A 140,709-nucleotide genomic window follows, 5' to 3' on the forward strand; every position below is an offset into this window, starting at 1 on the left:
AAAGAAGGCAGCTGGATGCTCAGGCCGACACTTTGGCTCCGTTTAACACAAAGCTCGAAGTTTCCCCGGGAAAGAGGCGTCGATGGAGTTGACAGCTCCTGGCTGTGTCAGGCCCAACGCCACCTTTGCTTCACATTTTGGTTGTTACTGGTTTTTGTTTTGTTTAGTTTTTCTGCTTTCGTTGAAATTTGAGCATAAGCTACCTACATGTGTGGCTTTTTTATTTAAAAAACAAAACAAAATAAAATACTTCACTGTAATGCCTTAACTACACAGAACAGCAAATAAGGAAAGTCAGGCAAGGGCGAGCGCCCAGCAGGTCCCGCAGGAGGGCCCGGGAGGCTGAGACACCCGCGTGAGCTGGGGAGCTGGGGAGCTGGGGAGCTGGGGAGCCAGCCTCAGGACGCTCAAAACAAAGTAAGGATGCTCTGCCATGGTCCTATCATGGTGACGCTCCTGGGAAATGGGGAGGCTGTCAGGATAGCACAGAAGCCATTGCTGCTCCCGTGGAAAGCAGAGGTGGCTGTGGATGTGAAGTCTCCACCCTGCTTTAAAGAAATAAAGGGGGGAAAATGATTTATTTTGAGCCAAATCCCACTGACCATGGCTCAGAAGACAGGCCAAGTGACCCCAAATGTTCTGTTCCCTTTTCTAGCCACAGGAGAAAGGGAAGCCCTCCCTAGCTGGGCCCTGGTGGCTCACTTCTGTAATCCTAGCTGCTCAGGAAGCTAAGACCTAAGGATTGGGGGTTCAAAGCCAGCCCAAGCAGGCAAGTCTATAAGACTCATCCAATTAACCAAGGAAAAGTCAGAAGTGGAGCTGTGGCTCACGTGATAGGTGGAAAAGGCTAAGGGACAGCACTGAGGCCCTGAGATCAAGCCCCACCATCCATACAAAATGAAGATTTAATTCTTGGCATCTCCAGTTACATTTCTGGAACATCAGGTAGACGAGCAGCAGGCAGCCAGAGAGAGAAGCTGTCCCCAGGCTGATCATGTCACCTTCTTGCATCCTGATTGGCTTTTCCTTGTTGGCAATGAGAAGCAGTTGAACTCGGAGCTTCGGGCTTGCTATGCCCTACCCTCGCCTCTTTTGCCTTGGGTTTGTTTGTGTTAGGTAGGCTCTCCGCCATTTTTGCCCAGGGTAACTTCAAACCCCAATCCTCCCCAAACACTATCTCCTACATAGCTGGGGTTGCAGGTGTGAACCCCTGAGCCCAGCCCACCTTTACTGCATTCTCAGCTTTAGGAAAGCTGAGATCTATCAGGCTCAGCAATGTACCTCAAGAAGGTTCCGGAGTAGTCACGTGGCTGTTAACTCAGATAATGAAGTTTGTAGTTAATGACTGCTCAAAGGAACTGAAGAGGTGCGAGGCCATTTCAGCTCTTGATCCGCAATGGCTTACGGCCTGGGTCCCGGGGCTGCAGGCGGTCAAGCTTGGAGTGGACTGGCAGCTCAGTGCCCACATGGCTCCTTCAGAGACCTTGTCTGCTGTTAGAGTGATGGCAGCTCTCCAGCTTGTGTATCTGCTCCTGTGTCCCGCAAGGGAATCCAGGCAAGACATGAAATGCAGCATGGTGGCAGGGAAGCTTAGCCGAAAGAAGTGACTTTCCATAGACCAGAAGCAGGTCCCCATGAGAGTGAGAATGACAGTCCCTTCTCCACTGGCACAAGTTCTTGTGGAGGTATGAGATGCTTCTAGTGCCAAGCCCCGCCCCCCAGGCCCAGCCCATGGCAGAGTCAAGGAATTACATGTGGCCTCTGGAAACTGATCCAGGACCTGTGATCGACTTACTTTAGACTTTCTTTAGTCCTCAGAGGTAGGGGACCCCGCAGTCACCTGGCCACATTCCTTGTCCTTGATCTCAACAGAGGCTGGGGCACCTTTAAGTGGGAAAGTTGAATTATGGAACTGGAGCTGGGTTCAAAGTGGTAGAGCTTTGGCCTTGAGAAATAAATTGCTTAGGGACAGCAAGCAGGCCCTGAGTTCAAGCCCCACAACTGACCAAAAAAAAAGGAAGTTGAATTATGTCTTTTCTCAGAGACCCAGGGACTTCATCCTCTATTTTAAGTGTCCTCCTTGAGCGTGGCTGAGGGCCACCTGTCAGGGTGACAGGGCTCAGGTCACTGAGAATGGCAGCTAGCGACAGCAGTGTACAGCAGGGCATTCCACACTTGAGGAAGATGCAAGGGGAAGCGCTGACACAGCACGGGACTGGCCTGTGCCCGGAGTCATCCATCCCGCCACGCCGGCCCCACGCCGGCCCCAGTGCTCACTCCAGCGCCGCCCTGCCATCACGAGGTAACAAGAGCCACGGCTCCATGCAGCACCCCATGGTTCCCCCTGCCCCAGGGATGCCAGGATGCGTGTGGCCAGGGTGGGGTGTGGACGGGCAAGGTGTGCCTGAGGTGAGGGTGACACTTTCTTGAGGGGGATCTTTTTGTACATTAGCCAGGTTTTTAACCGGATGCTGGAGATAAAGGCCGTGTGTATGAAGTCTCACGCACAGGCCAGAACTCAAAGGTCATGTGGAGGACGGTCCCGTGACTATGGCATGTGGTCCTATGCCCACTTCTAACTGGTTTGGGTGAGTGGGAAGTCGGTGATGGTAATCAACCAAGAAACAAGGTAGAATCTGGGGTGATCCTTCAGGGAAGCCCCTTTCCCTGGGGTTCCTGCCTCACTTCTATTCCCATGACCCCCTCAAAGCCCCAGGGAACGCCTCTTCCTGTTTAGCTTCTTCATTCACCCATTATCTTTATTATCCAAAAGACGTGTCAAGACAGCCACATCAACCGAGATAAAAATGGCCCCCTCCCCGCACCAGCTTGACACATCCACATCCTCTATCAGCCATGCCAGTCCCATGAGACTACATCGCCTGGCAATGCCATAGCTTAAATAACACTCGATGCATCCCGCAGCATTGCCTAATGAGGCTGCATTTCTCAGGATGGTCTGTGATCACCTACAATCAACTGTGATTCAGAGCTGGAATAAATACATTTGAATATTTATTTATTAAAAATATATATATACATGGAGAGTGAGAGGAAGGAGGGAGAAGGAAAGGAAGAAAGAGAGGGAGAGGGTGGGAGGGAAGCTTGAAGCTCTGGTTTCTATGGGATACATCCCCAAAAATAGGATTTTTCTGAGTAGAAGATTATGCATATGTTAAAGCAGGAGTGAAAGTGATGGATTCAGCCCGGGGCACAGCATGAACAAGGTAGGTTCATTGCTGCAGGAAAAGAAGAGTGCTAGGCTGCGGGGAGGGTCCCCAAGGCAGTCCTGGAGGCCTTCTGGAAGAGGCAACCTAGGAGCAGATGCTGCCAGAGGAGGATCCATGGCTGCAAAAGCAACAGTCTTGAAGCAAAAGCAAGGGTCGAATGTTGGCCAGTAATGCCCTAGAATGAATCTCAGCAGACCATGATAATAGCCGCCATCGTCGTCATCATCATCATCATCATCATATCACATCACACTGTACCTCTGCATTGCAGTGCCGACACAGCCCTGACCCAGCCCTGCGCACAGCCCCGACCCAGCCCTGCGCACAGCCCCGTGGGAGATGCGGAATTCTGGTCCTCGTGTTCCAGAAGAGGAAAGAGAGGTGCCGGGAGGTGGCACCTGTCGTGCAGGTCACCCAGGCAGTTCACTCCGCCCCGCCCAAGAGAAGAAGGCAGGCTCTGCAGCACACAGCTACACCCGCAGGAGGCACCATGAGTCGGAGGAGAGACACAACCACCCAGCGCTGACCACCCTATGCCAGGCCCCTAGCAGTAGCTCCACATCACCACTTTAGCCCTGTGATGGGAGCTGAGGGTCACCATGGGACACGAAGGACAGATGCAGGGGTTGATTAGACAGAGGTGTGGGTGAGTGGCTCAAACAGGATTTAACTTCTGACCTCCAAACCATCTATATGCCACACACACACCCCTAAATATTGTGTGTACCCACATTTGCATGTGCATTGCTCACACCTATGCACACACATACACACAGGGGTTCTAGCCTGCGACGTGCTTTGTAGCTTTAGGGCAGACGCAGGCTTTCACTGCAGAGGGTTTATTGTGGAGTTGTTCAACTGAAGCCCACAAAGGAAGATGACCTAACCATTGAGATGCCGGATTTGGGACTCCATGTTGTCCCAGGCCCTGTGGATGTGGTGACGACCACGGAACTGGAAGCCAGCCATCAAAGCGTCAGGCTCCCATGTCCTGCCATTCCCACCCCTCTCCCGGGCTAAGCTCAAGGCCAGGCTCTCCCTGCAGGGTGAATTGCAGCCTGTGAAATGAGCTAACGGTATGGCAGGGCTGCTGTGAAGACTGAGGGAGACGGGGAGAGGACACACGAGTGAGGGGCCAAAAGCCATGCTCACATACAGTAAGACTCAGTAAGGGTCTGCTGCGGTGACGAATACTCCATGCATGCACAGTCACTCCGCAGTCCCAGGCCCTGTGAAAGTGGGCCCTGTGCTCTCATTTCAAAGCTCTCCCCTCTCCACCCCCCATCACTCCCAGCCCTTGAATAAAATGTCACTGTCAATCACAGCATCTCAACCTTTGCTTCCCAGGGCTGCGCTGATCCAATCTGAGGCCCTACGGTTGCTTTCACTCCTTTTCTGCAGCGATCAACAATCAAGACAGCGAGCAAGTCTCCTGGGTCTGGTGTTTTAATAATTTTCAGGATACACAGGAAATTGGACGGCTGAGGAACTCAGCACCAGAAGGTCAAGGCTTCACAGAGGAAGGAGAAAGCCTGGGGTAGAATAGGACAATCCAAGTTTTAAAAAGTTTAGCAGTGGGGGCCGGGAGTTTGGCCTAGTGGCAGAGAGCTTGCCTAGCATGCACAAAGACCCAGGTTCGATTCCTTAGTACCACATACACAGAAAAAAAGCTAGAAGTGGTGCTGTGGCTCAAGTGGTAGAGCTCTAGTCTTGAGAAATCCCAAGGACAGTGCTCAGGCCCAGAGCTCAAGCCCAGGACTGGCAAAAAAAAAACAAAAAAAGTTTAGCAGTGGGGCTGGGAGTTTGGCCTAGTGGTTGAGTGCTTTGCCTAGCATGCTGGAAGACCCGGGTTCGATTCCTCCGTACCAAATACATAGAAAAAAGCCAGAAGTGGTGCTGAGGCTCAAGTGGTAGAGCTCTAGCCTTGAGAAAGTCCAAGGACAGTGCTCAGGCCCTGAGCTCAAGCCCAGGACTGGAAAAAAAAAAGTTTAAAAGTGCCTTCTTCTAGGAGGTTCTATCAGAAGGTTCCAGGCAGAAAACAGCGGGGCTCTACCAGCAGGGAATTTAAAATGAGGACACACTGGTTCCCCAGGTAGAAGCAGCCTGGTTCCCACCGGGGTCTCGCCACCTCGTTCCCTGACTCTATGCTCCCTGACAGTGTGCAACCAGACTGGCCTTGCTGGTCCTAAAACACGTGAGTCTGCTCTGCACCGGCTGCTCTGACCACCACGGGCAAGGATCGCTTAGCGGGGGTCGCAGACCTTTCCTCCCTGCCGGGGGATTTGTACACACTCACATGCACACACGTGCATGCATATTCACTCACACACTTACAAAGGATGCCAGTCACAATGCCAGCCATTGCCTGGCAGAGTGGAGCAGGGCTTGGGGTGAGCGGCTCCCGGGAATTTACACAGAGATGGCGTCAGCCCGAGGCTCTTCACCTGGCCTACAGGGGTGAGGATGGTTGCCAGGAGGGCGAGTGAAGGGGTCCTTGGGTCTCTCAGGGCTGGAGGCTCTGGTGACAGGCATGTCACGTGGGGCTCTGGGAGGAGGCAGGCATGACAGCATTTCAGGGATGCTTTCCTATAAGTGTAAAAATAAGATGTATTTACGCGTGCGTGTGCCCAGAGAGCCTCTGTATGTGTGCATGTCTGTGAGTTCACACGAAGGTGTATGGAGCCTGTGTGCGTGTGTGAGCATTCTGTGATCTATGTGTGTGTGAATGTGTACATGAGCACATACTGTGAGCATGTGCGTGTATGTGTGTTCTGTGAGTGTGAACATGCAGATAAATGGAGCAGGCATAGTGTGCACATCTGAACTTTTTGGCATGAGCACCTATAAGTGTGTACCTATTGTGAGTGTGTATGTGAGGTTTCTGCGTGTGGCTGTGCACATGTACGTGAGGGTGTGTGTGCATGCTTGTGTAAATGTGGACATGCGCTTACCCATGTGACGTGCGTGTCTGAGGAAGCGTATGTATGTACATGCACGGATGGATGCGTATGAGTACTATTTGAGCGCATGTGTGCATGTGTGAGCACACGTGTGCATGGCTGTGTACATGGGAGTGTACCAGGTGTGTATATGCATTTGAAAACATTGTCTTCAGGCAGCATGGCCACAATTAGCCCTTTATGTTCACTAAGACTCAGCCCAGCGAATGGCTCATTCCTTTATTCAACAGCCCACCACTGTGTGCTCTGAGGCCATGTGTCCAGGTGAGCCACGGTACCTGGGGGGGCAGGCAGAGCCCTGAGGACCACAGGCAGGGCTAGCTGCAGGGTACAGGAGAGAAGCGGCATCTATTTCCAGCCCAGCCCCGCTCTGTCCCCATGGCCAGAGCAGCCTCCACCTTTCAGGAAACTGCTAGGAAGTTCACCTTTGCCCTGACCTTCCTCCCCAGGCTCTTCCAAACCAGAATCAGAGCCCGGGCTGGTAGATATGCCTCCCGAGTGACCGGAGGTGCCCACCGATGCCTCCCACAGCCCCACCTGCCAGCCAACGATAGCCAGGACCGAGAAAGAAGTGTATGGCTGCTGGCTCCCCATCCTCGTCCCAGAGCCCCTGGGTCAGACTCAGACCACACCCGAGCCTGCCTCACCTCCTGTCCAAGAGCAAAGGCAGCTGGTGTGGCGGCCACACTCTGACCAGCAGGCGGCCCCTCCATGATTGTGAACTGAGTGGTTTTACAAAGTAATCCCTTGAATTCCCAGTTCTCCGAAGACCGCAGGGTGAGAGACTTCTGGCCTGGGGCTGGAACACGGCTCATTTGGCTTCCATGCTCCAGAGGCCGACATTCTGTCTCTACTGTCCAGTGAATGTGTTCCTGTTAAAGAAAGCAGAGCAATACTTGGAAAGCCTCAGAATCTCTCCTAGTTCTCTGGCCACCTGCACATGATTTCCCAGGAGACCCCTGCCCAACTCGCAACCCAAGGGTTCCAGGTACGCTGGTCTTGTATCCAGCCCCAAGCGAGAAACCCAGCCAGGGCCAATCAGCATTTGCTAGTCTTGGTCCAGGGGCCACAATTCTGTGACCCGCCAGGAATGCATTCAAAGAAACCACTGGCGAGAGAACACTTGCCTAGATGCTGCCGTTTGCCCGGTGTTAGGCCAACCTCAGGCTCTCCCAGTGACTGCTGGGATGTAACCCATGTCACCCTCCCTGTGGCTCTCTGCTCTATCCCTTCTACTGTGTCTTCTGTGACAGGCCTTTAACCGTGGACTCTGCAGTGGACACCTCGCCTTCCTTTGCTCACCCGCACAAGAGATGAACTCTGAATGAACTCCCTGCCCTGCCACCTCATTGATCTCTGCTTCTTTTGAGCTCCCGCTAAAAGGAAAGCAAAAATACTGACTGCCCTGGGGTTTCCTGAGGATCAGATGGGGCTGGAAGTATCAAGAGCTAGGCAGGGCCAGGCTCACAGAGAGAAAGAGAGAAGAAAGCACACATCTAGCCCAGCCCTCCACTCCACCCACGTCCACGTGCTCCTTCCACGACAGCTTTCAGGGTCCTTAGTGCTATCTGCCCAGTGAACAGAGAGATTTGCTGGTTGACACTGTGGGTTACAGGTGTACAGCATTCCTTCTCCCTCTCTCAGCCTGGCCTTCCTCTCAGCAGACAAGATAGGAAGACACACCTGCAGCTCCAAACTTCCAACCTCCCCAACCAGTTGTTGCCCCACACAACGAAGCCAGCGGCTCAGTAGTTCCAGGTCACCTCCTATTGGCTATCTTCTGTCACGTGTCCATTCCTGGACCAATCACAGTGGCTGGGGATGGGCTATGGTTCAATCTCAAACAACAGGGGACTCTCAAGATGACCCTGTCAGGAAGAAATGACAGATGATCTCCACAGGAGAACAGAAAACAAGAAGCCTGTCCCAACCAACAGTGATGATTTTTTTGGGGGGTGGGGGTGGTCATGAGGCTTGAACTCTGGGCCTGGGTGCTGTCCCTGAGCTTTTAGCTTAAGGCGACCACCCTACTCTTTGAGCCACAGCACCACTTCCAGTCTTGTGGTTCATTGGAGATAAGAGTCTCAGGGGCTGGCCTTGAACAGCGATCCTCAGATCTCAGCCTCCTGAGTAGCTAGGATTACAGCCACGAGCCACTGACACCCAGCAGTGATGATTAATATGTCAATTTGGCTGGGTCATTGTGCTCAGATGTTTGTGGTTAAACATTATTCTAGAGATGTCCCTGAGGCTGGGTGTTCTGTTTTGTTTTGTTTGGGGTGAGATTAACATCTAAACCAGTGGCCTCTTGGTAAAAAAAATCCAAGGCCACCCATATGGGATGGGTCTCTTCTAGTCAGTTGAAGAACACAAAATGCTGACTGACTTCCCCAAGCCCCCAAATTAAAAGGAGCTCTGCAACCGACATGTGTGAGCCTGTGCCCCATCCTGCAGTTTGGACTTAACCACAGAGGGGTTGATGAGAAGTGGATTTCCTCTGGAAGGTCCCTCTTTAGACAGGCCAGGACTAAGCATGACCTAGCCTTGCCCTCCGGGGAGCCGGGCGCACAAGCCTGCACTACATTCCTGTCACTCACAACATGACTTCACTGTGATATTTTCTGAATAAAGGTCACGGCAAAGCCCCTCACCTCCGGGCTGTAGCCACTCCATGACGGACTTAATCCATCTGTCTGCTGATAGCTCCCACAGGGGAAGGGCCAGCTGATGGACGCTGCCACCCCCCCCCCTTGTTCCTTACTGTCAAATTCATGCTCCTTTTAGAGAGCAGACACCCAGAGGCAGAGACATGGCCAAGTCAGGGAGACAAAGGAAAAGGGCTAATTACACAAGAAGTGTGTTTATATGTTTTCGGGTTGTGTATGTGTGAGTGTATGAGTGTGTCTAATTAATACTGTCTTTTGAAGGATGAAAGATGGAAGGAGAACAGGAAGGAAGGAAAAGGCGGGGAGGCAGGGAGTCCAGGAGGGGGGCTCCGGACAGGGCTAAGATAGGACTGGGAGCTGGAATGGAATGGGTGTGTCTGGACCCCCTGCCCGTTTTCCTGGGCTCACTGCACCCCGTGATCAGGCGGTGCACACTCTTCTCCTGGCTGCTGCCCCCCAGAGCTCCAGGGAAACCCGTCCTTCCTGCCCCACCCAAGGCACACCGGGGCCCCTGCTTCCCCAGCCTCCTGGTCACCTTCCCTGCCTCCAGATAGAACTGAGGCCAGTGTCCAGGAGGGGAGGGCTTCGGGGTGTGGGGTGACCAGATGTTTCCAAGGACTTCGGGGGCTCCGGAAGCATCCAGAGGCACAAGAGCAGAGCCCCTTGGGGACAGAGCCTCTGGGCACCTACGGGGCATGGAACAGGGTCCCAGGGGTCCCCCACCCTGGTGTCTCGGTTAGGGGCTCTCCTGGCTTAGGCTCCACCCCCACCCCAGGCCACACCCGAGGCCCTCTCCTGCAGGGGAGCCTGAAACCCCTGAGTTAGAATTCTGTCTGGGGGGAGGGCAGCCCCTCCTCTGTGGTGTCACCCCACGTCAGGATCCAGGGAGGAGCCAGGGCAGCCCCGGGCTCCTGCACCCTCCTGAGTGGTGACACGAATCTCAGGGATCCCAACCGCAGAGTGATGGATGGGCGGCCATCAGAGCAGCCCACGGCACCAGCACAGGTCCAGGCGGCACTGGAGGCCCCAGGGGCTAAGTGCCCTGGGGAGCAGACCGCTTCACTCAGACACATGGGCGGCCTCCTGGCCTGCCTCTGGAATGGCCGTGAAATAGGCCCTGGCCTGGCTCCAGGCGGAGCAGCTGCGGGCTTGGTGCTGAGATGGGCAGACGAGGTGTCAGAGCTGGGCGCTGCCAGGATGTGGTGCTGGGGAACCCAGGCACTGCTGTAACAGCACGCGGCAGAATCTGCCTGGTCTGCAGAACCCCGCACGTGGGAGGCTGCAGGGTGAGTCTGGGGCGCCTGGGCCCCTGCCACCTGCCACCTGGGCACCCCAGAACAGAGGATGTCTCCTGGCACTGGCCGGGGACAGGGGGTGGGCCTGACGCAGAGCAGCTCCTGTCCACACAGTCCCTGGGCACAGGTCCCTGCGTTCACCTTGTCACATCAACAGCAGCTTGGGGGCCACTCCCCCCAGAAGACACATACACACCTGAGGAGGTGGGATCGAGGACAAGTTGTTCCAAGAGCAGATTCCCAGTAAATTAAAAGAACAACCAAGAAAAGTATGGTGGTACACGCCTGTAATCCCCGCCTTCTGACGGCAGAGGTAGGGTAATCTTGTGTTCAAGGCCAGCCTGATCTACAGACATAATAAGACTGTCCCCCACTCCCCTCCACACACACACACACACATTCCAATACTGGTAACATATAAGTAATAGAACTGTATGTACTATTAATTTTCTTATTTATAATTATTGATATGTTCCCAGATTCTCAGAATGATTCCGTCAAAATCAGAAGGAATAAAACATTAAAGCTACCCACAGCAACCGACTGAAAAATATAATATTCTGCGGCAATTTCCATAAAATATGGGCGTCTTCATGAAATATACGTCTTACAATAATTGATGTTTTATTCTCAATAAAAGATTTTGATGTTAAGCTTATAAAAGAGATGTTCAAAGTATTCATTACTATCTGCATTTGAGAAAAAAACATATCGGAAAGTATGAAAGTGGTTACTTGGGTTTAAATTGCTATTACATCTTCATACTACTCCATAAGCTTTTCTGTTTTCTGTCAGCCTTAAAATGCATAAAAATCACAAATTTGAGAAATAAATGTATCATTTTGAATAATCTTTTTAAAATTAGCTCCGTGTTCTCCGACTTGAAACTCTCTCTGCCATGTCTGTTTGTGGGTGTAATTGCATGCCACAACCTGAGCTTTTCATTTTCTTTCTTTATGCCTGATGCCAGTCCTAAGGCTTGAACTCAGGGCCTAGGCACTGTCCCTGAGCTTTTTCTGCTCAAGATTAACAAACACTCTACCACTTGAGCCACAGCTCCATTTCTGGCTTTTTCCTGGTGAGCTGGAGGTATGAGTCTAACAGGCTTTCCTGTTTGGGCTGGCTTTGAACTATGATCCTCAGGTTCCAGCCTTCTGAGTAGTTTAGGTTTTACAGGCCACTGGTACCCAGCTAGGCTTTGCTTTTTGTTTTATTTTTCCTCAGTTCCTGGTTCAAACACAGTGATGTCACATGTCCCTTACAAAGGCCCCCAGTGGTGAGGCCAAGGGAGTGGGTACTCTGGGAGTAACCAGGTTAGAACTGCCTGCCTGCCTCCTTGCCCCCCCCCCCGCCCCGCCTCCCCCCACTTCTTCCCTGAGCCCTGGCCCCAGCAGGAAAGCAATCCTGGAACCTTCACAGAGACCTGAGAAGTAAGCGTGCATACCTGGAAGAAAAGCACTCTTCAGGAGAAAGCTGCTTGGTAAAATGACTCCTTCGATCACAGAAACACTTACAAAAGAAAAGAGGCGGCCATCTGTGCTACAATGACCCAGATTTAAAAAAAAAAAAAGCCATGACCATGCTTAATAGCTTAACACTTCCAGGCCAAGCTGGCACATGATGTCAAACTACCTACCCAGGAGAATGAGTGAAGCCACCTTAAGGACAAGAGCCCTATCCTAGGAATGTCTCAGGGCCCCCACCGTCCTGCCTCCACACAGTCCCCTGGGGCTGGGACCCCAGCTCCCCCCCACCCCTGCTGTATCCCCCGCTGTGTTATGGGATGGGTCTTCGCTTTCTGCTTTGTTTGCTGAATAAAACCTGTCTTTTTCTCTCCTTGCCTGAATCTTAACTTGACCTTCTTTTCTGTTACTGCAGAGAACACACCCATTCCCAGACATAAGTGCTACACGAGGCACCTATCTCCACGGACCTCGTCTAGATGGATGGCCTGTGCACACATTTGCACGTGTGTGAGTGTGTGTGTGTGGTTGTGGATCTGTCTGCATACGTCAGTGGGGAATATGTTTGCGCTGGTGTATGTTTGAGTGGAGTGTGTGTGTGTGTGTGTGCTCGTGCTTGCACACACTGGGCTGTGGTGCTCCTTCTCTGCTAAATCATTTGGAAGTATGTGTGGAGGTCGTGACATTTCACCTTTGAACCCTTCAGGTGTGTCTCCTCACACAAAACAGCTTTCTCTGATAGTCTCAAAACTGTTCACACACAAGACAGTACTATGGGGTGCAGCAGCAAATTCTGTTCCATTCTGGATTCAGTCAGGAGTGGCACTGAGGTGAACCCCAGCCTTCTGCCCCGGGGTGGAGGTGGCATCCAGAGGCCTGGTCCGTGGGGTTGCAGACGTTTGGGCAATTCCCAAAATGAGAGCCAGTCCTCCGTAGAGGAAGAACCATCCCCTCATGTCGGCTGCTTTCTTCTCCTCATCAGTCCAGATATTCCCAGGTCACAAAAAGCTGTCACTGGGAATTGTGAGCAGGAGCAATTCTGGGCTCTGATTGTCCCCTGGAGGGGCAGGGCCTGTGGGATAATTGGGACAATTACTGTCACGGCTGCCACCAGGACTGGAGGCCACGACCCCAGAAGCTTCCGCAAACACGGGAGGAACAGATCTGTGAGCAGATCAGCCCCTTGCCAGGCAGAACGACTGTCACTGGAAAAGCCAGGCTGAGGGCAGGAATCGCAGCCCACAGCCTGGGCAGGGAGGTGGACAGCGGCCTGCAGGGACACAGCACAGGCCACATCCTTTATTCAGGCCAGCAGGGGCCTGGGAGGAAGCAGCAGTGGTTGAGAGCAGCAAGGAGCCAAGGGGACCAAGACCCAGGATTTGAGAGCAGGTAGGCAAGTGACTGCCCTGAGGCCTGATGGTGTCACCTGCCTGGCTTCTCCCTCGAGAGACGCAGGGAAGCCTCCTGGGACCCCTCGAGAATGATGGTGGAATCCCGTGGAACCCATCCCTCCTCAGGAGCCAGGCAAGTGGGGCACAGAGCCCAGGTGGGGAGGGGGCAGAGAACAGCCCACAGCCAGCAGGCCCGCACCTGAGGAGTGGGCAGAAGAAAGAAAATAGACATTCCTCAGGTGTGGGGCATAATATTGTGGCATTAACTTGAAAATTCTTTTTGCTTCAAGGCACGTTAGGTTTTTTTTTAAAAAAAAAAAGTGGTTTCCATCTGTCAAGAGTAAAACTGAAATGGAGTTGAAACGCTGGAATTTCTTTTTTAGTTTATTCTGGGTAGTCTACTTTCTTGTCTGCCTCCAGCTTCCCTGAGTCACAGAATTCTTGGCATTGGCAGCCCAGGATGAGCATGCAGCCTTCCTTCTGGAAGGTCTGCCGCTGCCCCCGCCACCTGCCATTGCCCTGCCCCTATTTTTGCTTGTACTTCTCCCCCACATACCTTTCCCTTCCTCCAATTGCCCTTCAGGGAAAATAAAAGCTAGTTAGACTCACTTTTTACTCTACGCCCTGTAGATGAACATGCATCCTCTTAGTGCAGTTGGTTCCTTTCCCTAGCTTAGCACGCTCCTCTCCCAGGCAACACTAGACCCATTTGATGCTGGCAAACAACCCCCCCCCCACTTAACCTTGAGATGGCACTGCAATAGGGGCAGTTATAATCATATAAGGTAACAGGACCCTTTAAAGTGACCTTCAGGGTGGCCAGCTGCAAGGCCCTTATCTGCTGCTTGGGCAGCAGCCATAAATCCTAGCCTTCCATGTTGAAGTCCCTGGTCTGCTCCGAAGTCCTTGCCTCCCATCCCCATAGGGTATACCGGTCACCTAGGACAAAGGACTGGCTTCATCTCCCAGTGCGAGGGGCCTTGTCAGTTTCTTTGCTGGCCACAAACCTTTTCTTCATTCTACGTGCCTGGGTATCTGCATGGTTTTCTGGCAGGTGCCAATAATAATTAGCTGGTGTATAACTTGTACAACTAATTAGTGTTTGTAAAAAAAAAAATAGAGACAGGACTCACTCTCGGCACACTGATCTGCTGCAGTTTTGATGTTAAAAATGAGATTTGCCAGGCACCAGAGGCTCATGCAGGGCTGAGAACAGGACAGAAGAGCTGGAAAGTCTCGGTCTCAACAAAGGAAATCTAGGCAGTGATTGTTGCTTGTAATCCATCAACAATGACAGAAAGCCTAAAGTAGGCCGACTGGGCTCAGGCTTGTGCCTGAGACAGGAAGCAAGACCGTATCTCAAAACAGAGAAAGAGCAGGGCTCAAGACCATCTGGAGATGTGCCAGGCACAGACCTGGAGTTCAAATCCAAGAGAGAGGGAGAGGTTCCATAGTAAATTATACATTTCCATTTTCTTCCAGAACAACACACACACAAACACTCGCCCTCAGCAGGTCCACAGCCAGCCTCGCTGGTACCTGTCGCAGTCCCCAAGGCCCTCTGCAGCCCTTTACCAACACATCTCGCTGTTGGACTTTTTCCATAGTTAAAACCAATGAGTTTCTCCCCCTCTCTCTACGCAAAGCAAGGAAGCACAAGATAGCTGGGGAAAGGGTGAGTTTCCAGACCTCAGGGCCGGGTGGTGTGTGGGAGGCCACGCCCCCTGGCTCCTCCCGTGACACGCCTGCTGCTTCGCTGATTGGATTGGCTGGTCAGCACTCACCCCCCCTCAGCCTGTCCACCCCACAGCTTGGGCAGGGGTCCTGGGGTCCCTTCCTGTCCACTTCCCTGAGGGCCTCACCCATGGGAACCATTCTCTATTGGAACTTACTTTGACTTTTTTTCCCCTCAGAAAGCAGAAAGCAATGTTTATTTTCCCACCATGTTGATACCCAATGGCCCCTCTTCTCTGTTCCTCTCTCTCTCTCTCTCTCTCTCTCTCTCTCTCTCTCTCTCTCTCTCTCTCACACACACACACACACACACACACACACACACACACACACACACATCCTTAATTACCCGCTTGCTATTGAATCTCTGCAGTGAGAGACAACCCCCTCATTTGGGAGGAAAATTAACTGTACACACACAACACCCCATCTCATCTTGAATTAAACTCTTCCACATTCCCTTGGCACGGAATGCTCTGGGATTTCTTTGGTGCTTGGAGTCCAGTCTGCTCTCTTCCCTTGGAGACTTTTAGCAAATGGGCCAGGAGTGGAAGCGTCCCCCCCCCTGCCAAGGGTTGGGCTGGTCACTTCCTTCCCTTCATGGCTCCTTCTCTGGCCCATTGAAGCTGCCATTGCTCCAGTCCACCTTCCGCCCTCCCACCTCAGCCAGGCCCTTCCTGTGCAGGCTGTCCCCTGCCTCAGCCTCTGAGGAGTGACAGTGCTCAGCCACCGTGGGCTGTTTCTCCCTGCCACCCGCACACAGGAAGTCAACGAAAGATTAAACGAGATGAATCGCAGCACCTGGAAGATGCAGTGCAATTCGTTCGCTGCAACTCAAGATTTATTGCCGTGTGCCACAGATAATGACACCATCTATCTTCCCCGGGCTGAGCGCAGGGTCCCTCGGCAAGATGGAAAAGGGCCGTGGGAAAAGCCCCGTGTCCCCTTGCTGGGGTGATGTGTGCCCGGCTGCTCTGTGATCCGCCCTGCTGACCAGCCTGGGCCACCGGGGCCCTGCACAGACTGGACACCTCTGACTCCTGAGGTCTAAGCGAGGTTCCCTGACCGAAGACCTACAGGGCCACTGGGATTGTTAGGTGGGCAGTGCTGGGCCAGCCTGTGAAACAACCCGTGACCACCTCCTTGGGGCATCTTTCTAATACCCACCCTGGAGGTGGAGCTGTGGCTCACAGTGGAGAGCGCCAGCCTTGAGAGGAAAAGCTCAGGGACAGTGCCCTTGCCCTGAGTTCAAACCCCAACACTGGCAATATAGAAAGAAGGGAGGGGAAGAGGGAAAAACAAACTAACAAACTTAGTCGAAGGCATTTTGATCTCGCTGCCCAAACAAACTAAGGAAGGACACAAGAGGTCCCATCATGCCTTTCATCCGTCCTGCAAATGAAAGCCTGGTCTAAGATTCTCTTTAACAACAAGAGTGCAGGGTCTAAAAAGAAGTTTCTTAAAAAAAAAAAAGTCAGTCGCCATCATCCTAATTAAAATGTCCTTAGTGATGGTAGCAGATTTCTAATTGCCATGAGACCCGGAAGGACCCTTGAGGTCCTTATGAGATTGCCATCATCTGTTTTAATTGCCATCGTCGGTCGGACGCGTATTACGAAGCAAAGGAGTTACCTCAGAGCCTCGCTTCCACTGGCCTACCGATCACGTGGATAACGGGAACTTTAAAGTAAATCCACCATGCAGATGTCAAAGCTCAGGGTGCCTGTGGTGTAGGCCCGGTGGAGAGGGACAGATCCCAATCCATCCTGCCCAGGACACCCACACGGGGACCACGCCCCGGCGACCCAGGAGCCCAGGAGTCCAGTCCCCTCTGGGCTATCAGACCAGCAGAGACAGACAGCTAGTGCTTGTTTTCTCTCTTCAGAGCAGTCATTAGCAAATCTAAGATACCATCAGCACCCTTATCTTTACACCCCTGTGGCTCACGCCTGTAATCCCAGCTACTCAGGAGGCTGAGATCTGAGAATCAAGGTCTAAAACTGGCCTGGGCAACCAAATTGGAGACACTCTTACCACTAGGTAACCAGAAGTGGAGGTGTGGCCCAGGAGAGAGAGCACCGCCCTTAAACAGAAAAAGCCAAGCAGGAATGCATGGCCCAGAGTTCAAGTCCCACTACCAGCCAGATCCCAAGGCCTCAGGGAACTGGGGCTTCCTGGCACTTGATCTCCAGGCCCCCTCGAGCTCTTCACCCCCTAACCCAACCAGCAGACATTCCTGCAGACCTGACATGCAGGGTCAAAGGCTCCAAAAAGGCCGTGAGGCTTCACAAAAGACAGTGTGTGGGACGTGAAGACACCATCTTCTCATGAGTTCATTGTGCGGAAATTGTCAGAATTTCAGCTTGGTGGGAAAAGATCTGCGGCCTGCTGGGCGGACATGAGGGTGTCTCATCTCCTGTCACACTTCATTGCGTGGCCCTGCTAAGGAGATAACGTCCCTTCCTTCAGGACAGCCTTGGTGAATTAAGTGGCTGTGTCTCCATTTCCCCAGCGGTTCCCCAGCCTGGTCTGCACCCCGCACCCCACAGAAAGTGCCAGGCAGTGGCTCCTGATAAGAGCTAATGACCAACATCTGCTTTCAGTTGACAAATGCAATCCTGGCCAAATAAGATTTGTAATGGAGGATAGTGTGGGGATGGGGCTGGGGAAAGCACCCAGTCCGGGGTGAGCAGGGGCGAGGAAGAGTGGGTGCTCTAGGCAGAGGTTTCAAATGCTGCGCCATGATAAGAAACCTAAAGCTGCCAACAAAATGAAGACAGCCTGAGCCAGTGGCGCACGAGGGCTTTGTGGAGGACGCAAGGAACCGGGGATTAGTAAACCTCATTCCAGGGCTTCCCAGAGATAGGCAGAGCCAGCCGTCTAATGCAAAAGCCGGCACAGCTAAAGAAGCTAAATTAATTCTTCGCTTGGCTGTTCTTGGGGGAAGAGGAGGATGTGCTTGCCAAAATAGAAGATAACCAAAATTGTAAAGGAGGTAGCAGGGATGTGTGTGTGTGTGTGTGTGTGTGTGTGTGTGTGTGTAGTTGCTGGAGAGAAGGAACAGGGGAGATTCAGAAGGAAATGAGGAGAAAACAGATAATCAAGGGAAACTCAAATGATCCACCTTTGTGTGGTGTGGTGGGGGGGAGAGAGTGCACACACACACACACACACACACACACACACGTGGCAGTTCTGGGGCTTGACTTAGCTTTCTTTCTGAAGGCTGGTGCTCTACCACTTGAACCATATCTCCACTTCTGGCTTTTTGTTGCCTAATTGGAGATAAGAGTCTCACAGACTTCTCTGCCCTGTCTGGGTTTGAACCTCAATCCTCAGATCTCAGCCTCCTGAGTAACTGGGATTTCAGGCAAGAGCCACCAGCACCTGGCTGGCCCATTTCTTGATGCTGGCCTGTGACTTACACAGACACACACACACACACACTTGCCTGTGAACTACCTTTGAAGCTGTCGCTGACACCAACCCACAGGTCCCAGGCTCTGACAGGCCCAGGCAGGCCCAGAGCCCCCAGGGCACCAGCCCCCTCCCCATTATCCTGATCCTGTACCCCCACTGTCACTCCGCTGGGTCCCCTGTGACTGCTCAGAATGTCACAAATCCCGGGCCAGGACGCCAGCACCGGATAAGACCTGCCTCATTATGATCTGAGCACAAGCAGTCTACTTCTATGCTGGAGAAAACTCTCCTGGCAAAGCTTCCTGAGCTCGGCTTCTCCTCAGAGCCACCACCCTCCCTGCACCTCGCCGCCACCTCCACATCAGCCTCCCGAGACCTGTGCCCCTTCCTTTCCCAACTGCTAAGGAGCTAGGAACAACAGATGGACGGTTAAGTGACCAGACAAATGGCCCCCAGCATCTGCTCTGAACCAGAGGCAGCACTGCAACTAGAGGCTGGCCAGGACTCTGACCACCATCTTTGTTCTCGTTGGCCACCAAGTTAACAGCACCAGAGAGCACAACTGCATCTGCTCATCCCGACACACTCCTCACCCTCCACGCGTGACCCTGCCCTTCAGGTGTCGGGCATTAGTATAAATTACCCTCTACAATTATTTCAATTAAAGGAACAAATGTGTACTGTACTGCAAAGATTCGCTGGGTTTTGCTGAAGTAAATCACATCCATGCCTGTACACTGGCCCAGGGGGCGCCTGTGAAATACAATTAACTTTCTCCCGACTTAACGAGAGTTCATGCAGCTTTTGTCATCATCAGAGTCGAGCTCAAGACACACAGTTTCTCCTCATCCAGGGGCAGCCCGCCAACAAGAGAGCTTGTTTTAAATGAAATTTAGCAGGCAGAATTTGCCTCAGGAGTGCGCTGCATGTTCGATGGGCTGCGGCAGAGCCTGTTATAATGCCCGAGGACAAAGCCAGCTTCCGTGGCTCCTGCCTGTAATCCCATCATCTCAGGAGGCTGAGATCTGAGGATCATGGTTCAAAGCCAGATCAGGCAGGAAGTCTGTCTCCAACTAGCCTGCAAAAAGCCAGAAGTAGAGCGGTGGCTCAAGTAGCAGAGTATCAGCTTGAGCAAAAAATCTACGAGAGAGTGCCCAGGACCTGAGTTCAAGCCTCAGTACTGGAATGCACACACACACACACACACACAATCCTGAGGTCAAATGTTCCCACACAGGGTCGGAGATGTTTATTTCAAGGCCGTGGGTGGCTGCAGCATCTCCTACTCGTGTTGAAATGAATTTTGGTCCAATTTCATAAGCTGTTAACGCCACCTGTGCCCAGCCTGGCGCCCTGGAGCTCAGCACCTCCAGGTGCCTCTTGGATCCCCGTTATTTTCCTGCTTTCATGCCTCCCTTCCATGCTGGTTAGTCGGAGCACATTAAAACTTTGATGTTTACAACCTCATCAAATCCCATCTGCTCTGAGCCCAGGCCCAGGCCGACTCTGCCAGAGCCAAACTACACAGTTCAGGCCTCATGGCCCCCATCAGAGACACAGGCCACAGTGGGCATGTTATTCCCCCAGCAAAACCCAGGCCTGCTCCCCAAAATGCTGCCAAGGACAAACACACAGAATAACATGGTGCCTGCCTGCCTGTCTATACAAAGTGGCCCAGAAGCCTGTGCCAGCAGGAAGGTCAGATATTTAGCTGGAGCCATTGCAGCAAGAATGTCCCTGAGACACAAGGCACAGGAAGGGGAAAAGGATCCCAGATGGTGCAGCTGGGGTTAACCAGGGGCTGGAGACTCAGAAGGGCGCAAGCGTCCCCAGATTCTACAGAGCCCACCCAGGCTGGCGGAGACACGGCTGGGTCTCCTGTGTGGCATCTGACCCTAGCTACACATCTACCCCTGCACCACAGCTGACCTGATGAACCAAGGTCACCACCCACTCAGATGCCCCAGCTGCCCTCTAACCCAGACCCTGGAGTCCTGAGCCAGAATCCCTTTGTCTCTCATTGGCCAGGCCTAGGTCACATGTCTGCCTCTGAGCCAACCACAGAGCAAGGACTGTGGCCCTGATTGACCTGGGGATGGGGGGCGGGGCTCAGAGGTCCTCAGTGTGGGAGCTCACTGGGTCATGGCTCAGCCAGGTAGGCTGGGGGGTAAGTCAGGTCAGGAGAAGCCCCAGAACCCCTGAGTCTAGATCCTCTCCCCTCTTCTCCCTCCCCCACTCACCTCCAACAGCCACCTGGGGCGGCCTTCCTCTTCTCATGAACTCGTGGAAAAGTAGCCAGCAGGCTGAGTGCAGCCATGTAAAGAGAAGCACAGAGAGGAGGGTGGGTCACCCCACGACAGGAGCCGGGGGAGGGGGTGTCGGGGTGAGTCCACTTGGACAGGTGCTGGGGACGCTGTCCCAGCCCACCAGAGCCACAGGGAGGCATCGGGGTGATGGCACCTCAGCTCACCTTGCCCATTTACAGCCTTCCAGGCTGGAGCCCTCTCCCCCACCTGAGTGGGGTGGGCTGGGTGCTTCCGCGTTCGTGGAAAGGTGCTGAGTTCCTGGCCGAGTGTCGTTTTACAGCTGCCTAGTGTTCTGGAGGAGAGCCAAGCGCACAACACCTGCTTTTACGCCCGGCAACCTGAAGCCAGGGGCTCCGTGTCGAGGGGGCTGCGGACTTTGGCAGGCGCTGCTGGCTGGGGTAGGGCTGGTTGGACTTCCAAGCCGACTCTGGAGCGGGAGCAGCTTGGGAGGGCAGGCACAGGAAGTCCGGCCTCCATGCAGCAGGGCGGCGTTTGTCAATAGCTCTGCGCTTGACTGGGGCACGCAGGGGTCTTGTTGGAGAAAGAGGGTGGCTCGAGGGACCCCCGGCTGCAGGGGGGTCCTGTGGGCTGGAGGGGGGAGGATGACGTGGATGCCACTGGCATGGTGACCAACGGCTCGCTCTTCCTGAGTGTTAGGGGCACAGGAGACACAGTTCAAATCCTGCTCCACCCATGGCTGAGACCCAGACACAAGGGCAGCCCCGATGCCAGAAGGGAGACCAAGCTGGTTGCTAGGCAACCTATTCGGGGTCCAAGAGTGACTCCAGGTGATGCTGAGCCCCCGGCATCCAAGAACCAAGACACAGCTGGCCAGTGCCTGGCCCCAGCTCGAGGAGCAGCTCACTCAGGGTGGGCCACGTGGCCATGTGAGGCGAGATCCAGAGTGGATCACGCTCCTGCCCAAGGTGGAGTATGGGATCCGCGCCTTGTGGGCAGAAGTGTGGGGACAGACACCCCACGACAGGGGATGAACGGGGTTCCAGAGGCGGTGAGGAAGGGCAGAGCTGGCCTTGGGACGCCTCCACCTGAGACTGCTCCCGGGTTTGGGCAGCTGAGCTGCAGATGGACACGGAGGGTGGCCGTTCCATTGCGGGTCCATCACTGGGTCCAGCTGGATCGAGCCCGCCACAGAGCATGTATGAGAAGTAACTGACAGCTCTGGCAGAGCCCAGGGGAGGCCGAGTGCCCGCTGATCCCTGAGGGGCCACGCCCTAGATCAGCCCAGGGAGCTGAGCCCCACCCGGGTGAGGGAGTGTTCCAGTCCTGCCTACTGGACCTTGCCCACCATGCACAGAAGCCAGTGGTGATGAGGCTTTTTCCAGAGGGAGGGAGGGAGGGAAGGAGGGAGGGAGGGAGGGAAGGAAGGGGGGAGGGAGGGAGGGAGGGAGGAAGGAAGGGAGGAAGGAAGGAAGGAAGGGAGGGAGGGAGGGAGGGAGGGAGGGATGGAGGGAGGGAGGGAGGGAGGGAGGAAGGGTGTCCCCTTGTGACCCGTTCTGAAGCTCCTGGGGTGGGGGAGCAGGTAGGGGAGGGTTGAGCACAACCACCATGTGGCCAGTGTCTGGCCGAGGGGACGCATATGGATCCACTGCAGTGACCCTGTGGGCAGCTGAGTGCCCTGGGAAGGGGCGTCCTTCCTCTCGGGCTCCACACTGATGGTGCCATCTCCCCAGGAGGGAAAGATGGGGAGCATCACTGCCAGGCTGGGCGTCCCTGGATTCAGATCCCTGGATCGAACCCTACCTGAAGCCACAGTCCCTTTGAGCCCACGAGGCCCTCATTCTTCAAGTCTGTGGGGGCGGGACTTCCTGTCCCGACTACTTTACATCCTGTCTGACCCAGGGTTGGGCACTCACAGGACAGCTGTGAGCACCAGCCAGGCTCCGCCTGTGACAGGCCTGAGATCTGGAGGGGCTGAACTCTGCCCTCCCTCTTCCCTGAGATGCTGCTCTGGAGTCTGGCCCCTCCCCAAGGCAGTGTCCCCCCTTTACAGAGGCTCCCAGCTTTGCACCTCTCTCTCAGCAGAGTGGCTTCTCCCTCTTTCATTCTTCATCTTGAAAAGTGGCAAATTGAAGCACTTAATTTTCCTCCTCGAGCCCAATTAATATGGAAGAGCCCAGTGGGTCATTTATATCAATTAGTGCAAATCCACAGTGAGGAAGGACCTCAGGGACAGGAAGCCCAGTGGGGAGACCCCATCCCTGAAGGAAGCCAGGATCTAGGAGACCCCTGCCCCTGTCCCCCTCCCCGTGGGCACGTCCCAACATGGATGATGGCAGCAGGTCTACCTGCAGACCCCGCCCTCCGCCCCCTCAGCGGTCTCCCTGAGCTGGACCTTGTCTCCACCAGGCATGAGGAGGGCAGACTCACCCCATGCTCACAACCGTCGGGTTGAGCTCTTACGGTGCAGAGCAAGTGGGCAGGCAGGTGGACTCCATCCTGTGGACGCAGCCAGGCCTCCAGCAAGGGTCAGACACACCAAGACTGGACCACACATTCTTTTTTTTGTTGTTGTTAGCAGCCATGGGGCTTGGACTCTGGGCCTGGGTGCTGTCCCTGAGCTGTTCAACTCAAGGCTACTACCCTATCCCTTGAGCCACAGCACCACTTCCAGTTCTCCGGTGGCTAATTGGAGATGAGTCTCATGGGCTTTAGTGCCCAGGCTGGCTTTGAACTGCGATCCTCAGATCTCAGCCTCCTGAGTAGCTAGGACCACAGGCGTGAGCCCCTGACACTTGGCTTGAACAACACATTCTTGACTAACATGCAGGACACTGACAAAATAAAGGAACAAATCAATAAGTTCCTGGAATCCAACAAAAAATGGAAACCCAACCTACCAGAACTCAGGGACTCAGGGGTACAGCAAAGCAGTTCTGAGGGGAGAAATTTATAGGAGAGAGAGAGAGAGAGAGAGAGAGAGAGAGAGAGAGAGAGAGAGAGAGAGAGAGAGAGAGAGAGAGAGAGAGAGAGAAGCGGGGTGCCAGTGGCTCATAACTGTCATCCAGCCTACTCAGGAGGCTGAGATCTGAGGATTGAGGTTCAAAATCAACCTGGGCAAGAGAGTCTGTGAGACTCTTACCTCCAATCAACCACCAGAAAACAGGAAGTGGTGCTGTGGCTCAAAAGTGGTAGAGCGCTAGTCTTGAACTGAAGAGCCCAAGGACAGTGTCCAAGCCCGGAGTTCAAGCTCCATGACTGAACCCCCCCCCCCCAAAAAAAAGAATTCTTAGCCTAATAGTGCTCTTCTAAAACTCACAAGTGGAGAGAAGTAGTAAAGGTTAGAGCAGAAACAAGAAAATTCAAAATTCAAAACTACACAACAAAGCAAGAGGTTGGCTTGAAAAAAAAGCAAGATTGAGAGTAAGACTGATAAACTCCTATCTGACTGACCAAAAGAAGGAACATAGAGGGTCACAAGGAAATAAATACTCTGAGAATAAACTAGAAAACCTGGAAGAAATGGATAAACGTCTAGATAGAGTTGACCTACCCAAAAGGAATCTAGGAGACATCAAACACTTAGATGTATAACAAGCCCTGAGTCTGTCTCTCCACAAGCCCAGCCCAGGGCCGGATGGATTCACAGGCAAATTCTATCAGCCCTTTAAAGAGCTAATGCTGGTCCTCCTCAAACACCTCCACAAAACAGAAATGGAAGCCCGCTCCCAATCCCATATTTCCAAAACCAGAGACATCACACAAAAAAAGAGAAATATAGACTAATCTCAAAGAACCTGGATGCCAGAATGCTCAATAAAATTGTCACTAACCGAATTTAATGACACATTATAAGCTGCATACACCATGACCAATGTGATTTCATTCATTGATACAGGATGGTTTCACATGAATATTAATAAAACATATCACATAAACGGAACCAAGAACAAAAAATATCACATGATCACGTCAAGTGAAGAGAAAAAGCCTTTGGCAAGACTCAGCACCGTTTTATGACAAAAACCTCTGAAGAAATTTGCAATAGAATGATTGCACCTGAACTTAACGAAGCCCAGATATGATAGACGTATCATCAACATCGGATTAAATGAGGAAAAGGGAAACCACGTCCTCAGAAGTTAAGAACAAGATAAGCATGTGCACGCTTCACTCCATACAGCACTAGACTTCGCAGACAGAGCTATAAGGCAGGAAAAAGAAATAAAAGCTGTTCAAATCGGAAAGGGGTCCAGTGATTTCCACTTACCTGTGACATGTTCATGCTCATTGAAGCCCACGGGCCACCAAAACACTTCATCTGATAAACGCCTTCCAAAACAGAACAAGGCCCCAATCCACTCGGCAGTCAGCAGATGGCTCTTTGTTAAAGCAGCACCCCTTCATTAGTTGTGTGGGGTGTTTGAACAGATCCACTTACACATAGGACCCATTGTGACTGTGCCCCCCGTCAGTCTCCCCTCCACTTCCCCAGGCATCTCACCACACTTCCTGGTCCCGTTCTCACACAGAGACGTGAAGGTTCTGACTACATCGTTCCCCTCCCCCCCTGCCAGCGCACTCACGGCTCTTCTACGGATGAACAACGAGCTGAGAGAAAAATCAGGAAAACAGCTGCAGGCACAACAGCTTCCAAACCAACAGAACACCTCGGTAGTAACTCTGCAACAGAAACAAAGCCTTGAGGGAAGAAGACGAAGATCGGCAGAATCCATACAGTGAGCGCGAGCCCATGCCAGCCCCGGCGTGGGCAGGGGACTCAATCTCCCCAGTTGATGTACAGATTTAACATATATGAATTTTAAAAATCCGACAGGACTGAGTGCCAGTGGCTCACACCTGTAACCCTAGCTACTGAGGAGGCTAAGAGCTGAGAATCACAATTCAAAGCCCGCGCAGGCAGGAAAATCCACGAGATTCATCCCCAATGAACCACCAAGAAGCTGCAAGTGGAGCTGTGGCTCAAGTGGCAGAATGTTAGCCTTGAGCGTAATAGCTCAGGGACAGCGCCCAGAGTCTGAGTTCAAGCCCCAGGACCAGCACCCAGCCGCCCCACCATCCACCAAAGGAAAGAAAGAGGGGGAGTCAATGGGATGGTTTATGCCTGTGACTAAGCTAATTGTACATGCAGAGACAAAACAAAGGAACTAGCATCATGAAGACAACCGGAAATAAACAGTATGTTTGGAAAAGTCACCTCTCTAAGAGTGGGGGGGGCGGGGGTACTGGGATTGACCCTCAGGGCCTGGCCCTTGCTCTGCTGTCACTCTACCACCTCAGCCATGCAAGGCAGGCACGCTCACCAGGTGGCTCAGAAGGGACATCTGAGCTGAGGCCCCCAGCAGGACACTGGATCCCAGCAAGGGCAGCATCACCATGTGATTTCCACATGAGGTCGGCACCCTGGCCCCGGGCACAGCGCTGCCTCAGCCCACCTCCACCTGGGTGCCATGAGTCTGGGACAGCCGGGTCCCCCACACCCCACACCCCCAACCTTGGACAGCTGCCTTTGAGAGGGGCCCCGAGACTGGGCCGCCCCCTTCTCTCCATGGCCTCATTTTCTAAGTGCGGGACAGGGAGCCGCTGTCTAACATTCATCCAGGATGGATTCGGGAACCTCATTTCAGCGGCTAATTAAATCACAGTTTAATTACAAGCAGGATGTCAGCGTCTCCCTGGGAGCGGGCCCAGCTCTGCGGACGGAGCAGATGGAGGACAGTGGGGGCTGTGTGTCCCGGAGGCCAGGCCCCACAGTCTCCTCCTGCCTTCCACGGGAAAACAGGAACACACAAGCAGAGTCCACGGGGTCCTCTCAGGTGGACGCTGGGGACCCACGTCCATACCAGGGGGCTGGCGCCTCTGTCCCCGGCCATCATCCATTGGCAGAGCCTCATCCATGCTCTCCTCCACCCCACAGGAGAGGCGGGCAGTGAGTGAGTCCCCCAGCCCCGGGGGACCGGAACAGACCGGAGCCAGGGGTTGGGGGCACCCACACCCCCTGCATCCTTGGTGGGGCTCAGGGAGAAGCAGTGGCCTCCCTCTGGGGGGCCTCCCCAAATCCCCCACCCGGGGCCTCCCCAAATCCCCCACCCACCCAACACCAGATGCCTGTCACTTCCCAAGGACAAAGGGACAAAGGCTGAGGCTGCCTTCTGACAGCCCAGGGTAGAACCTGGCTCTGGCACAGACCCTGGGGTGCCCTCCCAGGCCGGGGAAAAGGGGATCACAAGCCTCTAGAGTACCCAAACAGCCCTTGGAGCTGCTGAAACTGGAGCCCCGGAGGCCAGGTGGGGCGATAAGCTGCCCAGAGCCTGGGGTGGGCAGGGAGGGGCTGCTGTGGCTCTGCTGACTGCTCTACCCCACCTTCTAGAACTATGACCCCCGACACTGGTGGGTGGATGGTTACTATTTACCCTGTGAACAAGTGAATTGGGCTGGAAGGAGCTGGGGCAAGCACGGAGGGCTTCCTGGAAGAGGAGGTTTGAGTAGCTAGGGCCGGAGAGGTAAAGCAGAGTCAGGAGAGAATTCCAGATAGCATAAAGGATTCAAAACCCCAGGCCCAGAGCATTTCACATAGATCGCCTTAACTGTTGTTCCCACGAAATGCTTAGATCTTGTGCCATTTGACAACCGCTCTTTGAAAATTAATTCCATGTTTTATTCATCCTTAAATTCTTTAGAGCTGCAAATCAAACAGTCACCGGCTGCTCAGTTAGCCAAGGTCCGGGCTCTTCTGCATACCAAGCAGACCTCTCTCATCCTGGCAAAATGGATTGCTTTGGGTGTTCGCTGCTCTAATTGCATGTGCGGTGGAGACAGCACAACTCTCTTCAGCTCTTGATTTGCATTATGCAAAACCTTGATCTCCCTGACTTTCCTAAAGCCTAAGTGGTTCAAGGCTCCTAGCACTGGAGGTGCAACCACTGGGCCCCGTCCACGGCACACGGGCCCCCCACGTGCTCATCCTGTACACTTGTCTCCCCAGGGAGGCAGTGACATAATTGAGGGAGTCAAGGTTCTGCCAGGACCCCTGCACGGTGCCTGCCGGGTGAGCTGGCCTTGCACAAGGCTGTGTGAAGGACCTGGAAGGTGGCACGGGAGGCTCACTACTCAAGGTGGTCACGAGGACACAGTGTGAGAGACGCTGTGAGCAGACACACGCAGTCATCCGCTCTCCCTTCGTGACCGTGACACTGGCAGGGGCACAGCCCTTCCGGCCTCCGTTTGTGTCCATGTCCAGCCCTGGAGAACAGGGGAGGCTGAAGGGGCCATTGGCTGGGCACCTGTGCCAGGCACGCCCGTGCTCTGGGGGAGTCAAGACAAAGGTTACCCTGGGTGCCCTGCCCTCGGGGACAGCAGGTGGCGGGAAAGCACCGGGAGAATGACAGGATGGCAGGCAGACCACGCCATCACACCCACCTGGTGACAGCTCTGCTCATGAGCAAGAGCCCCCCGTGGCTGTCCACGAGTCCCCGTGGCTGTCCAGACCCTTCAGAGCCACAGCCCACGCCCTGCCGGCAGCCAGGGCTCACGCGTCAGCCTTGCCAGCCGTGTGTTTATTAATGACGTGTTGTTGCCTATTTCGAGCCCATTGTACAGATGCCGAGACTGATCCTCCCACGGACACTCGTGTCAGAGACTGGCGCTCCACATCCCAGGCCTAGAGCCAACAGGAGGAGGAGCGCCGAACCCTGCTCAGTCCCCACGCTGCTGTCCTCAGGCCAGGGGCCTGAAGCGCTCACCTGCACCCCAGCCACAAAGGGGGCTGAGATCTGACGATCGCTCTCCAGGTGAACCAGGAGAGTCCGTGGGACCCTACCTCCAGTGAACCACCAACAAGCCAGAAGGCGAGCTCTGACTCAGAGAGTAGAGGACCAGCCTTGAGCAGAAAAGCAGAGGGGCAGCGCCCAGGCCCTGGCTTCAAGCCCCAGGACCAACCCACACACGGAAAAGCTCAGAGCGCTCCCCGCCCCCGCCCCGCGGCACCGCAGCTGGGTGGTTTGTGACACAAGCCACCGTGGCTGGCCTATGGCCCCTCAGCTTGAAGCTCAGCTCCCCTTTCTCCACAGCGCTCCCTGCCACGTGCCCTGTGATGCCACTGTTCCGCCTCTGCCCTGAGCAGCAGCAGCCACCAGCAGTGTCCAGACACAGGCCAGGCTGTGTGCCACCGAGAGCCCACGAGACAGGGCACACGCAGAGATGATGGCTCACCCCCACTGCCCGGGGGTCCTCTTAGTGTGGCTCCTTTGTGAGCAAGGACGTCCACACGTGGCTGTGCACACGTGGCTGCTCCAGTCACTGAGTGGCCGGGAGCAGGATGTGACCGCCCAGCCCTCTGGGGAGGGCGGGGGAAGGGAGGTTAAGTTAACTACACCCTGCCCAGAGGTGACCCCTGCCATGATTCACCTGTGACCTCACATACCTACTTGAAAGCAGGTGACAGAAGAGAAATAAAACGACAATAACAGTCCATGAAAGGAATCCCACTTCATATGCAAATGAGCAGGCCATGGCCCCGTCCAGTCGTGGCCAGCAGGTCGTACGTCAGGCGTGGAGGGCAACCGAGAGCAGGGGGAGCACGGCACAGGGGACACTTGTACACGAGGCCACCTCCCATCTGACCCCCAGGGAATGCCCTGGGCCAGATTTGGGCAAAAAAGCAAAACAGAAAAAGTCCCCAGTGTCCTGTACAGATTGTTCCTCCACGAGTGTCCAGCATCCCCGCTGCCCCCCGGAAAGGCCACAGGGGAGTCTGAGCGCAGGGAGCCCCAAGTTCCAGGGCTGTCCACTCACCCAAAGGAAATCTAGACAGCAAACAGACGTCACGGACAAAGGAAAGCATCTCCTCTCCGTGTGGCCAGTCCTGGAAGACCGCAGGGCGGCCCTTGGGCCTCAGGGTGGAAGGAAGTGGGGCAGGGGTGAGGTGTGCGCCCAGTCCAGGGGTCTTGGTCAAGGTGGGTTCTCGCTGCTCATCCCCAGCTCCCCAGAGGTTGCAGATACCCTAGCTCCTCAGCAGGGGAGCAGAGCCGGGGCACAGCTGGTGTCTGACACCCACTCATCACCGTGTCCCTGCAGTGCACTTGGTCACTCCAGGCCCCACGGGGGCCTTTAGCCCTGGGGAACAGACACACACCCCGGAAATGCACGATGGGGTTCATACCATCTGCAGAGCTGGGCAGGACCAAAGCTGAGGCAGCCAAGCACAGGTCCAACACACAAGCAGAGGTACCAGGCTTTGTCCTATCCCCGTTACCAGGGCCACCACAGGCCCATGTGACATGGGTGGCCGTGTCACCAGTCGCTGAGAGAAGGCATGCACACTTCCCATGGGTCTCCTGCTTTGGGGCAGCCCCCCAGTCCTCATGGGAATTCCATTTCTCTGCTGGCCACAGGAGTAAGTGGACCTGGGGGAGCGGGGGGCGGGGAGACTCCCTCCACAGAGGTGGGGGCCATGGTTCTCTTCTCTCCTTCCTCTGGCATGGCAATCATCTGACTACTGGGTACCCCAAACCCAAATCCTCTGACAGCTGAAGAGCCAGGGGTCAGTGGCTTGTCCAGCGTCAGACCGGGGAGCGGGCAGAGCAGGCACTCATCGCTGACCCCACACTGAGCCCCAGGAAAGCTGTCCCGCAGATCCGGGAGCGCTGGCGGGTCTGCGGTCTGGCTCACTTCATTACAGCTGTCTAGACCTCTCTTTATCAGGGTGGTGCTCAGGGATGAAGCTGTGTCTCCAGACACCCTACTGAAACAGGCGGGTCTTATCTTGAATGTGAGACTTTAGTCTCCCATGAGTCACCGAAAACACCAGAGGCAGAGCCATGGTTCAGGGGTAGAGGGCTAGCCTTGAGCAAAAGAGCTCAGGGACAGCACCCAGGCGCTGAGTTCAAGCCCCAAGACTGACAAGAAAAACGATGAGGGCTTCCTGTGTCCAGCCGTGCAGGGCCCAAGTGGTCCAGTCGAGGGTTGGGCAGGTACATGGGTGCAGACGCATAGGAGCTGTGGGCTCTGCCCACTCCAAGTCCACCATGAGGGCGACTTGTGGGAGGGCGGGCAGCAGACACAGGTCTCAGCTTGAGCTCCAGTGCCCATGTGTGGGCCCCGCCCTCGACCCACGCTGCTCTCAGCCCAGTTTCTCCTTCACCCCTTGCTATCTGGAGTGAACAAGATTGATTCTGCCTCATTTGCTCCGGAAAGGGAACGAGATATTTGGGACAGTAGTCCCACTGAGTCACGAGACCCACAGGGAGACTCAAACTCAGTCCATGGACCTTTCCTGGACTCCTTGCCCTGGCCCCTCTGGGCCTCCGCCCTCCAGTGACCACGACAGCAGCCGCTTTGGGCCGAGATCCGACTCACCTGCCTCCCGAGCTGCGGGCTTCCTTCTGCACACTTCGGGGGACAGCCGGCCCACAGCGCCACCCTGTGGCCACAGCTCCACTGTTCGGGGAAGGGGCACACTGAAACTATGGGCTTCTGGTCCCCATTTGAGGAACCTCTCTATGTAGATTAAATGGGGTTTCCCCCTCCTTCTAGATCCAGCTGGAAGGGGAGTATAAAGGAGAGATGGGAAGTTGCTCATGCTCCTACGCTATTGCGACTCATGCTTACAATCCTAGCTACTCAGGACACTCCAAACTGGAGGATCAAGGTTTAAAGCCAGACCAGGCGGAAAAGTCAAGAACCGATCTCCAAAATAATCATCACAAAGCTTGGCTGAAAACGTGGCTCAAGTAGCAAAACAAGTGTGAAACCCTGAATTTAAACCTTGATACCAGTGAAAGAAAGGAAGCAAAACGGAAAAAGCCAAGAGAAACAAATATTTACAATGATCTCAATTCATCCGAGCCCCCCCTCCTGGCCCCCCTCCAGGGCAGCTCTAACCTCAAATTGACATGGGGTCCAACAGGAGCCAGGATGCGGCCATCACCAGGCACTCCACAGTCCCTGGCGCCCTCTGCCAGACAGGACAGGCATCACACGCACACCCCATGCCTACCTCGTACCTACCAGGAACTCCTCGGGCTCGGGCACCCCTGTTGCCCCAGGTTACAGCCAGGTCCGATGCAGTCCAGAGACAGTAGTGTCCGGTGAGGTGTCACTCTACAAGCACGGCGGCTGCTGGACCAGAGGACAGTCACCAAGTCTAACTTCCTGCTCAGTCTGGGGACAGGCCTGGTACCTAACTTCTAAGGTGTCAGCCAGGCCTTCCTGGACAGTCCTTTCCGCCAGCCCAGGGTAGTGGGCAGTCAGAGAAGCGGCTGGTAGACGCTGGGCACCGTTTCTAGCTCCCACGCGTGCCCTTTGTGTTTAGGCTCTTAAGAAATGGCAGCTGGGCAGGCTGGGATGGCTGTAATCCATGAAGGTCCCTCATGAGGTCACACCCCAAAGGACATTACACAGACCCTGGGGTCTTCCCAAATGCAGGAAGTATGGGGGTGGGGGAGAGGGAAGAGAAAAACAAGGGAAGCCAGGGAGGCAGGGGGACGGGAGGGGGTGGGGCAGGTAGCCTCCTTGTGCTGCACGCAGGAATCTAGGCCCAGACAGGTGAAACGCCCCCAGAAAGCCTGGGATCCCCGGGGCTTTGCTCAAGGCGTGGACACAGTGAGGTTTTCCAGTGGCCTGCCGCAGCCAGTTCCAATTGGCTGTTTACAGTCAGCAAATGACTCTGATTGGCCAGGACCTAGCCAGTCCCCTGAGTATTTTAAACTCCGCTTGACTGCAGAGGGAACGGGCTTTATAGTTGGGGCATAGCATCTCGAAGGCTGCCCTGACCCCTTGGCAGGTGTAGGACTCCAGGCGGGGGAAGTGGGGAGCAGAAACTTCTGGAAAAATAGCTGTCAAAATAGCTGTTCCTGGGGCCGGGAGTTTGGCCTGGTGGTAGAGTGCTTGCCTAGTATGCATGAAAGCCTGGGTTCGATTCCTCAGTACCACATACCTAGAAAAAAAGCCAGAAGTGGTGCTGTGGTTCAAGTGGTAGAGCTCTAGCCTTGTGAAAGCCCAAGGACAGTGCTCAGGCCCTGAGCTCAAGGCCCAAGACTGGAAAAGAAAAAAATTAGCTATTTTCTGTGGTGGAACAGAGCTCAATTAAATGCAGTATAAAACCTGTTATTTGTATTTTACTGGGATTCACAGACCCACCTGGCAATGAAGGAAACTGAGGCACAAAGCTACAACCTGGCTGGCACAGAGCTGGCAGGCTTGGGGACACGGACAATTGAATCTCCCTCCCAGAGCCTGCCTCCCTCCCTCCTTTCCCGGCTGGGGCATTCCTGGAATGCACAGAAATGGGAAAACTGGACAGCTGGGGCACCCCTGCTGGCCCCTTTGCCCAGAGGCTGACATGACCTCCCTTGGCGTCCCCGAGACCTACTCAGGGAGGGTAATACCCTAGTAGTAAGTTACACCCCAAAAGTAAGGTAGGTGGCCTTGTGCCAGGCCCAGCCCACCTCTGCACCCACCACTCAAAACCCAGACGCGCTGGACCTCAAGGGGTCCAGGCGGGGCCTGCGATACCTGGAAGCCAGACCTTGTGACCCTACTGTTGAAAAAGGAAATTCTCACAGCTTTACATTTTTTTTCAATAATTTAGTTTGTTTTGTTTTTAGTAGAACTGGGAGAAGCTGTCAAAGCTACCTAGCATTGGTCCCGCTAAGACAATAGACTTTCTTTCAAATGTAAAATGTCAAAGAGAATCGTACAACCTTAGAAAAAAGTCTGTGTGTGACAAACATGGATAGATGACGACAAAAGCCTCAGTGTAAATCACAGATGTCACGCCATATAAATAAAGTTGGAGTTAATCCTGGGCCCAGGGCTGGTGGCTCCATTCCAGCAGCGGTGGGCTCACTGGAGGCTGGTGGGCTCCCCTGTCCTCTCTCCTGGCCTCTGGGGACTGAGCCCTGTCCCCAGTCCCAGTCTTTCCTGGCAGAGGCCCGGCAGCCAGTGTGTTCCCAGTGCGTTAGTACAGTGCCAGGGGTGAGACTGGAGGCCGGGGCAGGAGAAAGCTTGATCCCTGGGAGTGAGGCGGGAGGACCGGGCGTTCCAAAGTGCAGGCTGCGTCCCCTGGGGGAGCTGTGGGCCAAGCCCAGTCCCCCGCTCAGGCTCCTGGAGCGAGTGCTGCATAAGATTCCTCCGCAGGCCCTGGTTCCTGCTGTCCTGGAAGGTGTGAGGCTGAGCGGAAGCCTTGGCCATCTCCGCTGCAGGCCTTCCGGCTGGCTGTCTCCTCCCACAGGGCAGCTGCAGAGGCCATGGCTAGCACGTGGCACAGCGGCCATTCAGAGGTCTCCGTCCACGGGAGGCTGGCAGAGGCGGTAGAGGCTGGGGGACGGAGGAGGCTGGGTGAGGGGTGGTCAGCACGTCCACCTTTTCACAGCAGGGGACCCATGCGTGCGCCACAGAGCTCAGCAGGGCCTTCCCCGCACTGGTGGGCATTTGGGTCTGACCACACCTGGGCCTCTGCCCATTGCCCCTCCATGGATCGTGGGGACCTCGTCTGTGGAAGCTAAAGACCCCCTGGAGAAGGCCCCGGCTGCACCTACAGCCGAGGAGTCTCTGCATGACTAGCGGGAGCAGTGAGACGTCCACAGGGAGGACAACAGGCGGCAGGGGGACGGGACAGAGGCCACTGTGGTGACCAGGCGAGCTCAGCTGCCACAGATGTGCTGCTGTGGCTGTGGCTCCAAAGTCAGGCTTTACCGTCTACGTTTCTGCTAGCTGAGTGACAGGGCCCCACAGGGCCACACTGGGGACAGCAGTAGGGCCTTGCTCACAGGGTCAGGGGGAAAAGCTGGCCCAGTGCCTGGCCTGGGCAAAGGGAGCCACGCCATGACCCCTTAACAGAGCACGGGCGCCACGAGACTTGCACCAACAAGCTGCCAGCAGGGTGCACGGGGCTCCCCTGTCTCTGCAGCTTTCAGGGAGTCAAAACACATCTAAATAAGTTACTTGGGACACATGGACAAATGCAGAGGGCCTGAGGGAGGATTGAAGCCATGCGGGAAGAGGAGGGGACGAGTCACCACGAGAGGATGGGTACAGGGCGCAGGGACCAGCAGGACAGGGTCAGGCTCTGTCCACCCAGAGCCAGGCTCTCCACTCCCCAAACATAGGGGGTGCCCCTCACAGCAGCCGCACTGCCAGGGGTGAGACGCAGGTCCAGCGGCAAAGCCAGGCCACAGAGCTGGCCTTATGGGGCGAGGGGAGCTGCGGGGGTCGGCCACTCACCGCGGTGCCCCCTGGGGCATCTGGTCCTTGATGCGGAGGTTTTTGGCAAGAATCTCCACTCTGGGCCCCTGGAAAGGAAGAACCGGTTGCCACCACCACCTCCACACAGAACTGTGCCGTGGCCAGAGCCACGGTGGGACTGTGGCGGGGCCTGTGGCAGGGCCATGCCAGGGCTGTGGAAGGGGCCATGGTGGGATCGTGGCAGGACCTATGGCGGGGACGTGGTGGGACCGTGGCGGGACCGTGGCGGGGCCATGGTGGGACCATGGCGGGACCGTGCTGGGGCTGTGGCCGTGGCCATGGCCGGGGCATCACCTGCTTGCGCATAATGTCCGTGGCCTGCATGATGCATCTGGGCAGCAGTCCGTGGCTCCGTGCCAGGATGGCCGCCTGCTCCGCGGAGACGCCCAGGGTGGTCCTGCAGCAGGCGGGTAGGGTGAGATGGGGGATAGTGGCATGCCCACCGTAGCCTCGCTGCCCGCTGCCCCCCAGGCAGAGGAAGCAGGAGGCAGGGTCTCCGTGGGGCTCTCTGAGGGACCAGGGAGGAGGACATGGGAGCTCGGGGACAGGTAGGTCCCCAGAGGCCTCCGCATCTGCACAGAGCAGGACAGATGAGTGCCCACCGGCCTCATCGCTCTGGTGCCACTGACGGGGGGGGCACCACGGCCCTGAGCCCCTCCCAGACATGGCACAGACAGGTATCTCCAGGCCCTGCTCCTTGTCCAGGGAGCAGTGGTGCCACAAGGCTTTACGGCCTGGACGAGGCAATGGTTTCACCCCCCTGAACCCCGATACTGTCCACGAGGCGCTCTTAGATGAGGGTTCACCCAAGACCTGCCATGTGCCAAGCAGCGCCTCGCAGAGCAGGGCTGCAGGGCCAAGGGCCAGGGGCTGGACCCCTGGACTGTGCTGACTGTGGGAGCACATCGGGGCCCTCACATCTGTGGGGGACCTCAGGGGCGGGGAGCCTCGTGGGAGTGGGGGCCTCACAGAGGTGGGGAGACCTCAGGGAGGTGGAGCCTCCCTCGGGGAGGCACAGCAACTAGGATAAAAACCAGGAGGAGGATGGTGGGACAGCCCGCAGGGCTCTGAACTCGGGGCTGTAGGAAGCCCCTAAGCCTGGCAATCTCGAGCCACAATCGCACGGAGGCCAGAAGGAGCCAAGGCCTGGACCTGGCCCCATCCTGCAGGGCCCGGCACTCACCGCTGCATGCCCGTGCCGCACATGGCAATCTGACAGGCCCCCAGGCGGTAGCAGAGCTCGGAGGAGATGGGGATGAGGCTGGCACTTGGGCTTCCTCCGGCACCAGGCCTGGGGTGCACCAGGGACTTCATGAGGCGGCAGAGCTCATCCAGGGCATTGATGGGCCGGATCAGCTAGGAGGGAGGGACAGCACGTGGCTGGATGAGGCCAGCGCCCCTCAGAGGCACACTGCCTAACTAACCTAGCTCCAATGCCCCCCATGGATCCCAGCCTTCTTCTTCCCCTGTGCTGTTGTGCCCCTCCACCCTCTCCAAAGCCCTGGTGACATGCTGCAGTGATCTCTCACCAGAACAGACCCTCCTCACCTCACCCCTGTGTAGACATGAATGGCAGTCCACTAGCCCCGCCCCTAGCTGTGTGTGCAGATGTGAATGGCAGTCACTAGCCCCGCCCCCAGCCATGTGTGCAGACACAAATGGCAGTCCACTAGCCCCGCCCCCAGCTGTGTGTGCAGATGTGAATGGCAGTCACTAGCCCCGCCCCCAGCCACGTGTGTAGACACGAATGGCAGTCTAATCCCGCCCCCAGCCACATGCCCAGCTATGAATGGCGGTCCTCCATGCCTCCAGAGCACTGCCAGTCAAACCACAAAGTCCCACACGCTAGCACCCCCCTCTCCAAGCCCCCAACCTACAGGCCCCATAGCACACCCCCAAACCAGGGTGAAGGTCAGGTCCTGGAGCCCGGAGGCCAGGAGAGACATGACCGAATGGGTGAGGAAGCCCTGACGTGGGCACCTGGCCCCAGCGGTCCAAGCTCAGACACCTCTGTGTCTCAAGGAGAACCTAAGACCTGACTTCCGATTCCACGGGAATTTCCCCCTGGTTTCTGGAAGTCCTGAGATTTGAACTCAGGACCTCAAGCTTGCTAAGCACACACTGGACTGCTAAGCCCTGCCACCAGCGCTTTTCGTTGGTTGGTTTTCAGATAGTGTTTTGCCCCTTTGTCCCATCTGTGCAGCTGGGATTGCAGACACGCACAGCAGGCCTAGCTGTTCCCTGAGTTGCAGGTCCCACAGACTCTGTCCAGGCTGGCCCTGAACCTTGACCTTCCCACCCTCTACCTCTGCCACCCAGCACGGGTTTCATGACCAACTGTGTGGGACAGCAGAATGCGCTCGCAGATAAAAGGATGAGTGAGGGGGTTTGGGGGGCTGGGAGCAGAGAACCAGTCACCTGAGGAGCCCCCTCCTCCCGAGGGAAGGGGCACTCCAGAGCCTTCCGGAGGAGGCACTGCCGGGCCACAGGGACTTCCGGGCCAGGACTCTAGCTGGGGCGAGGCCCGACTCCTGAGCCCCCACCAGCCCCAACCGCCTGTGACAGGGACACACCTGGTCGATCTTGACTGCCGTGGTGCTGGCGTCGGTGGGCAGGTTGGATCGTTCCAGGTAAAATGCCCTGAGAGGAAAACATGGCCGAGGGAGGGAGCATCACTCCATGTCCTCCCGCCCCTGCCCTGAGCCCTACTCCCTTTCCTCAGGGCCGGTGACCGCAGGCCCCAGACTGTGCGGAGTGGATGGGCGGCCCACCCCAGCACACAGGATCCCCACAGCCCTGAGCTGGCGAGGCTGCTTGCTGGCCTCGGTTTCCCAACTGGGGACGGGTGGGAACGGACCACCGGGCGCTCCGCCTCTCCCAGGATACCTGAGCTTGCGGTAGTACTGCTGCACCTTCTCCAGGGACTGGGCATTGATCTCCTGCTCCAAGTCCTCCACCGCCTGGCTGCCTGGAGTGGGGGGCCCCTCCACGTTGTCCAGAGCTGTGAACGGGAGCGGGCGGGTGAAGGCCCGGGGACCCCGCCGCCGCCCCCCAGGCCACGGGCTCGGGCCGGAAGCTCACCCTTCGTGAAGAGCACCGTGTGCAGCCGGAGGCCAGCCCCGCTCTCCAGGCGGGACGGCAGCCTGGAGAAGTGGTAGCTGTCGAGGTGGAAGACCACCCTCAGCGCCTGCCGGCTGCCCTCGATGTGGTAGAAGACGTTGGTGTCTGTGGAGGGCAAGGCGGGTGGTGGTGGCTCAGGGCCAGGCCCGGGGGCGGCACCTCCTGCCCACCCGGGCCCCCAGCCCGGGCTGACACCGCAGGACTGCCTGGCTCTCCCATCCTGAGTGGAAGAGCAACCTTGAGCTCACTCCCTGGCCGCCTGGGCAGCCTGGCCCCCCACACTCCATCCCTGGCGGCGGAGGCAGGCCATGCCTTCAGGGCCCACGGGGCTCCCAGCCCTGCAGCTGCCCGCGCCCGCCCGGGGCCGCATCTTCTTCCCCTGCAGGACAGGCCTCGGAGGCCCCCATGTCCAGACGTCACTGACCCCATCCTGCCCCTTCCAGGCATCACTAATCCATCCGTGGATCTCCCTGAGCTCAACGTGGCTTCCAGTGAAGTCTGCCAGGGACCGCTGAGGCCCCAGTGCCCTTGGCTATACACTGATACTGGTGAAAGTTGGCGGGGGGGGGGGGGGGGGGAGGGGATATTATGTAGAAAGTGGCATTTAAATTTCCAAGTTCAATGAGGAGGAAGAAGAGGAGGGAGAGAGGGAGGAAGGATTATAGAGTCATGGTTATGGTATAAGCCCTTAAAAATCTTTTGTTTCAGGCCGGGAGTGTGGCCTAGTGGTTAAAGTGCTTGTCCAGCATGCACGAGGACCCGGGTTCAATTCCTTGCTACCACATTCATAGAAAAAAGCGGGAAGTGGTGCTGAGGCTCAAGTGGTAGAGCTCTAGCCTTGAGAAAGTCCAGGACAGTGCTCAGGCCCTGAGCGTAAGGCCCCACAACTGGGGGAAAAAAAAATCTTTGGTTTCCACCCTGAAGAAGGGTTCCCCTTAGAATGGTTAAGATGCCTGCTGTGGCACAAGTGGCCGGCAGGGTCCCGGTCACTCACTGGCCACGCAGTTCTCATCCAGCTGCTTGAAGGAGAAGCTGACATTGTCCAGCTCCGACAGCGTCACCCACAGGTCCTCCAGCATGCTCCGCTCCTCCTTCTGTGGGGACAGGCGCCGTGGGGACCTCAGACACCGCTCCGGCCTCCCCTCCAAGACCCGCACGAGGACAAGCCACCGGCACGGGCCAGGACCCAGCTCTACCCCGACTGCCAAGTGCCTCCCTCAGGGGCATGATACCATGTGGAGCTCTTCCCCACCTCCGTCCACCCATCCCACCCTGTGCCGGGGCAGAGGCTACGCCATGCGGGATCTACGGTCATACCAAACACTACCACACACAACCATCGCCCAAAGCCAAGCACATGGTCTCCCGGCAAGGCCAAGCCAGAGCCTGGCTCCTTCCCCCTCCTAAGTCAGGATAACCCACTACCTTTTAAGTACATTTCTCTGCTCAGAATAAAGCCTTGGCCACCTCATCCCAGGACCTGTCTGTTCCCTTCTGGTCACGTGGCCCCAGGGCCCTTGCATGTGCTGCTCCCACGGACCAACACTCTCTTCCTTTGACTGTTGCCCCGACTGGCCAAATGTCACCTCTCCAGAAAGGCAGCTCTGCCCACCTGCTCTCAGGATGCTCTGTGGCCACCTGACTTTTCTGCATGGCCTCACTGTTGGTGGCCCCTGGCCCAGCCTCAGCTCAGTCCACCTGGCCCTGCTGGCAGTGCAGCACCGCGTGGCAGTGGAGCTGGGCCCCGTGGCCGCCTCTGGGAAGAGGACGGTGAAGGGCAGTGGCCCAGAGCTTCCTGGGCTGGACGGCCTAGGAGCCTGCACTGGCCAGCAGTGGCCAGCAGAGGGCGCTCCGAGCCCACAACGCCCTTCACAGCTGGGCCTTGGGGCCTGGGGACCTAGCTTATCGCAGGGGCAGCTGGGGGATTCTGAGCAGCACCCCCGGCACGCACTGCAGGTCAGCCCTCTCCCCCTCCGCCCAGCCCCTCTGTCCCCTGGGCAGAACCTGCTCCAAACCTGTGTTTTGTTCACCCGTGGCTCCACCTCTAACAGCAGCGCACAGTAGGTGCCATCTCCACCCCCACCGTCACTATCATCACTACCATCACCACCACTCACCACCACAGCGGGCGCCAGCAGCGACTGGCAGTGCAGCAGGACGCCGGTGGCCGCCACCTGCTCCAGCCACTTGCGGCTGGCGTCGCGGCTGCTCTCCTCGTACTCGCCGTTGTTGTTGTAGCGGTAGCTGAGGGCAGCCAGCAGCTGCTCGGAGAAGGTGCACACCGCCGCCACCAGGGCCTGGGAGAAGATGGCGTCCCTGCGGGGCTGCAGCTCTGTGTCTGGGGAGGGTGCGAGGCGCTGAGTGGGGGTTCCCGGGCCCGGGGAGCCCCGCACCTCCCCCACACCCCACCCAGGACCACCAGACACCGAGGCTCAAAACGCAGCCGGCACACCCCACCTCAGTGCCCGGCTATCTGCCCACAGGAGACAAGCTGCTTCACACACACACACACACACACACACACACACCCCGGCTGCTCCCGCCCCTCCCCTGCCAGCCGGGCCCACACTCAGGCAATCAGGCCTCGGGGCGATGTGGGGGGCCTGCCCTGCAGGCTGCCTGTCTGGACAGGACAAGGCCCGGGGAGAAGGGCCCGCTACACAACGGGGCCGGCTCTTGGCCCTGACCCGTTTCCCAGGCCCAGGAGTGGGGGTTGATGGGCTGCCTTGGCAGACAGCACCAGGCAGGGGCCTGACTGGGGACACCGCGGGGTGATGCAGGGCTCACCTGTGCACTTCAGCAAGGCCAGGAGCAGCTGGTTCTTCCCGTCTGTGAGAAGGGGAGAGGGAGGCCGTTATGTGGGGGGGCAGCTCCTGCCACGCTGCCCCTTCGGGAGCTTGTTCTATGCAGTGGTGCACTCTAGGCCACCTGGGCATGGAAGCCCATGCCAGGCTCATGGGGTACCACAGCCACAGCTGAGACTAAGGCCTGGGCTCTGTCTTCTGAGCCAGGGCCCCCGCACCCCAAGTCCACACATGGGTACGTGGACCCACGCACAAGGGCATACACGCTCATGGACACTCTGGCTCCCGCACTGGCAAGCATGGCACACATATGACATACACAGCCCATTCACCCCACTTAGTCGGGCCCTATGGCACGGCGCTCCAGCCACGTGTGGACACACGGGTACCCAGCTTTGCCGGTGTGGCTTCTGGTCCGTGGCCACTCAAGCCATGGGAACCCGAGCGCTGTGGTGAGCGCGCTGATGCATTTGCCGGCAGCCCGGTTCTTGTTGGACATTGCTGCAGCACGGAAGCTTACTTCCGAGAGCCCCGAGTGGGGCCTGTGATTCCACAACAACCAAAGAAATCAGATGGAAGCTGAGATTAAAAACAGGTCCAGTGAGCTGGCTTCTGGTGGCTCACACCTATCATCCTAGCTACTGGGGAGGCTGAGATGTGAGGATCAGGGTTTGAAGCCAGCGAGGTAGAAAAGTCCCTATGAGACTCTTACACTAACCACTCAAAAAACTGGAAGTGGAGCTGTGGCTCAAAGTGGCAGAGCGCTAGCCTTCAGCAAAAAAAAAAAAAAAAAAGCTCAGGGACAGCGCCCAGGCCCTGAGTTCAAGCCCCACAACGGACAACAACCACCAAAAGAAAAACAAGTCCAGCCTGCCAGCCTCCTGAATGACCTTGGAGAAGCCTCCTCGGCAGAAGTGGCCTCCACTTGGGCAGCTCTGCGGTCAGCGTGAGTGGCCATGAGCTCCCTCCCTTACCAAGGGGACATGCCCCTCTTGCCCTGCCCCGAGCCGGGCGAGCCGCCCCGGCCCGCGTGCTCACCTTCCACATATCTCTGGATGTTGTCCACGAGGGTCTTGATGGAGCTGGGCAGGTTCCAGGGGTCCTCCTGGATGCTGGTCTGGATCAGGCTCCGGCCACGGACCATACACTCTTCTTTCTGCTTGAACTCTGGGGCAGCAGGAAGGAGGTTTGAGGGCCAAGGGAGGGAGGGAGGGGAGGCGCCTGCGCCTGTCACCAGCTCCCAAAGCAGCTGGTAGGATTCCTGGGAGGTAAACGAATGTGCCACTGCTTCATTCGCCCCCCCCCCCTCGCAGACATCACCAATCGACCTCAGAGCTCCTTCCTGCTAGTGTGAGGCTCTGACACTCTCCTGTCAGCTGGATGCTGTCGCTCCACGTTTCTCAGGACTTCCCTCCATGGAGGCACCTGAGTGGTGGCCTCACCCTTTCCCCACACAGAGGAGGAACCTCAGACATGGAGTAGAAAGTCACATGGCTGGGCACTGGTAGCTGAGCCTTAAACCTGACCATTCAGTCAACCAGATAGGGGCCCTGGCCTTTTCCCTCTTCCCAGGCCTCTGAGATATCTGTGAGCTTCGTTCCTCTCTGTGCCTCTGCCTTCTGATTCCCATATCTGCAGAGGAAATCCTGAGACAGAGGAGGGGCAAGCACCAGGGGCCTGGCTCTGGCTTTTTCCTACCCCCTACTTACAGGTAGCCACCTGCCTGCATCTAATTGTTACATACACGAGGCCCCGTCCAGGACTAACACAAGTTGGCTCTCAGAAATCCTCTACTAAATGCCAGGAGAGTGGATGGTGGGTAGATGAGAAGCTGGATGGGCAGATGTGGTTAGTTGAGTAGGTAAGTGGGTGGCTGGTGAGTGGTGGCTGGGTAGATGGGTAATGGAATGGATGGATGAGTAGTCGGGTAGGTAGATAGCTGGGTGAGTGGTGGGTGGGTAGGTGGATGGATGGGTAGATGGACAGCAGGTAGTGGAATGGGTAGACGTGAGTAGCTGGGGAGACGGGTGATGGATGGTGAGCAGGCAGACGAACATGTAGATGAACAGGTAGGTGGGAGAACCTGGGAAACGCCATTTCAGGTGTGTGAGTTTGGTGCAGGTAGGGCTTTCTCACTTCCTTCACCCAGGAAGAACAGCACCCTGGGGCCTCGGGCACTCTGGCCTGTGGCTTTACTAGGCTCGCTGCTGTGGTTATCTGATTTATGCATGGCACTCCGGCTTGCCCCCCAGAGTTCGAGCAGGTCTTCCCCAAACTCAGTTTCTAAAGGAGGGGGGCTTTTCAATGGGAAGAGGAGAATCTGTGAGTGGCTGTGCACCCCCAGCTCACAGGCTTTCCCTTCCCCCTGGTGTCACAGAGGCCAGCAGGCAGGACCTGTGCCTCTGCCACACATACTTGGTTATTGAAGAGGGGAAGCTTGAGCACTATCCCTGGGCTTTTTCACTCAAGCTAGTGCTCTCCCATTTCCAGTTTTCTGGTGGTTCACTGGAAATAAGAGTCTCCAAGATTTCCTACCCGGGCTGGCTTTGAACTGTGATCCTGGGATCTCAGCCTTCTAAGTAGCCAGGATGACAGGCGTAAGCTATCAGTGCCGGACCTACTTGATTTTCTTTTGACAATACCTGATGCAAAAACACTTCTTAAGCTCCAGTCTGCACGCAGCAGGCTGTGCACTGGGCTGGATCTGGCCCCTGGCTGGAACCCGCCAATCCCGGCCTGGCCGAGCCTGTGGCCCGGGTCCCCTGTGGCCCGGCCCCTCCACGGGCGCTGGCCGCTCACCCTGCAGGCTGTGCTCCATGGGGAAGTGCCGGGCTTCCTCAAACGCCCGGCTCATGACGGGACCCTTCAGCAGCGCGTTGATGGAGTCCACCTGGTTGAAGAGATGCTCCAGGCAGCCGTGCAGCTTGTCCTGCTTGTCCCACGCCATGCGCATGTCACAAGGCAGCTCATCCCCTGGTGACCGCAAGACCGTGGTCAGCAACTTCTGTCTCAAGCCCATCAACTCATAAAACACAGCCACGTCCATCCCTCACGCCCCCACCAGTCCAGCGCATGAACGTGCGTTCTCCAGTGACCGCCTTCCGCGTCCGGGCAGGCTCGGAAGCCTGTCTGCATTTCTACCTTTCCTGTGTGGTTTGGGTTTGCGTTTGAGCTGAGCTCACGCACGACCACACTATTTTCACTGCTCCGGGGCCAGGCACCCACCAGGACTGGCTCTTAGGGTGCTGGGCACAGCACACATTAGGTGCTCAGTGGACATGCGCAGAGTACCCAGCGGTGACACACCACCAAATCACAGCCCCGCCCTGCACTCACCTGACCCCATCTCGTCACTGCCCAGGTAGGAACTGTTACTCCTCACGCTGGTGTAGGACAGGACTGAGTCCCGGTTGCTGTTACACTCGCTGCAAGGAAGAGACATGGCTCAGGGATCTCTGCTCCCCTCCTGCCCTCCACCCTCTCTGGAGGATGGACAAAGGCCTGGCCTTCAGTGGACACGAAGGCAGTGTGCAGCCTGTGAGGCAGGAAACTTCTAGAAGTACAGGGGGGAGGAGAGGACAGCAAGCATCTTCAGCCAGGTGTCACCACTGTTCCTTGTCCCTCAGGGTCCCCCAGGCACCTACCTCCTCCCTAGACAGCCCTGCTTAACACACAGGTGGGGCCCGTGTCACATTAGGACAAAGGGAACCAGGGAGGAAGTGGGGACCGGAAGCCACAGTCCTACAATTCTGTCTCACAGCCCCCTAAACAATGAAGGGGGGAAGGGAATCTACAACAATGAAACCCCAGGGTGATGTCCAAAACAAAATGTGCTCCTTACCTGACTCACAAACCGCAACCCCTTTATAGTAGCAATAAAAAATACCTTCAAAAGTTGTTTTTGTTGGGCAGGAAGTTTAGCCTAGTGGTAGAGTGCTTGCCTGGCATGCACAAAGACCGGGGTTCGAGTCCTCGGTACCACATACATAGAAAAAAGCCAGAAATGGTGCTGAGGCTCAAGTGGTAGAGCTCTAACCTTGAGAAAGCCCAAGGACAGTGCTCAACCCCAGGACTGGCAAAAAAAAAAAAAAAAGTTGCTTTTGTTAAGTCCATTCTGTTAAAATTTGGAAAAAGAAAAAAAAAATAAACCCAGTGCTGGAAAAATGTGGACCAAAGTCTGAGGACATGGAGCCCTGGGCAGCGAGGCGTCCTGCCCCACGGCACAGTGAAAGCTGGACACAGGATGGGCTGACTGTGTGCATCCACCCGTGCCCTGCAGGGCCCAGAACCCCTCGTCCACCCCTGCAGGTGCCAGGGCCGCTGCATGCTGGGAAGCACCGCCCCCCGGCCTCCCACCAGGCCCCACCCACCTGTAGGAGTCCCGGTAGCTCATGGTATCGTGGCCCGAGTCATCCTGCTCGTCCTCCGACACCTTGAAGCACACTTTCTTGCTGCCCCCGTGGTCCGTCCTGTCCGCCTCGCTCTCCTCGCTCACCAGCGGGGAGGAGGAGGAGGAGGCTCCGTCAGCCAGGGCCACGTCACAGGTCCCCAGGGAGGTGGGCTCCGTGATGGTGGACAGCAGCCTGCGGAAGGACAGGCCTGGGGGTCACTGCTGCACAGGGGTCCCAGGCTCCTGGCCCCACCCCCGACCTCACACAGAGGGGCTTCCTGGTGCTTCCTGCCCCTCCTTGAAAGCCCCTCCAATCTCACCGGGGGTCCACCAGACCCACGGGCGTGCAGTCCACAGCTGCACCTCAGGGAACCTGGCAAGGTAACAGCGCCAGCCTCCCCAACCAGTCTCCCCAAAGCCAGCCAGCTCTGCTGGCCCCCACGAGAGCTGTGCAGACACAGCTGGCACAAGTGCCACTGGAACTGAGTCCACGGGCTGCACACTGACCCCGGCCACCACTCCTGGGAGTAGAGGCCTCAAATAAGCGATGTGACCACTCCCAGACTCAGTTTCCTTGTCTGTAAAGTAGGCTCCACCAGACTCTGCCTCCGTGGCTGCTGGAGACACTGAGGGAAGTGACACATGCCAAGAGCCTAGAGCAGCATGTGAGGCCTTGCAAGTGACTGGCACGTCACAGCGCGACCTGTTTCTGCCCCGCCTCAGGGCAGGCCCAGCCACAAGGGGACCGGGCAGCCAGCGGAGGACGCCAGGGCACAGCGTTGAGTGACTTGCCCACGGCTGCCCGGTTGGTAAGCGGCTGGACCTCTGGCTCCACAGCCCCCATCCTGTTCTCAACCAAGAGAAAGGCTGGCGAGCCTCTGGCACATTGCCCGCTTCCCTGTGCCACCCAGCATCCCCTGGGCCTCTCCACCTTCTCCTCGCTCCTCCCTGGTCAGGAGCATTTAAAACAAGCCTGACGTGCCTTCTGCCCTGCATCTGGCCATGTGGACCCCGGGCCCCGTGGAGCCCATGCGAGTTAAGATGGCTGCTTCCGCGGGCGGCCAGCAGCGGGGCCGAGAGCCCGGCCGCCTTTCCCGGCTGGTCAATGGCAAATGCGTCCGGCCCCTCTGGCCACAATGGCTTCAACAGAGCAGGTTCTGAGCAGGGGCCGCTCTGCCCCGGGGTTCCCTTGGCATCCCCTGAGGGGAGGCGCTGCCCTGTGGGTGGGGGTAGGGACGGGCCACCCTGAACTTGCGGGCTGTGGTGGATTGCACAAAGCACCCCTCTTCAGAGAGGGGAACCTGGCCCGTCCAGTGACTCGCACCTGTCCTCCTAGCCCAAGGCCAGCCTGGGCTCCAAACTGGAGACTCTTATCTCCAGTTACCAGCGGGCTGGGGTGTGCGCCAAGCGGCAGAGCAAGCGCCCGCGGAGAGGGAAGAGAAGAGGCCGCCACGCCCGCCCCGGGCCGCGCCCCGCACCTGTTGATCTGGGTGACGTACTGCCGCATCTCCCGGAGGGCCACGTCCAGCTTGGTGAAGAGCTGCAGGAAGGCGTCCTGCAGCTCCCGCTCCTCCTGCTTCAGCAGGAAGCTCAGCCCGCGCTCCTCCTGGCCGCTGGCATGGTGCCCCGGGCCCTGGGCGTCCCCGTCGGCAGCAGGCACGCACTTCCAGGAAGGGGCGGCCATGGTGGTGATACAGTGCTGCGTGTAGGACTTGGGGTTCAGGTGGCCTGGAGCACAGGGGGAGACGACGCTCAAGTTCAGCCCCTCAGACAGCCTTGGGGGGACGAGCCCACAACCAGGGTTCCGACGAAGGACAAGTTCCCCTTTTCTAGGACTCTTTGGGGGGTGGGGGGCAGGAGGGTTTTGAACTCAGAGCCTCATGCTTGCTATGCTAGTGCTCTACTACTGAGCCACACTTCCAGCCTTGGTCTTAGCTGGTTACTTTTAGGACTGCGTCTTGCTTCCCGGTCAGGTGTACGGGCCTGAGACATAAGCCAACTATGCCAGGCATCCTGTCATTGTCACCACCTCCAGCCTCCTTCTGTGGACACGGAGTCACGGAGTCTCACAGGACGTTAAGCCCAGGCTGGCCTTCAGCTGCGGCCTTTCGATCTCAGCCCCTTGGGTAAGCAGCATTACAGGTCTGAGCCATCAAGGACTGGCTTCCCCTTTCTGGTACTTTTTAGACAACTGGGGTACTCAAGAAGGAAGTCTGTGTGCTGTTAAAAGGTTTTTGATCACTGTGGTCATTTTTCCTATGTCAAGTGTAGACACAGTGGCTGGAGCTCCAGCAGCCACGGTTTACTGTGAGGCATCCCAAAGGTTAGAGGTGATGACTCAGAGAGAAGGGAGGAGCCTGGAGCCCTGGTGACGATGGCATCCCCGCTCCATGCCTGGACCGAGAGGCCTTCAGACACCGTGGTAGTGTCTGCCCCATGAGAACTAAGCAGGATTTCTGGCTGGCACTCGCAGGTACCTTGCTCGGGGTCCAGGCCAATGAGGGAGGGCTTGCGCCCAAAGCGGATGCTGAAGGACCGGCCGGCCGAGGGGGTGGTCTTGGGGTAGGACACTTCCATGAGGTTGATGTGGCAGTTGGTGGGGCAGAAGTCCAGGCCACACAGCGGGTGGGGGTCGGGGGACGCCTGCTTGAAGGGGGGGCTGACCCTGCTCTTCAGCTGGGCTGCAAACTGAGGAGGGGGGGATGCGGGCAGTGAGGCCCAAGCCCCGCAATGGGACAATGCGTCAACAGCTCGGCATGGAAAGGCGGGCCCTGCGGCCCCCGGGTCACCCTCTCACCACAGACACCCCTCCCCAGCCGCCCCCAGGCACCAAGTGCAAGCAGAGAGCCCCCGTCTTGTCAGCCAGCGAGCCTGAGCCCGGCCAGGGATGGGACAGGGTCGCCGCCTGTACTATCTAGGTAAGCGCCCAGGTGCAGCCATGCCTGAAGACCATCTCTGTGCTTCTCAGTCCCCTGTGTGCTTCCTACACTGGGCCAAGCCAGGCACTGACTGAGACCCCTGGCTGAGGCCCCACGCTGGGCGGGCGGGGCACAAGCGGGGGGGGGGGGGGGGGGGGGGGGGGGGGGGCCGCGCCGAGGCCCTGAGCACACCTCCTGGTAGCAGGCGACCCTGCGGCTGATGCTTTCCAGCCTGATGTCGCAGAGGTGGCAGAAGTCGTAGTGGGACATGGTCATCATGGCGCCGCCCAGGGCCATGAGCCGCTCGCAGTTCTGCAGGAAGGCGCTGTCGTCCGCAGCAAAGGCCTCGAGGACCTGCGAGGAGGACAGGCACTGGGCTCAGTGTCCCCGGCTCCACGGGCATCGGGCTCGCTCCGAGGGGGGCTGGGGACACAGCGGTGGGGACCCCCAAGGAACACCCTCCCCCGGCGGGCACAGCCCAGACCTTGGCAGCAAGGCGGAAGCAGCCCCGGGGCTCCACGATCTTCTCCAGCACGTGGCACCGCACGCCCGCCGTGCTCACGTACTCATACACCACGCCGTGCTCCAGGTGGCCGTTGTCCACCGTCAGGCTGACCACGGGCCCGTCCTCACGCAGGTTCAGCTGGGGGCCCAGCGACAGCAGCGGCAGGGCTGCAAGCCAAGGGAAGAGGGCGCTGCAGAAGGCTCTGTCCCCTTGGGGAGGCTGGCCAGAACCCAGACCAGAAGCAGGAGACCCGGCCCAGCCTCAGGGTAGCAGGCGATGTGGGGAGAGGGGGAGCGGGACAGAGCTGAGAAGCAGGGTTAGGAAGACAGCAAGATGAGGGGGACTAAGGTCAGTAACGCTGGGGCCACCAGTCAGCCACAGAGCCACGAACTGAGGAAGCTTCAAGAAGCCACCACACATGAGAGCCTGGAGTCTCCCCAGAGCCCCAGAGAGAGTACAGGCCCTGGACCCCTTGATTTTAGCCCAGGGTGGACACGTCAGGAGCTGCAGGATGGTCAGAGTATGCGGTGTGGGGGACAGCTGCCCTGGGAGGCCACAGAAGGACCGGCCACCTCCCCCCTTACCTGGGTCGGAATGGCCCTCCGCCCCAGGGCCCTGGCAGCTGGGGCCCTCGGCCGTCTCCTGGATGGCCCTCGCCTGCTGTGCATCCTCGGGGGTGTGGTAGACCCACTGGTACAGGCCCTGGAGGGAGCCAGTGGGGCGGGGTGGGGGGGAGGGAGGGGAGGGGACAGGACAAAGCATAGGCTTTAAGCCTGGCTCTGCATCCCGAGAGGCCTCTGAGAGGACACTCGCCCTGCCTGAGGACCTGTGGTCACAACGCAGCTACTCTGTGCTCTACACAGTGCCAAGGGAGAACAGGCCTGGCAATGGCAGCCAAAGTTGAGACCCAGTGGCTCCCGTCTGTACTCCTAGCTACTCAGTAGGCTGAGATCTGAGGATCAAGGTTCAAATCCAGTCCAGGCAGGAAAGTCTATGAGAGTCATCTCCAATCAACCACTCTAGAATCAGAAGGGGCACTGTGGCTCAGTGGTAGAGTGCTAGCCTTTGAGCACGGAGAGGCTCAGGGACAGCGTCCAGGCCACATGCGCGCACGCACACACGCGCAGAGTCTGTGCCGGCTACAGGCAAAATCTGAGACCCTGTATGGAAAGTAATTAAAAAGGGACTGGAGCGTGGCTCAAGTGGTAGAGCCCCTGCCTGGTGCCTGACACACGAGGCCTTAAATTCAAGTACCAGCAGCACCAAAAAGAAAATAGCAAAAAAGCAAAAAGCGCAGAAAGTAGGTGTTCCACTGGCAGCTGCCGGCATCACGGACAAGACTGGCGAGCCGCCACCACCCGACCCCGACCCTGAGCACCCAACCCAACACTGGGGACACGCCCTGCCAACACCGCACAGCCCCGCAGCCCCCCAGACCTTCCTGAAGGGAAGTCCAGCCCACGGCTCACCAGGGCCTCTTCCCGCCGGCTGCGGAAGGCCTGGAAGTGCTCCAGGACCTCCAGGGCGCCCCCGTTTACCACGCTGCTGCCATTAACCTTCAGGACACACTGGCCAGCGCAGAGCCCAGCAGCCAGGGACGGTGAGCCTGGGGCGGGAGCAGAGGCGACGATGGATGCTGGCCCCACCCCAAACGCACCTGCTCTCCTGGAGCTGCCCACTCCCCGACTCGGGGCTGGTCCAGGCCAGAGCGCCTCCCTGCAGGAGACACTGGCGCGTGGAGAGCCATTCTGGGTACCACGAGATGCCAGCAGCACCTGGTCTGGCCGCTACGCGCTGACGGCACACACTCAAGGCTGCGGCAACGTCATCACACCGGTTAAGAACCGGCAAGACACAGAGTCACCCTAAAAATCCTACCCGATCTTCCGTGGACTTCATTGTGGCATATATTTTCTTACAACAAACGCGAACAATTAGTCCTTCCGTTTTAAGGGGGCTTTGGGGGTGGGGGCGGGGCGGCTCTTTGCAGGCCCAGCAGCCTGGCAGGCACGACCACCTCCCCTGACTGAGCACAACCACCCCTGTGGGGTGCTGTCCTACGTCCATCCCCACTCCCGGTCCTGCTCTCGGGCCCTCTGCCCAGCCGACTCGGTGTTTAGAAAACAAGTGCTCGCGGTGTGCAGGCAGTGGTGAATGTCACCACTCTGGAGGACTCAGAGCTCCCTCCCACACGGTCACCGCCCCTCCGCCTGCAGTGCCCGCTCACCTCTGCCCACGGCATAGACGCAGGGCGGGGAGGACCCTCGGATCTGGAAGCTCAGGGCCTCGGGGTGGTCGGGGACTTTGATGGTCCTGTGATGGCGGAAGCAGAGACAGAGAGAGACGGTAAGTGAACGCCGCGGCCCCCCTGGGGGTGGGCGACGCTGGAGGAGCTGGGCCTCCAAGACCTCCACCCCGGCAAGCCCAGGGGACCCACTCTTTGGCCTTGGTGGCCACCAGCAGGCGCAGCGGGCGGCGGGAGCAGAAAGACTGGTTCAGGATGGTCTCCACCTCCGCGAAGGGGCGCAGGAACACCAGGTCCTCGTTGATGGAGTAGATCTTCCTCCCTGCCTGCAGACCGGCCATCTTGAGGGAGGGGTTTACAAAGCAGGGGTTACTAAGGAACCCCAGAACGTTCTAAAAGCCATGAAGGGCCACCGTCCCCTGGGGTAAGGGGTCCCCAGCCCTGGCTCTGGATGACAAGCTGCAAAGGGCCGGCTGACTCCCCGGGAAGCACCTGGGGAGCCACCAGGGAGACCCAGCCAGGACAGGAGCAGACAGGCTGACCAGAACCAAGACTCAGGGGCACCCCGCCGACCCCCCCCCCCCCGCACTGGGAACATGCTCAGCTCGTGCCACCGCCCGCGAGTGCATCACCACAGCTCCCCATGGGCCACACACCCCAGACAGCACTGATCATCATTCCCACCTCTCCTGCACTTCCCCACTTTGCCCAGGAGAGGGCACCAGAGGGCCATGCCAGGGCTGTTCTGAGCCCCTGCTCCATCCCACATGATCTCCCCAGCTTCTGTAGACATGGGGTTTGCCGCCCCCTACCTCCCACTGCCACCAGCCTCTCCCCTCAACTCCAGGAAATGGGAGAAGGAACAACAGTGTCTGGGGACAGCCCTCCCCCACGGACATGCCACCTGCCCACCACCCACCCCCATCCCCAGGCCTCACCTCCGCCACGGAGCCCCTCTGCACTGACTTCACCACCACAGCCTTGTTCTTCTCCTCGATGTCAAAGCCATAGTCTTCCTCCTGAGGCAGGATCTGAGGGCCCCAGGCAAGAGACCCGACAAGTGGGGGAGAGGCCTAGGGCAGATACACCTGGACCCCACAGGACCAGACCCCCCTAGCACTGGCCTCTGCAGCTCCCCACAGCCCAGGTCTACCGGGTAGGGATGCAGGCTGGAGCCTGCAGGGCCACAGCCACGGTCAGAAAACCAGAGTGCCGCCTGGCACAGAGTAGGTACGCAATGCCTATCTATCAAGTGAGGAGCCACCACAGCCCTCCTGCCAGCCTGAGGGCAGGCTCTGGCATCCAGCACACCATGGATGCTCAAGAAATGTCTGACCCCAAGGTCTGCTGCTACCAACAACTTGAGGCAGGAAGGGAACTGGGGCACGGCAGCCCTTCTAAGAGTTGGCAGCATGGCAAAAGGTTTGAGGGTTTTGATGGAAATACAGGAGGTCAAAAAACATCTACTGAGGGGCCGGGAGTTTGGCCTAGGGGTAGAGTGCTTGCCTAGCATGCACGAAGACCGGGGTTCGATTCCTCGGTACCACATACATAGAAAAAACAAAAAGCCGGAAGTGGTGCTGAGGCTCAAGTGGTAGAGCTCTAGCCTTGAGAAAGTCCAAGGACAGTGCTCAGGCCCTGAGCTCAAGCCCAAGACTGGCAAAAAAAAAAAAAAAGGATAAAACTCTTAGGGACCAGGGACAGGGCACAGAGGGGCAGGCGAGGCGGCGTGGAAGCTGAGGGTGCAGAACCCTTCTAGATCCGGGGCTATGGACCCTGCATCAGGAGGGGCTTCTGCTCCCCAGTGGGTGGGCAAGGCTGGCAGTATCTGGTCAGGCTGGCTAATGCTGCTTTGAATCTGATGGACAACAGCAATGGATTGTGGGCCGGCCACTCCCTGAGGACAGCAGCTCTGGGCTCGTGCCCCTCCCCCCACCCAGCACACTTGTGCCTATGCTGAGCACCCCGAGGGCCGGGCGGGGGTGGGGGGAGGAAGTGCCAGCTCAGCCCTGCTCTTACCAGCAGCCGCTTGGCCAGAATGTTCTCCACCAGCTTGAAGTCATTGCGAAGCTGTTTGTTCCGGCTGCCGGTCCCCTCCATCTCCTCATCAGCATGGAAGCGGAAGTACTGCGGCTCATCCTTGAACTCGCTCTTCTCCAGCACTGAAAGCACAGATGCACAAGCACAGCACAGGGTCAGACTCACGTGGCCAGGCCCCGGCAGCCGTGGCCAACACTGGCAGCCACAGGCCTCAGGGACCCATTCCTGTACAAGTTTGGTTTGGCCAACGTGGTGCTCGATAGAGATGGAATTACGGGCCAACACTAACATATGAGGGTATTTCACAAATGCATCTGGCGTTCTGACTTCTCTGGAAATTCCAAACTTGTCCCGGCTGCTATAAAGACATGCTGTGAAGCCACAATAACCAAAGGAGCAAGTGACGGCAGCAGTCGGCTGCTAACCCAGGGTCAGCAGGCACTGCCTGCGGGCCTGTGCGAGTGCGGAGGTTTTACAAGTGGCCGTCTGGGGGATGCTGGGGGATGCACAGAAGGCACTGGGAAAACTGACTTAAAAGCAGACCCTTGCCTCCCACTATATTTCAATGGAAGACCTCCATGTCAGCAGCAGGTATAATCAAGGTGGAATCCATTCTGTCCTAGAGTAGAATGCTAGTCCACACGTGGGACCCCCAAAAGCACTGCAGTGACATGAAGAACGTCATCCAGTCATGGCCCTACAGGCAGGAGCAGGTTCTAAGACTCCTGCAGTGTCCACATCCAGGGAGCAGTGAAGTACACAGAATGCATTAAACTAGCAGATCAAGCCAGGTTCCGTCAGTAAATCTGTTACCCTAGCTCCTCAGGAGGCTAAGATCTAAGGATCAGAACTCGAAGCCAGGATGAGCAGAAAAGTTCATGAGAAGTCCACCAAGATTCTCATGGTGGTTGATTAATCACCAAAAAGCCAGATGTGGAGCTGTGGCTCAAGGGTTAGGATGCCAGCGTTGAGGGGAAAAGCTTAGGGACAGTGCCTAGGCCCTGAGTTTAAGTCCCGGGACTGGCACACAATGAAAAAATAAAGACAGAAAAGCCTAACACATCCACCAGGAAAGGCTGAGAAACCCAAAGCTAAATGGGTAGAGGAGATAAACAAGTATTGGCAGAAGAGGGAACCACAGGCAGGCCAGCCATGTGGATGGGAACACAAGCACACTAGATGGAGAGCAAGCCTTGAATGCTTTCAGCCTGCGAATGAAGACGCTATGGGCCAAACCCAGCCACTACCCAGCCTTGGACTGGTTGGTCAAAGCCACGTTTTCGTGTGTTCTCTTAACCTCACTTGACGATCAGGACGGTGAGTGCGGCCCGACGCGGAGTGCTGCCCAGTTCTAGGACAGCCAGGAGATGGCCCATATCGTGGGTGTGGGGTGTGGTGCCTGGGGTCAGGCACGGGGTGGCCACACCCTTAAGAGTCCTTTCCTTCTTGTACTCCTTTAACGGAGGAAGAGACTGAGGACCAGAGAAGCTAAGTGAACTGAGGCCACGCAGCCAACAGGTGGCAGAACAACCCTCGCCCCAGCACTTCTCCCCCATGCTCATCCCCCAGCCCCTCCACCCCTGCCCCCCGAGTCTGGGTGCAGAAAAGCCAGTGCTGGGTGGGGTACCTGCCTCAGGCCGGTGGGCCAGCAAAGACACAACAGCTGCCTTCGCCTGAGCCATGAGACACCCGTGGTCCCTGCGGCTGGCTGGGCTCTGCCCTAACTTGTGGCTAAATGGAAGGCCCAGGACGCATCTCCTCCCCGTCACGGGAGAGCTCCTGGCACACTGCCTGTCCATGGTCCTCCGTTTCCTCCAGGAGATATCAGACATGTAAATTGCTACTTTCCCTGGGGCTGGGGAGGAAATGAGGGCGGGGGGGGGGGGAGGAGACTACTCGCCTTGCCCCCACTGTGATCAGGAAGTAAGAACATTCTGGAAGGAGAAGGTGCAGCGTTGGTCTCTGCTGAGATGTCTGTGAGGCTGAGATGGCCCAGGTGTGCTGCTGGCTCAGCCAGGAGGCCCTGCGTCCCCCTCTCACCAGGCAGGTCAGGTTTGGTATGTACAAACCTGGATTTGAATCCCCATCCAGGACCCTGTGAAGCCCACGCCTCTCCTCTGGCCTCTCGAAGTCATCTATAGGCAGTGTTGGGTCAGGGTGAAACATCATCCCTCAGTGTCCCTGTGTTGGGCACCACCACTCTTGTGGGCTCCTCCCTGGTACGTCAGGGCCCACAGGCCAGCTTAGACGTGGCAGAGGGGGCCGGGGCCACACCACGCCTACACACAGCCTGGCCCTGCATTTGCACACCCGAGGCCCCAGCCCTTTCCTATTTTCGTCCGTTTTTGAGTTTGTGGCAGAGCAGGGGACAGCCACACCCTATTCTCCCCAGAGACCCCGAAGGCATCAAGGCTGTCCCCCCGTGTCCCCTCCTGAGGATGTCCTCAGACAGCAGCCTTCCCAGAATGGCAGCTGGAGTAGACCCCTAATTACCCTGACCCACAAATGAGGGGTTCTGCGCGCTAACAGGCAGAGCAGGGGGCTGGGAGGCCCCGTGGCTTCTGGGAATGAAGGGCTTGGGAGAGCCTGGCCCATCCACATCTGCTGGGGGCCTGGTGTTGGGACTTCTGACCCTGCAGAACCTTGGGCATGCCAGTTCAAGAAAGGCCTCCAGGGGAAACTGAGGCCCAAAGGAGCACACGCCTAGTGAGAGTCACCTAGCACTAGCCTGGCCTCCAGCCTGCTGCTCACAAGGCAGGAAGACCAGGGGTCAGAATGGGTTGTCCCCACTGTTTTATAAATAAAGTTTTGTTGTTTCCCGGCTGTCCATAGCTGCTTCTGTGTGCGAGACAGAGGAGAGCAGCGGCGGCAGAACCATGCAGAGCCCACGTGCTTCCTGTCCAGCTCTTGGACAAGTTACTTCACCCAAACAGCAGAGACCAGAGAAGTAGCCCAGGGCCGTCCTGGCTCAGTCTCCCCATGTGACCACCTCTTACTCCCTGCCCCTCCAGTGGTACCTAGGCAAAGCCATGTCACCCTCCTCTAGATTCAGGCCCTCACCTCCTGGCAGGACAGCCAGAGGCAGTGGTGAAGACCCCAGTGGGCAGGGGCCCTCAGCGCCCATGCTTCTTGGGAGACCCCACGGGCTCGGCAGGGAGTCCTCACAGCCCTCAGCAGGACAGAAGACACGGCACACGTGCGTGTGCACACACACAGAACACACACAGCTGCACACGCAGGCACATGCAGGTATCACCACTGTCACACGACGAGCACTGGGCCTGACACACAATGATCACCATGCAGAGAGCAACACAGCAGATGGGAGGACAGGTGGGGTCTGGCACGTGGCTCCAAGAACAGTGAGGGGGAGGGGAAGAGGCATGCGAGCCATCGAGGAGACACGCTGACTGACGCACAGGGCCCAGGATCAAAGCCCTGAGGAATATTCTAGGCCCCAGGATCCTGGGCTGAAAGCAGGGATTACCATGGTGCATGAAACCGTTGTTACACAGGCCCACGCCGAGTGCCACCGCCTCCTCCCGCGTCTGGCAGTCCCCCTGGAACAGACAGAAGAAGCGACATTAGGTGGGCCAACATTAAGCCACTGAGGGTGGGGACCAGTGCCCACAACACAACTGCCACCTGCCAGACAGGTCTGTGGTTGTTCTTGAGAGACCACAAACAGGGTTGCTCTCCTGTACAGAGGGTACAGGGGCACCAGGGGACCCCCTGTGGCTAGACCCAAGGTCTCCTGTAGACCAGGCCACAGCCCTACCATTGAGCCTCAATCCCCAAGCTTGGAGGACAAGTATTCAATACAAAGCCAATGAAAAGAGATGTTAGCCAGGTACCAGCGGCTCATGCTTGAAATCCTCACTTCACGGGAGACTGAGATCTGAGGATCATGGTTTGAAACCAGCCTGGGCAGAAAAGTCTCTGTGAGATTCCAATTAACTAATCAAAAACCAGAAGTGGGCCAGGTGCCGTGGCTCACGCCTGCAATCGCAGCTACGTCAGGATGATCTGAGGATCCATCGTGTTTCAAAGCCAGCCTGGGCACTACAGAACGTGAGACTTTTATCTCCAATTAACCAGCTGAAAACCGGAAGTGGCGCTGTGGCTCAAGGGGTGGGGTGGTAGTGCCCGGACCCAGAGTTCAAGTCCCACAAACAACCAAAAAAAAAAAAAAAAGAAAAGAAAAAGAAAAGGAAAAATAGACAGGCAGCTCCCCTAGACCCAAGTAGGTAAGAGAGGGTGGTAGGCAAAGAGCCAGGCCAGAGAGGCACTGCGAGACAGGCCCCACTCTAAGCAGCTGCGCTGGCTCTGAGGAACACATCTGGCCAGGAGCCTGTAGGCCGAGCCAGCATCTGGCGCCCCGAGGCTTCTCACAGGCAGAGTTCATCCACACCCTCCACAAAAGAGCCAGGCAGTGCCAGCAGCCGGATGCGCCAGGGTCAAGAGGAGAAAGGACAGGCCCCAAGGAGGAAGCTAGCCACATCCTGCCAGTGGCAGTGGCAGTGACAGATCCCCTGAAGAACATGCTGGGCCCTGTAGTCTCTGCCTCAACCTCCCCACTGAGCTTGGGAGCAACCAGAGCAGGAGATGATGATGGTAGCGTGAGCCTGATTTTACAGGTTGGAAAACTGAGGCACGAGGAACAAAGGGAGAGCAGCATTGGTGAAAGCAGGTCACGGCCCTCAGGCAGCCTAGGGTTTAGAACACCACTAAGTTCAAATCCAGAGCCTGCCAGGGGCCTCTCAGGCGCAGGCTCTTGAGTCACGGCACACGGGAAATATACTCATTCAGTTCCAATTCTTTTTCAAGCATTTTCCTAACCTGACTTTTTCAAGTTATTTAGCCCCCAGAAAAACGGACTTCACAGATTGGCTGTGATTTCTTAGCAACTGCTAGTAATTTGTGTGATGTGAGAAAATCCAGCCACCAAACTGATCTGAATGGAATGAGGCTTCTAGAACTGCTTAACTGTTAGTGAGACCAACATGGAGCTCCTGGACTTTGCAGGCATCTCCTCTATGGAGCTGGCACAGCCTTTCCACAGCTGTAGTCGGTCGTGCCCGTGGCTTCCTGAAAACACAGGACTCAACACTGTTCTGCACTGGCTCAGTTGCCACGAGGCTATGCACTTGGCCTCTCTGGACCCTGGTCCCCCAACAGCAACGGCTACAAGACTGAGTAAGGTACAAATCCCTCCAGGGTCACGAGTGGAAGCAGTGTGTCAGCAGAAGCCACCGAGGAGGAGAGGCAGGCTCGGTGGGCCTTGTGTAGCTCCTGTCCACAAAGCAAGATCCATGCAGAGGCTCCAGATTGAAGCCAGAATGGACCAGCTTGTCCCAGGCTTAAAACGGAAAGCCTCAACATGGGGGATGGGGGGGTGGCCAAATCTACCAACAGGTGACTGGTGACAAAACATGACCTCCACCTGCAACTGTGGCCAGCCCTGGGTGGTGACAAGGCAGGAGTGTATGTAGACTGCTGGGGTCTGAGCGCTGCAATATCGTCCTCGAGGCGGCAGCCTGAGGAGGTGTGGCTCTAAGAGACTGCCAGAGGGAGGCCAACCCCTCCACACAGCCAAAGCCAAGTCCAGCACCGCCCCACCAGCCCCCAGCAAGCGACACCTGGACCCCAGCCTCCAGGACCGTGGGAGACGGTTTCCATTCTCAGTATGAGCAGTGACGTGCAGTCAGGCAAGGGGAGATGTGATTCTGCCTGCAGGACACAGACAAAGGGCGGAGCGCTGGACCAAGCCTTTCCTCACGCCAAACTGAATTCTTCTCAGATAAGACTCACAGCTCTGGGCACGGAGGTGGAAGCTACACAATGCCACGAATGCCATGAACGGTGTTCATAAAGGATGAAGACCTGATATGTATTTTGCCACCATTTTAAAAAATGATGATAGAGGAGCTAGGAGCCAGTGGCTCCCACCTGTAATCCCCCTACTCAGGAGACTGTGCTCTAAGCGTCATGGTCCAAAGCCAGCCAGGGCAGAAAAAAATCCAGGAGACTTACCTCTAACAAACCACCAAAAAGCCAAAGTGGTACAGTGGCTCAAGTGGCAGAGCACTAGCCTTGAGTGAAAGGAAAACAAAACCCACCACCCACATCCAGAGCTCAAGTCCCAGAACTGGCACCAAGGAAAAAAAAAAAATAGGAGGAATTTTTTAAGCCCATGAAAGTCCCACAAGTCGGGGCCAGCACGTGCTCACCTGCGCCAGTAGCCAGTCCACCAGCTTGCTTCCTGGGAGCACAGACTTGTAGGTCTTCAGGTGGTGGTCACGGTCCCTGTGGGTGAGGTGGCAGATGAACAGGAGATGGATGAGGAGCCGCCCTGGGCTCTGGGGTACCATGGAGCAGGAGAAAGAAGTGCCAGCCTGGAGCCCTCCTGACCCACAGTATGGCCGACCTGAGACACTGGGGCTGTGGAACCCAGGGTGGGGACAGTGCAGGCTGCCCACGGTGCCCAGATGACCCACAGCAGGACCTAGCTGTGACAGTGAGAGGGCAAAAGCGCTCTGTCCCTGAATAGAGAGAGATGAGCAATGCATGCAGGCCTCACTCATTGGTTCTTTCCTCTGGGGTTTATGCTGGCGCTTATGTGCCCAAAGGAACCCAGCTAAGCTGAAGAGAGAGGGGGCTCTCTCGGGCTGACATGGGCACAAGCATGAGACCCCAACAGAAAGACATTCATTGGGGGTTCTGGCTCACTCTGAGGGACACTGCAGGGCCAAACCTCGGCCAAGCAGGAGGTCAGGAGCTGAGGAAGGAGCTAAAACCTCGCAGGAATGCGCTGAGGCTGAGGAGCCTGGGGGTCCAGGCACACACACAAGGGCAGTGCCCGCCTGCTGCTTCTTCCTGTCTGACAAAGTATGGCAACAGTAGGAAGGGCTGGCACTGGGGGGAGGGGTCCCCAGGGCTGGGCCTCCAGGTGCTGCAACACAGAACAAGCCCTCCTCAGCCTCTGCAAAGGAGCAAGACCCTGACAACAGGGCGGACAGAGCTGCACCCCTCTGTCCCTCACATGTGACGCTAAGATACGTGGGGAAGAGATCAAAGGGCCGAGGGCAGGATGTGAATGCCAGCGGTCCACAGGGGAGGGGCACAGCCCATCCCTGGCCTCAGGGAGTCACACGCAGGCCAGATGGGGCGCCTTTCACCAGTCACTCCACACGGTTTTCCCAGGGCTCTCCATGTGTGGCCATCAACGAAAAGAAGTCAGCACGTGTGATGACACAGATACTGAACACGGGACTCTGCACGTGCTCTGCTGAGCAGCGAGACCCCAGGGAGAAAGCACAGAGAAGGGAGGGGGGGCACAGCCCCGGCTCACACAGAGGAGGGCCCAAGAGAGGCCTGGCCGTGTGCGCATGCTGAAGGCCCAGCCGTGGTAACTCTCAGCCCGTGTGCTTCCAGACCACAGCCCTTCACGGTCACTTCTGCCCGTTTCTGCTTCCCACCCTCTCACAGGAGGGGCCCTAGAAGACACGGGCGGGGGCCGGCCTCGGCTGCCAGGCATAGCTGTGGCAACACACGAGAAGACACCACGGGGACTTACTTGATCACCGGGGTGTAGAGGCTGTGAAGACGGCAGTAGAGCCTGACGCCCTGGAAGGAGACAGAGGAGTGAGGGAGCAGCGGCGGCAGGCTGGGGGCATGGGCCCCGAATGCAGTGCCCTCCACAAGATCAGAGGTCAGGGGCGAGGGGTCGCTACCTTGGACATGACATCCTCCAGCTCACTGCGGGCCTTGTAGGTGCCGTCATCGTAGCGGAAGCGGTACATCACCTGCTCGTTCTTGAACTGGTGCTTGTCGGACACTGTGAGGGGACGGGGAAAGTGAAGCAGGACTGCCCGGCAGCCCCTCCTCACCCCCTTGCTCCTGTGCAGGACACTGTGCAGGTATCCCAGAGGCGTGAGGTCCATTAGCCAAACCTGTGAGGCCCCACGTCCAAAACACCAAGGAGCCAGCTCCCCACTCTGCACCCTGTCCTGAACCACCGCTGCCCTGCTGTACCCCTGCCTAGCAGGCTCTGCATGGCAGCCAGCGGGCCGTCCTCTCCACGAACCTCTGTAAGTCCTGTGCCCTCTTACCTCAACCCCTAGATGTCCCATGGGCCCAGCACCCTATGACCTTGCCCCTCTGTCAGAGGCCTACCTATGCCCTCTGACCTTGCCCTCTGGGTTCCTCCATGGGTACTGGGCCCTCTGACCTCCCTCCCTCCCATACCCCTGTTCTGGCAGAGGGAAGCAGTCCGTGGGTCTGCTTGCCAGTCCCTGAAGAGCTAATTTGGAGTCCTCCTGGGACCTTGGGGCTGAGCCCCTCCTGCGACTTTGGTGCCCACCTGGCTCCCCCACCACCAGCACCAGCTCTCCTGACACACCACTGTCCTCCCCATGTCTCCCTGCACCTATCACACCCACACAGCCACCTTCTGCACCCCTCTTCCACTGCCCCATTGACAGCCAGCCCCTCCTGTCCTCCCCAACCCTGCGAGAACTCTGCGACCACATAATAGGCACATAATAAATGTCACCACATGAGCAAACCCCAAACAATGGCTTCCCTCCTGTCTCAAAACATCACAGGAAATCCTACTCCTGACCACCAGCTTTCTAAGGGGTCCTGGCTCTGCAGGCACCAGAGAAAGGCTGCTTCTCATCTGCCAGGCATCCACAAGGGAGGGCGGTGGGCATGCTGGGGGACCGGCAGCTGCCTGGAAGCCTGGGGACGCCTGCCAGGGTCTGGCCAGCTCCCTCACCGTACTGCCCCCGCCCCACCCCCACTCACCATGGTGGATAATACCATTCTCCAACAGGGCTTGGCCCAGGTTGACCCCTTCTTCTGTCTTGCTGATTTCACCGATCTCCAGGAGCCAGGCAACAAACTCACTGCCAGAAACAGAAGATGCTGCTGAAAAGCCTTGGGCCGGCCCAGCCCAGCCCCATCCACGCCGAGGAATGGCAGTCAGACCTTCCCACGGGCCAGGAAAGCATCGGCCCCATAGCCTGATGGGCTGCCTGAGGCTTGTCTTCCCTTCCCTCAAGGTGGATGGTGAATGCATATGTCAAGAGACTGGTGGTGGACAGGTGACAGATGAGTCTATATGAATGGCTGGATGAGTGGATGGATGGGGAAGGGAGGGAGGGAAGAAGGGAGGAAGGGCAGATAGAGAGATAGATATGGGTGGGTAGATGATAGATAAGTGGGTGATGGACAGATGGATAATAGCTGGATAAATGGATAGTGGTGGCTGGCTGGTAGGAAGGTGGATGGGTACGTGGGTGGATATACATTGAATGGAAGGTGGATGGACAGATAATGGAGGAAGGAAGCAGGATGAGACGGATGAGCAGGGAGACTGCCAACTGAATGGAAGGATAATGGGCAGAAGGCCAAGTACATGGGTAGACAGATAAACGGGAAGAACGCATGGGAGGGCCCGAGGAACATGGAGAGTCAGGAGAACTAATGGTGGTCAAATCATGTCATTCCCGTGACAAAACATGGTGATGGGCCCCGACTCCCAGAGTGGAATCTGTGCCCACATGAGGAGGCCCTGCCATCTCCACCTGCCTGCGCTCATCTTCCAGCCCTGCCCATCTTCAGTCCTCCCTGCCTCAGGGCGGCACTCACTCACACCAGCAGTCTTCTTCATCCTCGGTGTCTCAGCACCAGTGTCCCCTCATCATCGTGCAGCCCCCGCCCACCCCACCAACCTGCTGCTGGGCTCTGCTGGGCTTCCTCTTCTGGGGATGCCTTGCTTACAGGGCTCCTCCTGTTTACCTCACACCTCCCTGGCAGAATCTCCATGTGGGCAGAGATGGGCAGAGTTATGATTGTCTCCTGGTCTGTGCTGGCCTTTGGAAGTTGTGGGGGGGGGGGGCCTGGAAGAGGGATGGTGGGAACCCCTGACCATGCTGACGGAACCAGTGGGGAAAATGAACAGACCAGGGAACAAAAAGGGATATCCTCAAGTCCACAGAGAAATTTAGGGATGACCGAGGCCTGAGGAAGAAAAGCAGCTTTTCTTTCAGGAATCAGACCCCCTGCCAGACCCCCCAGGACCCAGATCTAATGGGCATTTCTTGAACTCAGTGCAGAACTCAGCCCACTGGAGTCAGTGGGCGGGAGTGCCTAGAGCTGGGCCAGCCACCGCTGTTCACTGAGCTTAATGGCAGCTGGCCAGGGAGTCCCTCTTCTGCTCATCAAAGCCAGCTGTCCCGCCTTTAATTACAGGTAAGTGGGCGGCTGGGCAAAGAGGGATTATTTTTAGCTCTGCAGCGCTAGCAGGGAAGGCCCTGCCTGCATCAGGTAGTGGTGTGCAGAGGCCCTCACGAAGACCAGGCTAGAGGTGGGGGGTGGGGGACGCGTGGCAGAAAGGAAGGGGAAGCCCACGGACTGGGTGGGAAAGGCCCTGGCTATTCCCAGTGCCATCCGCTGAGTACCCAGACTCAGAAGTGGGCAGAGGGCAACACGGACTCCGCGAGAGGACGTATCTCTAAGGAATTGGTGCCTGGCAATGGGGCTTCCCGCCCCATTGGGCACCTCTGGAACCACCAGCAGTCCTGTGGCAGCCAAGGGCACAGGAAGTATCCCATAGCAGCTTGCCACAGGACAACAGCCATGCCGCCACCACCAGGATCCAGCCAAAACTGGGCCTTGCCAACGTAAGGGCCTTGGATGTACTTGGCAGGTACAACTCCTCCATTTTACACTTCCTGTACTAACGGGGATGCCAGGCACAGGCTACCACACCCAGCTACTGGTTGAACTCAAACTCAGGCTGGACCCAACCAAAATACTCCCAAGTAGCCAGGATTCCAGGCGTGAGCTGGCAACAGGTAAGTGGGTAAGACTTTTGCATACGAAACCTTGAGCCAGCGAAACTCATTTCTACCATAGGGTGCCGGGAATCCTCTAAGTGGGCAAAGCAGACCCCGCAGACACGATGCTGAGTCAGCCAGCACTCGCTACGGCTGAGGCAGAACTCAGTACACACTGCAGCCATATCGGGCAGAGGGTTCCAAGACCTCCACCCTGACCCAGGAGCTCGCCTTCCAGCTGTCCTGCCCAGCGGAATGCTGTCCGCCAGCACTGGGGTGCAGGGACAGGCGTCTCAGACCGGGGCTGAGTGAGAAGCAGGGGTAGGAGGTGGTGATCTGCCAGTGGTTAGGGACAGGGGTGTGAAGGGCAGTGTGGCCTCGGCTTCCAGGGTAAAGAGAGTGAAGAGGAGGCGGCGGCCATGCGGGGCTGCGTAGAGGCTTCTAGTGGAGAGATGGGGCTATGGGCATTCACTCTGCTTTGCTTCCTGGCCCACTGGACATTTATACGCCATAAGGGAAGGCCAAGGCTGGGCACAGGACAGTCAGGACGTCTCCTCATACCTTCTACGCACCCAGGCATCGGCCCTCCTTCCTGCATCCATGGAGGGGTGGGGGAGAGTCCAGAGGGTGGGCTGGGAGCTCGAGCTCCTACCTGTGACGCTCCTGCTCTGAGATGCAGCCTGCCTAGCCCACAGCAGCCTGTTTGCCAGGAATGGCTGATGGTCCACTCACAACACCCCACACCACCTGTGTGTGCCAGGCTGAGCACCAGGCTGAGGGGTATCTTCCGGGATTGCCCCTGACAGAGCTCTCCAGTAGTGCTGTCTTTCTGTGCTGGGTGAACTCGAGCCCAGTCCAGTGCCCCCCTCAACCCCCACCACACACAGAGCCACCACAGGGCCTCCCTGGAGTATCTGGTTTAAAATCCAACTTGGGACCCAGGCCCACAGCTGGCCCCACACACGCCCTGGGACCCCATCTTCCAGAACTCTTGGCCAGCTCAGCCTCCTCACTGATCCTCCCTCATTCACAGCTCACTCTGGCCACAGCACATTCGTACCTGCTGTGCCCTTAACCAGAACACTATTCTTCTCGTCTCCCGATGGCTGGCTCCAGCGTGTGGTTCAGCTCTGATATAAAACATCACTTCCACCTGAGAGGAAGTAACATTCCATGCCCCCCTCCAGCTGAGCTTTCCTCTGCCTCATGGTCAACCTTCACTGACCAGCTGCTTTTCCTTCTGTAATTCTCTGTCTGCTGCCTGATTCTTCCACGAGTCGGGGTCTCCCTGCAGACAGAGACCACCTCTGACTGCACGTGGCCAGGGTTCGGCAGACACACCGTCTCCCCAAGGGTGCTGAGGGCCCCTCCCAGGCCCCTCCACCAGTCTTCACAGCAGCACACTTGATCCCACGAGCTTTCGGGCAAATGTGGCATCTATTAGTTTTCTAACAGATACCCTTTCAACACACCTGGCCACAGAACCGCCCCCCACACCCGGGCACAACCTCCGTGGCAGAGGCACGCCAAGCACGTTTCATCTCAGTGGACCCTGACAATCCTGAGATTCCTCTAGCAACCATCTGCTGAGAATCAGAGAAGTTACAGATCTGCCAATGTCACACCGCCAGCAAGTGGGGAAACCATGACCTGAGTCCAAGTCTGACTCAACTCTGCCCTGACAGAGACACTCTTGTATTCACAACTTCCTGTCTGGCTGTGGAGAAGCTACCATAGAGGAATGATGTGGACCGGACCGTGGGGAAAGCAGCAGCCAAGGGAAAATGAATGTGCGGGGCAGAGGCTAAGGACACAGAGCGGAGTGCAGTGGGACAGAACATAGGCTGTAGAGCTGCCAGGGCTGGGATTTGAACCCAGTCATGACCATGTGACTGCAGGGCCTCTGCCCCCTCTGGCTCAGTTTCTTCATCGCTGAGATTAAAGGATGTGTGGAGGCTGGGAGTGGAAGGGAGGACCATCTGTCTCTGCAGCCACGGAAAGGGGAGCTCAGGGAGCCCACGGGAGCTACACCCTGGTGACAGAGGGCACAGGTAGTCAAAGCAGGGCAGCAGGAATGGCAGAGGGAGGAGCATGCTATTAGGATGTCTCTCAGGGAAGTCTGGTCCTTCAGGCCCCGTGGTTACAAAACCAGCTACGATGCTGGCTGAGATCCAAACAGGGAGTAAGAACAATCTCCCCAATCCTTCCTGAGGGGTTGAGGGCTGTAACCACTGCCAGACCACCCCATCCGCTTGCCCCCCACGGGGCAGGAAGCAGGAAGGGGGCACAGGCCACTCCTAGAGCAAAGCCTCCTGTCCTTTCCGTCTAGGATTAGGGATTAGCCAATGGGAGAGTCCAGGGCCCTCCTCCCGCCCAGTCAGGTTACCCAGCAGCAACACTGCTCCAGCTTCACAGGGCCCGAGCCAGGCCCAGAGACAGGGGTAGACACGTGCAGGTGGGGCCAGAAGACTCGTGAAGGCGGGATCAGAGGACAAGCACACTCGTTCAGGTGGGACCAGAGGACGGGGCAGACTCATGCTAGATAAGACCATGCTTCAACACACGCTCTGTGACTGTATGTTCCAGGTCTCAACAGAAAGCAGTATTCAAGCCACGCACTGGTGGCTCACACTGGTCAACCTAGCTGTCAGCGCAGCTGCTCAAGAGCCTGAGATCTGAGGACTGAGGTTCAAGGCAGCCCTGACAGCAAAGTCCATGATACTCTTGTCTCTAACTGATCACCAAGAAGCCAAAAAGTTAAGCTGTAGCTCGAGTGGTGGAACGGTAGTCTTGAGCTCAGTGACAGCCTCCAGGACTAACACAGACAGATAAATGCATGGATGGACAGATATAAAAGATGAGCGGGTCCTGCGGGAGTTGGGGCAAACGCACTGAGAAGATCTGCGTGGAGACCTATCAGCCCTTGAGAAGCTGGCAGAGAGGGAGGCCGCGGCTGGGCTGGGTGCCGCCGTGCTGCGGGTGGGGCCTCGCCAGAGCGGAGGCCGGGCGGACGGTCCACTCACTTGCCGAGGAAGCACTTGGGCACGGTGCTCAGCTTTCTCCGGCGGTCCTTGATGAGGCTCACCTTCTTGCTCATCATGTGGTACAGCTTCTCCCCCTTCTCCGCGATCATGACGTAGGCGTCGCGCTCCATGCCCAGCTTCAGGCCTGTGTGGGGACACGGTCAGCACCCGAGAGGACACGGGACGCTGGGGGGACCAGGGCAGCGGGGATCCCCACAGCCAGCCCTGCCCTCGCCATGGCACTGTCCTGGACCCCTGCCACAGGCCCTCAAACCACCAACCTGCACGGAGGCAGCACCCAGCAGACACCAGACCCTGGCCTACTCTGTGCCCGTGATTCTCCGTGGACCTCAGCGGGCCCCAATGGTAAGGGAAGAGGTGGTGGTGGTGGTGGTGATCGTTATCACAGAAAATGCCTCCACAGCACCCACTGTAATCCCCGTGTTCTTCTCCAAAACCTGGATGACGGGCACCCTCATCCACCCCCACTGCGCCGATAAGGAAACCGAGATGCTACTAGGCTGGTAGAGCCGGGCTCCGAGCCTGGGACACTCGGGTCCAGTCATGGAGAAGGCGTGCATTCTCGAGAGCCTGTGGGCCAACGCCCGGCCAGTGCCCTGTGAGGGCCGAGCTCCACCGCCTGCCTCCTCTCGGGTACCACCAAGTGCCAGCGGAGTCCCTGGCTCCCTGCCCCCATTTCCCACAGCTGGGGTCCCTCCCAGGCCCAGCCAGAAGCAGCCGCCAGCACGGCCCCGGCCACTCACTCTCACGCTGCTCCCGCTCCCGGATGATGGCGTCCAGCCACTTCTGCTTCTCCTCCGCTGTCTTGGCCATGCAGACAAACCACTTGTTCTTGGCAGTGTTGTGGATCTTCCAACCGTTGGTGACAGTGTAGCCATGGCTGTGGTAATCGGCTGGTAGGGACAGGAGGCAAAGGTGACTCAGGGCGGGCACTCTACCACTCTAGCCACACCTCCAGTCCAGTTCTTTTCTAGTTATTTTGGAAATGGAATCCCAGAGCCTCCCCTGCCCAAGATGGCTTCAAGCAGTATCCTCAGATCTCAGCCACAACTACAAATACATTTAAGCAGCAAGAAAATGATTATCACACGCTTCAGACACAATCCCTTTGAGGGAAAGAAAGCAGCTTAGCGTCTGTGAAGAATGGACGTTTCGTCCCTCAGCTTGAGGGCTGGGCCTGGCGTTCCCTTCCTACCCTCATCAACCACCGAGAAGAATGAACACCGCAAAGGCAGTGCTGGGTCCGGCCGGCCAGCTGGGCTGGGCAGGAAGCGAGCTGGACCCACCTGTTCCGTCTTCCACGTTCTCCACCTCCATGACTTCTGTGTTGATTCGACCCCTGAAGATGTATAGGGAGCCGTTGATGGATTTGGTCCTTTTGGTGGACTTCTTACTCCCGGTGACCCTGAAAGCCAGAGGGAAGTCAGAATTCTGGCAGGGGGCAGCAATGCCGAGAAGCTGGTGCCCCCTCCACCCAGCAAAGGGGAGAAGAGCTGGTGAGAGGCCAGGGTGGATACTCTGTATGTGGAGGGGGGGGAAGCAATCACGCTGCAGCCATGGAGGTGGGAAGAATGGCCATCTGTGCGGTTCTTACACACACACACACACACACACACACACACACACACACACACACACACGCTTTTTATGTAGAAGTCTACACGGAAAATGCCTAAAAATGTGTTCACTCCAAAAGTTAAGTGGTCTGCCTACAACTGAGTCAACATTTTTCAGCCCAGGACACTCCGGCCCCTGTCCCACAGAGCGTAGACCCCATCTTCACGTTCTTCCCACATTCATTATGTTTTTCTTTTTTGGCAGTCTTGGGGATTGAACTGGGAGCCTCTCATTTGCCTGGCAATCTCTCTGCGTTGTGCATTCTTGCCCGGGCCAGCCTCGCGCCTCTCTAGACCTCTGCCTCCCCAGTAGCTGGGCTTCCACACCAGCTCACTGGCTGAGGTCCTGCTCGGTTCTGGCAGGCTGCCTCCCCGAGCAGTTGTGTTCACAGGCATGCGCCACCATGCTCAGACCTCTGCTTTGCTCTTTCTGAACTTGGAGCAATTGGGGTCACAGCAGGACTACACGCCTCTGGCTTCCTGGCTCAGCCCCCTGGCTGTGAGTCGTGCACGTGGCAGCGCCAGGTTCTTCCTGCCACTTGGGCTCCTCAAAGTGTTTGCACATGCGTGGAACCTGGGCCGGGATGCCTGAGCCATGAGCAGCGCACAGCTCAGCCTCCGGAGGCACTGCCTGGTTTTCAGCAGTGAGGCCAGCAGTGAAGGAACTTCCTAGTGTGTCCACGCCCTCCAGTACTGAGACCCTTTCTCCCCCCCACAGCAGAGCAGGGTAGAGTAACCCATCACACACTGAATCTGTCTTCCTGAAGAGAGATGAGGCTGAGAACCCCTGGTGTCCACTAACCTTCATTGTCGCCTTCTAATGCCCTGGCCTACTGCTAGCTGACTGTCTTCGTCGCCTCCTCCTCTACAGCGTGGTAGATATTTCTTAACAGGGCCACACAGCGAACACTTCCTGTTTGCAGGCCTCGTGGCATCAGTCACCAATTCTCAAATTTGTTCTCTGTCCCCAAAGCAGCCATACTCCATGGGAAGGAAAGGGGACCCAGTGTGGCTACACCCCACGAAACCATTTATGTACAAAACTGGGGAGAGGGGGGAACACGACTCATCACCCTGCCAGGACTCAGGCAATCACACACTAAACCGTGATTCTCTCCTGGTTTCTGTGTGACTTTCCGCTCTCCTCATGGTGTCTTTTGATAAGAAGCTGTTCCTCACTTTAATGTGTCCTCCTGACACTACTGTCCTATGTACATTCTTCCCTGACCCCAGGGTCGGGATGCAGAGCCCAGCCCCGCCCTGTCACCTGGATTTCCGCTTGCAGTAGACGAGGAGGTTGTCGAAAAGGAAGAAGGCGCGCTCCTGGATGTTGCCTGCGGAGATTTTCAGCAAGGTGCCCTGCAGGAGCAGCTGGGTGCAGATGTCTGTGAGGTTGGAGCCCTGGACAGCAAGGAGGGGCAGTGGGCAACCAACCCCAGGATAGTGCAGGAACCCATCCTTGCCTCCCCACCTCACCGCAAACCTTAATAGGCCTCAGGCCTGCCCCTCCGGGCCCTGCTGCGGTGAGAGTGGATGACAACCTGGGTGCCCCCACGTCTAGGGCTGGTCGGCACCATCCCGGGCCACAGGCCCCATCCCAGAGCACAAGGAACTCTCATGGCCCATGGCAGGTCCCCCTGCCGCCTGCTGGGCGCCTGCTGGGCTGTTTGGAGTGTTTCTATTCTCCACTGGATCCCCCTTGTATTGTTTAACATCTTAACGTTTTTGTGTTTTGTTTTTTTTTAACATCTTCCACCTCCCGAGGGACAAGACCTGAGTGTCCTCAAAAGTGCAGACACCCTGGTCAGGCCATCACCAGGGTGGACAGAGCTTTCCCCTGCCTTCCTCTCCCAGTCCAAACCTGTTCCTCAGGGCATCTCAGAGAGCCAGGAGGGGCACACGCGGCACAGTGCCTCCCAGCTCTGGCCGGGACTACCTGCCATACGGGAAGCGGGCAAGCCCACTCCCCCGAGCCTGAAACCCAGATGCCAGGGGCAGGCTGAGCACTGAGAGATCAGTGAGGCAGGGGCGGCCTCCCAGGGGCACAGCCGGCACCAAGAGACTGACGCATCGACAGGTGATGAGACCTCAACGTCGTAAATGGACACAAAGCCCCAGGGTCTACCCGCAGCACCAGGGAAAATAAAATCAAAGCGCAAGCGCTGGTCCAAATGTTCCATGCAAACTCAGGGCACCCTGGGAAGCTATCTCGCCTCACAGAGAGTAACTGAGACATGAACACTCCCCCTCCTTCCCCTCCCCCCTCCCCAGGCTGCTGTGGAGACAGCCTAGATGTGTTTCTACCCAATCGAAATCATTCATCCAGAGCAGAGGCACCCAAGGGGGGCCCATGTCCCATGGGGATCCAGACACCCGGGGACAGAGAAGCAAACAGGTCCATCACCAAGTCCCTGGGTCTCGCCTCAGTCTCCCGCTCTGCCTTGTGAACTCCCAAACTACCACCTCCCAAGTGCTGGATGACAGGTGTGTCACCACTGAGCTGCTGGAGGCCATACCACAAGCCTGATGGCCCCTGGAGTGAGCACGGCCACAGAGGCTGCCCTGCAGAGGAGGTGAGGTACAGCACGGCCCCCTCCCCCTGCAACCAAGCCTCAACCTCCCAGGCAGTGCATGCGGAATCTCCAAGCCCAGGAAAAGAACTCTAAATCCCAAACCCAGCCAGAAAAATCCCCAGTGCCTCTGGCAGCCCATCCAGCCGGCAGTGTCTGGTTGGAGCCTTTCATCTCCGGCTCCAGCGGCTTACTCTGAGATTGACCTTTGACTTTTGTTTTTTTCTTTTTTTCCCTTTTCCTCCTATAGGCTCTGAAAAGGTGTCTAATAGTCTAGGGAGGGAAAAGGAGGAAGCTCAAGCAACTACATACAACAAGGGCTGGAGGTGGGGCCCCAGCGGTAGAGTGCCCGTCTGGGGAGTGGGGGGCAGAGTGCAAACCCCAGTATATCCTCTCACAAAGGAAATCCATCCCGTGACCATCCTGAGGAAGTGGCACTACACCGTGCACTGAGCAGCTACTGTGTTAGATGAGCGCACTGGGGCTTGGATATGAAAATGTATCCCCAGGAAATACGGGTCTGAGCAGCATCCTCTCCTGCTGTGGACGCTTCCCTGCTGTCCCTGACCTGTGTGGGAAGCTAGAAAGCCAAGAGCTGCAGGACTGGTAGCTCACACCTGCCCACGTGGCAGTCTGAGCACAAGAGGCCTGCGGGCTTCAGACCAATCCCGAGCAAACACGTCCACGAGACTCCATCTCAACAGAAGAAGCTACAGGGGGAAGCCAGGCATGGCGGGAAGGTCATGAGTCTCTTATCTTCCCTTCAACACCAAAGAGCAACAAAGTGGAGCTGTGGATCAAGTAGCAGAGTGCTAGCCTTGAACAAAAAAGCTCATGGCAGCGCTAAGGCCATGAGTTCAAGTCTAGGACTGGCAAAGAAAAAAAAAAAAAGACAGGAATGTGGCTCAGTGGTGGAGTGCTTGCCTAGCATGCATGAAGCTCTGGGTTCAATTCCTCAGTACCACATACACAGAAAAAAGCCAGAAGTGGAGCTGTGGCTCAAGTGGCAGAGCTCTAGCCTTGAGCAAAAGAACCTCAGAGACAGTGCCTAGACTCTGAGTTCAAGCCTCAGGACTGGAAAGAGAGAGAGAGGGAGAGAGGGAGGGAAGGAGGGAAGGAGGGGGGGAGGGGGAGAGGGAGAGGGAGAGAGACAGACAGACAAAGTGTGGTCCAGGTAGGCACATGGCAGGAATCAAACTCCTATTTCAAAACAACCAATGTACAAAGGGCTGGCGGTATCTGGAGTGAAGTACTCGCCTAGCATGCACAATGACCTGAGTTCAAATCTTAGTGCAGATTTGTTGTTGCTGCTAAGTTCTAAAGCTGCACACCTGGCAGGCAGGGCAGCGGGCGGAGCTGGGGGACGTGGGGCCCAGAAGTCCCAGTTTTTCCAGAGAAAACTCACAACCTAGTGGAGAAGACACCAGAGCAGTGTGGCCCGATCCCCGCCCTGCCAGGCGCACCTCCCAGCCCTCCATGTGGGACTGCAGCTGCTCCAGGGCTTCCAGCTTCTCCATCTGCCTCTTGGTCTCGTTGATGTTGGTGCACACGGTCTTCATGGCCTGCAGGGCGCTCTGCACCGCGGGGTGGTCCGGGTGCTTGCCGGGGGTCCTCTTGGCCAGCTCCTGCGCAGAGATGGGCGCGGGAAACACAACTCAGCCCCAGTGGAGGAGGTGATGCACAGGCCTGGGCCCGCCATACTCTCGCTCTCGGGCAAGGCCACCTGGGCAGTGACAGAGCAGACCATGGCTCTCCTGGCCTCACTTTGGCAGTGTGGTGATCTAGCAGAGGAGGGGTAAAATGAAGACGCCCAGGAGGCAACAGTTGGAGGGAGGACGGCTATGAAGAAGAGCCAGAATTGAGAGGTCAGGGCGTGTTGTTTCATAGCGGGGGGGGGGGGGGGGGGGGGAGGGGTCTGAGCAGAAACCTTGGCTGATGGAAAATCTGAGGGTAGAGTATGACAGACAGAAGGAATAGCAAATGTAAAGGGCCTGGGGTAGGCACACACATGGCATGTAAAGCAGAACAGCAAGACTATAGAATAGGTCACCAGTACCCATCTTTTCTTTGCTGGGGGAGGGGGCCAGGGAGGCAGTACTAACGATGGCACTCAGGACCATACCCTTACGAAGCAGGCATTCTTCTACCTGAGCCCTGCATGCTTCAGCATTTTTTCCGCTTTATTTTTCAGGTCAGATCTCATCTTTTCCCCCAGGGCTGGCCTCAGATCACAGCCTCTACCTCTACCTCCCCGTGCTGGGATGAAGGCACACATACCACCGTCTAACTTTCCATACCGGCTGACCCAGGGCACGGCCAGCGTTATCCTCTCTCACAATAAGGAAACTGAGGCACAGAGCAGTGCCGGAAGTGCATCGTGGGCTCGGTGGGTATCTGCAGGCCCTGCACACACAACCCGAGTGTGGCTTTTAGCGCAGCATCTAGGCAGGGCTGGCCTCAGGAAGCCCATAGCAACCTGTGCGCAGAGGGGTGAATGCCCAAGGCCTCCCTGCAGGGCTGGGGGGCAGCGGAAGCTCCCTCCCCCCACCTGCAGCAGGGCTGTGACCACCCTGGCATCCGCCCCCCTGCGGTCCTGTGGTTTCTTGAGCAGCCATGTCAAGGGTTTCCAGGCAGGGAGGATGTGGGGCGGAAGGACCGCTTCCCCAGTCTGTGTGCACTGGGGTGCAGCTCTGAGCAGGCCGTCCTGTGACCCACCACAGCCCCCCCATGGAAAGCAGCCTTATATGAGGGCCTCCCATGCCAGCCCAACGCTAGCATGCCCATGGCACATCCCCACTCTCCTGCTTACTCAGTATTGCTGGGGCCCAGACCAGGCCTGGGGGCACCAAGGGCCTGGAGGATGAGGAGGTGGGAAAGGAAGGTGACCCCGAGGGTCCCTCCTGTCCCCTCACAGGATGAATCACAAGGGGGGATCCCTGCCAAGCAAGAGCCTTGCAACCTCTTCTTCACCAAAGCCCTGCCCCGCAGCTCCAGCCCAGGAGGCTGCAGATAAAGAGATCTGCGGGGAGAGGCCAGACCCTGGCACCACTCAAGGCCTATCCTCTGCTCTCCTCTCCCCTGCAGCTCGCCTGGTCTCTTCAGGTAGGAGGGCATGCACACACCAGGATGCCCGCCCTTCCCGGCTGACCCTCCAGGAACTGCCACTCCCCGTCATCCCTACCTCCCCACCCCCGCTGCTGGGGGCCCCACTCCGTGTGTTCCCGGGGGTGTTGGCCTGGCTGTGGCCAGCTGCACTGACAGCCTGCCACCGGAGGGCTGAGTCACCCCTCCAGGCAGGAGAGAGGGGTTGCAGAGACACCGACACCACCCAGGGGCCCCCAGTGCATCCTGGGTGCATTCTGCAAAAGCACCCAATGCAGAGTTTGCCACTAGGGCAGCCGTCACGGTGGACAGCTCCACATTCACTGGCCAGCACTGCCCTGGGGAATGGAAAGCCCATTGTTGAGATAGATAGACAGCACACCAGGGGAGACAAAAGCACACAAGGGGTGAGGGGACAGGGAAGGTGCCAGGGAAGAAGCCCTCCCTGAGCAGCAAAGGCTTGACTGGTCCAGGGGTAAGTTTTGGGGTACATGGGGCAACAATATCCCAAGTCAGGGGAAACAACATGTACAAAAGCCCTGAGGCAAGAACCTGCACACAGCTCTCACACCCTTCAAGGAGCCAAGAGAGCCTGAGCAAAGCCAGAGCAAGTGGAGGAGACATGGTCAGAGGGGAGTCGAGGGGGAGCTAGTAAAGGGCTTGGCAGGGGATTTTCAGTAGAGGAGCAGGGTTAACTGACCCAGAATGTGGAGGACAAGGTGGAGCAGGGATGTCCACCAGATGCCACAGCAGGCCAGCCATGAGGAGAATCGGTCAGGCCTCAATAGGTGCTGAGATGGAGCCAGCAGGACTTCCTCTGGGGCTATGCGTGCGGGCAGGAGGGGGAGGGGGGAGGAGGAGGTGAGGGGAGGAGGCGGGGAGAAAGAAGAGGGGAGGAGGGAGTGGAGGGGGGAGGATGTGAGAGGGGAGGGAGGAGGCAGGAAGGGGGAGGAAGTAGAAGGGAGGGGAGGTGGGGGGTGCTGGAGCAGGTGTCAAAGCGAGTTCCACAGTCTGCCCTGAGTCAACTAGAGGAAGGAGGTGCTGCCGTTATGCAGGTGGGCCAAGAGGGGAGATGACTGAGGCAGGAGTGCCGGCATTTGGTGAGGGGTGCGCTAAATGAGAACTGCATCTGTGTGCGAAAGCTGTGTGTGCAGGAGAAGCATGGGGTGGGGGACAGTGCAGAGGCCCCCCTGCTAACGTCATCAACACAGAGGCAAGACTGAACATCATGGGAAAGCCCTCCCAAATCATGTCCACGGACATTCACGGAAACAAGGCTCTTCCTGGACAGAAAGTGAGGCAACTTAAATAAGGCCAGGTCTGGCCACACAGAGGGGTGCTGGTTAGTCATAAAAAAGGAGTGCAGTACAGCACAGGCTACACCATGCTAAAGAAGTCAAGACATACAAAGAGGCCGGGAGTTTGGCCTAGTGGTTAAAGTGCTTGCCTAGCATGCACGAAGACCCGGGTTCGATTCCTCAGTACCACATACATAGAAAAAAGCCAGAAGTGGTGCTGAGGCTCAAGTGGTAGAGCTCTAGCCTTGAGAAAGTCCAAGGACAGTGCTCAGGCCCTGAGCTCAAGCCCAGGACTGGCAAAAAAAAAAAAAGACATACAAAGACAAGTTAACGGCACATATGAGATATCCAAAAGAGGCCAAGCTACCGTGGGTGGCGAAGAGGAAAAGGGACTGCGGGTCGGCCTGGGCTTCCCTTGGGATGCTGGGAACACTCCATTGACTGTGGTGACAGCTGAACAAAACTTGAATTTCCCTTTAAGTTTTTTTAAGAGGCCCCAGAATGGGCAAGGTCATCACAAGATCAAGCGGACATACGAAAGACCAGCCAGAAGCCAACCAGCTCACAGAGATCTGAGGAGCAAAGGATGCTGTGGCAAGCCAAGCCACACACTCCCGGCTTTATAGTCGCCCAGATTTAGAGGAAGAAGTCCCATCTGTCCCCTTTTCCAGCCCAGTGGGCTCCAGCGACTAGTTCAAGGCTAAAGCATATAACCCAAGTCTTTGGTAAGAGTCACTGGTCCATAAGCAGAGTGTCTAACCCAGACTTCAGCCAATCAGAACACAGCTTTTGATGCTCAGCTCAATGTCACTGGACTTGAATGGAACATACAATCATGTCTCAGCCAATCAGAACAAAGCATTGCTTCTCTGATCTCTTGTCACTGGATCTGAGTGAAATGTATAACCACGTCTCAGCCAATCAGCTGCCCTGCTCAGAGGCTGGTCACTGGTTTGAAAGGTAAGTGAAGGTCTGAGCAGGTTAGAAGATGATTAGTAGTACGAGAAAAGGCTTCATGAGATTGGCTCAGGTCAAACTACGTAACTCAGAAACTGTGACATCCCCTGGCCACAGCCTGATGACTCTCGGGACTTCCTAAGAAGTACTGGAGCTGCTCGTGCTCTCACTTCAGCTAGAGAAGTCATGAAGCCAGAGAGACTCCATGACAGAAAGAAGTGAGCAGGAAATAGGTCAGGGCCTGGTCTGGATGCAGCCTGGCCTGGAGCCAGAACAGCCGCTAGACATCTCGGCTCCTCGAACTAAGAGGAGCGAGTCAGAGGCAGGTTTCCCGGGACGGATCCACTGTGGGGAGAAGCCAGGCGAACCTCACCTTGAGCAGGAGCGGGTACTTGCATATCCGCTGGATCGGGGACAACAGGTAGCCTTCCAGTGGGATGTCTGTGGTCTTCCGGCCTCCCAGCAGCATGCAGCTCTGCAGGGACAAGGACTTCGTTAGCACGTGCTACAAAGGCCCTGTGCCAGTGCTCTAATGTAATGACAGAGAACACAACCCGGCACAAGATGGGCACCTGGGAGCCTGACGCTGGTGAGGTCTGAGGCCATACCGGAGGCCTCACACAGCGTCTGCAGCTGCTTTTGAGCTATCGAGGCAGCCTTGAGCAGTTAAAGCAGAGTGGCAAAGCCTTTGCACAGTGGCAAAGCCTAAAACCTTGACCATCTACCTTTTACAGCACAGTTGCCACTCCCGGTCTGGCACACACACCAGGAGCTGTCAACCGGTCACACAGGGACAGCCAATGGCGCTGCTTTACAACAGCAAATGCTGAGGCATTAACTGAGAAGTGGGTTCACGGTGGGCACTGCCAAATGTACACCAACCGTCCAGCTGGCCGAGTCAGGACCAGCGCCTACCAGGACTCGGTGACCTAACTCCTCCCACAGATACCCAATTCTGTCTGTCACTCAATGTCCTGGCCCCAGGGTACTTCATGGCAGCCAGGGGCCCAGGGTGCTTTGTCTTGCCCCCCACAGAGACAACAGTGTCAATACCATCTTATGCAGCAGCCAGGAGGCCCACAGACCTGTCCATGGAAACCATGACCAAGAAACTAAAACAGTGCCACAGCTCACCCCCAGAACAAGTGAGCGGGAGAGGAGGCTCTCCAGCCAGGCTGGCTACTGAGGACTCTAGACTTAGAATCACAAAGCTAAGCACCTGTCCCAGGCTAATCTGGCTCACGATCAGGCCAACCTGCCCTCCGTTCTCAGGACTGCTCTTCCTGGAACTCTTCAGAGGTCCTGGGATCCTCTCCCACACAAGCATAGGGTTTGGGATGCCAGGAACTGTGAGTTACACGTCGATGGTCCACAGTCCTGGGTCCCTGGGCACATGAGATGCCAAACATATCCATGAGCCTAAGTTAACAAAGCAAGGAAGGAGCTGGCGGCAGCCACTGGCAATAAGGCACCTCAGCTCCCACCACCATGGAGCCTGGCAGAGCAGAAGTGAACTTGGACTGGGGGGGAGGGGGGAAGAGGGATCCTACTCTGTCACTCACATTCTTGGTATATGTCCACTTTGTGCTGGACACGGGTCCAAGCATGGGCTAGGGAGGGTGGGAGCTCGCACACAAGTGCAGGTATGAGAGGACAGGGTGGCAGAGGGCCGCCATGTGCCAGGCAAGCTTGGTCCCATGGTCTGGCACAGCACCCGCAGTCTCCTTCTCACAGGGACACAGCCGGAGAGCATCGCCCTCCAGCTCCACAACAGACTGCCACCGTGGGAAGCAGCATCCAGCAGCTGAAGCCCCACTCTGGCCGAGTAGCTCCCCACCCTGTGTGTGCCCCGGGCACAGATGGGGTTCAGGCTGTGGCAGCTGAGGTGCCAAGCCGGCACTGCTCACACTCAGGCCTTTGTCCGAGGAGCCAGCGTGCTCCACTAGCTGGCCTGATGATGTCAGAGCTGGACAGAGGCCGGGGAGTCTGGGGGTGGGCAGAACCTTCCAGAAGCTCTGGGACCTGGCAGGAGAAAGGCGGGTCTTTTTGTCCAGGATTAAGGAGTCTCCCAGGACTGCCACGGTCACTAGCTGAATCCCCAGTCCTCCAGACTGTCTGGCTTTAATCTCGTTTTAAAGGAAGAAAACAACACACACAGAGATGCCATTCATCACTCCTGCCCCTCCCGCCAGGCCCAGGGAGAGCCGTCCCTCCCACAGGAGATCCTCAGGTGAGCCGCCACCCCTTGTCCCCTGCGGTCCACACTCTTCCCCGTGGTCCCACTCAGACCTGGGCTGGGAAGGCCAGTCCCCCTCCCCAAACGTCACCCAGGTCTCTTGTAATCTGCCCCCAAAAGGGATCTCCCATTCAGCCGGCACACCTACCCCTGCAGGCCTCCCTGCCCCGCTGCCTAGCCCTGGGGCCCTCAGGTCACCCGGCTCATCCCCACTCCCACCCCCGGGGCTCTCCCCACTGCGTCTCAGCCCCCCACAATGCCAGGTCTACCCAGACCTCACAATGACTTGATTTGGAAGCAGGGCCTTCATTATCATAATTGCTTAAGATGAGGTCATGTTGGGTAGGGGACCTCAATGGAAGGACTCCAGTCCTTGCAGGAGCAGGAGAGGACAGAGGAGGTCTTGGAAGAGGTGGGGAGGCAGGGACTACAGCCAGGGGGTCACAGCCAAGGCGAGGGGGAAGAAAAGCAGAGTGTTCCCAGGAGCTTTGGAGGGAACACGGTCCTTTGAGCTCCAACCTGGACTCCTGGCCTCTACAACTGTTTAAGCCCCCAGCGAGAACCGCTGGCCGGGCAGCTGTGGACACGGGCATCAAGTCAGCCTCTCCTGGTCTTCCTCACACAGCCCAGATTCCGAGTACAAAGTACACAGCTCTCAAAGCACACAACTCTGCCCAATGCCATGACAGTGACACCAGGTGGTCCCTGGAGTAGGAGCATGGGCTCATGCAGGGACAAAGCCCAGGAGCCCTTAGTGGTGGCACTGGGCGCAGACACGTAAATGTGTGCCAAACTCTGTGTGTGTCATGCACTGTATGCTGTGCTTCAACGTAAAAGCTTTCCTCAAACTCTCAGCTCTTTCCAGGGACTCATATTCCTGCAACAGCGTCCTCTTCCGGTATCTTTGGCCTAGTCTCCCCACCCACTACCTGGAAGGCTTTCCCTCCAGTTGCCCCACAGCTCCCTCTCCCTTCATCCACTCCTGCACTGCCCTCTGAGCCACAGCGTCCTCAGAGACTCAACTGAAACAGACTCCACACCCTAACTCACCCATCCTCAGCTTCATTTCCCCCAGAGAACTTGAGGCTACATGAGAGAATCCATTACAAGAATGGTCAGTCTGTGGGAACAGGAAATTTTCCTACCTTGTCCATGTGTAGCCACAGGGCTTTGAAGGATCCCACCAGATAAATACTTAAGGTGCTGGGAAACAAGTAACTGAGTAAGTGAATGGACAAATGAATGAATGGCACTCTAGTGAGAAAGCAGATGAATCAGTGAATGAGTGAATGAATGAACGGGTAAATGAAGAAGGGAAGAAATGAGAGCATGATCCTCTTCCTGTGGACAAGCAAACAGACATGGACTGCTCAAGTCCTGTCCCTGTCCCCAGCTAGAGCACAGTACATCATGCAGAAAGCCAGATTCCATCTGTTCCCGGCGTCTTAACATCCCACAACAGACTTATGACAGCTCTTTTGCAGGTGGCCAAGAGCTAAGAGACGCCAGGAAAGAAGGAGACAGATGGCATGTATGCTGGCACCCACACGTCCCCAACCAGCCCTAAGCCAGCTGCTGCCAGTCTACCAGGAAGACTGGGCCAGAGAGGGAGGGAGAAGTTGGGCTCTTTCCTTTCTAAGCCCTTGTCCTCGCCTTCTGGTCACCTTCCTCTTCCCAGGATTCCAGACGAAGCCAGGGGACACCCTCCAAAGACAGGCAGACGGACTGGGCACTGCTGCCCCAAGTCCTTACGTTTCTGAAGGGCAGAAACGAGGCCATCCCGGTCCACGTGGTCCCGACTAGTGTGACTTCACCTTCACATTCGGCCCTGCGTATGCTGTGGGCACCAAGGCGAAGACAGAAACGTGAAGGTGCAATAGCTGGGGTGGAAGATGGCAGCCACAAAACACTCCATGAAAGCCGGAGACAAAAACGGAACCAGCTGGCCTATTTGCCACCTTCAGATGCTCGTGGGAACTGGGCCAAGCTGCGTGAACTTTGCCGTGAGCGAACGACAGTGTTTTAAACTGAAATTCTGGAAGTACTTAGCTCTGGAGACTGCGCCTTACAAAAGTGCAGCCCAGAACCTGGAACTCAGCCATACTCGCTCCTGTTCTTTGTCTGCTGACCTCAATGTTCTGGTAGAAAACACATCGTATGGGGCCAGGGTGCCTGCGATCAACTGAGGGGAGACTTGAGGCACAGGACCGGGACCGGGACTGATGGGCTCAGGCACACGTAGGCTCACCCTAGAAAGTTACTCTCCTCCTCCTCATCTCTGGAAAAGGCTATGAAGGCATCCTCTGACGTGTTCCTCCATAGAAGGGGAATTCTGAGCAGGGCCACAGGGCTGACCAGAACAAAGTCAACATCTCCTAGCCTCCCTTGCAGCTAGATGTGGTCACGTGACTGTGTCTGGCCAATGGGATGTGAGGGGAAGAAGTCGCCCAGCCCCCTCCCATCACCCACAATTAGGATGTGATGAAGGGTCATTACCATACTTAAGGTCTTGACCACCCCTGGTCACCCCTGACTGTCTACAACCACATTGCCAATGTGAGCGAGAAACGAATGACCAAGCCGGAGGCTGTGGCTCAAGACTGTAATCCTAGCTACCCAGGAGGCTGAGATCCGAAGACCACGGCTCAAAGCTAGCCCGGGCACTAAAGAATGGGACTCTTATCTCCAATTAATCACTAGAAAATAGGTAGTGGGGCTGTGGCTCAAGGGCTAGGTTGGTAGCCTTGAGCTGAAGAGCTCAGGGACAGGGCCCAGGCCCAGGGGTAGGGGGGTTACCTTGAGCTCAAGAGCTCAGGGACAGCGCCCAGGCCCAGAGTTCAAGCCCCATGACTCACAAAAAACAAACAAAAACAGTAACAAAACGAATCCCATCTTGTTGAAGCCACTGTCACTTGAGATGTCTACAAGATAGACAAATGTGTTAACTCAGAACTCATTCACAACAGATGGCCTGCTCAAAAGAGGTGATAACTGACAGTGTGTCTCCCAGGTAAGTAAAGCGCTTGACAAAGAGATGACATGGGCATCGACCATCTTGCCCGACCAACCTCCACCCCTACTTACACGCAGCCCCACAATTACCACTGCGCTAGTCAGGATCACAGGCCAGGAACTGGCTGAGTTTGCTCCAGCCCTCTGCCTGCCCTGGCAGTTCCACCAGCCAGCACCCCCAGAAAAGGGCTGCCCAGCCTGCCCCCAGGAGCTTCCCGGGCAGCGAAGCACTCACCAGGAGGAAGGCCCGTGCGGTGGGGATCTTGTTAAGTTCCACTAGCAGCCTCAGGGCCTTCTCGTGGTTGCTGCAGTACTCCTCATACACGCAGAACTTGTCCTTCTGCAAGAGAGGGGCAGAGCTGGGGAGGCGGGCACAGCGGGGGGCAGGGGCTGGAGGGGCAGCCCTGGCTACAGGTGGAGGAGGACAGGACTCCCAGGCCCCACAAGGCTGCTGTGTGGCTTCGGCTAGGGTAGGCCTGCTCACTTGGGGCTCCCTTTCTGCTTGCCTCAGTGCCGTACCTGGAGCCCATGACCCAGCAGTGGTGGGGTGAGAACCCTGACTGAGCCAGGCGGCCTGGGCCTGGGCTGGGGCCCATCTCCATCTCCATCTGTGAACTTGGGCTTGTTACCTGGCCTCCCTGAACCGCAATGGCCCCAGTGACAAGGTGGCATTAGTAAGTCATGGAGTTGCAGCAGAGGGCTGGCCTCTGCTGACTCCAGGTGTCCTTGAGCCCAAAGCACAAAGGTCATTGTAGGTCACCCATCTACACCTTGGGTTGAGGGTTCCCGAAGTAGAGGGGACAGAACCCTCTGGGCAGGAAGCTCTCAGCTGAGCTGTTCCCCCAAAGGCTCCGGAGCCAACCACCCCCTAAGCAAGGAAGTCCCAGATCTGCCAGGGAGAAAAGGCTGCAAGGGCTAGCATGAGAGGGGCCAGAGACCCCAGGAAACTGAAGGAAGAGGGGGTCGCCATGGCAAGAACTTGTCCTGTTCTAAACATACCTACGCTGTCCCTCTAGCAATAGGCTGCAGAATGAGGAGCCAATGGAAGAGACTGGCTCAGCTTGGAGTCAGCAGGATCCAGACCACCTGCCTGCTCACTTGACCACCCCTAGACCACCTGCCGGGTCACTCAGTATCCCCGGACCACCTGCCTGGGCATCACTGGCACAGATGTCCTGAAGGAGACCATGCATGGAGGACAGACGGTCTGTGCATCAGATCAGTGGGACCCCTCCTTCCGGACTGGAGGAGACCCACTCACTCTGAGAAGACCTGGGACAAGAACTTACTCAGGGGTCTCACAGCTATGGATGCAGCAGAACCAGGGCTCAAACCCCCCTAACCCAATGCCTTTGTCCTACTCGTGGTCATATCACAGGGCAGGGACAGGATGCTAAGCCACATAGGGGCAAATCCCAACCACAAATCCACAGCGCAAGTGCTGAGTGGCCTGGAACGTGGCAACAGGATGAAATAAAGCCAGCACCCACATTCCCTGGTAATATGTGGCCTCGGGCAAGTTGCTTCACCTCCCTTTGCCTAGTCAATCAAACAGGCCTTAGGACAGATCACGCATCTGGGCCAACGGAGGGTTCAATAAAGCACCAACCACCTAACATGTCCACTGAACAAAAATTCATTTCAAACAATCAAGGAGCACAATTACCAGTGTACACGCGTGTTCTCACGTGTGCACATCACAGGACCAACCACTGAGTCATACTTGAGAGGACACGCCCTCCCTCCTGAAGCCACATCATGCAAGCTACACACCCCAGACACCAGCTGCCGCCGCTGCCGCCGCACACACAGAAATGTCACAAAACACCACATCCTGGCCCACACTGAGGCACACCCAGGAGCTAACACATAAACAAAGGCAGGGAAGGAAAACCTGGAGGCCAGGGAGCTCCTCACGATGAACCCAGGAGATGGCCGAGGGTCTGGAAGGCGCAGACAAGCTGGGCTGCAGGCAGCACCCTGAAGGGGGGGGCTGTAGGGCACATCCACAGAGGGGCCTCAGCTGCGGGCAGGGCAGCCCAGGAGGAGGGAGGCCCTTTCCTGACTGTGACTCATGGCCCTGCAGAGAACGCCTACCGGACTGAAGAAACAGGGTTGGGCTCTGCATGCAGGCAGAAGGAGAACTCCCATTCTCCTCCTCCCCTCTGAGCTTGGCAGCACCATGGAAACGGGGTTTGCATCTGCCAAGGCCACTGTTGTGCTACGGAAGTGCCTGGCAGATGACAGACACGGGGACTTTTTGATGAATGAAAACAAGAAACAAGGAGGAACTGAGGGGGCCCTGGAACCAGCGCCGTGCTTCTTCCCAGGCTGATCCCACCACAGCCCCGGCACCACAGGTGAGCCTGTGACCCGGCTGAACCAATCTGGGGACGCCTCTCCTGGGGATAGTGGTCATGTGACCCACTCTGGGCCCATGCCAGACCTGCAGGACTCACAGAATTACTGGACAGAGTTCTCTGAACTTTGACCGTTGAGCTGATCCAGCCACCATACAAACTTGAAAGCAAAACCAATACATATAGAAGGAAACAAAACCCAAAGGGAGAGAAAAGCCAGGTCTGGAAGACAACATGTGGCTCCAGCTCCGCCTAAACTCAGTTCACTCTCTGAACGTTTCTTATACGCAGGGACAAAAATCCGTTTTTTATTGGTGGGGGGGAGGTGCTGGTACTGGGGCTTGAACTCAGGGACTAAGCACTGCCCTTGAGCTTTTTTACTTAAGGCTACTGCTCTACCACTTGATCCGCAGCTCTACTTGTGCTTTGGGGCGGTCAACTGGAGAGACGAGTCTCACACACTTTCCTGCCTGGGCTGCCGTAGAGCCGAAGATCCTCAGCTCTCAGCTTCTCGAGTAGCTAGGACTCCAGGCACGAGCACCTGGGAAAAACTCTTTTGGAAAGCCTATCTGAAGTAATGGGGTTTTTTGTTCACTTACAGTGAAGTCAATCTTGATACAGGCACATTCTGAAAGGGAGAAGAAAATAAAAACAGGGACTCAAGCTCAAGAAGTGACACTCTCTCCCTGTCCACCTCCATCCGTGCCACAATGGGGCCAAACCCAACAATGGCAGTGCTGCTGCAGCCCCTGGGGAGCCCGGAGGCTGAGTGCTAGGATTGATGGGTGATGTCTGCCACAGATGCAGACATCACAGATGCCTCACCACCCAGCCCTTCTCCACTATGGTCCATAAGAGAGCCCATAAGATCACCCACTCCTTCGGGGAGCAGGGGGCGGTGCTCAGGCTTGAAGAGTATAGACATGAAGTGTAGCAGAGGAAAACCACCCCTCCTCCAAAGTCTGCCCTTCTGGGTAGGAAACAGTCCAGCTGCAGCCCAGGCCTGGGCCTGCAAATGGGGAAACTCTGACAGCCCTGCTTCCTCCCAGGGGCCAGAGCCGGGCTGAGTGCTCTCCAGGAGACAGCGGTGGTGGGGCTGGGCACACACTGACCTGGGTGGCTTTCAGGGTGGGTCACTAGCTAGAGACTCCCAGGAGAAGGGATCTAGCCCCCAGGGGTATCAGGGACCCAGCAAGCAACACTGGTTCTATAGCGACCATTTACTACTTAGCCAGAAAGACTGAAACCAGGAGGGAGGAGGGGAGGGGCTGGGCCCCCAAGCCAGTAAGGGTGGGGGGAATCTCCCCACGGTGCCATCATCACAGGGCTCACTGCACTACACCTGTGTTGACACCCCCACAGCTTCCGCTTCTTGCCACTGGCAGAGCAGAATCCCGGGATCCTGGCTCTGTCTACCACACACCTCCCCACAGCAGCGCTCTCTCCCTACTCACACCCCCAACACTCCACGAGATACGCTGGTTGCTGAGACTCCAGTCTCCTCCAGGGCCCTACTTTTAGTGGCTGGGTCCAGCTCAACTCTGACCTCCAACCTGGGGCACCAGGAGTGTTACCCTGGACTCCATCTGCGTCTTACAGGGGCCATAGGCCCAGTGACCTCTAAGATGACCTTCGACTCACCCTTGGCCTCTGGCCTGCGAGTCTCCTAGCACAGGAAACACATCTCTCACACTCAGTGCCGCCGCCTGAGACCCAGTGCTCCAGCCGGCTTATGTGTGTGTTAGGGGACAGTATCTGTGACATGGGTACCACGGCCCCGCATCTCTGAAGGCTCCTTCCTGAGCAGCTCTGACCTGGTGCCTGGAAAGCTCATGGCACAGCGTGCAGCGCAAGACGAGCCCACCTGGGGCTGGTTTGTGATCACGTCAGCAGGCGGTGGCGGGGCTGGGGCGCTTTTCACCTCTCCCTGAGGCCAGTGTGGGCGGCTCTGAGGCCAAGGCCCCCTTCTCTGGCATATCTACAGGTGGGTGGAGGCCGGCACCACTCCTGCCCAGGTGAGAGCTGGCAGGGGAAGGAGGAGCCAGGATGAGGCTGGCCAGGCTGCCACAGGTCCACCAAGCGCCATGCCACCGCACTGCCGTGCCTGAGGCCCACGCCAAGCTGCTGTCCACAGATCCTGTCCAAGACTTTCCCTCGCTCTGGCATAGCCCACTCTTCGCCAGAGCACCGTGGGGACGAAGGCCCAGACCGCCCCACCTGGACAAGCTTTCAGGTGAGTGCCATGGGGCTGCACTCCTCCAGTGCCTGCAGCTGCTCCAGTCACCTGCACCATGCTCTTTGCTGCAGCAGAGACTGCAGGGCAAACCCTGAGCCGTGACTCACCGGCCCCAGCCTGAGGAGCCCCCCCGGGGGGGGGGGACGATGATGCTTTCACAGCTCAGATTAACAAGGTGACTTTTTAAATTAAAAACACTGACTCACACCAGCGTTCTTAATTGCCGCCATCAGCTCAGGAGTTCAGAGATGGGCACACGTGACAGAGCAGTCTCCCCCGGAACTCCCACTGAGGAAGCCAGGTGGCCAGGCCCAGACTGGTGAGCAGTGACCCCACTCAGCTCCAGCATTCGTTCTTAGAGGATTTCTGTTGCAGAAGAATATGGGCTCCGGCCATTTCCAACGCTACCGCTGGCTCCCGGGCTGAGTGTATCTACCTCGGTGACTGCCCACAAAGGGATGAACCGGTGACACGGCGGCATGACCATCAGGAAGGGTATAGGCCTGGTTCTCTCTCTCTCTCTCTCTCTCTCTCTCTCTCTCTCTCTCTCTCTCTCTCTCTCTCTCTCTCTCTCTCTCTGTCTGTGCATATGCTAATTCTGGGCCTTCAACTCACAACCGATGCTGTCCCTGAGCTTTCTTCCTCAAGGCTAGTACACTAACCCTTGAGCCATGTCTCCACTTAGGGCTTTTTAGTGATAGGTTGGTGATAGGACTTTCACAGACTTTCCTGCCTTGTTGGCTTCAAACCTTGAACCTCAGATCTCAGCTTTCTGAGCACAGGTGTGGGCCGACGGGCTCGCGAGGCCCAGGTCTGTCGATGTCTAGCTGTGACCTTAGACTTGACCTTCCTCCTTCTGCTGGCCTGTAGAGTGGGGAGGCCAGGGGAGGGCCCTGGAGAAGCCAGGTCCCCCAGGTATCCCAGGCAGGAGGTCAGGAACCCAGGACACGGCCACCCTGTGGGAGGTGGCATACCACACGAAGGCCACAGGTGGACACCACCGTGTGCAGGTGGCCGCCGATCACCTGGGGGGGACTGGGGGTCCAGGCCAGGCCAGGGAGGTGGGCTGAGAGCAGGGGAAGGACGGGCCCGCCTCCTCCGGCGCTGGGCGCCATACTCACAAACTTGAGGAAAACGTTGCCCAGCTCGTGCTGGGACTGCGGCTCCGGGAGCAGGCAGCACTCCAGGGCGGCCAGGAAATCCTTGTGGACCTCCAGGATGTCTTCGATGTTGGAGAACAGGATCTGGGGGAACAGGGAGCGGGGTCCACGGAGGTCAGAGCCAAGCGGGCCACATCCTCTCCACCGCAGCCCCTGCCAGGACGGTCTACCATGGGACAGGGACGACTACGACGGCACCCACACCTACACCTGGGCACCTGCTGACCAGGACCACGGCTGCCCTGGCCTCTGTCATCTCATCCCCAGTCCATCCCAGAGAACAGAATTATTTTTTTTGGGGGGGGGGGCATGCATGGACTATAGCTCAAGGCTGGTGCTCTACCACTTGAGCCATAGCTCCACGACTGGCTTCTTGGAGATACGAGTTCCACAGTGTTTCTGGCCCAGGCTGGATTTAAACCACGGTGGTCACCACTCAGCCCCCTGAGGAGCTGGGATTACAGGTGTGAGCCACCGCCCGGGGTTGGGAGAACAGGACTGTCACCACGCCACACCCACACCACTGCCGTGTCCAGCCAGAGTCCTGACTCACACCTGTCCCTGGGCTGTGGAGGAGAAGCTTAAATCCTCCCTCTGGGATTGTCCCAGGGACACAGCGCTACCTCCGGGAAACAAGCCTTTCTACTAGTCAGCACCAACGCGACATTCTCTGGATATTTTGAGCTGTCACAAATTTGGGGGTGAGGAAACCATCATGTGTTTCAGGGGCTAGCCTGCTTCGCAGGAACAGAAACTGCGAACGGCCAAATGTCCATCTACAGGACTCGTGAATTAACGGAATTAGTAAAATAATACACCGCAGTGGAATACTATGCAGCCTGACAAAGGAGGGACAGATTCCTATCCAGCTATCGATCATGAACAAGGTGACCTTCAGTGTGGAGGGGCACGAAGGGCCGAGAGCCAAACAGGGCTCTGTAAACCACTCTCATCTAGAGGAAGACAAGACTCCCTGGCCATGCTTGAACTCGGCCTGGGCACTGTCCCAGACTCTACAGCTACCGCCCTACCCTGGAGCCAAGCTCCACTTCCCCTTTTCTAGAGGTTAACTGGAGATAAGAGTCTCGGGTGCTTTTGGGCCCTGCCTGGCTTTGAACCATGATGCTCAGATCTCAGCCTCCTGAGTAGCTGGGATGACAGGCGGGAGCCACGGGCCCAGCATCCTTCTCCTTTTAACAAGGCCATTTTCTCACTTTAGCGTTTGGAGAAGTCAGGCGCTTGCTCAAAAGCTGGCTGCAGGGAGGACTCTGCCGCCCGCTCAACATTCACTAAGCGCCTACCATGCATGCGCTGGGCGAATGCCAGGCCCCGCAGGGACAGCAGGGAACAGACAGGGCCTGCACCGGTGCAAATGGTACCCTGATGGTACATGACAAACAAGGGGGAGTTCTAGCTGGAAGCTTTGTGCACGTGTGTCTATGCACAGGCACACACACACACACACTGTCCCTGAACCCGGGACTGCCCCCACCAGCTCCCTTTTCTACTGAGTCTGTCTGGTCAACTCAGAATCAGGGTGGGCCAGATCCCTGTCCAGAGGACCCAGACGTAGGGTGCCCCCCTCCATTGCCTCGACGCTGCAGCCCTCCCCCGGCCCCCATCTCCCCTTGAACCAGGACCTCCAGGGCCGAGGGACTGTGCGAGGTGGCGGGGCGAGGCTGGCTGGCACACAGAAGCCCCATTGATCCCCTCCCACACTTCCAGGGCCAGAGCCAAGAAGAAGCCGGGCCCGTGACTCCTGTGCCCTGCAATGACGCGCGATGCCCAGCGCCGGGCCAGGGAGCAGCGAGGGTTGCCAGGCTCTCAGGCCGCACGGGCTGGACAGAGGGCGAGGGGAGGGGGCCACGCTGGGCCTGGGGCAGAGGCAGCGCTGAACAGGCAGCTCCGTGGCCTCTGGTGCCACAGCTGGACATTTCATGGCAGGAGCACTGTACGTGGCAACGGGGATGGCCGCGGGAGAGGCAGGCCTACCTTGACGTTCTCCTCCGTGAGGCCCTTGTCCACCGAGTCGGCCACATTCTGCCGGATACGCTGCAGGAAGGCCTGGGAGGGAGGAGACGGGCAGAGGTGAGGTCATGGGAGGCACCAGTTCCACGGGGTGCTTCCGTGGTCCAGGGACATGGGCAGGGGCCACGTGCCACCCTGCTGCCCACCTGGCCACCGAGCGTGTCCTGAGATCTGTGCCAGGCTCTGGGGGCCTGGGATGGGTGCCAGCAGCACAGGGCACCCCATTCTGGAGGAACCACAGCCAGGGGGAGGGGTGCAGGCACTGTACCCAGCACCGCCTGAGTCCCCTAAGGACCACGGCCCAGTCCCCATTTCATTGCTTTCCTGTCAACAACTTCAACGCATTCACGTAGCTCAATAGAGAAACGCAAGCCCGGTGCTGGTGGCTCAACCCTGCAGCCCCAGCTACCCAGATGGCTGAGCTCCGGCAGTCAAGTCCCTGAGAATCTTACCTCCAATGAACCACCGAAAAGCCACAGGTGGCTCAAGTGGTAGGTGCTAGCCTCAAGCACAGAAGCTCAGGGAGAAGGCCCAGGCCCTGAGTTCTAGCCCCAGGACCAAGGCAGGCAGACACATTATACTCTTATATGCACCCAGAGTCCGGGTATTTCTTTTAATGTCAAAGCCCAGGGGCCTCTCTCCTGTACCCCAGCAGCCTCGGACACCCAGCCCCACACAGTGCAAAGTCCAGTCCAGCCTCAGGAGGTCCAGAGTCACACAGTGCACCCCCAATTGCTTTGTTGACAGGGATAGCCCAGCTGCTAGAGGCTGAGGTAGGGGGATTGTGGTTTGAGACTGGCAACAGCAGGCTTGGCAGGAGGCCCCATCTTTTTTGTTTTGTTTTGTTTTTGTCAGTCATGGGATTTGAACTCTAGGCCTGGGCACTGTCCCTGAGCTCTTCAGCTCAAGGCTAGCACTCTACCACTGGAACCACAGGGCCACTTCTGGTTCTCTGGTGGCAAATTAGAGATAAGAGTCTCAGGGATTTTAGTGCTGGGCTGGCTTTGAACTGTGCTCCTCAGATCTCAGCCCACTGAGTAGCTAGGATTATAGGCGTGAGTCACAAGGGCCCGGCCGAGACCCCATCTTAAAAGCAAAAGGATTGGAGGCACGACTCAGGTGGCAGAGTGCTGGCTTCGCATGCAGGAAGCCCTGGGTTCAATCCCAGTAATGGAAAGAGAGCCGCACGGCTTGTGCCTGTTCTTCCAGGGTCGAGAGCCTCCCACCACACTTCCTGGGTGGCGTGAGACACGGCAGCATGACAGGGAGTGGGCAGAGTAGAGGCAATGGTGAGAAGCCAGACGCACATACCTGCCTGACAGCCTCAACTTCCCAATGTACGGATGAAGGGCAAACACCACCACACCACACTAGAGCCCAGGTGCCAGTGAGAGGCCTCACTGGTAGAGCCACCGGAGCGTAAGGGGGGGGGGGGAGAGGCCAGAGCACAAGGGGAGGGCCTCGCTGAGGAGCAGGGGCAGTGGCCTGGCAGGGGGGAGATCAAACGTGTCACTGAAAAGCCCCTGCCTGGTGGCCTAATGACCCCTGGCTCTAAGTGGTAGAGAGTTAGCATTGAGCAAAAGAGCTCAGAGATAGCACTCAGGCCCCAAGTTCAAGACCCACGACCAAAAAAACAACAAAAGCATCCACAGTGCATTTAATTAAAAAACAAAAACCACAGATCCTTCCCCAGTCCACAGCCCTGTGACCTTATTCTTACTAACCTGTGACTTCACTGTCCCGCACACCCACACCTTAGTAATCTAAGGCCTCCCTCATGTAGATTCCTTTCCTGCCCCAGGACCTTTGCACAAGCCACTCCTGATAATAGGTTATTCCCCCATCCAGTTCTGCCCTGTGCACACAGTAGGACTCAAAGACGAAAGGAAGGCCCAGCACAAGGCCTGACACATGGCAGGGGCCTGGATTCTGCCCCGTCCCCCTGACAGGGGCAGAGGCTCCTAGAGAGGCTGCAGCCCCACAGGAGACGTGGACAGGAAGCCGACCCCAGCCCCTAGACAGGGAGACAAAGGCTGCCTTGCCCCAGCAGCTGACCTAGATGGGGCTTCCTGTCCTGCTTTCTTCTCATGAGCTTGGCCACCACCATTGTGCCAGGGACAATGGCAGGCTCGGGCCACCCAGGGAGAGGCACCAGGAAGGGGCTCCAGCACGGGGACATGGCCACCGGGCAGCCCACGTCCTCAGCACTAGAATGCGCTGACGCCTGTCATGCTCGTCCTCACAGGCTTTGTGGCACAGTCCCTGACACTCCCAGGCCCAGCTTGCTCCTTCCCACCCCACAGCACTGCCGTCAAGACCCTGGGGGGAGGGGGGGAACTGCAGCCCCATCCCCTTCCAATCAGGCAGCAGCTGCCCGGGGAGCTGCGAGCCGCCGCCATCTGTGTGGGACCCTGGGCAGCTCCCAGAGGAGCAGAGACCCGGGGAAAGCTCAGCGCCCTGGCAACCTGAGCTGCAGGGCCGGGAGGGGGCTGGGTGTCCCCAAGGACACCCTGTCCCGGCTGGGGTGACTCACTAGACATATGGCGAAACCTGAGAGGACCAGGGGATGGGGCGGGGCGCCCCACAAACCAAGGACAAAGATGGAAGAGCCTAAGCACCCTGGGGTCTGGCGGGCAGGCTGGCCTCAGATCCACTTAGAAGGCGACAGCCTGCTCGGAGCAAAGGGCCACACCTCTGCTGTGCCCAGAAGACTGGCGGATCCACGCCTCCATCCTGGCCAGAGGAGCCCTGGGGTCCCTTCACTCCGCTCATAAACCCCCACGCAGGCGGCAGGCCGCGCCGCTCCTGGCTCCTAGACAGGGCGACGTTTAGGAGTCAGTGAACCATCTCCAGACAGCTCCCGCCGTAACCCCAGCCACTTAGGAAGCTGAGATCTGAGGACAGAGATTTGAAGCCAGTCTGGGTGGACAAATCTAACACTCTTACTTCCAATGAACCAACCAAAAGCTAGACTGGAAGCAGGGCCCAAGTAGTAGAAGGCCAGCCTTGAGTGGGAACCCCTGGTCCTGAATTCAAGCCCCAGTACTGGTAACTAGCATACACACACACACACACACACACACACACACACACACACACACGCAGGCACACATGCATGCACGCGCGCACGCAGGCATGTGGCACTGGTAGCTCATACATGTAATCCTAAGCTACTCAGGAGGCTCAGATCAAAGGATCCTGGTTCAAAGCCACCCTAGGCAGAAAAGTCTGCTAATTGGTTATCGATAATTAATCTCCCCAAACTAGACATGGCACTGAGCAAAAGAGCTCAGGGACAGTACCCAGGCCCTGAGACTGACCCCACCCACCCACCCAAATAAACGCACACCATCTCTACACAAGCTTGGGAGACAGACCGGAGGGAGTGGCCCTTCCAAGTTTCCCACTGCTCCAGGAGTGGCCATGTGACTGGGTCTCAGCCAGAAATGGATACTCTGGGCCAACAGAGGCCCAAGAACAAGCGGGGATTCTCTTCTAGGAGAGAAGCCTAGAAGGCAAGCAGCCACCCGGCCCCATGAAGTGGGAAAGCAGGTGTCACTGAGGACAAAGCAGCCACAGGGCTCTGCTCCTGAAGCCGAGGGAAGGAGCTGCCCAGGCCTGCAGTGGCCCAGAAGGGAGGAAGCCCTGTGCTGTGGAGCTCTTACTAGACTTTGATCCAGGCCACGGAGCCTAACCGGGCAGAACCACAGGCACCTGTATCTTCCTTCTTGCATTTCTTTTTCCAAATTTCTACGATAAACGAACGCCCCCATCCCCGCCCTCGACCTTCGTCAGGCCCGAGACTTTTCTCTCTCGGGCCCGGCGGTGGGGCAGTGCCAGGAGGAAGCCCTGGGCCATCCTGGGAAGACCAGTGGCTCCTGACAAGAGCTGCCCCAGCCCTCCACAGAGGAAGCTGAGTGGACGGGTCCAGAAGCATCCAGGAAGGGGGGGGGGAGGAGGGGAGGGGAGGGGAGGGAGGGCCCGCTCCTCCTCGCACCTCTTCTCCCACGGCAGGCCTAAGGAATGTACCGCGGGGCCTCGAGAATCCCAGCCTTAGTCTGAATGTTGAGGACGCAGGTACTAACTCAGGAAAGCTATGTGCGGGCTTCCAGTGCCCAGTGGCGGGGGCTACAGCCAAGAGGCCACCTCCAGCTTCACCCAGGCACAGGACAATGGCTGCAGAGGTTACATCCACAGGCCTTGCGTGCAAACAGGCAGCCTGCCACCTCCTACCACGCTGCAGCCCAGGGCAGACATCACTAATGGATAGAGGATCTTTCATCTCAAACCCTGAGTTCAAACCCAGGACTGGTAAGTTAAAAAAAAAAAAAAAAAAAAGCCCAGCTGGACAGCCTGTCATACAGAACCCAAACCCAGGGCCCCACCTCAGGGGCACAAAGGGGCGCTGTCCCAAACCATGCCCGCCACGGCAAGTGCCTGGAGGAAAAGTCCAAAGCGACCAGGCAAAAGGCTGGGAACAGGGCACTCTGGGTGGCATTTCCTGCCCGACCCGCCAGGACAAAGGGGACCCAGGCACCAGGCGGGGCCATGGGGCTGGAGTCGGCCTCCTGGGACCCCAGGCCGGCTGGCAGGACAATGGGTGGAATGTGCTCTCCTCTCTGCGGCTGACACTTGACATGTGAAGACAATGACTTTTAAGAGGTTTTGTTTTTTCCTCTGTCAACTCTTTCCTTTCTATTTTCAGAAACAATTGTCCCCAGGCTGCCGGCTGCACGGTGCCCCCTTGGCTGGGGTCGATTGTGTTTGGGGAGCCAGAAAACAATGCGCAGAAGTGAGAGAACCACAAGGCAGCGGCCCTGGGAGTGAACAGCCAGGGAGGCCCAGTGTGGCGGCTTCCCCGCTTTTGCCTTTCCCAGGCCGGCCAGGGCCCCAGGAGGGGACGCGGGCGTGGGAGAGGCTGGGACAGCAGGGTGGGAGGGCAGAGTGAGCCCCAGGCACCGACAGCAGCTTGGGATCTGAAACTTAGGGATCCCTGAGTTTGTGCCGTTCCCACCACTCCCCGCTCTGTACAGAAAGGAGACTGAGGTTCTCAGAGGCTGTGTGGCAGCCAGGGGCACATGGCCAGGGAGCCCCACTGGAGCCAGACCTCTGCACCGCAGCCACAGCGCAGGTGCGGGACTGGAGAGACAGACAGACAGACAGATGATGGATAGATGGCGAATGGACAGATTGAGAGATGATATAGACAGACAGACAGACAGATAGATAGATAGATGCACACGTACATACACAGATGGATAAATGACACAGATAAACAATAGTGTAAGAGATGATGGATGGATGAATGGATGTCCACAGACCCTAACTACAGCCTCAACAAGCCATCCTCCATCTTCCTGGGCCTTGTTTAAGACCAGCAACTCTGAGCAGGACAGGGGTCCCTGAGGGATACCAAACACCCGCCCCCCACACACACACCAAGGGCCCACAGAGGCACCAACAGCCACGTGGTGGGGGAGTCCAGGGACAGACAAGCCCAGTTCCCACAAAGCAGCAGGAGCGAGTGCAGGGAGCCTCGGTTTCCCCTCGTGTAAAGCAGACACACACCTGCCTCAGAAGTCAAGTCCAATGACAGAGCCTCCCTGACAGCCCTTCAGCCTCTGGGTCAGCGTCACTGGCGCCGTATCAGGTGTCAGCTCGCCAAGATGAAAGAACTTCTGCCCCAAATGCCTGTAGCCTGTGCCAGGTCTGCCCAGCCCAGATCGGCTCTGACTCCATGGCCTTTGCACAGGTCCCAGCACAGGTCTGCTCAGCTGCCCCTCCCTAGCTGAAGTGACCCTCGCCGGTCCCCCTGCCACAGTGCTGACGCCTGGGCCAGCAGCGTGACCCTCTCAGTGTCTGTCTGTGGGTTCTTCTCGACAGCGGGTGAGCGGGGCCTGCGTCAGGCACGGCTCCCATAAGCAGGAAGTGGAGTGCCTGGCACAGGGAAAGGAGCATGAGGGGAGCACAAAGAAGGACAAGCGTGCACTGGATGGATGGACAGGGGGATGCTAACCTTGGTGCCCTGCACAGTCAGCGCCAGCGCCCGAGGGCAGTCACCTCCAACTGCCCCCCAGAGCCCCCAAACACAAGGGGCCCATGCGGTGAGGACGGAGGCGGGGGGCGGGTGACACAGGTTCCAGGCCAGCCGCCTCCAGGCCCTGCCAAGGTCTACGCTGAGTCTCTCCACAGGCTTGCACCCACTCCTGCCCCGGACAACACTGGAGGCCACAAGACTGCCATGACGAAAAGCCACATGGACTGCAGGACCCAGACGGAGGCGCCCGGACGCCCCTCGGAGGGCAGGGGAGACGCCAGGCCTGGTCCTCGGGAGCACCTGGCACAGGTGTGGAGGTGACTTCCACCATGCTGACAGCCCACCCCCCCCTATCACTCAGCAACGCTAGGCCAGGCTGTTTTGTCCATGATGGAGCCTGAACTCAGGGCCTGGGCGCCGTCCCTGAGTTCATTTGCGTGAGCCATGGCGCCACTTCCAGTTTTCTGATGGTTCGCTGGAGTTAAGAGTCTCACACGCTTTCTTGCCCCAGCCGGTTCTGAACCCCGATCCTCTGATCTCAGCTCCTGAGTGGCGTGAGGCATGCTGTGACAGGCGTGAGCCATGGTGCCTGGCCTAGGCCGTGCTTCTGCTTCCCGGGGCTCCCAGGGGTCCCCAGGCCCCCACAGGGGGCCTGGACGGATCCCAGAGAGCTTGTCCGGTCAGGCTGGCCGCCACCTGAAGACAAAGCCCCAGATGTGCCCGACAGCAGCCGTAGGACAAGGCTGGCTCTGAGCACACCCCCCCCACAGAGAATCCCCCAAGGAAAAGGAAAAGGCCACCAGGGGCCAGCTCCTCCACCCCACCCTCCACCGAACCTAGCCCAGGCAGCCCCACGGCAAGAGGCCACGGCAGACGCAGGCCACGGCCGGGGCAGGTGTGGAGTACGTGGACCAGCAGGTTCCCAGGGCCACTCAGAGAAGTCCCAGAAAGCAGAGCCACCCGGAGCCCAGCACAGCGGGTACTGACCATCAAAGCCACGGTGAGCTTTGCATCATGGCCTCTGGCGGCCCTGGGCTCCTTCTGCACAGCAGGCCTGCCCGCCGGCTTCCACATGCCCCGCTCTGCCCTTTCCACCGGCCACACCACCGCCAGCCGCAACAGCAGCTTGCATCCAGAAAGAAAAGCTCACACTCTTGCTCATCCACAGGTGTCATGAGCTGAGGCCTCATGAAGTCAGGGACTAAGTCCTGTGAACATCCAGGAAAAATGCCCTGGACAAATGAACTGCGTGTGCAAAGGTCCTGAGGCAGCCAGAACCAGCTGTGTCCAAAGGAAAACACGGAGGCCAAATCTGAGGCAGTGATGTGGAGAGGAGGAGGACACGAGGCCAGAGTTCTGCCAAGCAGCCCGATGACCAGGCCCTGGGAGACACAGCCAGGACTTGGTGGGGCCTTCCTCTGGTGAGGTGGGAGCCATGGCTCCAAGTTCTGAGCCGGGCGGCTATGTGCAGGGGTGGGACCGCAGGAGGCCAGAGTGGCTGGCGAGGGGGGAAGGGAGAGAGTCATGTTGAGACCCTCAAGCACCATGATGAGGATGGAGGAGAGAATGACAGATGTCACTCTTAACAAGGCGGGAGGGGCCTAGCTCCTGACACGGCCAACCACAGCCAACCTCGGCCATGATGGGACCTGTCTGGACACAGGATTTAAAGGGCAAGAGCACACAGGCCACGGGGTGAATCAGAGCAGGCTGCCTGAAGGTGGCACCTTGGATCTGAAGGCAGAAGAGCAGAAGGTGAAGGATGCCTCTGTGGCCTCCCCCTCCTCAGCCTGCCACCCCTTCAAGGCCCAGAATGGAGGATGGAATGTGACTCGTGGGGCTCCAGGCTCTGGGCTCCGAGCTAGACCAGATGAGGCTCAAGTTCCAGAGCCACTCATTCCTTGCTGTATGACCCCAAGCCGGTGAGCCTGCCACTCTGTGCCTCTCCAGATCTGTCCCCCCTTCCCCTTCCCCCGGTCTGCAAGCTGCCTGCATGACAGGAGGGCAGCCAGCCAGGCTGGTGCTGGGCCTGTGACTGGTGAGCAGGTCTGAAGCCCTGGGAGGCGCTGTGCGGCCACTGAGTTGGCACGTCTGGGACTTGGAGGAGATGAGGTTCTTCCAGAGGGGGGCGGGGGTGGGGGACAGTGAGATGCAGCCATAAACAAAATCTGCTGGATGAGCTCTGAACAGAGAAGAGGCGGGAGACAGGAAGTGAGAGCTGGTGCTACTGTACATACAGTGGCCAGGAAAAACATCTCTGCTGAGGGGACGTCCGGCAGAGACCCAGACTAAGCAAGGGAGGGAGTCATGAGATATCAAAGGGAGACCTCAGCTGAGGCTGTGGCCGGTCAAGTGCAAAGGCCCTGTGGCAGGGATCTGGATATGCAGGCTGCTGTGTTTGGAGCAGGGCAGACAGGAGGAGGAAGACTGGAAAGAGTGACCCAAGGATGCCAGGGGTTCTTCAGGGACATGGAAGAAGGGAGGGGTGGGGAGTGGGTGCGAGACACAGTGGGAAGGCCTTAGGGACTGACAACAGAAGAAGGCCTAGAGAGCCAGGCCCTCACAGAGGCAAGGTGAGTGTGGAGAGTTCAGGGGGTCCACGCCAGACCAGCCCTTGCTCCCCTTGGAGCCTTACTTGACCCCACATGGAGACGTGAGACCTGCCAGCCTGGGGTGGGCTGTGCATGAGGAAAGCAGCCACTGGGAGCCAGCCAGCCAGCCAAGGAGGCCAAGGAGGCCAAGGAGGCCAAGGAGGCCAAGGAGCCCGCACCTCGGGCTGCTCAGACTCCGCCCCCCCCCGCTCCCCCCCACCCGCCACCCAGGCTCAGGGTCCACTGGTGCAATACAGATCAAAGAGAAGGGAAGGAGGGGGGGAAGCGAGGAGGGGGAGAGGGGAGGGAGGGAAGAGAGAGAAGAGGGTGGAGGGGCAGGAGGTTGCTGGGAGGGGAAACCTCTCCCCTGACTGATGCCCCCTGACCTGTGACCCCCGACCCCTCCAGCCCAGCTCCCACCTGCACTCAGAAGCCTGTGGAGCACAGGACATGGAGGGCCTTCAGGAGCCATTCCCAGAGCCCCCCTGGTGGCCATTCAGCCACCACGGGCCACCCTGGACGCTAACCGCTTACACGGCCCTAGTGCAGCATCAGGCCCAGCAAGGAGCAATCACAGAGACCCTGTATTCACCCGCCTGCCATCCTCGCTGCACAGGAGGCTGGGAGCTGAGGACGACAGTTCAAAGCCTGCCGGGGCAGAAAAGCCCCTAAGTCTCTCATCTCCAGTAAACTACCCAAAAAAGCTGAAGGTGGAACTATGGGTCAGGTGATAAAGCGCCAACCTTGAGCAAAAAAAGCCTAGGGACAGTGTCCAGGTCCTGAGTTCAAGCCTCAAGGAACCAAAAACAACCACCACAACAACAAAAGGACGCTGACTTCAGAGGGGAGGGGTTAGTCCCAGGCCTGCCATGTGGCCAGCGGGAGGACCAGGGAAGCCAGGACCGCTGCCAGCTGCCAACCAGCGTCCTCCAGGCCCGGCACTCTGGCCCCACCTTCCACATGTATGGGGGAGGAAGGGGAGACAAAAGAAAACCAAATTTATGAGAATTTTATAAGCAGAGCTGGAAGACGGGAAGAGAGGGCTGGGGAAGGCTGGGAAAGAAAGACTGCCTGCAAAGTGTTAAAACAGAAAGGCCAACCTAGCACACTGGATCACAGGGACTGGGGATATTGAGGTGCAAGGAGCCAGGGCAAAAGCCAGTGATGATAGGTCGTGTCTCTAATCCCAGCCACTGAGGAGATTTAGGTAGACAGACCACAGTTCTGGCCAGTCCTGGGCAAAAAGTGCATAAAACCGGGTGCGGTGACTCACGCCTGTAATCCTGGCTACTCAGGGGGCTGAGATCTGAGGATCACGGTTCAAAGCCAGCTCAGGCACTAAAGACCCAGAGACTCTTTTTTTTTTTTTTTGGCCCCCTTCTCTCTTTCTGGCCCCACTCGCTCCGGTCAGGCTCGCTCCCTCACGCTCCGGCCCCGCTCGCTCCGGCCCCGCTGGCTCTGGCTCGGCTCGCTCCGGCCACCACTCGGTTGGGCTCCGTGGCTCCGCTTGCTTTCGCTCTCTGTCGCTTGTTGCAGTCTCGTCTCTGGCACTTCCGGCTTGGTTGTATCTCGTCTCTGCCACTTCCGGCTTGGTTGTGTATGTGGGATACCGAGGAATCGAACCCGGGTCCTTGTGCATGCTAGGCAAGCACTTTAACCGCTAGGCCAAACTCCCGGGCCCTAGACCCAGAGACTCTTATCTCCAATTAATCACTAGAAAAGGGGAAGTGGGGCTGTGACTCAAGGAGTAGGGGGGCAGCAGCCTTGAGCTGAAGAGCTCAGGAACAATGCCCAGAGTTCAAACCCTAAGACCCACCAAAAAAAAAAAAGTACACTTCTTTTTGGACAGTCACCCCCAAGGACACATTATTAAAGTCTATATTTTTTTTTGCCAGTCCTGGGCTTGAGCTCAGGGCCTGAGCACTGTCCTTGGACTTTCTCAAGGCTAGAGCTCTACCACTTGAGCCTCAGCACCACTTCCAGCTTTTTCTATGTATGTGGTACTGAGGAATCGAACCTGGGTCTTCGTGCATGCTAGGCAAGCACTCTACCACTAGGCCAAACTCCCAGCTCCTGTTAAAGTCTAATTCTGAAAAATGACCAAAACTCCTTTTCTTCCCTCAAACATCACAAGTGGCCACAGGATGCGGGGACAGGAAGCACAGCTGTGGCTTCTTTGTTCTCAAGGAACCTAAGCTAGAAGGATGCCACAAGTGCCAGGCCGGCAGAATGCAAGGCCTGCCTGCGGTGACTGCAAGTGCAGTGCACAGCCCAGCTCCCCACAGCCCACACAGGGCCATGGGGGGGGTAGTGTTCCGTGGGCCCCACAGGAACTCACAGCTCCCCACCCTGTGTGTCTGAAGCTCTGGTTAGACTGCAAGCCCCAGGGGGGTCCCTGGAGCCCCCTGAAGGGGCAGGGCTGGTGAGGGCTCTGAAGTCACCCGGTGACTTCACCCCTGTGACTCATCACAAACATCCTTTGTAACCCTCCGCGGGCTGGGCTTTCTCACTCCAGGCTGGAGCTCTACTTCCTAGAGCCCATCCTGGGGCTTGAACTCAGGGCCTGCGAGCTGTCCCGGAGCCTTTTCTGCTCAAGGCTAGCGTTCTACCACCTGACCACTTCCGGTTGGAAGGTGGTTCACTGGAGATGAGAGCCTCACCCACTTTCCTGCCCCGGCTGGCTTCAGACTGCAATCCTCAGATCTCTGCCTCCGGAGGGGATGGGGTTTCCTGGGTCTGAGCCAGCTCCACTCCTCCACCAGCCCCTCCTTGTCAGGGAGACTTCCCAGCATGCCCTTCTCGGGGACGCAAGGCCCCCCCCTCGGTCTAAAGAGAGCACCTCGCTGTACCCCATGCACAGCTCCTGTCCCAGCCCCATCCTCCTTCCTCCATCCCATACCACCGCCTGCATCCCACCCAGTCTTTGTGCACTGTCAGTCCCCATCCCAACACCAGCGCCACAAAGGCTGGGACTCCTGAGCACTGTCACCACACTGGACACCTCAGCACCAGTCACAGGCCTCAAAGCATGCCGATGAATAGCCAGAGGGGCCAATGACAGGCAGCTGGGGGGAAGAGAGGGGAGGGGAGGGGAGGGGAGGGGACAGGGGAGGGGATTCTGACATCTCTTCCTTCTGGGCCACTCCAGACCTGGTGTCTCAACCCACAGGTACATGGACGGTCACCACGAGACTCCTCTGTCTCACTGACACAGAGTGGGACCAGCAGAGGACCCTGGGGGAGCACCCCAACATGGAGGCTGTGCAGAGCTCAGGAAGGGGTGCAGCTGTCCAGGGCTCAGGGAGGGCAGAGGCTTGAGGAAAGGAACTGGGTTTCAGGGACAGGGAAATGGCCAGTGGGCAGGAGAAGAGGAGGGGGCCCTCCCCCCCCCGAAGGCCTGCTCCCCCGTCCTGGGCCCTCCAGGCTACTGGGGCAAGAGGTAAGCCGTCGGATGACCTGGCTCAGGGGCTGCAGTCACTGCAAGGCACAGGGTCATGGCTGGAACTCCATGTAACGCCCCCACTACTTCAGGGGCCGTGCGTGAACACAGCACAGAGCCACATGCACGTCCACGAGCACGCGGAGCACAGGATACCTGGCAGGGCCTCGTGTCGGCAGTCCACACGCAGGGTGCCAGACACACGGCCCCGAGGGGGATCCAGGGTCACCAGGGCCCCTAACAAGCCTTCCCATCCGTGAGGGGTCAGCTCTGAAGGCCCTCCCAGGACGGTGAGTGCCCCCAGAGCAGCCACCACAACAGCCAGCCTCCAGCGCACAGAACACATGTAAACCCACGGCCCAGGGTTTGGGCCTCGGGCATGTTTGGTTTGGCCCCTGAATTGTTTGTTAAAAATGTGATTTGAGTTGCCAGCTTTCAAAAGTGGAGTGATTTCATAGCAAAAGTTCCGTATTTCCGGCTGCTGGAAATGTCTTTCAAACTCCAGATGTGGCAGCACGAGGCTGGGTTCCAGCCTGGAGCTGCGTTCTGGACGGAGGCGGCGGCCAGGCTGAGGGGCAGGCACCCTGGACGCCTGGCTAGCACTCCACAGGCCGGCGGGCACACTGGCCGGCGGGCGGAGGCGGGTCATGAGGTCTGCAGCCGGGCAGCAGGGCCTCATTTGGGCCTAAGCATCGTATTCCTGCTGTGTAATCTTTGGCAATTCTTTCTCACTTCTGTGCCTCAGTTCCCTCACCTAAAGCAGTGGCACCCAGCAGGCGCTCCATGGATGTTGAACAATAGCACCTGAGTTGGGCACTGGTGACTCACACCTGTAATCCTAGCTACTCAGGAGGCTGAGATCTGAGGGTCACAGTTCAAAGCCAGCCTGGTCACAAAAGTCTGTGAGATTCTTATCTCCAATTAACCACCAGAAAGCGGGAAGGGGTGCTGTGGCTCAAGTGGTAGAGCTGTAGCCTTGAGTTGAAGAGCTTGGGGACAACACCCAGGCCCAGAGTTCAAGTCCCACCACAGACCAAAAAAAAAAAAAATACCTCTGCCTCACCAAGGCCAAGGGCTGGGAACAGCTCTGCTGCCCCAGCCTCAACTAACAACTTCCAAACTCAGACTTTCCAAACATCCCGTACCCACGACCATGGGTAGGTATCAACCAAGAACTGTATCCACACCAAAAAAGAAAAACTCCCCAGGGAAGTTCACAGAAGCGCCACTCACAGAGCCTACCAGCCACAGGTGGAGTAACTGCATGTGGTGTGCCCACAGAATGGAATACGACTCAGCCAGCAAGAGGAAAGTGATTCTGGCATAACATGCATCACAAACAAACCTTGAAACCCTATGACATGAAGGGAGCCAGAAGGCCTGGGGTCATATGAGCTATGCTAATGAGGGGGGGCGGGAATCAGTGCCTCCACCAGGAGGGGAAAGAGGGGTAGAAGTGACGGCTGATGAGTTCAAGGCTGATTTCTGGGAGCCTGGGGGAGGAAGCACACAGATGTGGAAAGCAGTTGCACAGGCGGGCAGCGAGGTCCTGTGCCTGTCAGAGCTGTGGCACTGGGGCTCACAGATCACTCCCCTCCCTGACGGCACCCTGGGACACCTCAACTCAGGGCCCTAGGGACTCAGAGAGCCCCACCCCCAGCGTAGAGTGCTATGTGAAAGCACACCCTGACCACGTGTCCCTTCGTCAGTGGCCCTCTCCCAGGCAGGCTTTCCAAGTCACGTGACTGGCTAGGGGCTGCCAGGATGGCCCTGCCGGATTAGGGAAGAGGACAGCCACCAAGAGCTCCAGTACCCTGCCCTCACCAGGAGAGGCTGCAGACACCCTCCTCCTCCAGGGCCAGCAGGGGCTACCTGGACTGCTGGGAGCTGCGCTCAAACCCCCAAAGTGTGACCCTGGTCTAGGATCTCAAGGCAGCTGGCAGTCAGGACTGGGAGCCAACTTCTGAGGAGAGGCCAACAAGCCAAGAAAGCATTGAGCCAGATGTAAGAAACAGGATGGCCAGGCCCCCACAAGAGAGGGACAGGGGAGGGACAGCCAGGCCCCAGAGCCCACAGGGACGGAAAGCGAGACCTGCACAAGGAGGGTGAGGGGCATTCCTGGAGGTCCTTCCCACACTCTGGCAGCACCAGTCCTGCCCAGGCATGGGGGGGGTCCCCCAGCCAGGCTGGAGCCCCTCAGGACAACCTCCCTCTGTGGGGGAGGAAGCTGCCCGGACTGGGGGCTGGGCCTGGAGTGCCAAGCATCCAGCCAGGTTGCCATGGCCACAGAGACAAAGACAGGGGCCCCAAGCTGCTGGGGGTCCCTGGGGAAGCCCACGCTCCCCAGGACCTACTGAATGGGTTTCAGGCTGCAGGCCAATGGACACTGTCTCGGGGTCTGGCGGGAGACGCTGGAAAAGTCAGCAAAGAGCATGCGCCAGACGGGGTCCTAGGCTGCTGGGCTGTACCCCGAAGCTCAACATGAGGTGTAGGGGCCAGGAGCTGGTGTGGGGACCTGCTCGGCAGGCACTGGTGCGCATGCCTGTAATCTCAGCGACTGAGGACTGCAATTCAAAGCCAGCCTGGGCAGACAAATACTCAAGGCTCTCTGATTCTTATTTCAACAATTTACCTATAAATAAACAAACAAAACAACCTTGGGGGCCAGGGCTTTGGCCTAATGGTAGAGTGCCTGCCTGGCATGCACGAAGACCTGGATCCTCGATACCACATGCACAGAAAAAGCAAAAGTGCTGCTGTGGCTCAAGGGGTAAGGTTCTAGCTTTGAGAAAGCCCAAGGACAGTGCTCAGGCCCTGAGTTCAGGCCCCAGGGCTGGAGCCAAAAAGACAAACAAACAAACCTTGGCTGAAGGTGTGGCACAAGTGGTAGAGAGTCAGCCTTGAGTAGAAAGAGCCAAGGGAGAGTGCAAAGTCCTGAGTTCAAGCCCCTGCTGCGAGCACACACATGTGCATACACACATGCACACACACACACCCATACACCTATACACCGAAGTGTAACACACACGCCTGCACCCCCGCTCTGGGCCTCCATGCGGGGACTGGAGTGGGGGGAACAGACTGGCAGAGGAGCCGAGACCTCCAGCAGTCTTGGTAAAGCTTAGAATAAACTTGCTGTGACTTCGAACAGGTGACACCCTGTGCCTCAGTTTCCCTATCTATGGCGTAAGATTAAGGGAAGGACGGCCTGCCCCCCTCGGCACTGCTGTGAATGAACAGACCACAGTGCTGTGCCGGGGCCATCTTTTCCAGGCTGTGTGGTGAGACGCCATGTTAGCGTGTCTGATGGGTAGGGGGAGGACGGCTGCTACGCGTCCCTCTGCACAGCCAGGCATCTTTTCGTGTGCACACGTGATCACAGACACGGGGCGTGGGGATCATCTAAATGAACAGGACTCTGGAATATCAGGACTCCAGTCCACGTAAAATCCTCTACCGGCCAAGGCTTTGGTGTGAGGGCAGAAAGGAGAGGGTGGTCTCTAGGGAGGCTGGCTGAGAGGACAGGAGAGACACCCCGGTGTGCTGTGTCACACACGCGCCCCCCCCCATTCTATCCCCCCATTCCCAGAGGGACTCCCCCAAGGAGCAGCCAGGGGAAACCAAACCAGCCTTTGTGTTAGGGCCCAACGGAGCAGGACAAAGGGCCGAATGACAAGCCTACTCCCCTGCCCCCCTCACGGGCCATTCAGCTGGGAGCCGGCCACTTCCCCAGGGCTCCCTCCCCCCGGAGCTGGGCACAATGTTCTCTTTGACCACCCCATCTCCCACTTCCGCCTCGAATCGCAAGTTCGTGGGTATTAAGTGGCTCACACAGCTGACCCAGCCCCCCCCCCAAAACAGAGGGGCACAGCGCGGGCTCTGTTCACAGCCCCCCCCACCAAGTGCCGCCTCCTCAATGATCTCCCGGGAGAGGTGGGCCCCTCCCCCTCGTCCCTTCCCACCCTCCTCCCTCTGGCCCTCCCTCCCTCCTCAAGCACTGCTCATCCTGTCTAGTCTCCCCAGCAGCTCCTGCTCTGTCAGGAGGGACATCTCACCCCCTTCACCTCTCCAGGACCCTACCAGTCACCTAGGGAAACTGAGGCTGACCGTCCTCCACTACCCACCGGACCTGTGACCACAATCACATCATGGCTTGCTCCACTACAGCCTCGCAGGCTCATTGTACACACAGCCCAAAGCGTCCCATGAATCTTGCAAAAATACTGATGCAGAGACCTGGGGGAAGGGGGCAGATTTCCCATCCCTGCTCCCCGGAGCCCAGCTGCAGGAACACACACGTGAAAGGCCCAGCACACAGTAGGCACGGCACACAGCAGGTTCTCACAGACATTTCTACTGATTACATTCACCCACACAAGGTCATTGAGAACAGTGTCTGATGTGCCTAAAGGGTCCAACCAGAACCTCCTGACATCCGTACAAGACCCTAACTTAAATCCATAGATGTCAATAAGTAGAATTCTCATTTTAAGAAATAGCAGAGCCAGGCCAGGCGAGCTGGCTCAAGTCTGTAATCCTAGCTACTTGGGAGGCAGAGACCAGGAAGACTGAGGTTCAAAGCCAACACACACAGTCTTAAAAACAAAAATAAAAATAAAGTGGGCTGGCATGTGGCAAAGTGCTTGCCTAGCAAGTGCAACATCCTGGGCTCGAGCCCCAGTACCCCCCCAAAAAAAAGAAAAGACAAAAATTAAAAATAAAAGCTAGGCACAGTGGCACACTTGTCCCAGCCACACAGCAAGGCATGGCTAAAGTGGAAGAGTGCCTGTCTGTCTAGAAGCTGAGACCCGAGTTCAAGCCCCAGCCAGAAGGTATCAGGGCTCGGTGCCAAGCCGTCTCTGGTTCATCTGGGGGTTACTTAACTGGTTGAGATGGGACCTTTCCCACACACCCCACACTGACCTCAACTCCCAATCCTCCTGCCTCAACCCCCCAGGGAGCTGGGATTTCAGGCATGAATGACCACACCTGTCCTCTTTTCTTCCACTTAGTTCTCAAGAGTCCCCCGGGGCTGGGGGGCTGGCGGTGGGGGACGGGTGAGGTACACGGCGGCCCCTCAGCGGTGGGAAGAGCCCACCACAGGGACACACACTCAGATTGGAAGAACAGAGGTCGCTGAAAGGTCCCCGCACGGGCCCTGAGCACTAGGGCCCCCAAGAACAAGGAGGACTCCAACAACCTGCCAGCCACCCGCAGCAGCCCCACTGCCCAGGGCTCCACCCCCGCAAGGCATCACTTCCAAGATCACAGTCCAGGGGCCAAGGGGCCCTGCCCCCCACGCCCCAGTGCTGGGCTTTCCGGGCCGGCTGGGCACCCCCAAGGAGCAGGGTAACATAGTACCTGCCCCTGTGCCCTCCACGAAGGGGCCCTGGGCGGCTCTGATGTGGAGCAGGCCAGCCAGCAGGGGGAGGGGATATAAGGGAGGGGAGGCTTCAGGTTGTGCTGGATCCAGGCGCACCACACCCGGCTGCCAGATGTCTCAGCTCCCTGATCCCCTCTGGGAGTCTGCCCTGGACAACATGGATCATACAGCTTCCCAAACCCTGGGAGCCACCTTCGATGGGTGGGCCTGGCCACTCCCTGTTACAGCACAGAGACGCTTAGTGACCTGTCCCAGTCACACAGCAGGACTGAACCACTGAGAAACGGAATGGCAGCTGTCCACGTTTCCCTAGGAACCCAGGGTCTCCTGCCTTAGCAGCTGGTCACTCTCCTGAGCACTCACCTGTCTGTCAGTAAGAATGACAATGTGGCAGCAGCCACAGCCGTGGGGCACAGACCCCAGACCCCAGCATCTCCCGAGACCAGGCCAGGCCTCACGTGAGCCAGGCAGGCTCTGCTCAGCTCTCCCCCACGTCCAGACGAGGAAACTGAGGGCACAGCTGCAGAACTGCACAATGGACGTTAGTACCCAGCCGGGAGGCACTGCCCTTAATACTGCTCCTCCCCTGACGCACGCACCAGGGTGAGGGAGGGGGCAGAGGGAGAGTGACCATGTGTTTAGGACATGAGGCAGTGCCCACCCTTGCCCACCTCCACCCCCAGACACCTGCCACCCCCAGAAGTCAGGCCCCAAGCCCTGAGCTTGGCCCACATGGCTGTGGGGAAGCTGCTACCTCACCCACATGGACAGCAGTGGGCACAGGACCAGCCTGGCCCATCAGAGCTCCGCCCTCACCATGGAGACCCCTACCTGAAAAATAACTAAAGCAAAAAGGGCAGAAGATGTGGCTCGAGCAGGAAAACACTTCCTGCCTACCAAGTGCAATGCCCTGACTTCACAAAAACAAATAACAAAGTGGAGCGCCTGGATCCAGCACGACCTGAAGCCACCCCGAGTTCAAGTGAGTCCGCAAAGCCTGTGTTAAGACTATCCGAGTTGGAACTGCTGCATTTCCAACCCAGTCATGTCAAAATTGTGTCATCTTCTGAGGCGGAGACGCCTCAGGACAAACCCCTGCCCAACTCGGTGTGCAGCCTGGCCCAGGCCAGGAGGGTGCCTGGGAAGTGGAGTCACCCACCTCGGCAGACATGTGACAATGATGTGCAAAACCTCTAGAAACTGGCAGGTCCCAGGAGCTAGGCGGGACACCCCTCCCTCGGTGCTTGATGGGTGGGGGGACACGGACAGCAGGCAGACACCATCCGCTCCTCTGGCAGAGCCCAAAGGGAAAGCACAGCACCTCATTCTTACTGCAGGAGGGGACCCACTCACTGCCCAGATGGGAAACTGAGGCTCAGAGGAGGCTAGGCAAAGCTGGGTGGCCACTGAACGGCTGAGTTCCTGCCCGGGGCAGCAGCAAAAGGAAAAGCTGCTGAGGCTGCCCTGTCCCCACGGGACCTGACCACACTGGGCGGGGAGGAGGGGGTGCTGGGAACTGGCAGCCAGGTCAGCGGCCAGCAGCTGGCACAGGACAGGTCTTTCCCTGTGCCTCGCCACTCCCACCCCCGTGAGCTGCAGCCGCACAGCTCAGCCAGCCTCAGTCCCACCACCAGCATAGAAAGCTCTGGATAGGTCTTAGTCCCCAGGCGGCCACCACCTCGCCTGGAGAGGGGAGCACTGGGGCTGACACTTTGGCTCACGCTATAATTCTACCCACTTGTTGGGCAGAAATCAGGAGGAATGTGTGTGACTCAAGGCCAGCCAGAGGGAAAAAGCTTGTGAGACCTCATCTCAACCAATAGGCCAGGCACTGCCGAGTGTCCTTGTAATCCCACGTACACAAGACGCATCAACAGAAAGGTCCTAGTCCAGGCAAGCCTCGGCAAAATGCAAGATGCTTCTGGAGCAAGAATGAAGGCAAAAAGGACAGAGGGACATGGTTCAAGAGGTAGAGCATTCACCCAGCAAGGTCACAATGCAATGCCCTGGGTTCAAACCCCCGCACCACCATAAAGGGGGAGGGACGCTTAGGACATGCATCTGACTACTCGAGACAGTCCAGTTGCCGGCACTCAGCTCTGTGGCCCTGCAGACCAGGCCACACTCCGCAGCTGCTGCCCTGGAACCGGAGCTGTTGGACACCCTTCTTTCTGTGTGCCGAGTGTCCCTGGATGGGAAGACATGCCCAGGCGCAAGGACCAATACCCTCACCACCATGGCACCCAGGGCAGCAGGCACACGCTGGACGACCCCGCAAGCTGCCGCAGGGCCTCACTGGTGGAGGCTGCAGCTTCTTTCTCCCTTGGGCTCAGCTTCGGCTTCATGCTGCTTGCAGCGGCCTGAGCCCACACGTGTCCTGTCAGAAAGCCCAGTGTCCTTCTCCCAGGCCTCTGGGCGGTCCTGCCTGCCATCAGTCTGCACTGATGTGAAAACCACTGGGCTAACCCTAAGTCATTCGGATGGATGGACAGAAGGACATGTTGCTGAATACTTTCCAGAGGGCGGCTAAGACCCACGCTGGGTGTTAGCTCTGCCACGCAGCAGCAGGGACAGAAGGAACTGGGACAGACGTGCTCAGGGTTCCCACCTCCGAGGACTGGCAGGTCCAAGGCATGAGGCATGCAGGGCTAGGAAAGGCAGGGCTAAAGGGGTGCAGGCTGCCACAGGACAGCGCGGCGGGCAGTCCTTCCGCCCTGGCCCCTCGCAAGCCGACTCTGACTCTGCGCTGAGCCAGCACCAAGCAACTTGGGAGCTGATTTCACACCCGGCGGGACAAAGCTGCCTTTGTCACGGGGAGGAGCAGACGCTGTGGGGAACATTTGGGGCTCTGTTCATTCGGCTCCTGCAGGCGGGAAGGAAGGGGGACAGGGCCGACCTGGGAAGATGTCCAGGCAGGAGGGGATCACCCAGATCCCGAGCTCTGGCTGTCATCCACACCCACCCTCGCACCCCTCACCCTCCATACTTCACCCCTAACTCCATCCTGCGGGGGAGAAGCAGGGTTGGGGTGCAGGGCCCTCAGTGGGTGGCACAGCTAGTAAAGGATGCAGGAGCAGGCCGTGATGAGCTTAACCAGCCACCACCACCTGGTTCTCTCCTCTCTCCTGCCCCACTGCTAACCCCTCCAGTCCACTCTGCACAAGCGGCTGGTACCTCCTGGATTCGCCCCTGTCATCAACCCCCAGCTCAACTGGCCCCCTTGCTCTTCCCAAAACACATTTCTGCTCAGGCCCCTGGCACCTGCTGTTTCCTGGGCCTGCACTCTCCCAGGACAGAGACTAGAAGGTGCAGAATACCCGGCCTGAGTCTTTAGTGAAAGAGAGGGCACTGTGTGGCTCTGGATAGGTCAGCAGACCTTTCTGAGCCTGCTTCCTCCTCTACCGAGTAGACAACATAGAGGCAGGCCCCCTCCAGGGAGGCACCCCAGCTTGGACAGCATCCAATGAGCACAACACTGAGACCTGTGGGCACTGAAAGTGTTTTCAGGTCTACGGAAAGAGCCAGGAGTCAGGGAGTGATGGGACAGGAGCAAGGTATAGACACAGGACCTGACAGCCAATGAGTCCTAGGATAGGGGTAGACACATGACCTAAGACAGCCAATCAGAGCCCACCAAGGATCCAGGGGTCCTTCACCATCTAGATCACACAGGTCCTTCCGAGCTGGGACTGCAATGGGTCATCTGCAGCGGGAGAACCCTGGCTGCTGTCAGTTCCTACATGAGGGGAGACCAGCAGGGCCAGGCCCACACTTCCTCACAAAGGCTGCACCAAGGGCTCCCAGAAAAGCCTAAGAGCAGGAAGCAGGACAGACAGAGGTAACATCCTGTGTAACCGCTGACGTTGCCAAAACAAAAGGGACTAAGTGCCCACAGCCATGGGAAGTGGAAGTCGGGGTGACAGAAGCAGCCCCTTTAAGAGAGAACCATCTTCTCACCCACTTCTTTACTGGAACCAGAAGCTGCAGGGTGCCGGTGGCTCATGCCACTCAGGAGGCTGCGATGAAAAAATCCTGATTTAAAGCCAGCCTGATCAGTAAAGTCTGTAAGACTCTTACCACCAGTTAACCAGCAAAAGGCTGGAAAATGGAGCTGTGGCTCAAGTGGTAGTGCTAGCCTTGAGCACAAAAGCTCAAGGACAATGTCCAGATCCTAAGTTCAAGCCTCAGGATCAGAACCAAAGGAGGGGAAAAAAATCACGTGGCCTTTCCTGGCCAATAGAAATTACCAAAAAGAAAAAAAAAAGTGGTACACAAGAGCAAACGGAATGCCTGTCTTTGTGGCTGGACATGGCTGTGTCTCATTGGAGAGCTGTCAGTGGGCAGCCAACTCCAGTGTGAGGCTTCAAGCTTGAGCCAGGTCTCCCACAGGGACTGAAAGAGAAAGCATCTAGAATCCCATGGCATCACCGAGCGGGACCCCACCATGCCTTGCCACCAGCATGCACCACAGGAATGCTAGTCCCCTCCAGAGAATCACCTGCCTTCCTGAAACACACGGCAGCTTTCCACTTCCCACCGGACGGAAACAATGCTCGGAAGAAATCTTCCTCATCTTTCAAGGACACACACAGTAACCAGCGTGTGTCTGGCTGGGAATGTGGCCTAGTGGTAGAGTGCTTGCCTAGCATATAGGAAGCCCTGAGTTTGATTTCTCAGTACCATGTACACAGAAAAAGCTAGAACTGCCGGGTGCCCGCTGTTCAAAGCCAGCCTGGGTACGAAAGTCCATGGGACTCTTATCTCCAGTTAACCACCAGAAACTGAAAGAGGTGCTGTGGCTCAAGTAGTAGAGCACTAGCCTTGAGAAAGCCCAAGGAGAGTGGCCAAGCTCTAAGTTCAAGCCCCAGGACTGGCAAAAAGGAAAAAAAAATAGTCCAACTAGAGGCCTGGTCTGGTCTGAGAACCCCTGTCTGGAGCCTGTAGTGGCCACATCTGTGTCTCAGGGCAGATGGGAGAGCTGAGGGGACACCTCACTGGGCTCACTCTGAACAAGGCCTCTGCCAGCAAGGCCTCTGGCACTCAACCTTTCCCGTTCAGTCCCTACCTAACACTAATGAACACCAGCTCTAAATGCGTGGAGTGCAGGCACGCACGGCAGACAGGCTTCAGCCACAAGTGACTGGGGCCCAGTGGGAGAGACGAGAGTCATGTAACAAGGTGACTTCAGGCAGTGTGAGATCTCAGGAGAAGACTGCTAGACCGAGTGCCTGGGTGGCCATCTGAGCAAGTGACCTCGGCAGAGAGGGCTGGGCCCCACGAGAAGCAGGGAGGGTCCAGTGTCCTCTGCAAGCGTGGCCACTGCAGGCTCAGCAGCTGGGACCTGGGGAGGAAGTTCAAGACCATAAAGAAAGCTGGTGACAGAGGCTGAGGCCAGGTTTCTAGCACCTTCTAAACCACAGCTTCCATTTCCTGTCCCTTCCACCCCGCACACTGAGGGAGGGAAAGAGGAAGCTCTGGTGTCCACTGCCCTCACAGAACAAGCCAGAATGACATGCCAAGAAGCCTGCTTAAACCCAACCCTGCCAAGAAGCACATTAAATGCATGGAGCTAAGCCGTCTAATTAGAAAGCAAAGACTTTCATGGTGGATCTGAGACAACAAAATCCAGCCAGGAGCTGGCGGCTCCAGCATGTAATCCTAATTACTGAGGAGGCTGAGATCTGAGGATCGAAGTTCAAAAACAATTCAGGCAAGAAAGCCCCTGCGAGACTCTTACTTCCAACTACCCACCAAAAAGCCAGAAGTGGAGCTGTGGCTCAAGTGGTAGAGTACTAGCCTGAGCACAAAAGCCCGGGGGCAGCACCATGCCGAGTTCTTGCTCTGAAGAGAGAGGGAGAAAAGGAGGGATGGAGGGAGAGAGGGAGGGAGGGAGGGAAGGAGGGAGGGAGGGAGGATGGGAGGGAGGATGGGAGAGTAGGCCAAGCGTTCCCAGCACTCTGCTTCCTGCTGAGGGGTCTCCAACTCAAATTCTAGCTAGACCCTCCCTCTACTAGCTGCCCAGGGTGGGCAGAGGAGCCTGGGCAGGCCTGCCAGGGTCTGTGGTGACCCGTCCATCCCCCTGTTCTCCCTGCAAGGTGGCAGCATAGCAGGCCTAGGGCAGTGCTGACAGCTACCGTAGTTGTGAGGCAGTGGCTATAGTCCCCGGTCCCCCAGTAGTTCTGAATCAGGCAAATTCACTTCCTGTACAACAAACAAGGGGCGACTTCCTCTGTCACAGGAAGCCGGTCCCCTCGCCCACGGCCCACCGGTGGCCATTCTCAAATTGCCACACCCTGGCCACAAACACAAACAGCCCAACTCTTTGGTGGGTGGGGCAGGCTCAGCCAGCCTCCTCTAGGGTCCCCGCCCTGGTCACCTGGAGCCTGACACCCCCCCCATGGGAGGCTGACACCCAGGTCCCACAGCGGGGGAGGGCCGGGCATGGTCCCCCTGCATGGGAATCACAAAGCTGGGCCACGCCACCACCCTGGCCAAAATCCTGTAGGGGTGGGGGTGGGGCGTCAAGCGATGGAGTGACTGCCTGCTTAGGGAACCCAGGGCCCTGAATTCAAATTCAGTTTGAATGCAGAAGACAGAAAAAAAATTCAAACAAATCCCACCAGGTACTCCACACACCTCAGTGCATAAACCCACACTGTACTCCCAGCCCCTGCCTACCACACCACCCTCCTCTCCTCTTCCCATCATCTCCCCTCCAGCCACACTGGCGAGCAAGCCAGGCACGACCTCTTCCGTCAGGTCAGGTCTCCGCTAGGTGCCATCATCTTAGGCCTTACTCCAAACCATCTATACCAACATCACCCTCCTGTCACCTACATGTCCTTTTCATTTCCTTCTATCTGCTGCATGGGCTGCAGTGCCGAGCTTCTGTTTCCCAATCTGCAAAATAGGTATGACAGTGAATGACGTGGAGGAGGGTATGCAGAGATCAGAGACAATCCACGCAAAGCATTCGGCACAATACCCGGCCACAGTAGGAAAATCAATGTTATGACAATTCCTGACATCCTTACGGCTAACGCTCTTCATGTATGCCAGGCGTGGTGGCTCACACCTGTAATCCTAGCTACTCAGGAGACTGAGATACGAGGATCTCGGTTCAAAGCCAGCCAAGGCACTAAAAAAAGTGAGCCTCTTATCTCCAATTCATCACTAGAAAATGGGAAATGGGGCTGTGGCTCAAGGGGTAGGGCGGTTGCCTAGAACTGAAGAGCTCAGGGACAGCACCCAGGCCCAGAGTTCAAGCCCCATGACCGACAACAACAACAACAAAAAACTTCATGTAAGCAGGTGTTCTAGCCATAAGCCAGAACCCAGCACGCTGCACGCTGCTAGGCACGTAGCAGCTGTTCTGTGTGCATGAACTCAATGAACTGAGTAAGTGAATTAATGAATGAGAGTCCACTGCTTGCACCGGGGTGGCCTCCCTGGGAGTCAGTGGCCACCTGCCAGCACCAGCCACCAGTGGCCCAGTCCTGCCAGCCTGAAGTCGCTGCCTGCCTCCCCTGGCACAAATGCAGGGGCTCATCTGTTGGTTCCAGCCTAGGGAAGGAGCCAGGCAACAAACACAGATTGAGTGTTCACCACAGACAACAGAGGAGCATGCAGACTTCCTTCTGCTCCTAAAGGAGCAGGAAAACAGAAGTAAACCTGCACGTCCCCACAAGGGTGGCCTTCCTCAGGCCAGTGTGGCTACCCTGCTCGCTCACAGCTCCTGGGCCAGACAGCCTCAGGATCCAACCCAGGAGAATCACCATCATCCCTGCCCTGCAGGTGAGAAAACAGGGCTCCCAGAAGCAAAGCGGGAGGCCCAAGTCACACAGGGAAGAGTCAGGATTTGAACTCAAGCTGTGCAGCTCTTGGATCTGTGCTTTCCACCAGGGTCTCACAGCCGAACTGGCTATTCCCCTGTTGTATATAATGTGCGCACACACGCGCACGCACACACACACACACACACTGCATACACATGTGTGTGTACACACATGACACATTGTGACACTGGCTATAAATGCTCCAACAACTAATGGCAGAGCTGGTGGAATCACCCACTGGCTCTCAGTTAGCTGTGCCCACACCCAATATCACCTAGCAACATCTGCAGACATCTGACATCCCACTGGGGACCAACTGCTCAGAGCACCCAGCAGGTGACAGCCACGGGAATTGCTAAATATCCCATCACGCACAGGCTCCATCCCATAATGCATTTGGCTGCCCCACTGACAACAGTGCCAAGACTGGGTGGATGACAGGCTTTGCCCCAGCTGCTGGGGCCCAAGGTGCGCTCGAAGCTCCTCCAGGCCGGTCATGGGTCACCGACCCCACCTGGGGTGTTGGGGACGAAGGCTGAGAGGCTGCAGTGCTACCGACCTTAACTAGGCCAGGCTGCCCTTGCTCTGCCTTGACCTCAACCACAGCCCAAACCTACCTGACAGGCTCTGGGGCTGGCTCCTAAACACCAGATCAAGACCCAGCTCTGTCTGGGACACACAGCACACTGACTTGAGGATCAGCCCTCACACCCTCTCACACGCGCACACACTAATAGCCATCAGAAGCTGTGAGCCAGGTCCTTGCAGTGGACTTCAGGGATGATGGCACAGGGTCCTCTGCAGAAGGCAGAGCCCGGGAGGAATGGTAAAAGGAGTGCCAGCGGCCTCACAGCCAGGCCACCCGCCGCTTGTCTCCTGGACATGACATCTGCACGGCCTCTGGGGCAGAAGGTGGCAGTCTCCTGGGCACTTGTGAACTCTCCGCCATTCCCACGCCGACTCAGTCTCCATGGGCCTCTTGCCCAGACAAGGACCACAGTGCCCACTGCAGGCTGCAGCCTCTCAGCCTGAGCACAGCTGCATGCTGGGAGCCTCAGGCTCCACCAATCACACTGTGTGTCAGACAGTGCTTTCTCTGGCCTCGTCTGGCCACCCCAGCATCCTAACCCTAACTTCGCTTGGGCCTATGGCCTCAATCTTGCATATTTGTCAGCCAGGAAGTCCCCAAAGGGACAGGAACTCCAACACCAGCTCTCTCAGGCTGTGTGATCTTGGGAAAGTCACTCAGCCCGTGTGTCTACTGTAAAATGCAAAAGCACAAAAACACCTGTGATTTGTGAGTTCACAGAAAATGCTTACCCACATTTTTTATTTTTTTGCCAGTCCTGGACTTGAACGCAGGGCCTGAACACTGTCCTTGGGCTTTCTCAAGGCTAGTGTTCTACCGCTTGAGCCACAGTGCCACTTCTGGCTTTTTCTGTGTATGTAGTACCCAGGAATTGAACCCAGAGCTTCGTGCATGCAAGGCAGACACCCTATCACTAGGCTACGCTCTCGGCCCTAGCTTTCTACATTTTTGTCTCTCTTTTTTTAAACCAGTATTACTGCTTAAACACAGGGCCTGAATGTTCTTAGCCTCCCCTGCCCCATCCCCCAAGGCCGGTGCTCTGGCACTTGAGCCACAGCTCCACTTTGGATTTTTTGCTGGTTAACTGAAGATGAAAACTTTTCTGCCAGGACTGGTTTTGAACCAAGATCCTCAGATGTCAGCCTCCTGAGCAGCTAGGATTACAGGTGAGAGCCACCATGCCCACAGCACTTTGTCACTTTTGGCTCTTCCTGCCTTTCTGAATCAGATACACACCTTTCCATCGTTCCCCGCTGGCCTGTAACATGAATAGTGTTTATTTTCCAGAAGCTGCTGGTACTTTCATGAAAGCAAACCTGTGTCACCAGGTAAGCCCTGTCTCCCTCACCCCATCTCAGCCTTTGTCCTAGAGGGGGACCAGAAGTGCAGAAATCTCTCAAAGAAACAAACAGTGACAACACAAAACCACAGCTTCTTGTTTTGATACCAGGAACTCCAGTAAGAACAACTCTGGTCTCCTCCCTACAAAAGCAGAAGCACAGAGTGCATTCTGGGAGATGGACCCCCCCCCAGGCCAGCCCTTCAGCCTCCCTGGGTGCCTGCACGGGCCAGGTCTCAGCCCTCAGCCCAGGGCACCCCCTCAGGGGCCGCTGAAGGACTTGCTGCACTGGGCTCCTGGGTGCTATCGATGCTCACATTCTTTTTTTTTTTTTGCCAGTCCTGGGCTTGAGCTCAGAGCCTGAGCACTGTCCTTGGACTTTCTCAAGGCTAGGGCTCTATCACTTGAGCCTCAGCACCACTTCCGGCTTTTTTCTATGTATGTGGTACCGAGGAATCGAACCCGGGTCTTCATGCATGCTAGGCAAGCACTTTAACCACTAGGCCAAACTCCCGGCCCCTCACATTCTTTTTTATCTGGGCCATTTGGTTGATCTGAACTCAGGGCACGGCACTGTCCCTTCTTTTCCAAGGCTGGGGCTCAGCCATAGAACCACTTTTGGCTTTTTCTGAGTAGTTTACTGGAGAGACGTCTCACAGGCTTTCCTGCTTTGAACTGTAGTCCTCAGATCTCAGCCTTCTAAGCAGCTGGGATTACAGGTATGAGCCACCAGCGCCAAGCAACGCTCACATTTTTGCCTCCTCTGCCCAGCTGGCGCACCAGCACGGGAGTCCCAGGTTACCCTTGCAGTCTATTCCTTTAGGGATAAGTCTCTGAGCCCCCCAGAGGCACCACACCGTGCCCCCTGACCTCGCTGCTTTCGGAGCACCCACTTGTTGCTTGGCCCTAGGCTCATCCAAGAGACAGGACACCCAGAACCACAGGCCCCACACTGTGCCCACGGTGGTGCCCAGGGTCACCTACAGCCAGTGTGGGGGAAAGCCAGCTGCCTGCCTCCACAGCACCTGCCCCACAAACACACCCCACGCATGGAGGACCCCCAGAGCTGAGCCAAACTGTAGAGTGGGGACAGGCGGATGAGGCAGAGTTGAGGGGCACAAAGACTGGGTGTGAAGCCCAGCTCTGTTACCCTGACACACCAGGAACCATGCACCAAGCGGGATTTTACCAGCCAGATGCATTCAGTCCACCGAGTGCAGGGGGCAGGCAGCTTATGGTCAAATCCTGGCAATACTGCCTAGGTGACCCAGGCCAGCTGACTTAAGCCTACTACCTCAGTTTCCCCATCGGTCAGCATCCCTCATTAGGGAGGTGGAATGGGCTGTCTGTGTGAAGTGCCTGGATGGTGAAGGACCAGTGTCAGTTTCTGCACTATCACACCTGCTGTGATACTGTGTGCGTCCGCCACTGAAAGATAAGGCAAGGTGCTGGGTGCAGAGTCTTACCACCTTTGCAGCATCCCCAAGTCATAGCCAGCCAGGGTCGGTTCTCAACAGACCCTGAACTTCCTTGCAGATGGGGAGGGGTAGGACACTGTGCCTGAAAGGGTGGTAGATGGAAAGATGGGGGAGGGGCTCTGCAGGAACCACAAAGCCCCAGACAGGAACCTAGCAAACCCACTGGTTCCTGCAGCCACAGCTCAGAGGGGCCAAGGAGGTCCTGCCCCACCCCCGAGTCCTGTCAGTGTTAACTCAGGACTCACTTCCTCCAGGTAGCCCACCCTGACCACCCAGTTCCACAGACACCCAGAGGTCGCTACCTGGTCATCTGTATTACTGCCTGCCAAGCAAGGCTCCAGCCATTAACCGGCACAATTTACTCATTAAAACCCACAAAACAGAATGCATTATTATCACCTTCCATTTTACAGATGAGAAAAACAACTCTCAGAAAAGTGAAGGCAGCTTGCCCAGGTGACAAGTGCACAGACTTGTCACCAAAGTAGCCTGGCCTCTCCCCTGGCTCAGCTTGCAGTGGGGTCCTGCCTCCACCCCCAAAGAAGGGAGGCTGAGCACAGGGGAATCCCTCAGCCCAGCGGTGTGCAAAGCCAGGCCCGGAGAGAAGGAGGCAAAGAGCCTCATGGGTGGCCCCAGCGCAAGGCACAGCCGGCAGGGAAGTTCGGCTAAAAGCCCTAGGCTTTTAGGAGCCATTCCCCAGGGCAGGGAGGAGGCCTTCCAGGACCCCGCAGACAGCTGGCTCTGGTTACACAATCAGTCTGCTTCTGGCTCCAACTCTGGGACACACAGGAAGACACGCGCAGGAAAGACTAGATTTCTCAGCCCAGTGTTCACAGGTGGGGAAACTGAGGTCCATGGACAGAGATGGCATTGCTGGGAGACAAGGATGCCAGAGCTGCACCCGCTTATCTCAGCATCAACAATAAGAACTGAACAGACTAAAGCCACTGGAAAGCATCCAGATAATGAAGACATAGAGACCTTCTTCGCTGCTGCTTTCGTAAGAAGGAGGTGGACTTTGGTGTGGACCACTTAAAACCTCGATGAAGACAATACCTCAGAGGACCCACGGAGTCAGGGCAGGGGTCGTGCCATCCCTTCCCCCCATGTCACACTGCTTTTCCAGGCTGAACTCAGCACTGCTGGGTGCTCCCAGAGCCCGCCGCCTCTTCAATCCGGGACTGCCAGCTTGGAGGGCCGCAGCTCTCCCCTCCCCACCCCCCACCCTTTACGACTGTGAGAGGGGAGGCATGGGGAGGGAGAGCCAGCCAGCCAGCCCGGCCTCATTCTCACAGACCTTTCCAGCCAGGGTCCCCGGGCCAAATGGCGTGGAGCCTCGGCCCGCCCCTCCCCCGCGCCCCCCACGGGGACCCCGCGCCCCTGGGGCCGGGACCTGCGACCTCACGGCGGCCACCGCGGTCCCCGGGCCCCCTCCTTCCTCCCCCGCGGCGATCGGGGTCTCGGGAAGGCAGACACCCCGCTCCGGTCCCCGCCGAAGCGGGACTTAGACTTCCCGGAGCCGGGGCGGGGAGTAGATGAGAACCCAGCAGGAGACTCGGAAATTGAAGCCCTGGAGTCTCTCGCCTCCACCGCGGGCGCTGACCCGTCTCTCCCCTCCCTCCAGCCCAGGCTCCTTTCCTCACTTCCGAGGGGAGAAGGAAGCGGCCCCCCTCGTCCCCGTCCTCCTCCGACCGGCCCGGCTCGACCCCCGGGAGCTCAAGCCCACTCCCCACGCTCACCCTCAGGGGCAAAACTCCCCCAGGCGAGGGGAGACGGGGGCGCCGCCTCCCACCCGGCCCCCAAGAGGACCCACCCTGCTAGGTGGGGCCGGGCCCCCGGGAGGCTCACTTGTCACTGCACAAAGCCTGCGGCGGCGGGGTCGCCACTTGGAGATGGAGAGGCGCCCGGGAAGCCCCGGACGGGCGAGCCCTGCGGGACGGGGGAGACGCGTGGGGATCCCTGGACGGGCGAGCCCTGCGGGACGGGGGAGACGCGTGGGGATCCCTGGACGGGCGAGCCCTGCGGGACGGGGGAGACGCGTGGGGATCCCTGGACGGGCGAGTCCTGGGGGACGGGGCAGACCCGTGGGGAGCCCCGGACGGGCGAGTCCTGGGAGACGGGGGAGACGTCCGGGGAGCCCCGGACGGGCGAGCCCTGGGGGACGGGGCAGACGCGTGGGGAGCCCCGGACGGGCGAGCCCTGGGGGACGGGGGAGACGAGTGGGGATCCATGGACGGGCGAGCCCTGAGACCCGGCCGGAGGGGTGCGAGTGCGCCCCGGGCGGGCCAGCGCGGTCCTCCGGGCTGGCCTCCCGCTCCGCCTCCACCGGGGTCGGGGCGCTCGGGGCCCACAGCCCGCGTCGGTGGGGCCCTGGCGGCGAAGCGTTCCGGGGAGCGCGCCGGCCGCCCGCGCCCCGGCCTCGCGGGGCAAAGTCATCACACAAGTACGTGAAGAGCGGGGGGCGAGGGGAAGACAAAAGGGCGGCGCGAGGGGCGGCCGAGGGCGGGCGGCCCGGGACCCCGAGGCGGCGCGGGAGCGGGGCCGCGGCCACAGGTGGCGGACCGGCGGGCGGGCGGGCGCTCACCGACTGCAGGAAGCGCAGGGTGCCCACGTAGTCCCGCTCGGTGCCCAGGATCTCGTTCAGGACGCACAGGCGGAGGCGCAACTGGCGCTCGGACTCCCGGGCGGCCGCGCTCGGGCCGGAGGCGGGGGCCGCGGTGCCCGGCTCGCGGGGGTCGGGGTGGGCGCCCACCCCGCTGGGGTCGCCGCTGCTGCCTCCGGGCTCCCCCATCGCGGCGCGGCCGCGGGACCCCGGCTGCTCCCGCGCGCAAGTCGCGCTGGCGGCTCAGGCGTCCCGGCGCCGCATCCCCGAGCGGGCGCGCCGGCGGCCGGTGACCGCGGGCCGCGCCGGGCGGGGGCGGGGCGCGCGGGCGGGGGCGGGGCGGTGCGCCGCGCGGGCGGGGCGGCCCGGAGCGCGCAGGGCCCGGATCGCCGCCCCCCTCCGCCAGGGAGCGTCTGCCAAGTGCCACGCCGCGCTCGCGCCGCACAGGCTCTCCACGCGCCCGGAGCTCTGGGAAGCGGCGCCGCCGCTCCCCACACCTGGGTCGTCAGCACGACTGGGCGCGGGCGGGAACCCCCGGAAGCAGACGCGGGGCGCGGAGCCCCAACGCGCGCCCGGGCGCGTGGCGGCCCCTCCCCCGCGGGCTACGCCGCTGCTCCCGCCACGCCGGGCCGGCCGCGCGGGGCAGATCGAGCCGGGCGCTGCCCTGGGCTGGCGCCCCCGCCCTGGATCTCAGGACCTCGGTGGCCCAGGTCCTGCCGCGCGCGACCTTGAGAAAGGAGCCCGCGGGGCCTGGCTCGCCCGCGGGTCTCCCTTCTCCCTTCCGCGCCTCTCCTCCAGCTTCTCCGCCTCGGGTGCTGCCCTTTCCGCCGCGCGGCGCCCCCCCACCCCGGGATCCGACTTGGGACGCCTGCGTGACCCTGGTGGTCTCGGGTGCGCGGCCCGGCCCTCGCCTGCCTCTGAGCCCGGAGGACACCGGAGAGGGGGCTCTAGGACCCGGAGCTGGGCCCTCGGGTTCCGCCCACCTCCCTTTGGGACTGGAGCTGGGTGACCTTGGCCGGCGACCTTCCCGCCGCACCCTCGGGCGGGCGGGTCTGGGTGGTGGAAAGGATCACGGAGCGGGGTCCGAGTGTGGCCTGGAGAGGCGCCAGGGGCAGCGCTCGGCCCCTGGACCGCCGCTCCGGCACCGCCCTGTCCAAGGCTCAGGGGTCCTCGTCCGGGCCCCTCTGATCACAGTCAGGCCGGGACGACCTGGCTGGCTATCTCCTTACATACACTCCGTGCCTTAGGGCTGGGGGCACGAGAGGCTCTGCACCGCCCTTCCTTTCTTCGGGTCAGGTGTTTCTGATCCTGGCCTGGCAGAGTGGAGGGACCTGTCCTAGGCGGGGAGGACCGGGGTATGGGACGCCATGAGCCACCTGTCCCTGTGTCCCAGTGTCCCAGTGACTGGCCTTGCATCTCCCACCTTTCTCACAAAACAGAAAAGGTCTCGGGAACAGCTGTGCTGTGTGACCAGACCTGTAAGACCCGGGTCTGGTCAGAGTAGGGTGTGGATCTAGGTACAACTTAACCCTCCGTACAGACCCTATTCAGGTCACCCATCTCCTGCTAGAGGAGACTCGGAGGAAGCCGCCAGGGAGTCTGCAGACCTGTGTAAGCCTCCGTTGTCTAATTTAGGAAGTGAATGGAAGTCTGGAATTTTCAACCCCAGGACCATTTCCAGTTGGGTTCATAAATAATCGCTTTGTGTTAGAGGGACCAACCAGAACAACTACAACACTATCTAGTACCCACTGGCTGCAAGAAGCACCCCCTTCTTCAGTTCTGCGAACCAAAAATGACCCCCATCATGGCCAAAGGGCCTCTACAAAGTGCCTAAGACTGGCACACAGTAGGTGCTCAACAGATACATCCCCTTCTCAACCTGTGGCAGCTGCTGGTTCACACGACAACCCCACAATGAGTGAGCGAGCACTGATATAAATCCTGGGCTGAAAACATAGGCGCTGTCCGGGTGCTGATGGCCCATGCCACCTAGCTGCTACTCAGGGGGCTGAGATCTGAGGATCACGGTTCAAAGCCACCCTGGGGAGAAAAGTTCACGAGACTCTTATCTCCAATAAACTGCTCAGAAAAGGCCAAAAGTGGCATTGTGACTTGAATGGTAGATCATTAGCCTTGAGCACAAAGAGGCTCAAGGACAGTGCTCAGGCCCTGAGTTCAAGCCCCAGGACCAACAAAAAGCCAACCAACAAACAAAAACATCGCAGGAGGGTCCAGAGGGAGCTGGTGATGTGTCTGTCCACTCCTGTCCTGGTAGATTTTCTGGCTTTCTCTTTGAGGTTTGGAACCTCAAAGTCCATGAGGGCTTCTGAAAAGACAACACCTCCTCAAGTGCGGGCTTCACAGCAGGATTGGCTCTGCTGTGTACCTGTCTCTTACCCTAAGCTGCCCACAGATCAGAACTGGATGTTGTGGGTACTTGAGAGGCTGAGAGTATGACCTAGAGGTAGAGTGCCACATAAACAGAAAAAACGAAATGGTGCTGTGGCTCAAGTGGTTGAGTACTAGCCTTGAGCAAAAGAAAGCTCAAGGATAGCACTCAGGCCCTGAGTTCAAGCCCCAGGACTGGATATAGATAGATATAGACATATAGATATATGGTGAATTTGACAGAAAATGTATAGTGAATGCATTTGCTCTGACCAACAGCAAGCATTGTCACAGCAGACGCCAGCAGCAATGCTTCAAGTTCTGGGACACAGCTTAAATAGCATGTGGTTCTGTTGTCAAGAGAGAATGGCCCCTAGTGTGAGAGGCCCCCCCAAACCGGTCCACACAGGCATCTACTACTTGAGCACTGAGACTTGAAAAAATGAGCAAGGAACACAGGGACATTCGAAAAGAACAAATCACCACATTCTTTCCCTCATTCCCACAAGTGTGTAGTAGGACCTACTGTGCACTAGCTGGGACACAGCAGGTGACATGAGATCAAATCCCTTTCCTCTGGCATGTTTGAGAGCAAAAGAAAGAAGGTAACCAAATAAGCAATCAATACACCTGATTCTTTCAGCTTTGCTGAGGCTGCAAACAACGGACCTAGAAAAGCAGAGGTGGCACCCACAGAGTCTCTTCCCACAGCGCAGCTTACACCCAGTCTCAAGCCTTATGATTCAGAAGAGTGCCCATCTCCACCTTCCCTGCCTTCTTTTCACCCCACAACCAAAACACACCTCTGTCGCACTCATGCACTGGCTCTCAGGCAGGGCCTACACCCGCCTGGCTGTAGCTGAGAAACAGCAAAAGGCAAGAGAGGAACAAACAGCAGCTTTCAGATTGTGGGGAGGGGGGGAGGTGATGGTAAGATAGGGAAATTCTTGGGGACAATTTTAGTCTCGGTTGCCATGCACTTCCCAAGTGCTGGGAAATACCACTTTGTGGCTGTTGCATAACTTCGCAGCAGTAGGGGACAGGACTCACTGCCTGGAAAGGCCAGATAGTTCCTTCTTCCCAGCTCCACCTGGGTCTCTGGGCTCTACTTCTGCAGTCCTTCTCCAAGGCCCTGTTCAGAGCTGGTGGCTCACATCTTTAGTCCTAGCTACCCAAGAGGCAGATCTGAGGATTCAGGGTTCAAAACCAGCCCCGGGCAGAAAAATCCAGGACACTTATCTCCAATTAACCACCAAAAAAACCCAGAAGTGAAACTGTGATTCAAGAGCTAGAGTGCCAACCTTGAGTGAAAAAGCTCAGGGACAGTGCCCAGGGCCTAGGTTCAAGCCCCAGGACCATCACAGAAAGAAAGGAGGAAAACTTCAACCAAGAGAAAGGCTGGGAAAGGAAGGGCTGCTTCTTTTTCCATCCCAAGTCAAATAGACCAGGTGGAAAGTGCATTACTGCTTTGCCTGGGGAATCTGTTATTTCCCAGTCCTTAATTCACTCAGCACAGAGCCAAGCCGCTTCCTGAGAAGGCAAAGACTACTCTGCCTTTAGAACTAGATAGAATCACCTGGTGACCACTGGCACCTATAACCCTCGCCACCAGGAAGCGGAAATCGAAACCAGCCTGGGCAAGAAAGTTTATGAGAATTATCTCCCATTAATGACAGAAAAAGCTGGAAGTGCTGCGTGGCTCAAGTGGTAGAGCACTGGCCATGAAAGAAGCTCAGGGACGGTGCCTAGGCCCAGAGTTCAAGCTCCGGGACAGGCAAAAAATAAATAAATAAATAAATAAAAATAAAAAGTAACTGAACAGCCAATCCAGTGCTGGACACACAAGCAGAGCCTGGTTGCTTCTCCAAGTAGTGCTGTCTCAGTCCCCTGTGACTTCCGGAGTCCTGACTTCTCCAAAGGAGGCAGCCTGCCTGTTGGAAGCAGTTCTCCCCAGAGGGCTCAGGCCCAAATCTGATTCAAACATAATAGATTTCAGATTAAGTCAGGGCTCCCGAGCTTTGCCAAATCCTCTTGGTGCCAGGAAGTGCTAGAAACACAGCTTGAAGGAAGTAGAGAGGGAAATGGCTGGGACCTTCCATTCAAATCCCCACAGCCTTCTTTCCCAGCTTAGGGACTATCCTTAGGATGTCCGGCTTCAAATCTCAGCCCTCCTACAGTTCCTGACTGAGCAACCTTGTGTAAAGGGCCTCCCTTCTCTGAGCTCCAATGTCCCTAATCTGTAAATTGGAGTTATTAAGAGCTTCTCCTTCACAGGAACAGCCTTCCTACCTAGGTGAAGTCAGGATGCCTGCAGCTATGGGATCCATACTGAGACCCGGAAGGAGGATACTCAGGACCAACCAAAGGTGCACATCTTTGGTGTCTCTGAGCCCCTAAACTACCCAACTGCAGAGCTATTTTGTAATATAAAATGCTAAGGTTTCCACTAAAGTCCAGTTGCCTAGAGTCCAGGATGCTGAGGCATCCTCCTACCAGTCTGCTGCCCCTTCTCAGCTCACTCCCCTCCAAGGCCCCAATTCCTGTGCCGATAGGATGACCACACAGCCAGGTTTGCAAGCCATAACCCCAGATCATAGCTGATACCGCAGCATAATTATTAATATCACCCCAGTTTGGGCCATCTGGCCATCTCAACTTTTCTAAGGAAGCATTGCTGGCTCTCTACTTCCCTTCTAAAATGTAGGTGGCCCAGAGAGGCATAACCTGTACCAGGTTACCTTCCCATACACCAAAGACCTGCAGCTGCTTACCCGGAGGACAGAACTGGAGCTCAGAGTTCAGAAAAAGGTTTGCTAAGGGGTCAGTGCACAGCAGAGCAATCATACCACTCAGCCAGGCTGGCCTGCCCTAGGTGGCGTGGCTGGAAATTCCTCAGCCCCAGATGCTTTCCACAGATGCAGTGGATGCACGTTTATATGTCTGGCTTTTCTTTTCCCCAAGCTTATTTCTTGGATAGAAAGCTCCAAAATACAGCTGCCCAAGGGCAGGTCCCATGGCAACTTTTACTGAGGGCTGCAGTCTCCTTCACAGCCATGCCTGCCTTCCCCAGTGCCTCCTCCAAATCTCCAAGAAAAGCAAGTTCTTCCCTAAAGCATAATAACAATATGATCTCTTCTTTTCTTTTCTTTTCTTTTCTTTTCTTTACTTTCCTTTTCTTTTGCCAGTCTTGGGCCTTGCGCTCAGTGCCTGGGCACTGTCCTTGAGTTTTCTCAAAGATAGCACTCTACCACTTGAGCCACAGCATCATTTCCTGCTTTTTCTGTGTATGTGGTTCTGAGGATCACACCCAGTCTTTGTGCATGCTAGGCAAGCACTCAACCACTAGGCCATGCTCCAAGCACCATATGATCTTTTCTTTTCTTTCTTTTACTGCCATGAACTTAAGGCCTCCAGCATCCTCAGCCAGCACTCTGCTGCTGAACCGTATCTCCGACCCTATTAGATTTTTCTTTTTGGCCATTACTGGGGCTTGAACTCAGGGCCTTGCATTTGCTCAGCCTGGTTATGTGACTTGTTTGCTAACAGTTGACATTCTACCACTTGAGCCAAACTTCCAGCTCAGATTTTTGCTGGTTAGTTTAGAGCTGGAGTCTTGAGAACTTTTTGTAGTTGGCCTCAAATTGGGATCCTCTAGAACTCATTCTCCTGAGTAACTAGGATTACTGATGTGAGTCCTTGCTGCCTGTACTCCAGACCATATCCTTTATGACCAGAACTGTGACTGTCAAGGTTTCACAAATGAGAAAGCAGATGAGAAAGGAACCTGAGCAGGGAGGGCTGTTGGGGTCAGTTAGGATGTAGGTTTGCTGCTGTGTTAACTTCTAACTCATACTGACTTGTGTGTGTGTGTGTGTGTGTGTGTGTGTGTGTGTGTGAGAGAGAGAGAGAGAGAGAGAGAGAGAGAGAGAGAGAGAGAGAGAGAGAGAGAGAGAGAGTGTGTGTGTGTGTGTCCCGGGGTTTGAACTCAGGTCCAGGGCACTGGCCCTGAGCTTTTTTACACAAGGCTAGTGCTCTAACAGTTTGTCACATGGATAAACTGCAGAAGCCATCACAAAAGCTTTGCCACACAAAGATGTTCAGTGCGACCTTAATTACAACAGCCGGGTGCTGGGAAGAAGCTCATTGTCGTGAATAAGGAAGCTGTCAAATGCATTCACCAGAAATTTTCTGCTCACAAAAAATGTCATGAAGTCAGGCAAGTGCCTCGTGATGAAGGGGGAGAGAAACAGAATATCAAGTGCACGTAGGAAAGTGGAAGCTTGTGTTTCCAATACGTAAGTCATATGCACATTGCAATCCCACATTGGCAGTGTGGGTTATATCTGGGGACTAGATTACTATGAGTATTTTTCTTCTTATTTATGCACTCTGTGCATGTGTGTGTGTTGGTTCTGGGGCTTGAACTCAGGGCCTGAGCATCATCCCTGAGCTTTTGCACTCACTCAAGACTGGTGCTCTACCACTTGAGCCACGGCTCTACTTCTAGCCTTTTGCTGGTTAATTGGAGATAAGAGTCTTATGGACTTTCCTGTCTGGACTGGTTTCAAACCTCAATCCTCAGGGCCGGGAGTTTGGCTAGTGGTAGAGTGCTTGCATAGCAGGCAGGAAGACCACGTTCAACTCCTCCGTACCACATACATAGAAAAAGCCAGAAGTAGTATTGTGCCTCAAGTGGTAGAGTGCTAGTCTTTAGGAAAAGCCCAAGGACAGTGCTCAGGCCCTGAGTTCAATCCTTAGGACTGGCAAAAGAAAAAAGAAAAAACCCAACACCTCAATCCTCAGATCTCAGCCTCCTTGGCAGATGTCAGTACTGGCTCTTCTTTATACATGCTTTATATTTCCTAAGTTCTCCACACTGAATGGCTCTTTCAGTTTTGCTTCTTATTTTTGCCTTCACCGCCCATCACTCTCCTCCAGCTTCCTCTCCCCCACTCACCCACATGGGTGTATTTAAAGCCTGTTCTTTCTATCCATCTGCCATACATTTGTTTGGATATGTGTGTATCCAAATAGATGCTGCAAAAAGTACACCAAGAGATAAGGACATCGTGGGGTTTTTATTGTTACAGTAAAGGTAGTTATGAACCTTATGTTATCTTACCTTTTCCTCATCACAGCACATTTCTGGATCGTTCCTCCCTGCTCAGAATACTGGTAACCATCTGGGACCTGTGCCACCTGGGAGACATCCCCTGGAGCTCCTGGCTCCTCTGCTGAGTCCCTTCTAGTCAAGGTACTGCAAGAACTACATTTCCCAGCATCCTGAGCAGTAGGTGGGGCTACACTTAGGGGCTTAGCTCAGGCAGGTCTGCAGAGGGCCTAGGCATGTCCCTCTAGGCCTGGCCCCTGGGTCCTCCTCACAGACTGAGGTGACAGATGGACAAAATGACCTTGAAGCCATGGGCTGAAGATGACAAAGCTGCCCATGCCCTGGGTCTGGGTGCCGACCTGAAGGAAGGGCAGCCAGAAGGCTGCACTATTAGGTGTGCAGTAATAAAGCTTACACTGGATCCTCAACCAAAAACTCTATTTCTCCTGCCCAGCCCACAATGTAAGGCACGGTATCGTGGAGCTCCTGAAAGGCATTCCTAGGGAGCCTCCCAGCCTTCCCTATCCCATTTGCTGCACCCTAAGAATCACCTTAAGTTGCCTGCCAGAAATGGGATGGCAAGATACAAATTCTGTACTTATGTTTGCGTGTCCAAAGCAATGGAGGAGGGGTTGGAGACTGGTTCCCTGGGCATTTTTGAGGTTCCAGAAGTCCCCCAACAATTAATAAAACCACTAGAATGAATTCTGCCACTGAAGTTGTAAATTCTTCTGCAAAGGGCCAATAGTCACTTTATCGCACCTTGTGGGTTGTTGGTCATCTCTGTGGGAGACTCAGTGCTGCTGTCTGAAGTGCCAGCAGCTGAAGATAGTACGTCACTGTTAGCATGGACACATTCCAATAAAACTTTATGTATAAAAACAATCTCCCACATTATAATTTGCTGATCCTCCAGCTACAAAGAAAGAGAGAATTGTATCTCTTCCCTTTAAATCTCCTTGGTAAATACTACAGATGACACCCCATAAAGCCTTGCTGGTGGCTGTTATAAAGTGTCCCAATGGAGGGACTCGGAGTTTGGCCTAGTGGTAGAGCGCTTGCCTAGCATGCATGCAAACCCAGTTTTGATTCCTCGATACCACATATATAGAAAAGCCAGAAGTGGTGCTGTGGCTCAAGTGGTAGAGCTCTAGCTTTGAGAAAGCTCAAGGACATGCTCAGGCCCTGAGTTCAAGCCCCAGGACCGGAAAAAAAAAAAGTTGCTGGGCACCATGGCTCACGCCTATAATCTTAGTTACTCAGGAGGCTGAGATCTGAGGATTGTGGTTCAAAGCCAGCCTGGGCACTAAAGACCATGAGACTCTTATCTCCAATTTATCACTAGAAAAGGGGAAGTGGGAGTATGGCTCCAGGGGTAGGGGGGTATCTTTGAGCTGAAGAGCTCAGGGACAGGGCCCAGGCCCCAGAGTTCAAGTCCCATGATCCACCAAAAAAAAAAAAAAGTCCCAATGGATACAAGAGAGAGAGAGAGGGCCGGGAGTTTGGCCTAGTGGTTAAAGTGCTTGCCTAGCATGCACGAAGACCCGGGTTCGATTCCTTGGTACCACATACATAGAAAAAAGCCGGAAGTGGTGCTGAGGCTCAAGTGGTAGAGCTCTAGCCTTGAGAAAGTCCAAGGACAGTGCTCAGGCCCTGAGCTCAAGCCCAGGACTGGCAAAAAAAAAAAAAAAAGAGAGAGAGAGAGAGAGAGAGGGAGGGAGGGAGGGAGGGAGGGAGGGAGGGAGGAAGGAAGGAAGGAAGGAAGGAAGGAAGGAAGGGAGGGAAAGAAGGAAAGAAAGATAGTAACTCTTAGAGCTGGTCTCAGTAAACAGCTCAAATAAAGATCAAACAGAAGGAAATCCACCAGTAGTCCACCTGTACTTCAGGGGAGCCCTGTTCTGGACAGAGACCCTTCCCCCCAACCCTCACAAGGCTCTGCCCCACACTCTGATGGGCATATGTTTAGAGGTTTGGTTTCCAAATTCCAGAAGCTATGGAAGAGGAAGGGGCACCACGGGAAGGTGGGGGAGGGCACTCAACAGCAAATGGTTCCAGTGACTAATCCATCTTTTGCTTCGGTATTTTTATTTGTCCCAGCAGAAACGCACATGAGTCACGGCTGTTGTTGGAGAGTGTTTGAATGCTGTTGTGCGTCTGTCTCCCGCTGCAAGGTCTGGGTGCTGAGGGGGAGAGGGCGATGACTTCATCCACAGTGACAAAAGCTGCTAAGTCACACAAACCAGGACTCTGTCCCCATCTCTGCTCCCACCAGCATCCAGCAGAGAAGGGGGGGGGGGGGCGCAGGCCTGTGCAGGAGGATGTGTGCACAATGTCCCCACTCCGCCAGGTCTTCCCCTTTTGTCTTGAGCCCACAGCCAACCCATTTCTTTCAGGAAGCCTGGATTAATCTGATTCTGGAGCCCAGCTTGGAGCCCCCAGAGGCTTGGGAACCAGCTCTGGTGGCCCCTTCTGCGCTGTCTCGCCGCCTCTTTGGAGTTCAGTCCCTCCTAGTCCATTCAGCAGCGTTCTGTGTGAGCGTGCAGCCCAGGCCACGTGGGCGAGCTCTCTCAGCGGGAATAGTGGAGAGCTGAAGTCAGATCTCCACGTGGGCTCATGGCTTGCTGCGTGACTTCACCTCTTGGGGCCTCTGTTTCCACAGCAGCTGGAAAGGGGGATGATGAGAATCACAGCAGTGGAAGAAAAGGAGATGGCATCTCCCAAGTCCATGGTATCCTGGAAACAGGCAGTGCACTTAGCTATTCTACTCCTAGCTCAATCCCAGAGCAGAGAGAAGAGCCTGGCACTGGGTCGGTGCTTGCTGTGTTAGCCTGTGTCTTCCAAAGTGGTATACTGGAAAATCCAGTTCCTAGCACAACCATGTCAGGAGGTGAGGCCCGTGCGAGGGCTCTGCTCTGAGGAATGGATTAATGTCATCACTGCAGGAGTAGGTTAGTTGTTGAGAGTGCATTTGCTACCAAAGCAAGTTCAGCTCCCTCTTCTTCTGCTTTCTTCTTCTGGGATGATGTGATGGGAAAGGCCTCACTAGAGGAAACCATCATGCTTTGGGGTTTTTACTCTTCACAATCATGAGGAGTAAAACCAGCTCTATGGTTTATAAACTACCCAGTCTCAGGTTCTCTGCTACAGCAGCAGAAAGTGAAGACAATCTTTAGAGATTATTCATGGACGGACAGATGGACTGATAGGTAGACAGGTGGACTGACGGATGGACAGTGAATGGATGCATGCATTGATGGATGGATGGACAAATAAATAGATTCACACATGAGTGGATGGACAGATGGATGGATAAATGGACGGATGGATGGGTGGAAGGATTGCTTAGTCTCAGGAGCTCCACCAGCCTCTCAGATGGGAAGATATTCCAGTCAACATCACTCTCCACACTGTCCACAATCACAGCTCTCATCGGACTTTTCATATTATTTGAGGACCCTTCAAAAGCAATGGCAGGAATCTAGTTCAAAGCAGGTCAAGCAAAATAGGAACTGTGTTGATCCAGCTAAATGAAAGTCAATCCTGCTTCAGAACAACTGGATCCAGGTGCCCAAAGGAACTGGCTACCTCTTCCCTAGTTCTATCTTGGAAGGCTGGCCGGGATTCCATGGCGTGTCGATCACAACTCCCACGGGTGAGGCCTGGGTCATTTGTTTTCTACTAGAGATAATGGATGGACTGACAGTAGGAACAGGGGGGGGTCCCTAGGACCCCAACTAAGACCTCAGCCCTAGAAAAAGGAGAGTAGATGCAGGTGGGGTAAAAACAAAGCATCTGGTGGGGCTCTTCCTGCCTCACCCACCTCCCTTCCGGGCTGTACACTCTGCCTTGTGAAGGACACTGAGGACCCAGCTACTACCCAGCTCCTGCACCTTCCTTGGCTCCTGATCACACACGGATGACGGTATGTGGCCTCGGTCCTCTCCCATGGGCGGGATGGCAAGAGTGAAGATGCTGATGTGAACACCAGAGAAGGGCGTTGGCAAGGCCAACTCCAGCGGCCTTCCACAGCCCCGTTCCACCTGGCTGTGCAGAGGCACTCAGCCCAGTGAGGTCCTGAACCCCAAATGTACCTTTGCAGGTGCCCCGCCCCTCACTTCCGTGCTCTGCCACTTCTTCCTGGCTTCCTTCACTGCAGAAACGGCCCAGACGTTATCTGCAATACACCATCGGTTATTAACCCAACAGCCACCCCCTTTCCTATCAAAACCCCAGAGTTCTGGAGAAAACAAACCCCATTTCACCCCACCCCACCTCGCCAGGGGCCGACTGTTAATGAGTGTGAGCCCCACCTGTGGGAAGTGGCAAACAGCCCTTAAGACCTGCCGAGGCTTCGGGGCAGTTCTCTTCCCTTTTAAAACAGGATATACAGAAAAGAAAGTTCACCTCTTCTGAACTGTGGACACTGCTGTGACAGCACAGTTTGGGGGGCGGGTATGAGGCAGCCATCCTGGATCCAGGAGGGCAGACCTGTCCAACATGGTGGATGGAAACACGGAAAGAACTTGAATCGTTGTGTGATGAACTAGCCAGGCCGCCACAGTTCCGTCTCAAAACACATTGCTTAAATCATAGAGGGCTGCTTGTCAACCTCATTTTGATGGTGATAGCTTAGAAACTGGTCAACTTACAGAGCAAATTCCAGAAACATGATTCTTGCCATCGGACATTTGCATTCTCACAACACTGCAGATGCAGGAGAGGGACTTAGGCACGTGTTAGGCACATGTCTCTGCACTATCTGTAATCGTAGTTTCTCAGGAGGCTGCAATCTGAGGATCATGGTTTGAAGCTAGCCCGGACAGAAAAATTGTTGAGACACCAATTAACTGTCACAAAGCTGGAAGTGGAGCTGCAGCTCAAGTGGTAGAGTGCTAACTTTGAGTGACAAAGCTTAGGGACAGTGTCCAGACCCGAAGTTCAAGCCCCAGTACCAGTACAAAGACAAAACAAAAACCCTACCTGTCGCAGGCTGGGTGGGAAAGACTCCATCGTATGTTTTGCAGAAGAGAGTCATGCAGCAGGTACATCAGAGGCTGGCTCTGTGCTTCCAGAAACTGCCGATCAGCCAGAGGCCAGTGGGGTACACAGTGCAGATCCAGTTAGGGGTGGAGGGGAGCAAAGAGGGAGAGCATGAGTCCCTAATAGCACTTCCGTGAGGGAAGGAGAGAGCTTGTCCCTGCCGGTCCCTTCTGAAGGTTCCCTGTCTGCCTTGTGAGGGACATGGACACTCCTACCCTGCATCTGGTGTCCCAGGAAAAGTGCCCCCCCCACTCTCCAACCATCTGCACCTCAGACTCGCCCTGCCCCTGTGCCCTCCACTACCACCACACATGCCCCAGCCTGGCCTGAGTGCAGCTGGCACAGATTCTGCGGGTCTGCACTTTGCAGACTCTCCCTGGGCTGCAGGAAAACTTCTGGGACACTACTGACCAGTGGCTTGTGGCTGGGGCAAAGGTCACCCCAACCTCCACCGTCCCCCAGCCCCCATGGGATGCCCAGGTGGGGTAGGGGTGACCACGACTCACAGTGGGGCCGTGTGGGCTCCACAGCAGGTTACAGCCCCCCATGAAGGACACTGCGATTTCACAAAAGTCCCCTGGGTGTGGGGGACTGGCTGGGCTGCAAGGTCCCCTCAGTGTTGGAAAACCCAGAGAGAAAACCAGAAACCCGCCCAGGATCAGGGCTAGGTTTTCTCAACAGACTTGCTTTTCCCATCTACCCTCCTGTGCTGTTCCTTCTTTGAAAGAAGCGTCTTCAAACCAGTCAGTGGCTCATCCCTGTGATCCTAGCTACTCAGGAGGCTCAGATCTGAGGATTGTGGTTCAAAGCCAGTCAGGACAGGAAAGCCATGAGACTCTTGCCTCCAATGAACCACCAAAAAGCCAAAATTGAGCTGTAGCTCAAGTGATAGAACACCAGCTTTGAACAAAAACTGCTCCAGAACAGTGCCCAGACTCTTGAATTCAAGCCCTGGTTACCTTTAAAAAAAGAAAAAAAGAAGATACACAAAAGAGGAGGCCTACGTGTCTTTTCCAGAAATGTATAGGCACTATGACCTGGTGAGCTTTTTCTTTCTGCTTTCTCAAGAAACATGTGTGCTTTTGGGAATCCTTTGTGAGCCCAGAGGAGTGCAGGAGGAAATGAAAATCACCTGTTTCTCTATGGCTAACACCACGCACTGCCAATGAGTGAGAGAGCCCCTCCGGGGAGGGGCTGCCTTGTGGGGGTTTTGGTTTTTAACAGTGCAGATCAGCTGTCCTGGTGCGGTGGTGCACAGATCTGAGCTGCGAGATTTCGTGAATCCTGGTAACTAAAATCAATGATATGGAAACTAGGAATTTCCCAGGGGTCCCCGGCCGGCCCACCCCCTGCCCCCACTGGCAGCCATACTTCTGAGGTCCACCACCGTAAATTAGTTTTGCCTGTGACATAATTGAAGTCAGATGGGCCCAGTGTGTGCTGTTCGGGGTCTGGTTTCTTTCACTCGGCCTAGATGATGTTTTGAGATTCCCCCGTGGTTCTCTCCATGCCTTGGTCTCCCCCTCCCCCACTGAGGAGTGGTTTTTCTTCTGGGAGGGGTTGACATCACAGTTCTCTGGCACAGCCTGATAACGTATGATGGACAAGGCACGTGTAAACACGGCAGACAAGGGTGTGGATGGACACGGGGCGGGGGGGGGAGGGGTCTGGTGCTGGGTCACATGGTTAACTCTCATCAGAGACCAGCAACCATTTGCCAAAGTGGTAGCCTCTTCCAACCCCACTATATGGTTTGGTGGCTTAATGTTATGAATTCAAATTGGCACCAGTAGGTGCACAATCTCCATAAAGACAACGTAGATTTTCATCATTGTCTGGCACCCCTTGCCAGAATACCCGCTGTGAGCAGTTGAGGCTGGGTAGGGAGTCTTTTCACAAAATAGGAAGCCATCACTCATCGTGTACTTTTTTGTTTTGTGGCACTTGAGTTTGAATTCGGGGCCTTGCAGTTGCTAGGCAGGTGCTCTACCAGCTGAACCATACCCCTTTCTTCCCCCTGTGTATTTTAGAAATAGTGTCTTTCTTCCCGCCTGGCACACACCTGGGCAGAGATCTGTCTATTTTAGCCTTCCGGGTTGTAGCTAGCATGACAGGCACATACCCAGCTATATGGATCAACAAAAGGTCTCCTGAGCTTTTCTTCCCAGGTTGTCCTCGAACCACGATCCTCCCCTGCTCAGCCTCCCACATAGCTAGGATTGCACACATGACCACCTGCTCCATGCCGGCATGCTACAACATTCTTTTTTACACCCTGCTCACTGGGCATTTAGGCTGTCTCTCTAGGGATGGTTTTTCTCTAGAACAGGACCCCCAGAAAGAAATGCCTGGGTTCAATTGTTACACATGGTAAAATTAGTAAAATCCAGCAAAGGCCCAGATTTTGAGCACCGAGTGGATAACTGGGCTACCGAGGGGCTAATGCTAAGCTGGTAGAGTCCTAGGACTTGTCACAGGGGTAAATGGGGAGACTGCAGCATCAGGGGTACATGGGGGGGTTACTCGGTGTGGTTGGTCGTGCATACACTTCCAAGCCACATGCCTCGGGCTCAAATTATTACATATAATTTTTAAATTATCATCTTTTTTTTTTTTGCCAGTCCTGGGGCTTGGACTTTCTCAAGGCTAGAGCTCTACCACTTGAGCCACAGCACCACTTCCGGCTTTTTCTATGTATGTGGTACTGAGGTAATTGAACCTGGGTCTTCGTGCATGCTAGGAAAGCACTCCACCACTAGGCCAAACTCCCAGCCCCAAATTAATATCTTTAAGTAGTTGGACAACAGGGTTTCAATTCAACATGTCAGTTTATGAGTATACTACTTCTTTTTTTTTTTTTTTAGCCAGTTTTGAGGCTTGAACTCAGGGCCTGGGCGCTGTCCCTGAGCCTCCTTGTACTTAAGGGAAGCGTTATACTACTTGAGCCACGGCATCACTTCCAGCTTTTTGCTACGTAGTTTACTGGAGATGAGTCTCGTGGACTCTCCTGCCCAGGCTGGCTTCACACCATGATCTTCAGATCCCGGTTTCCTGAGTCGGTAGGATTACAGGCGTGGGCCACAGATTCGTGCCCCCCTTCTATTGCTCTCCCCATCTTTCCCAACCCCACCCCACCCCTCAGGTTACCTAGTTCCATGAGTCTCATGACTGCTTGCCCACACTTCCTTTCTCCCTCCCTCCATTTCCCTTCCCTGGGTTCGAATCATACCTACCATCGCTGAGCAGTATAACCGCAGGCAAGTTACTCAACCTCTCCGTGCCTCAGTTTCCTACCCAAGGGTTGTAAAGAGCATTAACCCACATGTAATATATCGATTTTTTAGATGCTCTTAGATGCCATCTCTTTTTATTCTAACAGTACTGAGGTGTACCTGTTTTGTCTCAAGAACACTTTCTGTTCCTAAGGACTTGACCTGTGTTGGGGTCCATTTCGGATGTCTAGGAGGGGGTAAGATGGCGACGGAGCCCACGAATAATCCCAGGAACACAGATTCCGGAGACCAGACTCTCAGTGCAGACCTAACTTTATTTTAGAAAACATGCTCGCTAAATACAGCTGGAGCAGTGACAGTTATTGGGTCTTTTCCGAATACTGTCAGTCAACGGTGTCCTCAGTCGTGCCCCACTTGCCAGGAGTATCCGGGAGCTCCTGCTCCCGGCGGGAGGGGCAGGCGCCCTCTGGCTGGGGACTGCTTGCACCACTGAGTGTGTACATGCTTTCCAGCACAGGTAGCAAGCAGCCTGGGCTCCTACGCCACTAACGAGGAGTCCCCACAGACCTGACCCAGTTGTCTCAAGAACACTAAGGACTTGACCTGACCCAGGAAGCCTGGCTTTTCCATCTGCTCACCTTGGGCACCTGTAACCTAGAGGGCAACTGAGACTGGAGGGCCTGGTGACAGGGGGCAGGCACAGAAACAGGGGGATCCCAAGAAGCATGGCTTCACAGGAACCCAGAAAGAAAGGAGTTTTGGAAGCAAAGCGCAGGAGCAGCTGGGTGGGGCTGTGAGGACCTGAAAGAGCCAGCGGCCATAGGAAGTCAGCAGTGAGGGCTGCTCTCCTGGAACCCTGGCCAGACTGGACTGCACCTGGTGGGAGGTGGGGTCTGTGCAAACTAAGGGGAAGAGTGATTCCAAGAGCCATGTCTTACTGGATCTGAGCGGTGCAGCTGTGGCAAGACACCCTCCCCGTCACCTCCTCTTCTTCTTTTTTAATTATTAAAGTTTTGAGACCAGAACTGGAACTCAGTACCTGATGCTTTTGCTCATTGGCTAGCCTCCTTCTGACTGAGTCATGCCTCCAGCCTCTTTCTTCTTGGTCGTGTGTGTGTGTGTGTGTGTGTGTGTGTGTGTGTGTGTGTGTGTGTGTGTATGCCAGTCCTGGGGCTTAAATTCGGGGCCTGAGCACTGTCCTTGGGCTTTCCTCAAGGCAAGTACTCTACACCCGAGCCGCAGTACCACTTCCGCTTTTCTGAGTATGTGGTACTGAGGAATGGAACCTGGGTCTTGGTGCATGCTAGACAAGCACTTTACCTACCACTAGGCCCAAGTCCCAGGCCCCCTCCTCTTGGTCTTAATCAGGGGTCCCCATACTTCCACCACCAGCCAAATCCCACCCAGCTACCTATTTTTATACAGCTTAGGAACTAAGAATGGTTTTGTTTTTACAGTTTTTGATGGTTGGAAGAGAAAAAAAAAAAAGAAAATCACTGCTTTGTGACATGTGCATGTGAGCATGCTGTGGAATTCAAATTTCAGTGGCTATCAATAAAGTTTTATTGGCACATAGCCCTTCGCTTACCTGTGGTCTCCCGCTGACCTTGTGGCAGTAAGGCTGCTGCAGGGCAGCTATAGCAGAGACCTTGGGGCTTGCGGCTGGGGACATGGGTCAGGTTGTGTGGCCCAGTACAGGAAACACCAGTTCAACTCTAGTTTCAGCTTGGGCTTGACCTGATCAAAAGCAGAACCAACACCTTTCTCACCTGCCATATCTCCCCACAATCTTTGCTTGGTCCTGTGACCCACCACAGCCTGTGGGCAAGCTGGAAAGTCAGGTGCAAGGCTGTGTCAGGTTCCAATCTTTTCCTCCTTCCTCAGGGACCCAGAGCTGCTTGCTGGTCTTTCCTTCCTTCGTTTCTCTCCAGGGCCACACATGCTAGGCTGTTTCCACACCACTGAGTTACACCTCAGGTCTTTTTATTTTTCTTTTGAGACAGAAGCTCAAGATGTAGTCCAGGCTGGCCTCAAACTCATGATCCTCCTGCCTCTGCCTGCCAAAGGGCTCATATTACAGGTATGCCCCATCGTACACGGCTCTGGATCTCCTCCCCTCTGTTCAACTTCTCCAGCATTGAACAAATAAGGATCTAAATATTTTAATTATGTCTACAGTGAAGCCTGATCATGCTGGATGGGCGTGTCTTTCTCAGCTGTGATGTGGGGGGGGGGCTCTGTAATGGGGGAGGAATGACACCAGGCTGCTTGGGTCACCTCAGAAACACTGAAAAGCACATGGAACACGCCATGGGTCACAAAAGCATGGACTATGGCATGATCTCAGCACAAATGCATTTGTCAAGGTTCGCAGTCATTCTAAACATTTCTTTTTACTTCCAGGTCAATATGACCCTCACCTAGGCCTCTTCAAACACAGTCAGGTTCACTCCCTGTCCCAGTTGGCACTGGGTGGCTAGAGGTTGGGGTGGGGTGAGACCCAGGAGCCCTTATAGACATCTTGGTCCCAGCCCTGGAGTGAATCCCTGAGGCTGCGGTTCAAACCAAGTTCTCATTTAAAGCCCATGCGTCATACTGGAACCTTGTGAGCAGCAAGGCCATGTGTGTTACATGACTCACTGTGAGTGTTGGAAATAACCCAAATGTTTGCAGGGGAGTGGGGGCAGCAGTCAAGAAATCAGTCCCTACAAAGGAGGAATATTACACAGCCTTAAAAAGCACCCAGGTGGCTCGTTATGTGCTGGCATGGGATGAACCCAGGACGTATTAGTAAATAAGATAAATGAGCTCAGCGGGCCACTGCTTGTATAAAGAGCATTCATCACCGGGCGTGGTAGCTCACACCTGTAACCCTAGCTACTCAGAAGGCTGAGATCTGAGGGTCTCGGTTCAAAGCCAGCCTGGACACTAAAGACTGTGAGACTCTTATCTCTAATTAACCAGAAAACTGAAAGTGGCGCTGTGACTCAGGGGGTAGGGAAGTAGCCTTGAACTGAAGAGCTAGGGACAACACCCAGGCCCAGAGTTCAAGCTCCATGACCCACATAATAAATAAATAAATGAATAAATAAATAAGCAAGCAGCGACATGTTTGGCCTAGTGGTAGAGTGCTTGCCTAGCATGCATGAAGACCCGGGTTTGATTCCTTAGTACCACATACATAGAAAAAAAAGCTGGAAGTTGTGCTGAGGCTCAAGTGGTAGAGCTCTAGCCTTGAGAAAGTCCAAGGACAGTGCTCAGGCCCTGAGCTCAAGCCCAAGACTGGCAAAAAAAAAAAAAAAAAAAAAGAAAGAAAGAAAGAAGAAAAGCTGTGCTGCTAGCTGGGCACTGGTGTTCACACTTTTAATCCTGGTTTCTCAGAAGGCAAAGGTCCAGAGGATTGTGATGAACATCAATCTGGGCAGAAAGGTTGGTGAGATCCCATTTGCAAAGTAACACAAAAAAAACAGGCAGGAGGCGTGGCTCAAGGAGTAAAGCACCAGCTAAGCAGATAAGCCAAGCAAATTTGTGGTCCTGAGTTCACACTTCAATTTTAAAACAACAACACACAACTATGTGCTGCCATGGGTGTCAGACATGTGTACGAGCATCTACGTCTCTATGACACAGCGCTCATGCCCTCCACGGGGCCTTGAGGACAGTCTGTTCCCTAAGCTGGCAAGAGGGCTGGGCTTGCCAGGTCCCCAGTCCACCCCCAGGCCACCTCAGGGCTCAGATGACCAAACCAGTGCTGGTGGCCCAGCAGACCAGGCTTGCAGAAAGCACTTGATGCCCATTGATGCCTGCCTGCACCCTTGGGAGACCATGGTGTGGCTAGGAGGTGGGCAGTGCCAGCCCGGTCCCCACTTATCCCCCCCCCACTGCCAGGACACAGGGCACATGGGAAACCCAACACCCTGACCTTCTCAGCGAGGCAGGGCACCCTGGCACCACAAGCCCCTCCTCCTGCTTTCTCTCAAGCTGCCAGGCTGAGTCACTGGCAGGCCCAGGGTGGGCACAGGCCCTGGCATGAGTTTCTATATGTGGCACTGCAGGGTGGGGGGCAAAAAAGGCCAGGAGAGGCTGTCACTCCTCCTAGTGGGAAATTTCCTACCAGGGGAGGAAATCTGGTTCGGAGCCAGGCCTGGGACTCCATGGGTGTGGGCCCAGGCCTCTGCAGAAAGCTTCCTCTCCTCCAGGAAGCCCACCAGACCTGTGCATGCGTGTGCCTGTGGGAGAGACACAGAGAGAGGACACACGCACTGATGGATGCTTCTCTAGTACTCAGGAAGCCAAAACAAAGATCTGCAGTTTGAGGCTAACCTGGATTACCCAGCAAGACCTGTCTCAAAATTTAAAAACAAAATAATCTTTTTTTTTTTTTAAAGCCAAGCATCAGTGGCTCACACTTATAATTCGAACTACTCACAAGGCTGAAATGCAGAGGATCATGGGAGAAAGGCAGCCTG

The 140,709-nt window shown here is 56.7% G+C and overlaps 2 protein-coding genes across 2 annotated transcripts; both read right to left on the bottom strand.

Annotated features, from left to right (window-relative positions):
• Positions 1 to 32,986: 32,986 nt before the first annotated feature.
• On the bottom strand, positions 32,987 to 36,634 carry LOC150050578 (phosphatidylinositol 3,4,5-trisphosphate-dependent Rac exchanger 1 protein-like). The gene is made up of 5 exons (XM_090352730.1): positions 36,590 to 36,634; positions 35,872 to 36,044; positions 34,983 to 35,085; positions 34,668 to 34,735; positions 32,987 to 33,761 (listed from the first exon to the last, which is right to left on the bottom strand). Exons 1-5 carry the CDS (start codon positions 36,632 to 36,634, stop codon positions 33,719 to 33,721), a joined length of 432 nt encoding a protein of 143 aa, XP_090208856.1. The 3' UTR covers positions 32,987 to 33,718.
• Positions 36,635 to 37,102: 468 nt separating this feature from the next.
• Positions 37,103 to 91,352, bottom strand: LOC150050579 (phosphatidylinositol 3,4,5-trisphosphate-dependent Rac exchanger 1 protein-like). Its single transcript, XM_090352731.1, has 36 exons — positions 91,229 to 91,352; positions 89,320 to 89,399; positions 89,138 to 89,209; positions 87,107 to 87,229; positions 81,625 to 81,729; positions 76,515 to 76,616; positions 72,248 to 72,409; positions 69,482 to 69,615; positions 67,885 to 68,003; positions 67,342 to 67,491; positions 66,578 to 66,722; positions 61,519 to 61,619; positions 60,444 to 60,547; positions 60,287 to 60,336; positions 58,941 to 59,016; positions 56,198 to 56,270; positions 52,690 to 52,832; positions 51,609 to 51,701; positions 50,863 to 51,011; positions 50,653 to 50,738; positions 49,895 to 50,031; positions 49,010 to 49,127; positions 48,405 to 48,592; positions 48,113 to 48,274; positions 47,480 to 47,690; positions 46,481 to 46,730; positions 44,983 to 45,195; positions 43,949 to 44,037; positions 43,412 to 43,585; positions 41,651 to 41,779; positions 40,596 to 40,637; positions 39,926 to 40,146; positions 38,803 to 38,902; positions 37,770 to 37,913; positions 37,575 to 37,689; positions 37,103 to 37,328 (listed from the first exon to the last, which is right to left on the bottom strand). The coding sequence occupies exons 1-36, from the start codon at positions 91,350 to 91,352 to the stop codon at positions 37,103 to 37,105; spliced, it is 4,710 nt and encodes a 1,569-aa protein (XP_090208857.1).
• Positions 91,353 to 140,709: the final 49,357 nt, after the last annotated feature.

This window comes from Megascapheus bottae, chromosome 18 (assembly GCF_031878675.1).
Source record: "Megascapheus bottae isolate mThoBot1 chromosome 18, mThoBot2.hap1, whole genome shotgun sequence".
NCBI lineage: Eukaryota > Metazoa > Chordata > Mammalia > Rodentia > Geomyidae > Megascapheus > Megascapheus bottae.

What these genes read in the sequence shown, in the direction of transcription:
- LOC150050578 (XM_090352730.1), bottom strand. Translation starts at nt 36,634, where the DNA reads ATGTCTCTCCTGGCCTCCGGGCTCCAGGACCTGACCTTCACCCTG. An exon ending in AGGACCTGACCTTCACCCTG is followed by an intron (nt 36,045 to 36,589) that starts GTTTGGGGGTGT and finishes CCTCCCTCCTAG; the next exon opens with CTGATCCGGCCCATCAATGC. An exon ending in CGGACATTATGCGCAAGCAG is followed by an intron (nt 34,736 to 34,982) that starts GTGATGCCCCGG and finishes CTTCCTTTCCAG; the next exon opens with GGGCCCAGAGTGGAGATTCT.
- LOC150050579 (XM_090352731.1), bottom strand. Translation starts at nt 91,352, where the DNA reads ATGTCCCCGTGCTGGAGCCCCTTCCTGGTGCCTCTCCCTGGGTGGCCC. An exon ending in TCACGGAGGAGAACGTCAAG is followed by an intron (nt 87,230 to 89,137) that starts GTAGGCCTGCCT and finishes CTGTTCCCCCAG; the next exon opens with ATCCTGTTCTCCAACATCGA. An exon ending in GAATGGTATTATCCACCATG is followed by an intron (nt 60,548 to 61,518) that starts GTGAGTGGGGGT and finishes GTCCCCTCACAG; the next exon opens with TGTCCGACAAGCACCAGTTC.